Source organism: Nansenia antarctica (genome assembly GCF_963989245.1).
Source record: "Nansenia antarctica genome assembly, chromosome: 6".
NCBI classification, from domain to species: Eukaryota; Metazoa; Chordata; class Actinopteri; order Argentiniformes; family Microstomatidae; genus Nansenia; species Nansenia antarctica.
The window spans coordinates 42,825,918-42,965,742 of NC_137676.1; the positions used below are offsets into that span (position 1 = coordinate 42,825,918).

Here is a 139,825-nt window from a genome sequence, read left to right on the forward strand (position 1 = left end):
TGCACTCGGGGCTGTAAGAATATCTGCTATGCGATTGAAGTGTGAGATAAAAACAATCCCCCCACCTCACATTAGCAACCAGGGGAAAGCCAGTGCATGGCTGTAGGGTAGTAAAGCGTTCTTAGAGTGCAGATCTCAACACGGTTAAACTGCTGTCAAGTTCATCGATGTGCCAGCTTTCCAGCACAGTGCACAAAGGACAGCCTTGTACTGCCTGCTAGCCCTGCTTTAAAGACTCCACCACCTGATATTGAACTCTCCGATCCGTCAATATCACCCTTCTCTCCTCACAGCAGTTAGCTATTTTGGGGCGGGAAAAGTCAAGGGGGGGAAGGAAACCCTGAAAGTGTTGTCAAGAGAACAGCGAGGAGGAGGAGCCCATTGGATGGTGAACATATTGGTCAGCCCACTATTGGTGTATGGTAGCCAGAGCTGTTGTGTTCTCACTCAAATATTAATATTATTACAATAGTTAAAAGGATTGTCACTGATTTCAGCATGCAGGACCACCAACAAAAGATAAACAATGTAGTAAAGCATTTTTGCACAAAGCATTTGTTTTTATGATATTGTAATGGCATATTATCAATGATAATGCTATCAAACAGGTCTGTCTTGTCACCCTATGGGAACAATAAATAAGGGAGCTCAGCGACTCTGAAACAGCTCTCTGCCACTTGAATGGTGGGCAGAAAGCTTATTGTCAACCACCTCCACTTTCAAGTCACCACACCTTTGGGGTTTCTTCTATGAAATGTCTCTCAAAAATGTATATGAACTGCCTTTCATTATCTGGTATACTAGCTGTGTCGTACAATACTATTTTCCTTGGACAATAAACTTGTTACTTGACTAAACACTTTTGGAACTGCAAGACATCTTATTTCACAAGGGTGACATTTCTAGAACATACTGTGGTGTGCTCAAGGAATGACTGAAGATATCACAGACAGTGTGATAGTATGGGCCGGAGAACAATACTGAACAATACAAAAACCTTGAGTTGAGTTGTACTGTATGTGTAGCTACTGAAAACAGAAGGGCAATTCTAAAAATGGACACACTACTGTTAACATGCGTGAATGAGCTGTTATGTATGTTGAAAGGCTACCTAAAGGAAAGAAACAAAGTAACATTGATTGTATAAATCACACAATATAGTGTGAGTGGGACAAACTTATTTGGAAAGGACAAATCCTTCATATTGGAGAAAACAGAAAAAACACTAAGGTGCAGGTGAAGTATTTGGAGTCAAACCTGGAGGGATTCCATCACCCTGCATCACCTGTACATCATCAGTCCTCAAGGTGCCTGCCCTGATATGACAACCAATGACCTGATAAAGCTCAGCCCTCCCCCTCTCCAAGCTCCATGGTCAAGCGCTTCACCTTGCATCACTTAGGAGCATTGTCTCCCGATGAGCATCATTCGTCACCATCGACTGGCTGCTGTGCCGACAGCCTCTCTGCCTCGCCATCTCCTCACTCAGTAAACAGCCAAATCCCCCCTGATCGATGGAGACTATTTAACTTGAGCTATTGACTCAAGGCCCCGCGAACAGACTGAGAGGCTGAAACAATACAAACAAATTAGACAGGGTAAAAAAAAAGAACAAAACCAGAGGAGGCACAGGTATGACAACTCTGATTTTCAATGAGATTTTAAAGAGGGTGGAGAGGGGGAGAGACGGAGAGAGAACGGAGGAGGAATCGATCGATGCATCGAGGCAGATAATCTAAGGCTCTGTCTCAACGTGTAAACGGGTGACATTGCAGGGGTGGGCACACCAGGGAAGAGATCAATTGGCTGCTTTTTGTTGCTCTGTAATCCTTAACTATCTAGAAGTAATTAACCTTCAGAGGAGAATGAAAGTGGGGGACAAACAAATAAATAAATAAATAAAGAGAGGAGCCACGAGTGTGAAGGAATAGCAATGAGCTGTGCTGCTGCGGCTGCTGCAGAAGCTTCTTTCATTTGCAGTCCCATTTCTACACTGTTTTCCTGACCTGAAGGATGCACTTGTGCCCTCCCCCATGTGGATCTAAATGACAATAGATTGATGTTAGAGCCCATCCTATGCTTTTACTTCAGGATAAGTCTGAATCTGTGTCTCTGATCTGTCTGTGCCTAAAACTGAAACGGTGACAGGAGTACATTTTGAAGTACCTCTGTGATTAAATGTCATAGTCAGTTGTTTTTACAATATAATTTCCTTGGAAGAAGGCGACAGCTGGTGGTACTGATTTCCGTGAATTAAGATGGACTTTGGCCAAAAAGCTGTCATTGGATACCATGAACAGAGAGCATTTTCAAAATTATGTGCAAACATATTTTGTTCTTACTGAAGATATTTTCTTCCCCTTTCATCAGCTTTGTTCATGTATAAGTGAGGTTTCTGCAGACTGCAGAGGTGCTCCTGGTATGGAGGGAATTCTTTTTAAGAACTATAGCGCCCTCTGTGTGTTGCATTGCTAAATACAACTGCAATCTATCACACCCACAACGATGAGGCAAAACATTATGACCACTGACAGGTGAAGTGAATAACACTGATTATCTTGTTACAATGGCACCTGTCAAGGGGTGTGATATATTAGGCAGCAAGTGAACAGTCAGTTCTTGAAGTTGGATGCAGGAGAAATGGACAGGAATACCTGAGCGACTTTGACAAGGGCCAAATTGTTATTATGGCCAGACAACTGGGTCAGAGCATCTCTGAAACGCAGAGGCTTGTGGGGTGCTCCCGGTCAGCAGTGGTGAGTACCTACCGACAGTGATCCGAGGAGGGACAAACCACAAACCGGAGACAGGCTCAAGGCTCATCGATGCACAAGCATATTAGGCATAATACCAACAGCATATTAAGCAGGTAGTCATAATGTTTTGGCTTATTAGTGTACAGGGTACCTGAAGGTTGAAATGGAAAAGATTTGGCACATGCATATACTGTAAATATATATGGGTGGGCAATATTAATTTTACATAAGAAACTATCAATCAAATTATCAGCAGATGTCAAAAATGTTTGGACGTTACAGAAATCATCAATATATCTTTACATGATTTATTGGCATAGAAATGGTCATACATTATCACCTTCTCCAATCAAATTCACTCATTCTTATTCAATTATAAGCACCCTTCAATAATGTTTAAGTTAATAAAAGGCATACAGTATGTTATTCAAATTGTCACATTAATACAAATTCATACAATGAATTAGTGGGTTCTATCAAGCACATGCAACAAGTAAAAAAAGTTGTACATTTTACTTGTTACAAATACGGCAGCCATAGAAAGTATTAGCAAATGACTTTTTTTACTTTTTATTTATGAACATTTTCCACTTTAGCGCAAACAAACAATGAACAAAACGCTAGTAGTAGAACAAGAACAAAGAGAATAAGACAAAACAAAACAAACAAACATGAGGTCCTAATAAATCAAATCAGGTCATGGGATGATCAAATTAAATCAAAATAGATTTGCCTAATTTAGCAAATGACAATTATGTAAAAAAAGAACTTTGTAGCTATTTAAACTTTCATTGTTACAGAGTGATTACTAAGACGTTGGTATTTGGTGCTGTGAATATCATTACATGTGATAGAAATGCTATTACTTCTGTTTTCACCAGAGCCTCTGGGTACTGCCATATCGCTTTCTTTGAAAATACATACACATGTTTGAGGAACAAGAATAGACACGCATTCTTGAAACCAATGTTTTATGGCATATTTATATATAATTAAGTACTTCAGAAAATGTAATTCTATGTTCTTGCTCATTATTACTCATGGACCAATTAAATTTGTAGCAATTTAAAATAGCTACAAAGCCTTTTCACAGTTATCCAATGAAAAAAAAGTCACTGTAAAATAAATTGTAGCCTAACTAAAATCTGGATCACCAGTGGAGTTCCTCTACCAAAATGGACACCTGTGGAAAGAAAAGGAATGTTAGTGACCAATACATATATTTATATATAGCAGTAATGTCAATATATTCCCCCAAATGTTCCTCCCCCAACAACACTGGTGCTTAGCCTGGGGACCAGTCTGTTTCTTCTAGGGCCATCTTGCTGCTGTCTTCATTAACAGAAAGGGGATACCATAGATTTGCTGAATGCAAAAATGCAGTCAGGCGCCCAGGCTAAGTGATGTTATCTAGTAGTAATTAATAATATTGACCATCCGATGTAGCATTGGCAGAGGTTCTCATGCGACGTCGCCTGTTTGATGAGGAGTTCCACTTGAGTCGGCACGTCAAGAGTCTCGTCGTGTGAGAAGTCTCGTCCTGAGGGGAACAATACATGGAAGTCAATATAAATGCTACTGCAGTGGACTGTAACAATGTGCAGTTTCTGGCAACACGTTTAACTGAAGGACCTACCGGTCAGTTTGTCTCGTACTCGGTTGATAATCTGGATAGCCTTTTTATTCAGGGCCTCTGGCTGCACACAGCCATCTCCGACTGATGAGACAGGATATACAGAGTTACTACTGACACGCTATACAGAGTTACTACTGACAGGATATACAGAGTTACTACTGACATGATATACAGAGTTACTACTGACATGATATACAGAGTTACTACTGACACGCTATAGGCTATGTGTGGTTACTTAGTTTTGGGCAAACAACAAGTAAAGGCGTACTTAAGGCAAGTTACAGAGGAGATACTAAACAACAAGGCAATGCTGTAACTGTCCAAAACTGTGTAAAGCAATGCAAAAACATTGTAACGTGTTACCCATAACATAATACATGATTTAATATTTAGTGATATGCATGTTGTCACATGAATTGGCACAAAGAGCCATGGACTCACGGAAGGAGTGTATTGATTCAGGCACAGTGGTTCCTGGTTTCTTGAGTGTGGTCTCCCCAAGGTCTATGCCCTCAAGTGCCTCTGCAGTGGACAAGAGACACAGCACAGAAATATGCACTTAAGGCAAGGCAAGGCAAGTTTATTTGTATAGCACATTTCATTACAACAGCAATTCAAAGTGCTTTACATACATTATTTAAAAATACAGCAAGAGGAGCATAGTAAGAAAATAAAAATGACAAGGAATAAGCTAATATAAGAAGTAAAGTCAAGACAATAGTTAATGGATACAAGACATTGATATACGCATGCGGTAGTGTGACTGAAAGCTGCTGCACCGTGTTTTGTTTTCACTCTAAGGTCAGCTGATTAGTCTCAGCTGACCTTAGGGACCTTGCGGGAACATCTACATCGTTTGGAAATAGTTTTAGACATAGTTTGAATAACTGGGAAGATATATACGTCAAAGAATATGCAACAATGGTCAGTCAATGTCAGTTACAACAACATTTGAAATATCTAGGCTTTTGGTGATGATAAGGTCCAGGGTGTGACCTCGATTATGAGTAGGGAGGTTCCCATGTTGTTGAAGTTCAAAAACATCTAACAAAACAGAGAGTTCTTTGGCTTTGTTGTCCTCTGAGTTATCTACATGAATATTGAAATCACCAGCAATGATCAGACCATTAAATTCAGTAGTAATGATGGAGAAGCTCTGTAAGTTCATTAAAGAAGATAGTAGAGTATTGGGGTGGTGTGTATACAATTATAAAAATAATTTGAGTGGAACATTTAAAAACAACTGAAAGATATTCAAATGATAAAAATTCTCAGAAGGATGTCTGTTTGCAGGTAAAACTGTCTCGGAAAAAAGAGGCGATTCCACCACCTTTTTAATGGGATCTAACGACATCTAAGGTTCTAAAATTGGGGGATGCTGACTCGATAAGAATTGGTGTCTTGTTATCTTTATCTAACCAATTCTCAGTTATAAATAAGAAATCTACTTCATAGGAGCTAATCAAGTCGTTGATTAAGAGAGACTTATTAGCTAGGGATCTGGCATTGAAATGTGCTAGCTTGAGTGGTTTTGTGTTTGGTCTCTGTGTGGGCTGTGTGTGGCAGGGTACAGAAATTAAATTTGAGGGGTGTATAAAGCATTCTGACTTGCAATTAACTGTTCTGTTACTGATATGAAAAGGGATAGCAAGAATTGAGAGTCCCAACTGTATATCAGGAATGTCAATGGTATCAACTCAACTATGGAAGCGGGGACTGTTAGAGCATCAACTGATATGGGTGTCATCCGGGGGAGAGGGATGGGTGTCCTGCAGCGTCGTGGTATGGGTGGGGCGATGGGTATTGTTGATGAGGCTGGCGTCACAGGGAGTGTGGGGCCAAGTGTTGTAGAATAGAGAGTTGCCTGAGATGGAGCAGCTCTCGGGGTGAGCTCTACTCCTGTCTTCACCATTTTCTCTAACCTATCTGAGAGAGGCAGGAACGGTGTGAGTTGGAGGAAGGAGAACTCAGTGGACTCAGTGGATGAGTGTCTCTGGGAGTTTGGGGTAGAGTGGTTTGAGAGGTTGGGGGGAGAGAAAGGGGGCTGCACCCTAGCCTTAGTGGGGGTACAACGAGTTGGCTAACAATTTGTCTTGCCCTGGCGACTGTGGATCACAGTTCAGAGCATGGGGAGACTGAGAGGTCATCTGCAGTGCGCATTTCAGCCAGCTGTGATGAGTTTGGAGGGCCCTTTACTGTAGGCTGTGATGAGTTTGGAGGGCCCTTTACTGTAGGCTGTGATGAGTTTGGAGGGCCCTTTACTGTAGGCTGTGATGAGTTTGGAGGGCCCTTTACTGTAGGCTGTGATGAGTTTGGAGGGCCCTTTACTGTAGGCTGTGATGAGTCGCAGGACTGTGGGGAGAGAAGAATCCTGCGTTGTAACCCTTAAGTTGGTTCAAGAGCAGCGAGGGAAGGGGGAGCAGAGTTTATGAGATTGAAGAATATGTTCTTCATTAAATGGTATTCTCACGATCTGTTTAAGTGGAGGCCATCTCTTTTGAATAGGTCTCTCTGCCTCCAGAATATGTTCCAGTGGTCAATAAATTTCAGCCCTTTTAAGTTTGCACGCACTAGAGAGCCACGTGTTAAGGCTTAGGAGCCGGCTGAATTCGAGGTTACCTCTGTCAACAGTGGGTAGCGGTCCACAGATGAATGTTTCAATCTTAAGCTTGTCAAGTCTATTGAAAAGTTCCATAAAATCACATCTCAAGTGTACTGAGCCCATTTTACGTGAATCGGTTTGTCCCACGTGTAATACGAGGCGCTTTGTGTCTGGATTTTTAGACAGTGTATCTTATTTCTGAGACCCTTAGGTTAGGCAGTGGATATGTAATTTTTTACCTCTTACGTTTCTGAAGTATCTTTTGGAGGTGAGGTCTGTTTTATCCACTGCATATCACACAGAGAAGTGGAAGAAGGAGGGGGGGGGTCCTTGAGCTCGTGTCTGCGGGCCAGGGAGTCACCGGGGGGGCCGGGGAGTCACGTGACTCCCAGGCCTGGGAAATCTTGGCTTGACTCTGGTGCCTATCTGTTGTTAATGATGCTAACGAGGACCTCAGTTGGCTGCTTTTCAGTAGTTTCGCGGGGGGATAATTCATCTGTCCAGTGAATTTTGCAGCTGTCACCTGCCTCGTTAGCTTTGGGAAGTGTGAATTTTGATTTAAATCCTCTTCAAAGGCTTGCGTGGGTGGAAAACCATTAGCGTAGCGATTCTCGAGTGCAGAGTCGGCTCTGGAGAGTATATTCCAATAAGTCTACTCTCTTTGAAAGATCCACACAAAAAGAAGAAAAGAAAATAAAAGCAAAGAAAGCAATAGGCTGGGGGGAGCGAGTAAAAAGCACGTCTACCGTCCTTCAGCACCCGGAAGCACTGATCAATTCATCATACACTCAATGGGAAAAAAAGACTGTTAGCCATATGGTCACTGCTGCACACTCACCGACTGATTGTCCAGCAGTGTAGGAATCTGTTCTGGTCCGGGAGCGCTTGTTCCCTTTGGTATTGGCTGTGGAAGACAAGAGTTATAGTTATGAGTCTTTTCTTGCTGGACACAGTGCATCGCACAGTGGCTCTTCTGGGCAAATGTTGTTAAAAATACAGCTCCAGAACATCTGTAATGCCTGGCGTTATTGTAGGCATGTACTAAATGTAGTCAGTGTTCAAGAAAAGGGGTGCTTTTATTGTGTTTTTTATTGAGGGAGAGAGGGGTTGCTTACTGTCCATCAGTCGCCAGTTGAGCAGTGGGTCGTAGACAAAGGCCTCCAGCACGGCCATGACACTGTCTCTGTGTTCCCTCAACACCTCCATCACCGTGTGACAAGTGATCCTGTAGTTCCCGTCGAGCCCCGTCACCTAGTCAACACACACACACACACACACACACACACACACACAGCCATTGAATTTTGTTGAATTAATTCATTAGTATTATTTTACAGTGGGACCTTAGCTCTCCCCTTATATACGTTTTGTTCATTTACAGTAGTAGGATGTTGAGGAGAAATGGAGAAGATGACAAAGGTAAGTATAGGCAAGCTGGAGATTCCTAGCCCCCTGCCTTCGCACAATGTGTGCAGTGCTAACTGCTGCACCGACTGAGGGCACAGACTGATTAATTGACTGATTAACAAACAGAAGATAGACAGTACATTGCATTACTAAGTTACAATAAGCCTGTGTTCCATGCACAGCGCCCTTATCAACGCTACAATGACAAACTGATTCTAGGACAGGGGTCTGAGAAGACTGAGAAGCAAAGTAGTAGTGGTAGTGGTGGTCTAGTGGATAGTGAGTTGGACTTGGGATCGGAAGGTTGTGAGTTCAAATCCCGCCTGAAGCCACACCACTACTAGTGTGCCCTTGGGTAAGGCACTTAGCCCTCAGTTACTCCAGGGGGAATGTCCCTGTAATTCGTAATTGTAAGTCGCTTTGGATAAAAGCGTCTGCTAAATGGCAAAATTAAAATTAAAATTAAAATTAAAGTAAAGCAGAACTCGGGTTCATACCCAAGGCTAGCAACAAAAACCACCCCCTACCTCCATAGCATTGGTCAGCATTCTCGTCAGTCGGAAGGGAATCTTCTCAGGGAATTTCTCTCTGGTCATGGCAACCTATTGTTAAAAGATAAAAGTTGAGAAAACATCGACAACGTCTGCAGATACATTATCAAGCAAGTTCATGACAAAAAAAGGGTGACCCCCTCACCTCAAAGCAGTCCCCAAAGTCAATGTGGAGGATCTTGCCGCTTAGTCGGTCCAACATCAAGTTGGATGGATGTCTGTTGAGAAATGGAGGGAAAGTGCTCAGTCTTGAAGGTGAATCTTTTTTTTATTATGTTTTTAACTCCTAAACTCCTATTGGTAGAGAGCCTCACCTGTCTCCCAGGCCCAGGATATAGCCCACCATTGACATCACAGCAAGGGAGCGTGTGTAATTTGTCCTTCTGTCAAACCAAACCTGAGGGGAAAACATTTTTATATAAATTATATTTTTTTAAACTGAAACTTTTTTTTGCATTTTACGTACTTCCTGGTTTGCAGCACATTCCCCCTTTCACCAGGCAGTGTCACAAATTAAGTGACAGTACACCCACAAATTGAACAAAGGTGGATACTTGACAGACATCACTGAGAGGAATCGACCCATTTGTGAGCATGGCAGAATGGGGCATACTGTATGGCATAAACTGTTATGTCATGACCATACTGTATGGCATAAACTGTTATGTCATGACCATACTGTATGGCATAAACTGTTATGTGATGACTTACATTACAACAAGTGACAACACCTTACTGTGACATGAAACATGATATTTTTCATACTAGTATAAGTTATCACACCCAATAAACTGCTACGGTATGTCAGTCTTATGACAACATTAAATAGGCTTTATGATGGATAATACGATTGTTTTATGTAAGCAACAACATAGCATAGATACTGTCCTTTCCATAAGTAAAAGCTTCAGGTTTTACCTCAGAGCTAGGGCTCTTCAGCCACAGCAGTTTGGCCAGGTCGTCTCCGGCTGTGTTGTTGACTGCATGTTCGAACACCTCCACCTTCTCCATCAAGGTCAGGTGGTCGTAGTCTGGGGCCATCTACACACCACAAGACCACAACTCCTTTAGCTCTGACTACAACCCCAGGAGCAGAAGTCATTTATAGTAATCCCATTTATTTGTGTCTTATTATAACATATACCATCCTCAAACCCTCACCCAAAATATAAACCCTCCTCTGTAGTCAACATCAACATGACACATTCACTGTGGATTTTCAAAGACATTCATCCGGAGAACAGAGGTCCAGAACTCCATTCATAGCCTTCAGAATTACAATACGAGTTTTCCTATAAAGAAAATAATCACACATACCCTCCTAAAATCCTCACTACATCAACATATACACCCTCCTCTATACTTGTCAATCAGTGTTACCAAATAACAGTCATAACTGTCAACTAATAGCAGTCTGTGTCTATTACAGAGTGTAATGTGTATCCACTGATTTCAAGGCATAACAACAGCTAGGCTAGTAAGTGTTTAAGAAGTTCTCTGTTCAGTTACGGTAAGTCTCGTGTGAAGCGACAGCGTAGTTCGTCATGGTTACCCTGAGCATGATGCGGTGTTCTATGTTGAGCAGGATCTTCTTCTTCTCCCGGTAGTCTCTGATGAGGGCGTGGAGGGTGTCGCAGTGGGGCACCCAGCCAATCAGACCAGAGTTGGTGGACAGGGGAATCACCGCGTATCGCTGGATGCTGAGAGACAGAACACACAGAAGCCAGCCTTGGAGTTTGTTGTTCTATTTAGACCTTTCAAGTTCTATTTAGCCATTACATCATACAATGATAACGAGAGATATGAAATAGACAACTGTGTGTCTAAAATTGCAGTTCTAATGTGTGTGTGTGTGTGTGTGTGTGTAAGGTGACTCCTGTCCACAGTACCTGAGGTTCTTCCGCAGAGAGGCAGGGTCATTGGCTAGCAGTGTGTTGACCAGGCCAAACAGCTGCATGACCCTCTCGTCCTGCCGTAGGTCCTCATGGCCCTTCAGCAGGAACATAAACTCATGCCCGTTGCTGCCTGTAGGGGGCGCAACAACACAACATTACAGATCTGATAATGCAGAACAACACAATATGCAAAGTCAAGTCATTGACAATGGTTTATTCACCTTTGAGGACAACAACACAATGAAATAGCTATATCCAAAAATATCCAAAATCCAAACATACAAGTCTATCGTGGGACGATAACCCGTTGTGCTTCTTCAGCTCCCGTTACTAAACAGTCAAGCCAGAGATTCTAATGCTAGCCAGTCTGCTGAGGCTAGAAAATACTCCCAGCAGAGCCAGTAACACAATGGATCTGCTCAGCGTCCATAGTTCAAATGTTCCCACAGAGACAAACTGGAAAGACAAAGGAGGATGCTTCTCTCATTGAGGAGAATCACAGTACGAGAATTACTATTCCATTGAATCTTTGTTGGGTAGTGTGGGGGTGGTGTCAACGGCATAGTACACCGTTTTAATGCTTCATCTTAGAAACACAGACATGCTTAGCATTGGCTCTTCTTAGTATGAGAGCAGGTCTGTTATGGAATATTCCTAGAATATCTCAGAGTGATCTCCTGGTTAAATAATGATGGTTACACACACGCGCACGCGCACACACACACACACACACACACACACACACACACACACACACACACACACACAGGATCATCCATTGGGATGGCCATACCCATGATGGTGAGTTTGCGGGGCCTCTGTTTGGAGGTGATGACCTGCAGGGAGGCGGCGATGGACTGGATGCGGATGATAGGCTGGTTGGGATCGTAGGTGCCGGGTACCGCCAGCTCCAGGTCCCGACACATGAGCAGCTTAGGGGACACGTACTGGAGCTCCAGAGAGGTCAGCTGGGAACACACAGGGAGGAAAGGATGGATGGGGGAGAGCAGAGCATGTGTGTGAGAGAAGAGGGAGTATGAGAGAAAGTATGTGTGTTTGTGAGGGAGTGAGTGACTGTCTTTATTACATTTGAACCATTTAGCTTTTCTCCAAAGCGATTTACAATTAGAGATTACAGGGACAGTCTCCCTGGAGTAATTTAGGGCTAAGTGCCTTACTCAAGGGCACACTAGTGGTGGTGTTCCCAGGTGGGATTTGAACTCATGACCTCCTGATCACCAGTCTAACTCATTATCCACCACTACTACCCCACAATCTTTAATCAATGAGAATGGGATCACCTACAGTATATAAATAAAAGACTACAAATGGACCTATTCATTCCAAGGTCTTAGCCTTCCCTCTTCCTATCGCTCTGGTTGTCCTTCCTATGTTTGGCCTTGATAGTAACTGCAGTGAACTAACGTAGCGATAACAGGCATAATAACAGTGAAAGGCGAACACTGTGGCGGAAGCCGTATCTATTTTCTTCAACCATTACAGAGACCATTGTTGAATTGGCTGCATTCTTTCACATGATTCTCACATGACCTAGATATATCGTCTGACAGTATCACAGCATAAAAGCATGAATCCTGGAAAAGAGTGGCAAAATAAATCTCAAGACTCAGATAAAGGATACTGCAGGAACACGCACACACCTGTGTATCATTTTGTAACCATCTTCATTAGCATTGGCTGATATCTGTGTGGAGTGAGTGTGTTGTATTGAGTGTCTCACCTGTGGTAACTGTTTGGAGATGTATTGAGTGTCTCACCTGTGGTAACTGTTTGGAGATGCGTCTGAAGACGTGGTAGTAGAGGTCCCAGGCCTGTGTCAGGTCTTTGACATTGCCAGAGCGCATGTACTTCCTACACCAGTCTTGAGCCTCCATCAGGTCCCGCCCATAAGCCTGTCAAGCCACACAAAGCATCTTCTAATACAATGACTCATTAATAATCATTTATCATTTATTGTTTTTGAAAATGAATAAGAAAATAAGTTTCCAGATGGGATTGTTTTCCAGCCTAACCACAGTCTAAAAACTGCCCAGTGTGATCATAAGTAGCCCAAATGGGCAGGAATACGTTCCCTTATTCTCCGTTCTGAGAAGCTGTCATGTGACACGTCTTTTTAGACAGTTAATTTATTGACAAATTACATTGTTTACAAAAATCACTTTCAAAGCATCTTCAACCACACACTTTTATGGCGTTTATTAAATATAACAATTTATGACGTTGTGATTAAATGTTAAAAATGTAAAAAATAAAAGTCTGGTTTTATGACGGTTTTGGTAAAAACTGTAGCTATTTTTTTATTTTAGATTAGGTTTTCGGTTTAACCATAACCCTATTGAGTATGCTAGTATGCAGTATGCTAGTATGCAGTATGCTAGTATGCCATTTTGAACACAGCCATAGTAAATGTATTTAAACACGCACCAAACTACACCGGACTAGGGTGCCCTGGGCGTGAACTCTAAAAGGAGCATCCCTGAAAGGCTGTCATTCACAAGCCAGGATGGGGTGAGGTTCACCACTTGAACAACTGTGTGGGCAAATAGTCCAACAGTTTAAGAACAACGTTTCTCAACGTACAATTGCAAGGAAATTAGGGATTTCACCATCTACAGTCCAAAATATCATCAAAAGATTCAGAGAATCAGGAGAAATCTCTGCATGTAAGGGGCAAGGCCGAAAACCAACATTGAATGCTGTGACCTTCGATCCCTCAGGCGACACTGCATTAAAAACCGACATCATTCTGTAATGGATATTACCACATGGGCTCGGGAACACTTCGGAAAACCATTGTCAGTTAACACAGTTCGTCGCTGCACCTACAAATGCAAGTTAAGACCCTACCAAGCAAAGCGAAAGCTATATCAACAACATCCAGAAACGCCGCAGGCTTCTCTGGGCCCGAGCTCATCTGAGATGGACTGACGCAAAGTGGAAAAGTATGCTGTGGTCTGAGTCCACATTTCTAATTATTTTTGGAAATCATGGACGTTGTGTCCTCCGGGCTAAAGAGGAAAAGGACCATCCAGATTGTTATCAGCGCAAAGTTCAAAAGCCAGCATCTGTGATGGTATGGGGGTGTGTTAGTGCCAGGGACGTCCCAGCTTATTTCAGCAAGACAATGCCAAGCCACATTCTGCACGTGTTACAACAGTGTGGCTTCGTAGTAAAAGATTGCGGGTACTAGACTGGCCTGCCTGCAGTCCAGATCTGTCTCCCATTGAAAATATGTGGCGCATTATGAAGCGCAAAATACAACAACGGACACCCCGGACTGTTGAGCAACTGAAGTCGTACATGAAGCAAGAATGGGAAAGTACATGAAGCAAGAATGGGAAAGAATTCCGCTTTCAAAACTTCAACAATTCCCAAACGCTTACTGGGTGTTGTTAAAAGGAAAGGTGATGTAACTCAGTGGTAAACATGCCCCTGTCCCAACTTTTTTGGAACATGTTGCAGACATCAAATTCAGAACGAGTATATTTACTCGTAAAAAAACAATAGGGTTTATCAATTTGAACATTAAATACCGTGTCTTTGTACTGTATTAATTTGAATATAGGTCGAAAAGGATTTGTAAATCATTGTATTCTGTTTTTATTTACATTTTACACAGCGTCCCAACTTTTTGGGGGGAATCAGGGTTGTAGATCGATATATAGTATATTGATAGAGAGACATCATAGATCAATATCATAGATAGATAGAGACAGACCTGGTTGAAGGATGTCTCTTTGAGTGTCTGCGGACCCCTTTCCATCATGGCGTGCAGGGGCTCCAGCACGGCGAACATGCCCTTCACGTTGCGCTCACCGAAGTAGAGGCGGGAGGCCTCCTCCAGGCCCTCATGCCACATCTCGTGCCACAGGATGGCCACCCGGATCAGCTCCTCGCTCACCTGCACCAGTAGGACACCACTCAGCAAAACTACTTTGAATTTCGAACACTGTCCTACCTAAACAAAATGGGCAACATATATCTACTATACATAATACAGTACATGTATATGCAGTGTGTGTGTGTGTGTGTGTGTGTGTGTGTGTGTGTGTTTGCATTTCAGAACATACCATGATGGCCTGCTGGACCAGTGTGTTACAGTGCTCACACATGTTCTTAAGGATCTTGTTGGCAGCGTTGTGACGAGCCGTAGTGGTGGACTTGGAGGCAACCGTCAGTGGATAGATCAAAGCCTTGAAGATAGGGAGGAGGAGGAGGAGGAGGCGGCAGGGGGAGAGAGAAAGAAAGGGCAATGAATAATGTGATACTCTTCTAAATGGAGTTCAGGGTTGGATGCCCTACGAGAGAATCTCTCCACTAAAACAGCTGATGTGAGGCAAAATGGCTGCTATGCACTATACCAAGGCATAGAACAAGGTGAGTTTATCCAATATTAAAGAAATAGTGCACTGAGCCCTGTCGAAAAGCACTATATAATATCGACCTGTTATCATTACGTGTATCAATATTAACATATACAAATCGCCATGATTTCAAACAACATGGATCCGGAGGTAGTGGTGGTCTAGTGGATAGTGAGTTGGACTTGTGATCGGAAGGTTGTGAGCCACACCACTACTAGTGTGCCCTTGAGTAAGGCACTTAGCCCTCAGTTACTCCAGGGGGAATGTCCCTGTAATTCGTAATTGTAAGTCGCTTTGGATTAAAAGCATCTGCTAAATGGCAAAATTATAAAAATTATTAAAATGATTATCCTATCGGTGCATAAGGGTTGAACATCTGGTCCTGGACAGATGATCGATTAAGCCAAATCCTAAACTACACCACACTTTCACTGGTGCATCTCCATTGAAGATGCTTTTTCAAGTGTAGGCTAAATCGGTGTCTGGGGAGACATTGTAGTATGTCATTATTACCTGGGGGTGGTAACGTCCGATGTCCGTGAGCAATTGGTGGATGAGGCGACCCACCAGGGCGCGGGGGGTGTCGATGCGGGCGATCAGCTGGGGGATCACCTACAGCACAGAGACGGGAGAGAGAAGCACTCAGCGACCCTGAGCCATGCCTGGGTGATTCTCCTGAACGCTCCCACAGGGTAGGATCGCATTCTTTGGAGGGTTTCGCTACATAATCAATTTATCCACAGGGGATAGTTCTATGATGTTCTATGCTGCCACAAAGGATAATGTTCTATGGACAAACACATACAGCAAGGATGGATAAATGTGTGTGTGAGTTGATCTTTACCTGGAGCCAGGTGTCTATTTGAATGGTTTTGATGCCCTCCACCAGTGCCTCATTGACCTCGGGCCAGTGGCCATAGTCAAACCAGAGGGTCAGGACCCTAGAGAGGAAAACAACAGCAAAACAAAGGATTTTCTAATATCTATTACTTGTCTAATTGTCTATTGCATCTACTGTTGTCTCCATTACATTAACAAACGGCAGCTTGACTTTTAAGTCACATTCAACAAACAAACAAAAAACATGCCTCAAAAGAACGAGATAAAACAAATATGAGTTGTCAATGGAGGTCTCCCTTTCTTCATATTTCTGGGCGGAGGGGGGGGGGGGGGGGGACGTTGGAATATGAGTTGTGTGTGGACTCACCTGAGAGTGTCCTGAAGGTTGTTCCCCCGGGACAAAGAGATGGAGCGGAAGAAGCCCTGGACAGCAGGCACCGTGTAGAGGAGTAATGTCTTAGACAGGTCCTGTAAGATGAGCCAAACCCAGAGCCATGAGAAAGATTGAATACGGGGATTGTATCATTCATTCTTTAAGACATTCATGAGTAATATTCATAGTCAAAAGACCAATGTGCTCCTTTTGGAGTAAATATTTCAAAGCCCTTATTCTGAAATGCCTACTATAAACATGAAACATTTATCAGGTATGAATACTAGCCTGTAGTCCATGTACAACACAAGCCAATAATTTATCCCCTGCTACCTTTTGTTGGTGTAAAAGAATGTGTGAAGCAGAAAAAGCTAAGACTCTTCTCTGACCTGTCATTTGTTTTGACTGTGAAATCAAGCTGTCACTACCACTTCAATCAGTCAGTCAGTCAACCTCTACTTTACATGGCAGTATCCAAACATGGGATTGAATCTCCCAGCAAGACATCAATTTCTCACACCATTATCAAGTTAGAATATGGCTTGTTATTAAAAGTGACGGGCAGCGTGAGGTGGTGTTTTTCTGGATCAAATGTGACACTTAACAATTTAGCAATTAAACCAATAGAACAGTACCAAACATGCTAACTCTAAGCTAAATCAAGTTCTTTCAAGTATCTGACCTACAGTGCCCTGTGTAAGTATTTGGATGGTGACGCATTTTGTCTTAATTTTGGCTTTATACTCTAAATGTTTTGATTTGAAATCAAACAATAATAATAGGAGGTCAAAGTACACATTGTAAGCTTTTATTTGAGTTTATGTTTAAATTGTTTAAATATTGATTTCACCGCTGTTATGATGTGTTTTTGTGTGACTATATGCAAATGTTGTGTGCCTATCAAATATTGCAATACTCATTGTTTAACCTTAAACATAAGTGTGCCCACTCTCAGTAGTAAACAACATTCTTAGGAGCAGGCACATACCATATCAAGTAACAGTGAGACCAGTTTAACTCTAAGGACATAGGAGCCTACCCAGTGGTCAGCAGAGCAGAACAGCATGAACACAGAATAGCCATGTATGGGAACTAATGTCAGTATTGTAAGTTACAAGGTAAAAGCTATTTCCTCTCTGAGAACTGTATATAAGCTGTAACAAACATCAGTACTTTGCTTGGCATCTCTTTATGCCACAGCCATGCTCGGCACCAGCCGCAGCCAAGCTCGGCATCTCCTATGTCGTAGCCATGCTTGAAACTTGGACTTAACAGAGCATGCTGCCTTGGAAACATCTGTACATGGGAATGCAACCCAGATCTGCCTAATACAATGATTACGATTCAACCTTCTCTCTGAGTCATCAATAGATAATTTCCGGCCACGTGACCAAGAAAGATCTCCATTATCAACCATTTAGAAATGACAACACTTTTCTCAGAGCACCAAACGTTTTTGGGCAATTGTCTAGACGAATGTTAGCCAGGTGTGTTGTGTTGCATCATCTGTGCTGACATTAGAGAAGTGTCAGTGTTTAGTTCTCAGTGTTTAGTCTGATTTCTAGGCTTCCCACTTGACTTTGGAATCTGCTATTGGTGTCTGTCAACATGAGGACCAAAGAGGTGTCAAGTCAAGGCAGCCATTATGAGGCAAATGAAGAAATCTATTGAGACATTGAGACAGGATATGGTGGAAGGTGAACCACTGGCTGCCACTGAAACTTGTCTTCATTGATGAGTGTACAGAAACATCTTGTCTGCAAAATGCCTCTAAACTCTTCATCATACAGCAAGACAATGACCCCAAACATACTGCCATAGCAACTAAGGATTTTTTCAAGGAACGTTTTTGACTGGCCAAGTCAATCATCGGATTTAAATTGAACATTTGAAGATGAGACAAAAAGACCTAAAAACAAACCACAACTGAAGATGGCTACAGAACAGCCCTGACAGAGCATCACCAGAGAAGATAACCAGTGTCAGGTGTGGTCAATGGGTCACAGACTTCAGGCAAGTTATTGCAAAGGATATGCGACCAAATGCATGAGTGCAAAATTTGGACATAATACTATTCTATAAAAAATACTGTTGGTGCCCTGAAATAGGGGAATATGTATAAAGTGTTGTCGTTTCTAAATGGTGAAACCAATATTTATACAAATACCCTAATATAAAACCTGATAATCTGTAACTTTAATTTCATATTAAATGTTTGATTTCAAATCTAATGCATGGCAATGTATGCATCTGACCCAGGTTTGGCATGTGTGCAAACGTGTGTATGTGCACGCGAGTGTGTGTGTGCGTGTGTGTCATTAGCTAGTAATAGTCTGACCTCGTTGACCTTCTTCTGGCCCGGGGAGGGGACGGGGCTGTGTTCGGTGCTGTCCACCTCGCTGTCACTGTTGCTGGCCTCGCTGTTGGCGCTGGCACCGCTGGCGTGGCGCAACTTCTTCTTCTCGTCCCGCCCTGCGTTCTGGTGCTTGTAGTGCAGCACCGCCTCAAAGTTCATCACGGCCCACGCGTGCCAGGCCTGGGGGGGCAGGGGGGGGGAAGCCAAGACGCGGCAGGTGAGACGGAGAGGTTTTCAAAAACGCAAAACAGTTATCACATTAACCTCCGGGTCATTACCCAATCACTTTCTGGTTTGCTGAGGAAGGACAGACGAGGCGCCCCTCTGAGGGATGTGTCTCATGTCTACTGAGAGTTATTGAGGGGAACGGTGCACTGGAGAGGAAGCCTACAGCTTGGGCACGGGCAATAAAAAGCCAGAGAGGCCCTCAGGATTTTGATTAGAAAATGAGTGAAGTCATGTCTTACAACGCACCGGCACAAATCATACTGTACTGTACATTAACTTGAGAATTGCGGATTCAGTTCACATAAAAAGGGGCCAGGAGTTTCTCTGAACCATAATCTATAAAATAAAAAAAAAGATCATACCCCTGGCCCGAAACATAGATGCAATGAGGAGAGTTGACGATGTTAATGTGCTACGGGTGTGAGAGGGCAGAGAGTGATTGGTGACTGACCTTGTACCAGTTGCGGTCGTGCTCCGTGGAGTGGCTATAGTACTGCAGCACCTTGGGGATTGTGCTCTCATTGATACCCTGCAGACTGAGCTGCCACTCACCCAGCTTCAGGAAACACCTAGAGGGAAGGTGGGAGTGGGTGGGAAACCGAGAGAGAGAGAGAGTTAGAGACAGAGAAAGACACAATATAGATGATATAAATCATCAGTAGAATCAGGCCTACAGTGCACAGTGCATGTGTGAACGAGGCAAAATTCAAACCCAGGGGTGGAAGACACCAGCTCAAACCCACTCAGGGAGCTAACGCCTGTCTTAAGGTCCCAGGGAGGGTGAGTAATCATGAAAATGTTGTCACTGAACCACTTCTAGGATTTGACAAATCACCAAGGCAACATTTACAAACCCTTCTTTCAGCAGGTATAGCGTGGGATGCTCTTCTATCAGGCCTTACACTAGAGATGAATATGATGAATGCTTTCCATATGGTGCATCCTTGCAGTAGATCCTCCCCCTTTAAAAACAAGGATGCCACCGAGCACGACCCTGTCCACACAGAGATGAGTTATCTAGGCCTGAGGCCAAGAACTAGAGCAGACTTTCTAGTCAAATTAAATTCACAGATTAACTTACTGTTCGTGCAGTAAGAGAACATTTTCTGTTGTAGTGATTGCCCGAATTATGAATAACTTTATAAACTATGCTTACTGTCTCATCAGTCATGAGGGGAGTTGGCAACGATGTTCAGTACAGGACCATCCATTAAAATAGAACGAGAGGGATCTGAGACTTGGAAATCATACAAGCATTTATCATACTCAAGCATCATTACCGAAAGCGGTGGCACTTTTAGCCACCGAAAGGTTTAGGTAAGTGATTTTCAATTACAACTTTCTAACCATTTCTTTTTTCTTTTTATTGGTGCAGGAATAGTGCCATGTGGTCTCCCAGGAGTTTCCCTTGCAATAAGTTATCCATCATTCAAAACACTGACATTTCAGGCAAGCACTCAAAGTAGTTTTGTGTTTGATTTACCTGTGCCAAACACATGATTGGTTTATATTGGGCTAACCGAACTGGCGAGCGCCGCACGGCCATCCATCCATCCATGAGCTCCTAACTGAACGGCGCACTACTATTTCCAGAGCACTCCTAATAAATTATCCATTAGGATTACGTAATTTCTGCTGAGTGCTTTTCCATGTGAATATACAGTACAGTTCAGTTTCAGTGTGCCTCGGCACCCAGACAGCACAGCAGCAAACCGGATTATGAGAGAAAATGGGACCCTCAGTCGTGCTGCTGCGTTTCCATGGTGATTCAGATAGGAGATGCCAAGATTGCAGACCTTATCACGATCAACCGTAAACAATTATTTTGGGGCGATGGCAATAGTGTGTGTGTGTGTATGTACCATATGTACCGTATGTACTGTATGAGTGTGTGCGTGCGCACAAACCAGGTGTGTACCATTCCACACTGCTGACCTGTTTTCAGGAAAGTGTATCAGCACGTCTGGAGGGAGACGGGGCTAACGGAGATCACACAGGTGTTTTCATCACACAGGTGTTTTCCCAGCAAACATTCCTCAGACAACGAGAATCGCTCGTCTGAAAAACGCAACGCCACATCCGAGAAACTCTTTCCTAGGGTTGTCATGTTTGCTTGTTGCCTGAATGATGGGGTGTGAGTGTGTGTGTCTGTGTATGTATGTGTGTGTTGTGACTCGAAGATGAGTGTTTTTACTGGATGTTCTACTGTATGAAGGCTTGTCTCTTGACCAAGTGTGAACGCATTGCGTTTCCCATGGAAAATGTGTTTTTTTCCACCCCATGCTTGCTTTGGTTGGTTTAGCCCAAGTGAAATATAGCATTTGACTTCATCTCGGCCAGAAGTAAAGGCTCTGTGAGTTCTGATTCTCTACCCTCAGACATTCATTTGGCGTCCATGACCCTGTCAAGGAAACAGCTTTGGGGAACATACTGTACTGTACGCATTTGTTTGTATGGGCTCATGGAGCATGCAAACTATGTCCTGCCAAGCCATTCTTTAATCAAGGTTTTTACATTTTCGAGCTCCTTCAGCTGTGATCCATAAACACCAAACAGCAATACATTGTTGTGTGCTCCTGCTGTGAATACTGCCTGAAAGGTTAACGCTAACCTTAACCCAAACACAAGACATTCTCTGCCCTTAAGGACTGATTTCAAATTAGCTTGAAAAGTCTGAGTCCTAACCTTACTAACCACAGGCTAAACCATACAAGTCCTGGAGCAGCTGTTCATACAGTTCAGGTCATCCTCCACCAGTGCTTAGCATTCACTGCACACTGAAGGGAGGAGAAGAAAAATAAATAAATAATAATAATAATAATAATAATTCTTCCTTTTTCTAGCACGATGACTGCCAATGGCCCCTGGCCTGAGCATAGATTACTTGCTTTGACTGGTGGATAGATAATTCACTTACTTAGTCAAATGTATTTGTTGTAAATCGCTTTGGAATAAGGTGTCTTCTGAATGCCACAAATCTAAATGTAAAATGAAGAGGCTCCAAAATGCCCAAAAGTGGGCAAAGTCAGTCTTCAACGTAACATTTTGAATAGACGTGATGAGACATTATCCAATGGGAGTTCTGAAAACTGCAACTAGTGCTCACATGTTGCGCAATGCAATTTCTAACAGGTTGAATAATCACAGTTTTATCAACAAAACATTGTTTAAGACAAGGTCCAGCAACAACAACATGCTGAGTTGTTAGGTATATTTTGGTCTGCTCAGCACTACTTGCTCCAACAAAGAGATCCCTATGTGTTGTTTTGGTGGCCATTTTTCACCTATGCTTACAGTAAGGACAGACGATGAGGGTAGGCTGTGCCAAGGGAAAGAAGTGGTATGAAGAGAGCAACATTCAGGCGGGGACAGGAGTGCACACCAGGGAGGGGTCAGAAAGACCCACCTTGTCTACAGTGCCTGCGGGCATAGGTACAATTTGGTTGGAGATGAGGTGGTTAGATTCCCACTTCGCGAATAAACTACGCATGCCAGTAAGAGGTTGATGGAGTTACTAAGACAACCCAAATGGGGTCATGGCTATGAGCAGCACACCCTGTCTGTGGCCCTGGGAGTTGAGAACATGAGGGCCCGGCAAATAATACTTTAATACTAATTAAAACCTGTACATTTTAAAGTAAAACCTGTAGTTTAATATTAGTACTACTACTCCCATGAAGAGGTGAGAAGACATTATGCACGGTGGAAGTGGAAGAATAGCTTCACAAAGGTCTCTCTTCTTCCTCTTCAGCCGTGCATAATGCCTTCTCACCTCTTCATGGGAGTAGTAGTACTGTGGTGAGGCATTCTGGCACACATTAATTTTGACCGCCAAACAACCCCAACTGTGTAGGTACTTTAAATGTACATAGATCCTACAAATGTGTGGTGAATACGGTTAGAACGTCCTCTGTGTAAAGCCCCTTCGGGCCCTGATGAAGTTAAAGAACCGTAAACACCTTAAATTATACCATGATACCATGACACCATGCACCCATCCAAAAAGAAACATGTGGATTGTGTTTTCAGCACATCTGCTGCGTGATGAAACCCAAATGTTTAGTTTTGGACGGCTAGTGGAGCGTTTGTTTTGAAAAGTAGTCAAATTAAGTCTAATCTGATTTTCATAATGTGAAGTTATGTGCGTTTGTGTGTGTGTGTGTGCGTTGAAACAGCTGTAGCTTTGTGTGGCTACGTGGCTGACCTGGCCATGAGTTTGTGGAGCTCCTGCTTGTGCTGCTGGTCCTCGGCTGCGATGGCGTGCTGGGCCTGCTGCTGCATCCCTTGTACAAAGTGCTGCATGTGCTGGAAAGCATCGATCTGGAAGACACAGGGAGATACAAAGGGGGTGAGCAGAACTAATAGAACTGGACCAAAGTAATTATTATCTTCTGTAAGTGTATTGCATATGGTCTGTGAAAATTCCCTAATTGTCAACTGTCGTGGGATCACATCTATGTCCATTTTCGGTCAACTGTGTCAGGGTTGGGGTCAATACATTTGAACTGTTAAGTAGACACACAATAAGGTACAGTAATAGTTCTCAGTGAAAATAAAGGGCATTTCTCAACAGTGAATTCAATTCAAATCCCTGAAAGGAGCAAGGTCAAAATACAATTGCTGTTCATCAATCCCTGATAAGAATTTACAACATCCTTAATGTTTAAGTATTAGGGAAACTGAGGTGTTCTACTATGACTACAGGGGGGGGGGGGGACCCCTCTGGTAGTGTGTACGTAAGTGTCATGTCAGATTCCTGCCTCCTGCTCCTGCAGCTGGCCCTGTGGCAGCGGGAGCCCCACGCTCACACTTACATAAGCCCACCATCAGACCTCAACACTTCTCTAATGAGCCCCACACTGTGAAAGGCCCCTTTGGAACATGTAGTTATACACGTGTGTGTGTGTGTGTGTGTGTGTGTGTGTGTGTGTGTGTGTGTGTGTGTGCGCGCAAGCATTTTCCATGATGACAAACAGAATTCACCTGACAAACTATGGTGGAGGCATAATAACCAGGCTAGCCCAGAAGAGCTCAGTTCATTTCATTTCATTTCGGTCCTGTAGTGTACATCAGGGTCTAGTGTCCCCTGGTGGTTTATGGTCCTGTAGTGTACATCAGGGTCTAGTGTCCCCTGGTGGTTTATGGTCCTGTAGTGTACATCAGAGTCTAGTGTCTCCTGGTGGTTTATGGTCCTGTAGTGTATATCAGGGTCTAGTGTCCCCTGGTGGTTTATGGTCCTGTAGTGTATATCAGGGTCTAGTGTCTCCTGCTGGTTTAGGGTCCTTCCCTGCGTGTAGTGTACATCAGGGTCTAGTGTCCCCTGTTGGTTTAGGGCCCTACCTTGCGTGCGCTCTTCCACATGTACTTCATGTAGGCGTAGGTGACGTGAGGGTGGGCGGTCGGCAGCGGGTGGTCCAGCTGCTTGGAGGGGTCCACACCCAGGAGTAACACCAGGGTCTTGTGTGCCAGAGCCTGGAGGAGAAGAGTGGACACAAAGTGTCAAAAGAGTTTAATGGTTCAGGAACCTTTGAACCCCAGGTTCCTTTAGCCCCCCCCCCCCCCCCTATCTCATAAACCTCGGGCCATTCCACAGGGTTTCACAGGCCTGTTTCAACCGCTCTGTAAATAAACATCTCGATGACAGTGCTACTGAAGGGGCCGAAACACGAAGCGCGGAACCCCGCAGAGGAGTCAGTCTTTTACAACAGTGTGTTCATTCTTTCCCTCCCGTTTGTTCAGCCAGCGGGCGGTTTTCCCTTTAATCACTTTCCCTGGCTGCTATGTTTGATGTTACGCTGCCGTGTGGGAGCGAAACTCGCGGCACTTTCGGAATTACATCATCACACTCCGGATATGTCTGAGAGGGCTTTGTGTGTGGAGTGGAAACCTGGTCAATCGCCTGAAACTCTGTGACAATCACTTACAATAATACTGGAGGAAGAGAAGAACAACTGTGACACGTTCTGTAAACAGATTAGAGGTCGAGTTTCTAAACAGTGTGATTGAGGGAGACGTGTTACATTAATCAGTAATTCCAGTACGAGTGAAACTGAAATTGCACTGTTTCCAAATCGAGCAGAAGCTGTCGTCGTCGTCGTCCCCCTCCCTCCCACCCCCCCTCCTCCCCTTACTGTGACAGGAAACCAATAAACAATGTTTCCACCAATTTCATACTGGATTGGCTACCTGTCTACAAAGATGTACATTGGGGAATGGAAAATCACACAACGAATCCCGGGGTACGGCAGCGAACCTGAACAGCACATCCGCACTACCGTGCTAGCCCATAAAGCTAAAGCGTAGGTATGGAACTCTGGGAGCTAACACAAGTCGGTCATCAATCATCACACGGCGCCGGCTGACCACCCATGAGGAACGCCGAGCCTCGTGTGTTTATAGTGATCTAAGCCTTGGCTCCTGAACTCACCAGACGTCCGCTCTTGCCACAGAGGCTGGCGTACTTGAGCCACGTCCGCATGTCCTCGTGGGGGTTGATGACCAGAGAACGGACCATGAGGATTCTCTGCCAGTCCTCTACTATCCGCTGGCAACCCTGGAGAGAACGAACACAACCAACCACAGTTAAACCACAGTTAAAAACACAATGTACAATGCACACACACACATGGAGAGGGAGAAGAAGGCAGCAGAGTTGAAAACCTATGGGACCAATTTGTTAAGCAGACAGACACACGGTATGAAAAAAAAAAGTCACTTGCAAAAACAGTCACACGAGTGTGTAGGGGAAGGGGTGGGGGATACTTTATGTTCTTACACACAGACACACACACACACACACGTGCAGAGTTGGAAGGACCTCTGCCTCCATTCCAGTCGTCTGACAGAGAAGTGGTGACTCCCTTGACAGATGTGTCAGGTTAGCCGCCAATAAATCACTTGAGAGAGGAGCCCGTCGACGTTTGAACCCTACTCTGGTGCGGCCATTAAGGGTTAGTGTTTGTTCAGCAAAGATCCTCATGATCCGAATCCCAGAACTCCTTCCTCCTCTTCTTTTATGAATGGAAAAAGTTAAGACGATCAAGGAGAATTCACAATACAGGGACTATTGGGGGGTGGGGGGAATTATTTCCCCCCTGGAAGACATGACGACCCAGCAGAGGTGTAAATAACGGCCTTGTTGGCTTGTCGCCTAGGCAACAGGTGGCCACAAGACGTCAATAACACCTGAACCACTTGAGAGGAGGAATGGCACCGAAACCTGAGGGTATTAAGGATGTCATGTTACATATCATAAGGAGTCAGAGGAATGCCGTCACATGTTGGGAATGGTATCAAAGTTCAACTGCCTACTGTATCTATCACCACCCACCTGTTTGGAATTGGACATGCTCAGACAGTGGCCTAAAGGGAGCTATGGGGTTTTGCTTTGATTCACAATTATGACTTTGTGAATTGTGAATTCATTTTTATGGATATGGTCATTTTTAGAAAGACCAGCATCCATATTCAGTCCTGGCATGTGTCCTGGTTGTGGTGGTTTGGGGGTATTCTTCATGCCTTATTTGAACAGCGTGTACTTTATACAGTACACCCAATCATAATCATTAGTGTTTGTGTGTGTATGTGTGTACGCATGTGTGTGTGTGTGTGTGTGTGTGTGTGTGTGTGTGTGTGTGTGTGTGTGTGCATGTGTGCATGTGTGCATTACCCATTTCAGCATTGCCCATCAGGTCTTCTGCTCTGAAGTACTTTCCATAGCACTATTGCCCAATTCAAGTGTGTGTGTGTGTGTGTGTGTGTGTGTGTGTGTGTGTGTGTGTGTGTGTGTGTGTGTGTGTGTGTGTGTGTGTGTGTGCGTATGCGTGTGCGTGCATGTGTACGTGCGTGCGTGCGTGTCGTCCGCGCCAGTCACCTGTAGCCTCTCCCACCAGGTGTCTCGTATGATGTCTCTTCTCTCTGGGACCAGCTTATACTGGATCACCTCCTCCAGCTCTGACAGCATCTGACACGACACCATGGCCTGCACACACAAACACAACCTCATCACATCACAGCACACCTTGATCTGGTAGCACTTCACTGGAGTGCAACTGCATATTCATTGGCCATTCACGATCAATAATCACAGGCTAACCAGTGATCTAGTATTATGCCAGGTACCGAAAATGAATTACGTTTTTATAGTTTGCCGTTGCTTATGAATGCGTTGCGAATGAATGTGTTCATTATGTGGGGCCCGTCGATTGTAACTAACTTGTTCTTTCAGCTCTACGCGGTGGCTTATTGTATCCTTCTAGCATGGCCATTTACGCGCATCACATTTAGTTTAGATACCCTTTTCGTTAAGGATGACTGGCGGCCAAATGAGAGGAGGGCAATGTTCTCATTCTTAATCGCTATCAGTGTCAGGCTAGGAGATGCTGATTCATCAAACCACATCTGTACAGGATAAACATCTATGATGGAAGGCAGGCAGATGTGGCGTAAACAGCTCTAATGTGTTTACAGATCAACGTCATGTAGACTGATACTTTGGCGTAACATCATGTTGCTCCTTTCTTTATAGATTAGTGACAGAAGGTTGTTGACTGAGACGCAATGAGACCAGCAGATGTTGATTTATAAATCTTTGGCATTGGAGTAAGAGTGCAAGACTAGTGGCTTCTGCTTACAACCATGTTACTGAAGGAGCAGTGGGGAGCGTCTTACCCCGTAGGCTCGGCTGTAGCTCTCCCCAGCCATGGCCGTCAGCTCGGCATCCAGCAGATCTCTGGCCTTGTCAATGCACTGGAGGGAAACACAGACAGACACACAAACACACACAAACACACACAAACACAAACATACACACATACAAACACAAACACGTGTTATGAAAATGGCAAGAACATTTGCTTTATCTACTGAGAAAACAGAAGAAGAATGTAAACCAGGAAGAAGAGCCTGATGAGAAGAAGTTAAGGATCAATCTGTAAGGTTGATAGACAGACACCTGTTCTCCTTCTGCTCCTGATTCTGTCTTTTGCCCTCTACCCCTTCCCTTCTCAGTCTCCTACCCTTCAGTAGATTAACAAGGAGACATCTCCTCAGTAAAGGAACTTAACTTCGACATAGGATATTCTCTACTGGACATCAACAGCTGCTCAAAACCTTCCTACCCTACCTGCATCAACTCCAGGCCCATCTACTGCAGCAACACCAATGGGTTTTTGGTCCAACCCAAAATCCATGTAAAAACCCTGATCAAATAAAGGCAGGGACAGCCTGTGAGTTGAGCACGCAGGCCCTCAGCCCACGAGTGCCAACACTCACATATCAAACTGTTTTGATTAAACAAGTCAAGCTGCTTGTTAACACTCCAAAACTCTTTCTATAAACACACTGGCTGCCCGGTGCTTGACTGGACGTGAACAGGATAAATGAACAGCTGAGTGTGACATTGTAGTAACAGTGTAACAGTGAATAGTGTCTCCAAATCTCACTACTCCTCATGAACCCAGACAAAGAGAGAGAGGACACACTCACACACACACCACACACACACACACACACACACACACACACACCACACACACACATACAGACACATACAGATACAGACACACACACACACACACACACACACACACACACACACACACACAGACACAGACACAGACACAGACACACAGACACACACACACACACACACACACACACACACACACACACAGACACACACACCATATTCTATGGAAAGCCCCCTGACTTATTGTCATGCTAAAGGCTGTATTCTGTAGGCTGTATTCTGTGCACTGCAATTACCCAGGCAGTGGAACAGATGAGGGAGGACAGAGGAGAGGCTATCCAAGGCGTGAAGACACAGCTGTTTCAGCGTGCCTAGGTGCAATTACTTTTCAGGTGCGTGCCAAAAGCCTGACAGGCACACACAACAAGAAAGTATTGGGGGGTGCGGGGGGGGTTCCTGTACTGTGCTGTTCCTTCAATGTAAGTGTCCAGTCATGTAGACTTTTACATGATAAATCATGTGTTCAGGCTGTCCTGAACACATGATGAACAAAGCAGGAGCGAGCAGATGTCCAAGGAAGTTAAAAAGAGTGTATTTTAATTGGGAACGGTGAACTGGCGCTCAGCACAGTTTACAATCATATCATGTGTCTTATCAGAGTTTAACTGCACTACAACTACTGTAACAGTAGCGTTATCACTATTCCACTCACCTACGGTTAAAGTGAATCAAAACAAAAAACTTGCCCAAACGTGCGCATCTCCATTTCCCGAAAGCCAAGAGCGGGTAAAGCATATATTTGTTTTTCTTGTGATGACTGATGTGTAGATGATTCTCTGAACACTCTGAACAAATGTATTTATTTTAAGTCGCTTTGGATAAAGGCTTCTCCTAAATGTCTCAAATGTAAATGTACATTTATTAATGTACATAAATGTACATTTATTAATGTATTAATGTATTAACAGACTTTTTCCAAATCAAGTGAGAAAACCAGAGGAGTATGTGGTACATCATAAGTATTGGCAACGCCAGCAACGTTGTTAGGGGAGAGCAACGCTGTTGTGTCTACAGTATACGGCGCAGTAGGGACAGACAGATCACTAGCAGATTTATAACGTCGAGGTAGAACTCAGATGCACGCTTAGCCTCCCAGTACAAATGTCTCCTGACATTTCACAAAAGTTTCACAGTATAGAAATCAAAAAGACTTAAGCTCGAGGATTACAGACCATATCCGGAAGACACAACTGAGCTCATGTTGACATTTAAGCTTTCACCCTTTCCCCCCTCCATCTGCTTCTCATTCAATGAGAATAGGCTCATCCTCAAAGTCGCCTTTCCTTTTCAACTGTGTAAGAAACCTGTAAGGCCACACCTGGACTTAATCTTTGAATGCAGGGGGGGGGGGGACAATGGGAGTGACGGGGGCAGGCAGGGTGCAAGTTTATGGGGGCCTTGGTAAGAGTGTGACTGGGTGGATGGGTCTACAGAGACTAGAGGAACAAGTGTGTGTGTGTGTGTGTGTGTGTGTGCTGTGTGCTGTGTTGTCAGCTTCCTCCTGGCCCCCATGTTGTAAGACCCCCCTGGCATCCCGCCAGCTTTGACTGATCTACCTCCAGAGACAATGAGCTCATCTCTTGGCCAATGAGGAGGCCCAATCATTAGACATCATTGATACCCCGGTCAAGACAAAACATTTTTTTGAGGTTATCTATACCTATAGTGCTAATGGCACAGGCTGAAAAATATTTCAAACATAGTAAGGTTTTCCACACCATTTCAGAGGACTGATGAAAATTCTACATTTTCACACCTTTCTATAAAGCCTCAATGAGTGCAAAAGTGCCAGGAACACTACGTCTGAACGAATGAAACACTTGAAGTTGTAACGGATATTACTCTGAAACTTACAACGTACAACTGAAAATCAACAACGTGTGAAAATATATATATATATTTTTTAAGAAGAACACAAACATAGCTGTAGGTATGAATCAAGCAGCCTGTCCAGTTGGGTCATCCTCGAGTCAACTAATATATATATATATCTGGGTTTCCGTTAACCGGCAATTGCCGGTCTTTGTCCGGTAAAATTTGGTGAAGTCCGACAAATTGAAAAGTCGTCGGACATATTGTCCGGTGAAAATAATTCCCTTTGAATACAATTCGCTAAAGCTGGCTGGGTGCGTTCGTAAACACGCTCTGGAAATCCGATCAGCACTCGCGGAACGCCTCTCGTCCAATCGAACGACTCGGTCGCTCTGTGACATCGAAGCCAGCGTGCGCTCCGGCGCTCTCAGAGCGTGTTTACGAACGCACCCCTAGAAGTTTCCAGCCAGCTAGCTGAAGCTGCTACACACACCAGAGCCATGGCGACCGAACGGCAAGTTAAACAACATACTATAAAAGTGACATTGTTTTACTCATTACTCATACGTTTGTTGTCATTCGGCGGTGCTAATAGTCGCTTTCTTTTTTAATTTATTTAATTTATTTTATTTTAGCAGTTTCCCCGAAAGTTAAGTGTTTGTTTTTATATCACTATTTGCACTTCTGGTTAGATGCTAAACTGCATTTTGTTGTCTGGTACTTGTACTCTGCAATGACAATAAAGTTGAATCTCACCTAATCTAATCTAATCTAATCTAAAATAATCTAAAATAATCCCATCACTATTACTCCCTATTTTCATCAGTGTTTCAATCCTTGAATCTGTGATGGAAATCAAGCAAAGCCACTTCAAGTCTCCCCACCACTGACAGCGCTGGGTGTGCCTTTCCTTACACTCTCGGTTATTCCCTGTGGATTTAAAAAAACGGTGTTTTGGTTTCTATAATGTGGTCTATTCTCAGTGTTGACGAGCAACTCAGGGGGCTTTGAGATGGCTAACAGCTAATTAAAGGAGTAATTCCACTCAAAAGGGTAGAAGTAAGCTGACTGTCTGTCTGTCTGTCTGTCTATCTGTCTGTCTGTCTGTCTGCCTGTCTGTCTGTCTGTCTGTCTGTCTGTCTGTCTGTCTGTCTCTCTGTCAGTGTGCTGGACTACCTATGACTTCCATGGTACCTGGGAACGCGTTGTCGGAGAGAAACGCCCTCTGTACAAAGGACCTACTGACCAAAATCCCTGTTCCCCGTAGCCTACATGCTTGCACTGTTACTGTTCAATAAAATGTTATACATCTAGACATTGTGGTATTTCTTTATATACGTATCCCAGACTGCCTATCAATTGTTTCTCAATAAACAGTTATGTTCTTCCCATTGTCATACTCCCGAGCTAAACGAAATGCCTTCCCAACCAGCGAGACTTATAGAAATGACGTTGTTTTATTGATTTAAAAAAAAAAAGGGTAAAACTGTAAAGAGAAAATAGAAAACTCACATTAATCCCAAACAATTTAACAAACTTCAGTTAACGTAATGTGGAGTCCGTTCATTGATCGATGCTGTCTGTTCAGTTCCCAGTGAGGCGCCCGTTCAGCGCTGGACCCGTTCAGCGCTGGATTTGACGCATGGCATAGCGCGCATGCGTCAAATCATGTTATATTATTATATATTATATAGCTCGCATCTAATCGTATCGGATGAGAAATAGACATTAAATGGCATATATAGGCCGCTACACAACAGTAATCACCGCGACAAACATTAGATTTGGAGGAAAAAAATATATGATTTTGGAAAAAAAAAAAATATATATATTTTAATATGATGACCGGAATATATCACGTTTGTCCGGTAAATCGAATTCTTCCCGGACACGATGTCCGACGGCAAATTTTTCTAACGGAAACCCTGATATATATATACTGTATACATGTTTATGACTAGAGAACTGCTTATGTCATTCACCTGCTGGGCCAATGAGAAGAGGTCCTGATGCAGAGCTAGTACAGCCCTGTAGAAGGCCCCGTCATGGGTGTCCCTGGGTATCATACAAGTATACTCCTCCATACTGTCCCAGTGGCCTGGAAAACCAAATACACACACAAACTAGTGACCAAGCCACCAATTGTTTACATAAACACTTCTTTTTTAAAGAAACAACAACATGGAAGAACAACTGATGTGTGATTTGATGAGGGTTCTGGCACAAAATGTCTACCATAAGTTGAATAGCACGATAGTGGGTGTCGCAAGTCAGCTACCACAACACAATACAGGCTTAGGCTGCCCTAAGTTGTAACTCATTTACATTACAACTACAACATTTAAACGGTATACTGTTTGTACCAGCCTGACATCGAATTAGTGCAAAATACCTTAAGACCTTATTGTAGGTTTCCTCAGGAATCATGAAATAATACAGTGTTTCAGGGTTCAATTCAAGAAAATAGTACACCAGACTCACAGTAGTATTTTTGTTTCCTCAAGGCACCAATAACAGAATCTACTCAGCCTAGGTGGGGAAGGGGCCAGTGGTAGGGTTACGGATCAGGTTTGAATGTAATGAAGCCACAGGCCTCAGGGGCTCCACAAGCTAGAAGTGTGGTCCTGCAATAACTGTAGGCTGGCTGTTGTAAGGGGAAGTGTTTTTCTCCACCATTGCACATTACGATATGGTTACTTTAAGACTAGATGCCATTTCCATCTGGATGTGAGGCAGGGATTTCAAACATTGGTGTTATTGTTATCGCTCGGCTTCAATTGAAGTGAGTCAGAGAGAGTGGACACCTGTTCACTGTTTGAGGCTCCTGCAACTGCCTTTCTGATGTATATACGGTAGGCTTGGGCGGTTTTACGGTTAAACCGTAAACCTTGGTTCCAAAGAATAGCGTTATGGCTGCAATGGTTAATACCATCATAAAACCGTCATAATTTGCTATATATAATAAACGCCTTAAGAATGCCCTCCTTCCCTCCATGTCCTCGTCCATTCACATGTGACTTCCGCTCAGACCGTGTCACGCATGTTTACAACTGTCAACACATTTTTCAAAGGTTCTAGCTACACTGTAAAAAATGTAAATGTAAAACTATTTATTTGAGGTGTGTTTAGTGTGTTTTAGGTAGGGTAATTAGTTAGTGTAGGTAGAGGAGGGCTCTTACCTAGCCCCCAGGCTGCAGCAGCTGCCATGCGTGCCATCTTGGCCTGGGTCTCCTCACTGACCAGGGTCCACTCCTCACAGCACTGCTGGTGCAACTGGCCCCTGGGTCACACACACACACACACACACACACACACACACACACAGACACAGACACAGACACACACACACACACACACACACACACACACACACACACACACACACAGGGTTAATACAAGTCAAGAGACAACAAAGCCTGTGGAATACTGCATTACTCATCAAATGTTTCTAAATGTTAAATGTATAATCAAACCCCATCTAGAAAAATACTGAATGGGCACATGTTTCATTCTCCATCAACAAGCCCCCATTTGGATCTGCTCATTGACCATCACATCCAGCGGAACGGGCATGGAATAAAAAGAAATAGAAGGATGCTTCGCTTCATTGAAAACTTGGCTCCTGCCCCGCGGTGGTGTAGCGGTCTAAGCACTGGCCACTAGTGCATGCTGCCCACCGGGGCCGGGGTTCGTATCCCGGCTCGCCAGACCCGGATATGGCCAGGGCACACACGGGGAACGGCATATTGGGCGGCCGCTCCCGAGGGGGGTATAGGAGTAGTTCCGGACAAGGATCCGTCGCGCAACAGCGCCCCCGTCTGGTGCTGGAATAACGGTGCTGGGCTCGAGGAGCCAGTCAGCTAGTCTGCCTGGCGGCCTCCTCTGGGACTGCCGGCCGCGGGGTCGTGCGGCGGATCCCTCGCAATAGGCAGGGGATAATTGGATGCTAGGTTGGGTTCAATTGGCTACCAAATTGGGTGAAAAAAGGGATAAAATCTGAAAAAAAAAAAAATGAAAAAAAAAACTTGGCTCCTGTCAAGTCTTGTTTTTTTTTTATAACTAAGAAACATCTTCGAGCTATGTGCCAGCATGCGACTGTAACAATCACGCCTCTGATTATAACAAATATGTCCGTAAACAAACCCATACGTGTATTCCTTCAATCCCAGGTGAATTCAACCAACCCTATCACGCAATAAGTCAGTCAATCAGTACTGTGTGTGGATGAAACCGTTGCACGTGTTTCAGGGAAAGTACACATGGCCAGTGCTGTTAAGATTAGAGGGGAAAGTCAGACAGGTTTGGTTGAGGAGCAATGAAGTAGTTCTCCAGCTGACCAAGCTCAGGCATAATGGAAGCTACAAAAACAAGAGGCCCCGGTGCACTACCGCTGTGCGTGCCTCACATAGGCTTACGTGGCAGGTACACTGGGCTATCGGTTGACTCAGCACACCATCACTCAACCCAGTGGAATTCCACTTGAACTGATAAAAAAATAAATACGGGGGGATAATTATTTCTTCACAGATCATTTTGTTATAGACAGTGTTGTGAGCATGTCTGATCATAGGGGGCTTATTTATTTAATCCATACTACTAACCAGGCTACCTTGCAAAAATCTAATTAAATCAAGCTGGGGTTGTCAGTCAATCATAACTGTTGGGTCTGTAGAATAATATGATATGTCCTGAAGTAATTATGGACATATACCAGTACTTAAATACTGTCAAATGTAATAACCGGCTGGTCTCCAATAATAGCTGGCCCACAAATAACATTGAAACAAATAAGCGCTTGTCCTTAAAACACATCGGGTCAAAATAAATTGTTTTATGGTATGCATTCTTTGTTGATATTAGCAGATGATTAAAGTGACAAATTTGATTCTGAGCAACCATTGGGACATTACTGGTATTTATTCAACAGTGTACTTGTATGGAAACAATAATAAATGACCATATAAGATTAATCTCCTTTAGACTGATTTAATGTAGACTAATAATGTCTATATCATGTTGGTGGATATTTGTTCTCAGAATGGTATATATTGCAGCCCCTGACAGGTTTAAGCAGCAGTTTGGCAACAGCAACAGGGGTAACAAAATAATTGTAGGTCTCCAATAATAGCCTTTCTCCTATGTGTCGGGTGTGCTCCATGGTTAAAGCAAATAAACGCCTGGGCTACTAACATGACGTTTTATGGTATGTACAATATTAATGTAGTGTGTGGGGAATTGTGTTTTGGGTCAATCTATGGGTGGAAACAATTTATTGGTACCTTTCAAATAATAATTCAGAAATGTATGGCTCTGGAAAAAGTTAAGAGCCTACTCCAAATGTTTATTAAATCAGTATCTCTACATGTATGGCAGCCATTCCATTCCAGTATCTGTTGAATTCCAACACAGGCACACCTCATTCTACTTAGTGAGGCACTGATTAGGCGATCACCTGAACTGAATCTTATTTAAGGAAACGTATAAAAACCACTGCTGTGGTCATCACTGTCCTCTTAAGAAGAAGACGAAAAGAAGAAGAAGACCACTGACCAGCTGAGTGGCAAAAACTGTGCTCATAGTAACTGACAGGTACGGTAATTGGAATCAAACAAATAACTAATGACCATGCCAAAAGAGTTGAAAAGAAAGGTTTTGAGTGAGGAAAAGAAGGGTTCAATTCTGGCTTTACTGGCAGAGGGATACAGTGAGCATCAGGTTGCTTCCATCGTTCGGTGATGATCTGAGGGTGGGATTGGGAAGATTTGTCTTAGTGAAGGACGCATTAATCAAGTCACGTGCAAGGTTCTCCAGGAAAAAAAACGATCCTTCTGCTCTGACTATGTTCCCCAACTCTGAGGATTGGACTCAGAGGATACACAGCCAGGTCAATCACAGTGTGGATGGAGGACCACCAGATCAAGACCCTGTCATGGTCAGCCCAATCTCCAGACCTGAACCCCATTGAAAACCTCTGGAATGTGATCAAGACGAAGATAGAAGGTCACAAGCCATCAAACAAAGCCGAGCTGCATGAATTTCTGCCCCAGGAGTGGCATAAAGTCACAACAGCAATGTGAATGACTGGTGAAGAGCATGCCAAGACGCATGAAAGCTGTGATTGAAAATCTGGGTAATTCCACCAAATATTGATTTCTGAACTCCTTTTAAGTTAAAACATTAGTGTTTTGTTGTTTAAAAATGAATATGAACTTGTCTTTCTTTGCATTATTCGAGATCTGAAAACACTGCATCTTTATTGTTATTTTAACCAGTTGTAATTTTCTGCAAATAAATGACAATATTTTTATTTGGTATTTGGGAGAAATGTTGTCAGTAGTTTATAGAATAAAACAAACATGTCCATTTTACTCAAACACATACCTATAAATAGTAAAACCAGATAAACTTTTTGCAGGGGTCTCTTAATTTTTTCCAGAGTTGTATCTTTAAAGTAAACATTCTAATTAGATTTGACGATCTTTCATTTAATGTTTTCAGCATGAAAGCCTGACTTATTTACTCTGTACTCTGTGAAATGGCTTTGAGAGTTGATAGAAAGACAGACTGAATCATCACTCAATGGTAGAACAAAGACCAACTGTACTGTTTGTCTTAACTGGAAACAATGCATTATGTCACTTCTTTCTTTTCCCCTAGCTTCATCATGTTCTTGAAAAAAAAAAAAAAAGATGGCACAAAACTGCGAGTTACATAAGCAAATTAGCGTCTGGTTATTGTCGAAGACTTTTTTTACATGAGACATTTCCTTTCCCAACAACTTGCTCGCTTGCTCGTTTGAGGCCTGTTATACTGTGGGCCAGAGCCATCATGATTTGTAATTTGTAAGGCCGCATTTGATCAGAATTTCCCAACTTCCACATAGGGGCTATGACCCCCTCTGGACTTATTCTCATCCTTCCTCACATACTATGTGCCCCCTCAAAAATAATGGGTGCACGATGCCCCTGCTATTGGGATGTAATCACCTGTGAAGAGAGAGAAAGAGAGAGAGAGAGAGAGAGAGAGAGAGAGAGAGAGAGAGAGAGAGAGAGAGAGAGAGAGAGAGAGAGATATATTGGCGCTAGCTGACTGGTGTTGAGGTGAGGGGGTTCCATCGTGTGCGGAACTACCTGACTCGTAACTGGCCTGGACTGACTGTCCTGGCACTTCCCAGTAATATTAACCAGCTCTCATTACAGGCAAATTTTGACTTTTCCACTCTCTCTCCACACCCGGTCATCAAAGAGCCCCTACGTCAGATTTCATTAGGAACAGGCTGCCGCTGCGTTGTGCGCAAGCACAAAGCATTGGGGAAGGGTCTGCCTGAGGCAAACCTTTTCCCTCACAACCCTGTCTTTCTCAATTACACTCACATAGAGTAAAATATTTAAAGATTCACCTTGCAACACCAGTTCAGTGAATACTACTTTATTTTCTCAGGAAAGCACACTGTAGAATGACTCTGGGTAATGGGTATAATATGATGTCTGTCACTACAGTAAAGACAACATTTGCTCCTCATGGCCATTTGAAGTGCAATCAGTGTGGATTAGACATTCCCCATCTCTTAAGCCCCTTTCACACATAGTTCCCTGTAATTTCCATGGAATCCCAAGCTGTGTCAACCGGTCTTTTTCACCGTTCACACTTGAACGAAATGCCCGATAATTACCGTGTTGGCCCCTTTCACACATGTCATGCATTGCCTGGTTGTGTGATCTACTTGAATCATGGATCATTCAACTGGATGCAATATATCATACCTCTGTTTTATATAGAAAAATATGATGATAAATACATATAAAACAGAGGTATGATATATGGCATATTATATATGGTATATGGCAGTCTCACGTGTCTGTCTCGTTCCAGCAAGTCAACTCGTATTACCAGTGCTTACCATCACCAAGGGCCAATCACAATTCGCTGTAGGCAATGGGGAAGACAACCAGAAATGTCATTTACTTTTTCTGTAATTACTTTATGATAACCATCTTATTATCTTAGTTTATTCGTTTTTTATAAATGTTGTTTATACATTTTTCATTTCAATGCATTATAGACCTTTTCTTTCTAACAAGCATAACTAAAAATGTGCTATTATGTTGAGGTGCTGTGTCTAACGTTACAGGCTGATTTGTGCATGACAGTCGCAGATATTGACATTGTCTGATGGCATATGACACCTACTAATGTCATTTCAATGCATAGACCTTTTCTTCTGTGCTTAACATATGGTTAACATAGAACGTTCTACAGTCCAGCGCGCTCGGGTTTAGCAGTAAAGGACAATAATAGCTAAACTATTACCTGGGCACTTATCTGCGTGTTTGTCACAGGGTGACAGTCACCCTGTTCCTCTGCATCAAACGTGGAGATTGTATGAGCGCCCGGCGTCCCAGTCCAATGGAAGCGTCAAGCACAGCCTTCCCATAGAAATACATCGGAGCACGATTCACATTTCCGAGATGTACAATCCTGTTTATTTAGAAATAAATTATTACCTGTGGCGTTTGACAGCGGATAATGGTAGACATATTTAATGTAAAGTTATCTATCTAACATTAGGCTGATTTGTGCATGATAGGCGCGCATTTTGACCTATACCTTCCCTGTCGCATTTACCCCCCTTGATGGTATATGACGATATAGCTCTATAGCGGCACATATTAAACCAAAACCACCCGCAATATAATCCGAACAGTTGTTATTATGTAATATTATTGATGGATGTGCCATTTTTGATGGAGAGCAGTGAGCGGGAGACTGAATGTGAGCATTAGTAGTTGACTAATGCCATGGACAGCCAGCGTTCCTGTCACATCATATTTCGGAACGCCCAAAAATAAATCTACGCTCCCTGTCTAACGTTATTTCATAGGGAAAGATTTCAACCACTATGGCTTGTGGCTCTGTTCGGAGGCCTTGGCTCCAAAGCGAGTGGCACTCGAAAACAAGCCATAGGTGTAGAAAAGGGAATTGGGATCGGGCCATAAACATACTATACGGTACTAGTCCAAAAGCAGTTAACGAGTTAACTCAATTAGACATATTGCTATGCGCTCTGCGATGCGGGCTCTACGCGATGCAGGACAGATGAGAGGAGACGGTGAGTGTGCACTGTGTCTATATCACAAAATGTACATTTGATAAGTAAAAGTAAGTTAGCTAAGTATGGTTGGAAACAAAATACTATCCAGTTAGAATTATAGAAGATCTAGCTGTGTTTTCCTGCTGGTCTCACTGCCTGGGTTTGAACAGACTTTGGGATCAACTACAACGTCTCCAGTAGGCTACATTAGAACTTTGCATCCTTTGAAAAAAAATGTGGAATGGCGGAATGTAAGGATCTTGTAACTTGGCAAACAATAGCAGCATTGAAATAGTTTAGTTTATGTTCAACTGGATAAGGTAGTGAGCGCGTTTTGACTCGTGTTTTGACTTCTCTGAGAGTTCGTTAAAAATGCCTTTCCACCAAAGAACTGTGGACCCCCATATACCATATCTGCCATATATCATACCTCCACTATATATGATTGGAAATTAAGTAGTGTCCAGTTGTGGAATTATATTTAGCAGTAGCGATATTCTGAGTCTGGGGCAGTTCTTATGCGCTCTGCCTTGCTAGTTGCACGATGCAGGACAGCTGTGAAAAGAGACTGACCAGGCAATCTTCAGGCATCTATTCACACTTACTGTGACCCGGTACTTTCCATGGAATTATACATGGTCTCGACCCGGGTAATTGCCCGGGCGGATTTCCTTGGTCAGTCACGTTCAGACATACGCTGACCCTGGAAATTGCATGGAATCTACTGGGAAGGCTTGTATGTGTGAAAGGGGCTTTAGATTCACTTTACACCCTGGCTATCATCATGAGCCTTTAGACCTGCTGTACAGGTCCCATTGGTTTGGCTATGCCCTCTTTAAAACCTGTATCAAGTGTTCTACACTCACCATTCGCCCAGAGCCTCCAAGCAGCGCATGCGACCCAGGATCAGCTCGGGGTCCTCTTTGTTCATGTCAATCTTCTTGTCGTACGCCACCAAGGCATCCTCCCACTCGTGAAGCTTCTCATACCAGGTGGCCTGGATTTCCTATAAATATTGACAATGACAAATCTTGAATTAATCGGATAAACAAGGATCATCGTTGGTGTAGTGTACTGCCAAACACACATACAACACAGAGTTGTCTATTAATATGAGGGTTTTATGCTAGATGATCAATATTGAATCCTTTTGCCTCTTGGTATGTTCTTTTTACATGGTGGGATGATGAAACTGTTTTAATGCCATCAGTCAGGGCTGATGCAACGAGACAAAAAACATGTCAACAAACCACTTTCATGACACTTCATGCATGATGGGAGATTATCGTCAGAGGCATCTTCCTGTCAGAGAGACCTATCTATGTTGACTTCCTGTCAGTGACCTCAGCAAACGATGTGCAGATCTGCCCTGACCTCTGGCACCTGGTGATGAGCCTGACTGGGATGGAAAACAAACGCTGCCGTCTGGCAGTCTGCTGCCTCGCTCTCATAGTAAATGCCACTGACTGTTTACCTCATAAACAAAGTTTCTGGAAGTAGTCTCCAAGGTACTTTTACTGAACGCTTTTTACTTCACCCAGGTTTTAATGGAGAACATAATTATAGCTTACACAGACTGGCGGTAGGGCAATTTCTTCAGGAACCCACCTATGAAACAGTCAGAGTTCTAACAACTGGACTCTAGGTTAAAAGTAGCCACTTAATAAAGCCAAATAGCACAGACTGTAAAATGATCTGTTTGGGTTGTTTCTACAAACACTAGCGAGGTTGTTCTCGATCACTTTCCAAAATTGCTCTTTCATCAGCGTGCAAGTCTTTCTAATCTAGACTTAGCGCTACTTAACTTCTTTCTACCTTTTACTGTAAACAAATAAAAGAGGGACAGCCTTGCAAATTTGTATTATTTACTGGTCGTGCTCACACACAGGACATGTCAACTCAGATAAAAATCATATGGGTGATCAAACAGGGGCGTTAAAAAACAGCACAATTACAGTGTGGTGTAATTACGACAGAGGGGGAAACAATTAACGTCTAACAAAGAAATCCTTTCTAGGATGTTATGTAATAGATGTGGAATAAGCCAGGAGAGGGCTTCCAATGCATGTCTTGTGTTTAGGAAAGTTATTTAATATCTGGACTGAGTCCCTCTGGAGAACATGAGACACTGATGAATAACAGCGGGAAGTACTGTGTATGACAGTTAGAACAATAGGGAGAGTGAAAAATCTCTGTTTCACCGAGAAATTGTCTACTGCCAAAGTCTGGCGGGACAGCAAAGAAACTACATTAGTTACATAAAGAATGAAGGGTTTTCTTTATATATGACATTTAGGAATATCAATATAAATACCAATGACCAAATTCACATTTTGCTAGCTTTTCACTTGGCATGTCAGATTAGCAAATGTTATAAAGGGGCTTTAATCACCCTTAAAGTATCTGTGCGCAGAAAACCATAGTTTTAAAACCTCTGACAAAACATACTTAAAACATGTATTTGTTGCTATAGTATAAATGTGAGAAAGCGCACGCTAAAATACATCTGAAATTAACGGTTCAGAAAAGCATTCTACTATTAGCTAGCTAGCTAACTTCAACAACTTCAGCTATCAAACAAGGGCCATGGCCCTGGATTCCTGTCATTAGGGCCCAGAGGAAAAATAAGTGCACACAAAAGTTGCTATTTAAAACATTAAATGCAAAAAAAGAAAAGAAAAAAAGAAATGTATCACTCATATTTACATTTCATATGGATATATTTTGGGATGAAATAGAAGCAGGGCATGGAATGCATAAAATGCATGTACAATTTCTAACATAAACCTCCACAGCTACTATCTTGACAGACAAAGGAGATATATTTTGGAAATAAAACCATCAGGTATGTGAATTATGAAACAACAACTAGAGGAGGAGCTAAAAAAGAGCCCCTGCCTATGGGTGCTGTTGACCACTGAAGCAGACTTCTTCTGTTACAGTGAGTACAGGGCATTCTAGGGGCAAGTGTCTCAAATGGTGCTAAACCCTTTGTTAAGGAATGTGTTTGAGGGAAGAAGACACTTTCTAGGGCCCATTGAATGTGGCCCAGTGCATGTAGGGATGGATAAAAGAACTCACCAGCTCGCCAAAGTGTTTCATGGCGTACTCCAGTACTCCGGATGCTGCCTCTGGCTGCTGCAGCTTGTTATTAATGCTGAAACACACAGACAGAAACAAAAGCAGATTAGATTAGCTTCAACCTTTTTGTCACTGCACAGAGTACCACGAAATGTATTTTTTCCTCTAGGCACAGGGTCAGCCATAGTCAGTGACCCATGGAGCAATTAGGGGTTAAGTGACTTACTCAAGGGCACAACGGCAGTGGTAGGCACCTTAGATATGGTGCCAGCAACCCTCCAGTCACCAGCTCACATGCACCTCGCTCCGGAGGCGGGGATCGAAGCAGATTGCTAGCAGGCCTCTCTAACATCTAGGCTATCGCGGCCCCAAAGAGACAGCTCTTTCCATACAATTTCCATACCAATCCTGGCAACTGACTCAAGAAAGCTCTCAAGAGTCACATACAGCTTAATCTGGGTAATGTAAAATGTCATTAAGAACAGATACAATGGAAGGAATGGGAACCAGACACTGCTGCCACTGTATGACTGATAGCTCTGAATAACCTTGTGTTGAGGACCATCACTGCAAAGAAGATCAATGTGGGGGATGCTTAAGTGTTGCTCTGATCTAATCTTAAAACATGATGAGCGCAACACAGTGACTTTTTTCTAGACTAACATGTGTTGCAGTGCCCAATACATGAATGGAATGGGGTTAATTTATCAAGCATCTAACAGAGGTGTATAATAGTTTGTTCATAGAAACGTGCCTAAAGCAATGTAAGATACGTCAAAAGTGTATTCTGTGATTATGTTTTATTGTGCATCCCATTCAAAAGTATCACTAAGTATACACACTCTGGCCTACATCCTGCATGGGTAACTTTGATCATCTCAAAGTGAAGCTGAAATTAATTAGATAAAGTAGGCATGTGTTTGACATTTGACAAAGGGGGCCCATTGACCGGCTAAGATAACAAATAAATAAAGCCAACATTTGGAGGTGACAAAACCATGTCCTGTCGACACCTTGGAAGGACTGTTGACATACTTAAAGCTACTAAGTTCTGAGGCCATTTAACAGCCATATTTTCACAAGCAGTATTTCCATCAATTGCAATACAGAGAGGAACCCCCCCTCCCCCCAATTGCAATATAGAGGGAAACCCCCCCCATATAGAGGGAACCCCCCCCCATCAATAACTATCACGAGTCAGCCAAGAGCCTACTGGGAGCACTCACACCTTTAGACAAAATGTTTTTCTTTTAACAAAAGTGTATTTTGAAAGGTAAATGTGCAGGGTAGCCCATCGACGTGTCAACCATTCGGGGTATAAATAATGTGTCATCCCCTTCTCCATCATGACTCTGATCCCTCTAATGCATTTGAACCCCCCCCCCCCCGCACACACACACACACACATCTGGAAGCACTCATCCGAAAGACTAGTCTGTAGTATTTCCTCGACTACGAAAGCCACGCTCAGCCTCTGCCACTACATCTGTTAGAATGTAGCTTTTGAAGGAAGTCGGAAGGCATTGGGGGGGGGGGGGGGGGGTCCTAAGGACAGCAGACAAGAGAGAGTTGATGATGGACATCCCAGCCCATATGTCACAATCGCCTGGGTGACACAGGGCCAGACAGTGTGATGAGTGGATTCAGTGATGTGATGAGTGGATTCAGTGGACACAGCAAGTGGTCATCTAAATGCAGAATATGTTGCTCACCATACACATACATAGTACAAAGCTATAGATTGTATTAAATATAACTATGTACAAAGTAAAAAAGTCCAGTTACTAATAACTACAAATGCCTGTTTAGTAATACTACAATGACTCTAATGACATTGCACTACTGTTCTACTGCAGTACAACTGGTCCCGCTGTAGTACAGCTACCATCACTGTATTACCTTACCGTATAATTTTTTTAAATGAATTACCTTACTTATTTTACTTAATTCTATATTCATTTTGTTGATTTTGTATTCTGCTGCAATGCCAACTTTGAAGAACCTGAACCTTAGAATTCTCCCCAGTGTACCCGTACATTGGATGTTATAAAAGCAATTCTGATTCTGATTCTAATATTAAGATGTTTAATATTTAGGTGATTGGAGTGAGAGGTTTGTGTTAGTATACAAATAGAATAAGAAATGTTTCTCACTCCACAGTTTAATAAGACCAACCACTCAGCTCCATTACTATGCTATTGCAAAGCAATTGCTACAGTAATATACTGTACATTTTTTTCTTCTCAATTTGTTGAGAATTATCTAACAAGACGAGATGTAACTTTAATCATAAACTGAAGGAAAAGGGTGGTGCCAGGAGTCACATCCTGTATGATACTCAACATCAACTTTATACGGTGACTATATAGCCTTTGGTTCTTCTTTCCCAAACACGTGGGTGTAGACAGATGACAAAGTTCTGTTTGATTCTTAAGAGGGTGCTACGGTCAAGCACTGAGCACAACCTCAGACAGAAAGAGACGAGTTGCATAACATGTCAGGTGAGCTCAACTGAATAAATGTGTCTTGGTCAGCTGAGGGGAAATGCTCAGTGTCTAATTCTAAATGTTTTTCCTCAATAAACACAATAACTATCCAACAATACCTTTCGACAATATGACAATGGTATCCATTGCTTTGTCATTTTCATTCAACCCCTAAATTAGAACCTCTTGTCAAATAATCGGCAAATATCTAGAAGGAATTTTTTTTTAAAAATACACCCACAGACACTTCTGAAGCATTCAAAAATCTGCTTAGATGTGGTCTCCTGAGATGACGACTCGGAATAAGTACAAGCTTTCTATCCCGTGAACCCTGGGGACTTCACTGTCCCCCAGTCTGATCCATCTGGCTCCCAGCTCTAAACACAAACTTTAAACACATCCAGATGACGGGGCTCACGTAACATGCTTCTCAGTGAGATCTCAATCAACACAGTGAGCCACCTTTTGAGACAAATGTGACAGCAGCTGTCAAGACACTAATGTCAAGACACTTCTTTTTGTTAATGGTCCAGTCATTCCCAAAGCTCCCCTCAGTTTCATCCCATGAGGCATTACCTAAGCCACAGGCAGGTCACTCTGGAAAAAGCGGACAAACATTCTATCACCTGTAAAACAGCAGTGAATGACTGCAGCTACCCCAATAGAAAATAGACAAATAAGCCTGATCAACCCTCATAAGTCATTATGGACTATGAACTCTCACCATGTGCTAGCAATCGGTTGGGCTCGCATCTTGTGTCTGATTCCTCTGGCAGTTCTTCCACCCAAAGCATTATTCCAGGGCCCTTATTCTTATGTTATGTTAAGACACAGGACTTTCTAGAAACCACAATGAAAATAAAAATGTAGCTCTGTGGAGGCTGAAATCACTCAAACATTTTCCCACTAAACCTTCAGTGCCTACCTAATTTGACCACATGTTTCTGCTGGTCCCAAATGTAATGTAAATATACAGGGTTGTGTTTGTTGCTTTCATTCAGAGCTTATTCCCTTTTTACAACCCCCTTTATTACAAAATCCCATTGACGTTTATCATGTCACACAAGCAAAAAATCCTAACATTTAATGAACATTTTTAAATGAAACCCAATCAACCACCTTCAGCAGGTTGGCACGTTTAATTATACAAAGGCTCATAAGAATGTCTTGTGTGTTATGGTTTGGACATCATTACATATTTTTTGTCAGGGTAAAAGTATTGAGTTTCCTTGTTAATCAAAAACCCTGATTAAGTGTTGCCTTTTGGCCAGCATGAGGAATATAACTGAGATGGAGCACTGTAATTGAACACTGAAGAAGAAAAAAACGTTTCACTCTAGGGTGTTTAAGCGTGGCACCAACAGTTTATCACATTACAATGTATAGTTACCTTTTTTGGGGGGGGGGCACAAAGGCCAGCTTTTCATTTTGAGGGTTAGCCTATATTGTATGGGATCAATGTTTTTTTTAAATGATCTCTGCCAAGTTAAGAAGTGAGACAAATAAAAGTATTAAGAGACTCAACTTTTAACAACAAGAAAAAACACACTCAACTATGCCAGTCGACAAAACAAAACAGACAAATCCCTATATTCTCATGCGATCGTCCCCTCTTCTTCATGCCTTTGAGTGGGTTGGCTTTAAGTTGAATGAAATATAATATGATCCTACAAGAAAACATACTAAATTCCCCCGCAGAGCAGAGCATCAAAAATATGGTGAAGTAGAGAAATAGAGGAAAAGTTGTGTTTCACTATTGAACCCAACCAGGAAAGTATCCTCTTTATGCTTGCAGATTCTTTTGCCATTTAGCTAATGACACTAATCCAATATGACCTCTTCAAAACCCAATTATAATTTAAGATTTTGTTTAATTATTCTGTGGCCTGATTTTCAAACAGTTTCAAGTTCTCCTGTAATTTCAAAATGACCCTCAACAAAAAGCCAGAAAGGTACAGCACATTCTTCACCAGAGGGTGATTTAAACCTTGCTTAGTTGAGCTTGGGTGAGAGCAGGGAATCCCACGTGCAAGCCCCACCTGACACAAGAGGAGCAGCATGTGAGGGGAAGTTATTGATGTGATCATTAAAAGAGACTTCAAGCAGTGGCGGCTCCCCCAGTGGGGATTGAGGGGCGGTGCCCCACCTGATCTATCTGCCAGATTGTGAAAACAAAGCTCCCTATAATACACTTTTCCAAAATATGGTCAAGAAATTACAGTGTGAAAGTTATGATCCGGCAAAGAAAAGTAGTTTGAGTCAGCTGATGCTTTGCCCTTCGCTCTCTTCTTAAATTAGTGTATAATAGCTTTTTATGGGGGGGGAACTCAGGAAAGAACTGTTTGATGGAGATTTGAGTCAAATATAGTTAATCCCTCTAGTGGGGGTACAAGAGTAAAGACTCACTACATGTAATTGAGGCCATATGGATTGTGAGTCGATGCAACTCGGGTTGCTTTAAATGTAATGTTCTCTCTTTTGGTAGGAGATTATTGACTCCATGGAGGCTTTCATATGTTCCAAGAGTGGGAAAAGTGGAAAAGTGACAACGGCTGTTTGACATCACTCTGGCCTTTCTGCCCAAGGAACCGCTCATTCGCGGGGCAGCCAGATTGCAATCAATGAGGGTTTCAGAAGGACCAGTGCGAGCCAATCCATCTAGTGCCGTGGGGCTGTTTTTCCATTGCAGAGCCCTTTCCAAGCAGATTACAGATGAGTAATGGGCGTGGTCAGCCTTCTTGACAGCTCACACTCCACTACCACTTCCAAAAACACTTGCTTCGATGCCAACAGTTGCCAAGTTGACAGTGTACAAAGAGTCCTTTGAACAAATAAGATCCAGCAAGGATTATCTTATATTTACTGCAAGACGGTGAGGTGTAGACCAAGAACCAACCAAGGCTAAAGCACATACACATATACACACATTTTGATTTTCAACCACGATGACATGTATTTAATTTTTTCTGAATTCTAGAACATTTTGATTGGTTCAGAGATTAAAGCAAAAAAAAATCTCCTGACGGAAAAAAAAATTCTGGCCAAATCGGGGCCGGTGGCTTTCTGTGCGCAAAGCACGCGTGCGATTTTCCGTTCTACGTTCTAATGCTTTGACTTTTCTTTCGAAAAATGTGAACACAAATGTGAACACCGCGTTGTATAAAATCAATGACACATCGCTAGTCAACTAACACGGCTTGTTTTGTGAGCCTGCTAACAAGGTAAAGTAGTGTTCTAGTTAACTAGGTAGCAGTCCAATCCATTTCGCTGCAGTATTTTGGCTTGACTAGCGAGTTTGTGTTGTGATTCTCAACAACGTTGAAACGTAGTTTCACCCTTTTCCATAGTTTTGAATAATAAATGTGTGGACTGACTATGTAGCGCAGCCTAAGTTATTCTAATAATTATTTAACATACTTTTATTCTGATAATTATTCCCCCCTCCTCCCAGACTTACATGGTCACATTATTATTGGATTGGTTGTTTGCGTGCTGGGTGAAGTTAGCTAAACATTTAACCTGCTAGCTAGCAAGAGACACATCATGTCACTCTCCAAAGGTCTAAAGAGGAAAGTTGACGGTGGAAACAAGGCATTTAAAGAGGAATGGACAGCGAACTATACGTTCATCCTACCTGGTTTCATCAATGCAAAGCCGTTGTGAGAGACTCACATTTTACGTGCTCACAATGAATGTTCCCTTCCACCTATACATGCGAGTCGTCCTTTTTGTCAATGAATGCGATAAAGACGCACTTGACTAGAGGAATCGATTGGCGCATAAAAACCTTGAGAACTGCCGGATTAAAGTGACGTCCATAATAATAATAAATAATAATAATACATTAGACTTATAGCGCTTTTCTAGACACTCAAAGACGTCCATATCACCAGATAGCCAACAAATAGTGACCGATGGGAGATGCCAGTTTTCTCATTAAGTGAGATTTAATAGCCTAATATTATTTTTGCTATTTTTTATGAATGGCTCATTGTAATTATTATCCATAGTAATGTAGCATGTTTGCTCTGTTGTTTCAGGAGCATATAGGCTAAGCGGATTCAGCTTTTTTTTTGCGCCGATTTTGTTGTCAATATTTTTCATAAAATTAAACTGCATTTGCTTTGTTACTGTTCACATGTGTGGTGCAGTCACATTCACATAGCCTATAAGTAAACATTAAGTTTGAATGATTTACTGAGCTGGCGTTACTTTTTTCAAACCACACACCGCATGTCGGCTATTTCAGCACCACGCACCATGTCCACCAACTTATCACTATGAGGGGTTCAGCGTCAGTGCACCCCGCTGTTACTGTCGCATAGTTGTAGCCAATAAAGGCCTATATGTAGGCTATATAGGCTATTATATATCATTTATATACCTAATACCAACATCAAAATAGATTGTATGCCTCTACAAATCATATTACACCAGGTAAAATCCGTCGCAACTTGGAATAAATCCGTCGCAACTTGGAATAAATTGACGGAAATCCGTCGTAGCGACGGAGAACTTTAATCCCTGTTGGTTGCAGACTTGTTCCCGCTTTCACCAGCTGCTGTCACATATAGATAACCGTAATGGGTAGCCTACAGGTATATCATAATTATTGTTTGGCTAATCCATGGGAGGGTTCATTTGGGGGTTATTTTATTTGTTGATTGTGATTGGTTAAAAGTATGCATGAGGGGAGTGATTGGTTAGATAGAAATGGGGGCGGGCTTAATGAGTGTGATCTGAGAGACAGGGGAAACGAGAGATCAGTTGTATAGAGAGATGGGAGTTGGTAAGTTGAGTTCTGTATGATTGTGTAGTTTGTTAAATCTTTTCTGTTAGTTTGTTCACTGTTAATTATTTACATGTACTAATATCAATGTGTTGTGTTCAGTTTTACAATCTGTTTAATAGAGGAAGAAGGAAATCAAACCGAATTGTGTCAGATCTCATCATTTCACCCGTACTGCCGGAGCAAGCAGAAGATTCACCATTCAGCTAACTAGAGGGAGAGCTGAACAATTATTGATGGTATTTTTGTTCTGATGTTTCATAATTTTGTGATAAGGATAACCACCGTAAAACGTATTAATCACAAGATTAATTTGGAATGGGGGGTGGAATTTGTTCTCAGTACAGTGTGTTATTCTGCAGAGAAAATTCCACCGGCTTTGGTCGTGTGGCTAATACACAATCTATCTATCTATCTATCTATCTATCTATCTATCTATCTATCTATCTATCTATCTACAGTATCTAAGAGAATGCAGATCTCAACTCATGATGTCCGCTCATGACACTAGCTCTGAAACTAAGTACTTCTACAACACACTGTACAGTCAAACACGAGCTCTGAAACTAAGTACTTCTACAACACACTGTACAGTCAAACACTAGCTCTGAAACTAAGTACTTCTACAACACACTGTACAGTCAAACACTAGCTCTGAAACTAAGTACGTTTGTACTTTCTCAGCACATTTCTCAGCAGCACACTGTACAGTAAAACACTGCAGTGTTGTAGGGATGTATCAATAAAGAAAGGCACCCACTGAAAACAGAAACGCAGAGTGACCTCCGAGGTGGCAGCCCCCTGATGTTATATGGAAAGCATTCAAACCACAGTGAAACAGTATTCTCAGTATCCACAGAGTATACTTGTGAACAAAGTCGAAGCAATACTTGCTCTAGACAGAGGGCTATTAACTAAAGTTAATTCATTTCAAATAGCAGACCTCACATAAAAAGAGGAAGATGGATGCATTAAAAAAAACAAAAAACAGCAGTCCTCTTGCCATTACTATTTCCTTTTTCTCTCTCCAAAGACCCTCATTTGGAGAAAAGATCAATCTCAAATTCTCTGCAATCTGTGACATGATAGTGAGCATGTAGAATAATGAGCCTGCGCCAACAGGTCCATTTCAGAGCAGGGCAATAAAAAAATGATTGACATAAGTTGATGTAGAACATTCTTGTTTTTTCAGCTGGATATTCAACAGGAGCATGGCTGAGCTTTGAATGAAGAATGAAAATGATATTGTAATGTGGATTATTGACAGACATAGTGGCATGTAGCTGGCTTACACGCCTTATATTGAAGAATGTTTTAATATTTCTAGATTCTATAATCAATAATTTGAAAGTAAATCAAAATAATCTGGTGCAAATTAAAATAACCTATTTGTTGTGAAATGATTACTGGTGTGACAAGTGCAGTAGTTTAGAAATTAGAAACACAGGCTTAAAAAAATGCATCGACATTAAGATAATAAAAATCACTAGCCAGGATTTCTCAAACAATAAATTCCAATCATCAAAGAGCCCAACCATGACCACTAAATGTCCTCAGAAAAGACACATTTTCCTGCATGGAGAGAGCTGAGGTCATTAAAGTCATCTCTCTTTCTTCACAGATGGTTCTGAAACGTGGGTGGCTGTAGGGGATTTCATTCAACCCTGAACCAATCTCACTAGACCATTGTTTCTAAGGATTCCCCTACAAGTATCACCATGGTTTATCACCAAGCAGACACTCCCCCCCAACAGCTAGTCCCACGGAAAAACAACCATTATCTAAAAGGATTCTAACACCAATTATCTGTTTCACCCATTCTGTAACAAAAGAAGGCAACTTTAGGTATAGGGTTTGTAGAGTGTGCCAGTTTACAATTGATAAACTGTGCTTATACTGTCGTGCAAAGGCAAAAGGCTGTAACTTTAATTTTGGCCAAAAATGACAAATTCTCAACCCTGAACCAGTTATTCTATTTTTTGGAACATTAAAGATCTGTTTTATCATGTGGACGAATATCTTGAATCAATTTTGTTGTTTTTTGGAGAAAATAGTGGGTTGTCTTTGCCGTAACTTCCAACGCCCAGTAAGAGTCAGTTACGGTTCTTTGCCTTTGCCATTTCGCTGCACTCCAGAACGCTCAAATTGAGTTACTTTAGATACTCTGCCTTTCTTTTGCTGCGCATCAAAGTGAAGTTACTGTTTTAGAGCGCTGGAGTTACAGTGTTATGCCTATGGTTTTTATTTATCATCGAAGCTGACACACACATAGTAGCTTGAATAAAGCAAATGTATTGCAGTGGTTTTTACTAACGTTAGATCTAGCTTCAATAATTAGATCTAGCTTCAATAATTAGATCTAGTTTCAATAATTGATTAACAATGAAAAACGATAAGACCTGATAAGACGATAAGAAGATAAGACCTGTTTGAAAAAGTCTACACACCCCTTGTGCTCTCCTCAAATGCAGAAATTTCTTCAAAAGTTACTGAATATGTGGGATTGAGTCTGAGTGCAATGATAATATTTCATGGAATATCGGCATGAATACCCTTGTCTTTGGAAAGTCTGTCATCTGAATAGCAATCATGTACACACTGTATTGTTTTGACCTACAGACTGTGTTATTGATTTCTATTCAGATGAGGGACCCTACAAGGCTATTTCATAAATAGTTTGAACTATTATTATTGCACTCAAATGGCATACATTTTACATATTTAGTCAATTTAAGACATTTTTAGAGAGATTTGTATAAAAACAAGTGTCAAAATAGTGAACCATCCCTTTAATAATGGTCAGTATAACGTTCTCCCTACATTTTGGCAATGTTTGTTAGGCGTGTTAAGGGGCCACTGAGATGTCAGACGGAAAAACCATTCCATATACGCTGTGCTGTTAACACATTGGGACAAGTCCACAGAATGTCTCTCTTGGGTCCCTCACCTCTGGGTCAAAAAGCCAGGGGAAGACAGGTTTCATTTTCTGCCATTAGATCCCGTGGCTATTACCTCATCGGAATGTTGCCATTGCCATTTGGATGCAGACAAAAGAACCAAGGACAATGTTGTGGCAGAAACTTGGTATCCAGTTGATTGCATTTACAGTCGAATTTGCCATTTAACATCTGTTTCTGGTGAATGATTCCACCTCTAATGATATTATTCCATTTCATTTAGCTCTTGTTCTTGTTAACTAGCTTATGTTATAATCAACTTTCTTCATAAACATTGGAAAATGCGCCGTGTGCGAAGTTTCTACAACCTTGTCATTATACACCAAGTGTATTTTTGCCTTTGTGTATTCTACAACCAATTGGTTACACTTTGTCTTTGCTAATCCCGAAATTCCATACTTAGGTCATCGGAAAAAATGATGATGAGATGTCCCTAGGACATTCTTCTTTCTACCTCAATAAGCATATCCATAAGGTATATTGAATGAAAACAGAGAGATCAGGAAAGATTTGCACTTCTTCAGCCTCGTGTCACGCACAGTCTCTTTGAAGATGCACTGCAGACGATTGTGCTTCATTCAGATGAGAAAACAATCGGCTCAAGTTGGATAGACAATAATCTGTCTTCCTTTCTCCCTCTACCCTCTGTTCCGGCTTCTGTTTTGCAGGTTGTTGAATGGACGGCCAGCACCTGGCTCCCGTCCACCGTGCTATAATCGACACCACCTGGTATCAATGGCAGTCTGAGCCACCAGACCAGCCTGTGGCATGCAAGGGCTTGAGGTCTTCCGCTCAGATGGTTGGTGAATGCCCAAACGCATACTGAAGAACTCATTACAGAGGGATAGGGAACTCTTTATTCAAACCCAAGGCATGACTGGCTATATATATATTTTAGCCCATTATACCATCTGTTATTTAAGATTAAAATGAGAAACAAATCTTGAGGTCATGTGCATCATGGCTATAAATATAATAAAGAGTAACAATGCACATATTCTCTTGCTTATTTGTATGCTAAAGTTTTAAAACAGAACTAGAGAAAGACAAAAACTGTAACTGAAATAGCACCACAGCATTTATTTAATCAATAGTCCCTGTTTGTAATTAAAATAAATAGCTACCCCTTAGAGCACAATGTTATACCCAGGTCTCAGATCAGAAATACATACCTAAGAGTTTAGGAGAGGTATAGTATAAAAAGAAATAAGACTATTAATAGTTCATAATTGTTACAGGCCTATATCTAACCCATACATTTCCCCATAGAAGTATGATTCAAAAAGACGGTAATCTTTGCTGAGATACTTGACTTAAGGTGGAACACGTTACATTAATAACGTTTATATAATTTTTGCTTTGAGAAGAGAGGAACCCTGGAATTCTCTGGCTCCCAGTTCCCCCTTCCTCTCCCTAATCGAACCCATGAGCACTTGACTGAGACTGACAGCTTGGCCCTCTGAATAGTTTGATTTCAAATAGTTTACAAGGTTTTTTCAGGAGAAGATGTCTGGCGGTGAGCGACTGCTGACGAGAAACACTTGAACTCATGAATCGCTCTATCAGCAAATGCTTATCATAGGTAGATGATCAGTGTGGCATTACACACTTACACACTTTTTCATAGACAGAAAAATGACATGTTGGAAATGTAGATGCTTTCCATGGGGGCCAATCAAACAGTGAGCCCTGCATGCACGTTTATTGGCGTTAACACCTCAAAAGCCAATGGGAGCTCTGCATTTGTTTTCACAGAACATGGTGAGAAGGAAGATAATGTTTAGAGAAACAGTGTCTGTGAAAAAAGAAAACTGTGCAATGCTAACGGTTCAAACCAGGATCCAGCTGGTCTGTACAGCACTAGCGCTGTAAGACAGAGTCCAGACCCAGAGAGAAGTGAGGCCTCTGGGACACATTGCTTGAGAGTGAGATGTGACTCATAAAGGCTATGAGAATGTCCAGGAAAGCAAATTAACCAAATTTTTCCAAAACAGACTGACTCATATTAGTGACTCATGGACAGGCTAGCAAGAAAAATGTAACCATTATGCAATGTCACGGAGTTACCGGATAGTTATGAATAATGTCTGTTTGTGACCCCTAAGTCTTAATTCAGACAAAAAAAAGAAGATGATTCTTGTGAGAGATGGCATTGGCTATCATTTTGAAATGCCTGCTGGTTACCATATTCTGGTTTTCAAAGGTATCAGAAAAGAGTAGAGAAATAGAGACATACTTATGACATGACTTTCTGCATACATCAACAAAATGTAAACAATGGAGCAAATCATTTCAATGACAACTGTTGTGCTCAATGAATAACATTCAATGAGAGCAGAATAACTTGACACTATATCACACAAAGTCTCCTTATTCTCCCAAAAAGAATGGGTCCTTATTACTTTGGCTATGATGAGGTAAGAGACTCACTCATTTAGGTATTCATAAGTCCTATTCATCATATGGAAAGGGGTATTTTCTATAATACTGAAAATATCACTGACAGTGGCTTTAAAATGTCAACCTGAGTGGCCCGAAAATCATCCCAAGATGTGAAATGTCTTTCATTGCTCTCCTTGTGTTATGTTCAGACTTCTGTATGTTATAAATTAGGTTAGATGTTGTTGATGATAGTGCCAATAATACATTTTGAGCCTCAATGCCTAAAGGAAACATGGGCAGCAGAAGGGGAAAATAAGCATACGTTCCTGATTCTGAAAAATTATATTTACAACATTACAGTCAAATCTTTTAACACAATCTTATGATCATCCAATTGATCCTCCCTGGGGGATATGATCTCAATGTCGTCAAATGTTATTTTATTGTTATGTTACGGAGAAGGTCATGCAGGATATCCCAAGTAAAACAATGAGGTAATGGAATTTATCCTGCATGTTACTTTTATCTAATCCATGTGTGGTGCGGTAGGTGCTGGTAGGTACATGTGGTAAGTACTTGAATAAGACACTATTTCAAGCTTTAAAGGGACAATTCGCCATTTCCCCTCAAAATCGTTGTCTAGATCACCTTACGAATGTGTGGGACGAATGTGAAACTGGCTTCTTAATGCATTCTGTACATCAATAGCTAGGCCTTGCTAGTTTGTGTGATGTATTTGGGGGGAATCACATGGTTTTGAAAACATGGGAGCTTTAAGGAAGAGTGAGCTTACCGTTCCTGAATTAGCTACTGCCTGGTTTGTTTACATCCATAAGCACCACGCTAATGCATTCATCTATCACTTGTGTTTACTAACATGCATTATAGTTTAAATGCCCTCCGTGGCCAACTGGGGGCCGCAAATCACTATGGTCGTTTTAGGGTTTCATCTTTCTGACTTAAGTTATTACTTCCTGGTCCGATAACATTTTATTTTATTTTTCTAATTTCCTGGCTATTTAGACAACAAAGACCACTTATAAATTGCTGTTGAGTTGAGATCAGTGAAATTTTCATTTCAAGACTTAATATAGTGAAAAATTAAAGAAACGTTACAGATTATATAATGCTTACAGGAAATAATCACAGTAGGGAACAATTTGAGAGGCCAAAATTCTTCTTTTCTTTTTTTTCCTGAATCCCTGCACTTGTACAGAGAGGACAAACAAACATTATTGCAAGATGGTTGGTAGGGAAACAAACAAATACAGAAGAAAACCTAAAACACATGTCATACCACAGCAGTGACCAGTTCAAAGACCATCAAGTTACATTCTTTTAAGTCCCTGGCCAAAGAAAGGATGAGGTAAAAAAAAAATCAGACTTACATAATAATAACCTTTTCAGGCTTACATAATATTTTAGATTTGTACATGATTAAGGCACCCAACTGCATTTCCCCATGACCCAAGGATGATGTTGAACAGACACTCAAAATCTTTCCTCATTGATTGCCTGACTAAGAGGAACATTTAGAGAAGGATTCCTGTCAACCACTTAGCATGAGGAAGACATAATAAAAGTGTGGGGATGGTGGAAAAAAAAAGGCTGGGATCGGGCTGGTGTGTTATGCAATAGGGTGGTATATGAAGATGAAAGTGTCAAGTTCTTTTTATGCATATTTTCACGTTTATTTTATTTTATAAGGTTATTTTAAGTTGATTATTTATGCTTATTTTCTGCAAATATGTCCATTAAATTCCACCACAAATCCCCAAAGCGCCTTATTCCAAAGTGCTTTACAATGGCCTTTCATTCATCCACACACACACCCATTCACACACCAATGGCGGCAAGCTACCATGCAAGGCGTCGGCCCGCTCATTGGGGGCAATTTGGGGTACAGTGTCTTGCCCAAGGACACCAAGACACGTGGACAGGAGCCTGGGATCGAACTGCTGACCTTGCGATCATTAGATCCCAGCTCTACCTCCTGAGCCAAAGCCGCCCCCATATACAGCGTTTAATGAAACTACAAATTCTATCTGAAAAGCAATGGAAGAAAAACATTACCTCTGAATAAAACAAGATAACTGCACTGTAACTAAGAAGTTGCTTTTATACAAATTGCGCAAAATGAATGACTGACACAATGATAACCATAAACACCCACAGCTAAAAAAGCTGAGTACTTCCCATAGGACATAAGGTAATCTTTCTGCTAATATAGAATATCTACTCATTAAATCTGGTTAATTCATTACAGTTCAAGTGTTTTCCTTCACAAGACTGGAACAATGGCACTTTACTTCTATTAACGATACTTTAATAATAATTTATGCAAAGATCCCAACGCAATCCCAACTCTTCCAACACAGACATTGATTGGTAAGAGGTAAGTTATTACAGCTGTTGGACTGTTGAACAGCAGGAGAGGTGTAACATCTATCATTTTATGCAAAATCTAATTGTTCACGTAACAAAATGAATAGGAATGTGAATGCTGTGTGTGGTCTGCCTTGTGTAGGAGTGTGAACTCTATCAATGAAAATGTTAAAACCTAATCCCTTTAACTAGCGATGAGAGCCATCACAAGAACCTATACTGTTGCATGCTGGTTCTGAAGGGGAAAAACAGTCCTACTTTACCTGATTTGGTTACTGCAATGCAGTGGTAGTCATCTTGGCAGTACATTGTAAAACGTAAGTTAAGTAAAACCTTTTAACATTTTTGGAAAGACTTCCCAGCCTCTGTCAGACTCCTCCTGAGTAGATTCTTTCCCCTCAAAGGACTCCACATAATCAATGTCCTTAATAATTCATTTCAAACTTGTGTGTTTCCAAAGCTTATTTCTTGAAGTGTCTCATTACCCACTTGAAGCTTTTTTTAGTTGGACTGTAGAGTATGTGCTGTAGATTGCATGCAAGCTACTAAAGCCTCTGGGCAAGAGAGGTAAAGAGATATAGTGGCATCAATAGCATGCTCAACCCTAAATTTAGACTACTTAGCGATTCAATAAATCCCTTGGCATGTAAAGAGAGAGACTTTATTGATGAAACATTCCCCTGAGGGTGGCACACAATCTATCATTAACAAGGACATTATCCTCAGGTGTGAGGGAGAGCAGAAGGTAATTGTATATTTGCACACTACGACTTTTAGTCGTACAGTTACAAAGCCTCATACAGGTACGGTATCAAAAGTAGTTAGTGAGGTGTGAGCTCTGTACAAAACGGAGTCCTTTGGATGAAAAAGGCTGTTAAATACAAAGCAAAGGGGAAGGTGTAACTCCACCGGATAATACCATGGGGCTTAAGTGTTAGACAGCTACGTATAACCTCTTCAGACAGCAGCCTTTGTTTTCGTTCCGTGCTCCCTCCTCTGCTCGTCCAGGCGGGGGCAAAAAAACTATCTGTCCCCCTGAAACTGTCAACACCTGACAAAGAAACGAGACACTGGGCAGAACTAACAAGATTGAGCAAAATTGAGAGAGAGAAGGAGGTGGGGGGCCGAAGAAAAGGGGGTGGGGAAGGCCATGTGCCCAGAGGGTTGGAGGGGGGTCAGTGGTGACTGTAAGCACAACCCCAAAAAAAAAGAAGAAAAAAAAAGGGGGAGGGCACACATGTAAAGATATTTAAGATGCACAGACACAGCTGGGGAGACAGAGCCTGAACCAACAGTTGGCCAGAGGGGAGCTCCAGTTCAACCAGTTAGGTCTTCTATTCTTAACTTCACCAAACCAATCTTTTACACTCTGTCTTTTTCAGGACCACAAGCTGAGCGAAAGAATTCCACTTGACCAGGACAGCTTGAAATTAAACAACGCCAGACAGAGGCTAAACCTCCACGTGGTTGAAGAATCACATCCAGATCCTTTAGCGTAGAAAAATTATGAAGGCGGCTTTGAGGACGGTGGCTTTGAGTGTCACCCTGCTAATGCTGCTGCTGGCCGGGGCATGGGCACAGAACCCCAGGAAGAGGCTGGCGCCGCCCAAAGCTCCCAAGGCACAGTGCTGCGATGAGGTGCGCTCCCTGAAGGTGCAGGTGGCCAACCTGACCAGCCTGCTGGAGGAGATGGGCCGCAAGCAGGAGACAGACTTGATGAACGTGGTGAGGCAGATGATGGATCTGGATAAACAGAACCGGCAGCAGGAGGCTCGTGTCACCGAGGCTGAGAGCAAGTACTCCGAGATCAACAACAGGGTGGAGATCATGCAGCTGCAAGCATCACAGTCTGGCACTCAGACCTCATCAGGTAAGGCTAACCTTCTCCATGATGTCTCGCATGTTACACAGAAAGGTATTCAATTAAGACAAAATCACCAATGAAAAGCAATTGCTATAAGAGGTTTTGCTTCTAAATTGTCAATGTCAGGTATGGTTCTTTGTCAAAATGCTTCAGAAGTACAGCAGAAGTAGCCAGGGTGAGAATCTGGACAGTTCCACATGGCAGACCCAGACAGCCTGACTTATGTGCGCTCTCTCTTTCTGTTTGCTCAGTTCTGCTGCCAGATGCCATTCCCAGGTGTGGGAATAAAATAAAAAATTCACTTGCTGCCATACATTATGCACTGTCATAAACATTCATAGCAGTCTACAGTCTTGCATGATCACTCATTTCTGACACATTGCCATCAGTTCTGTATTGTGTTCAATAATTAAGTCTTACACTCAAGTCAATTGAAAACATCACTTATCCAGCTGAAACAAATTATAAACCAAAAAATATAGGTTGAATCGAATAATAACTGTTGTTTTCAAAAATAAGGAATTTCGAATGCACAAACATTTTCATTTACAGGACACTTGGAGCACATTTTTAGACATTGAAAACTATAATCAGCCTTGCACACTTTGAATCTTGGCCACTAGACAGCTGCCATCAATTGGTGATAATGGAGATTACAGTGCGCAGACTTGTCTGGGTGCCTCGTGGTAGCCAAAAGCCATAATCTGGACGCATAGTGTTCTGTCTGCAAGACACTCAATAAAGACCACCTCCATCAAAGCAAATTATTTCCATCAGTCATTTGAACTTTACCAAACGATTAATCATCAACCACAATGTAGATGGAGATTTAACTCTTAAGTTCCACGTTTATTATTAGCCAGTCTTGCTGGCTACTTTTATATCATTTTCAGGGTAAACACGGAGAGACTTTATATTAAAAAAAGAGAAAGAAAAGCAAATTAGAGAGCAGGAAGAAAAGATTACAGTGGGGTTTCCACTTCAGACTCAGACAGTCAAGAAAACACATTAGCCACTTTTTTGATGCATTGGATCAATTTCTCCCCACTGATCTCAGAGCACTACTAATGGCCTGGCCATACCAAGACAGGAACAATGGGGGGAACTATACGAAAAACCAAACCATGCTGTGTATAATATACTTCTGTTCTGAACTCTTTGACTCTTTGTGGGAGAAACATTTTTTTTAAATCAACCATGAAACTAAACCCATCTGTTTTAGCCATCTCACCAAGACAGAACCTTCTATTTTCTAGATGCCATCTACGACTGTGCAACCCTGCACAGCAAGAACTACAAGATCTCTGGGGAGTACAAACTGCCAGCAGATGACTTCCTGGGGACTCCTGAGCTGGACGTAAGTCATTATGTTATGTTTTATAGACTTTTAGGAGTCCTGCTACGTTGTATTCTACGCAGGATGCAATTGTAGGCACCTTTTCAAAGATTAGTTTGGGTATGTTGCTAAACCTCAGTCATTTGTTTTAGGTCTTCTGTGACATGGAGAGCCAAGGCGGTGGCTGGACTGTCATTCAGAGACGCAAGGTGGGCCTGACATCATTTAACCGAGACTGGAAGCAGTACAAGAACGGCTTTGGAACCATCCGCGGAGACTTCTGGATAGGCAACGACAACATTTTCCGTCTGACAAGGCAGCCCAGTGTGCTGAGGATAGAGTTGGAGGTATGGAAGGGGGGCTGAGTGGGGGAAATGAAAACAGGGTAGTCAACATAACAAGGCCTCAGATACTGAGAGTACTAGATAGATAAGACCATGGTAAAGCTTTCCATGGCTTTGACTTTGGCTAGACCACCCATAAAACAGTCAAAAGAAATGGAAACCCATGGTACAGCTCTTGCCCCATGGGAAATTAGAGATATTACTAAATACTGAAACTCAATGAGTTTTAGAAACCATAAACATTGACAATGTTCCATACTTTCAGTTGCATACCTTTTCTGTAAGCTGTGCTGTAAATGGTTAAATCATGTATTGTGTGTTTTTTCTGTTTTCCAATGAAGGACTGGGAAGGTCAGACTAAATATGCAGAGTATGGCTATTTCACTGTGAAGAATGAGCTGAACAGCTACAAGCTCTTCATTGCCAACTACAGCGGGAATGCTGGGGACTCCCTGCGCTACCACAACAACACCAACTTCAGCACCAAGAACAAGGACAACGACAAATGTGTGGACGACTGCGCTCAACTACGCAAAGGTACAAAAATCTAAGTGGTTGAGTTGTGTTAAACATCAATGTTAAATATGATTGCAGCTAAAATTGGCCCTAAACAACCTGTTTCGAGAGTATTAGCACTTAATTTAATTAGGCAAGCATAAAAAAAAAAAATCTGAATTACTCTCTCATGTGTCTATTTTTTACCCTTCATTCCTCCAGGTGGTTACTGGTATAACTGCTGCACTGACTCCAACCTGAATGGTGTGTTCTACCGCTACGGGGAGCACACCAAGAGCACAGATGGGCTCACTTGGTACGGCTGGCATGGGCCCAACTACTCCCTGAAGAGAGTGGAGATGAAGATCCGGCCACAGAACTTCTAACCATAAATGCTTGCATGCTTGCTGAGAGATTTAACACAATCTATTATTGTCTGGAATATTTCTATTTCAAGGTTGAATGTGTGACATTCTTAACATGTTTGATTGTAAATTGTAGTTAATTTAGTATTTATCTTTTAAAATGTATTTTTACCACTGTTCCGCAAGGGTAACTGAATGTTGCTTCCCTCTATCATTTGTCTCAAAGCATTAGGGTATATTTATCAGTCATAACACATGCCGTCTTCTAGTCTGTGGTTAGGTTGATTACATGTATTGCACAGGTGTGACCATGCAAAACATTTCATAAAGCTCCAGCAAGAGGGTTTACAATGGGCCTTTGCGAGCTACTGAAATGGGATTGACCACCCAAGGTACTTTCATCAAAAGTACACAAAGGATTTTATTGTTGATTTTATGTAATTGTGTCATTTGTAAAATGTGTACAGCTCTATTATTGTTGTTTTGTGGGATAGAAAATAAACCTGTATTTTTTAAAAAGTGTGTTGCGGAAATAATTCTGTAAAGTCTATGTCTTTCTAATTTAATATCAACAAATCATAATTTTTCACAGATTTTGAGATCTCAATGGTTAACTGGGCAGCAGCAGCGATGGGATATTTACCATATTTGATCTTCGATTTATCACAAGTGATGGTTATAATACTCATCCTTTACCAAAAGGTCAGCTGGGCCTCGTTAACATCCCATAGATCGCACCATTATCTCCTTTTTGTGTACAAAGCCCAAGTGGATAAGCTCCTGGCTTATCTACCCTCGTTATTGGAGTATAAGAAAATAATTACAACACTAGTTCTCAGAGTTGGTTACACCAAATTGGGTAAATCTGCTTTAGTTTTGGTGCACCTTACTGCTGGAACAATCTACAAAATCCATTGCAGTAGATTGTTCTGGTGCTGCTCAGGCAATTACACACTTTGATCGAGGACCACTTTGTTGAAAAATGTGGTTGTTTTCCTTGATTGTGTTTTATAATGTTGTCATTCTGGATGACGTATGGTTGTGCAGTGTTCCCTGGTAAGAGAGACCTTGGTCTCAATGGGGCCAACATAAAGGGCCCCATTTCAGGAATCAAGACCACACACGTTTCCCACCACTGCCCATTCAGTCAATAGTCCATACAGCTATTCTGACAAGCCACATTCAAAATAAATGACCTTTCAACCACATAATCATTGGAATGGCCAAGTTATTTTCATTCTCACAATGTTTCAGTGTGTCACCTTTCAGCAGGATGCACTGCCTAAGTTCAAGCAAAGACAAGTCAAAGGTCACCCTTTTTTAAAGAGGAGCCCAGGCCAGAAGGGAGCAGAAATAGTGATGGTTCCCTTCCTCACCCCCCTAACAGACTACAATGGAACCAACAGCATTCTAAAAAGTAAGTCCTTGGGATCTAAGAAATGCTACAAATTATTAGCAAATAAGCAAGAAAAAAACAATTAATTAATATGTGCACCTTGTTCCCCCACCAGTCCAACCAAGTTTCCACCAGCTGCAGACTGGAGCTGGAGGGCCCAAGGATAACTGGAAGGTCCTAATTGGGGCTCCTCATTAGTGGAAGAACCCTGTGGCCTGGTGTGACCTTTGCACTGCATATGCAGGGAATGCCCCTGTCCTAATGGCTGACATGCTTCATTTCTTCAGCCTGCTCATTGCAAGGTCTGCTGGGCGATTTTTATAGTTCATTTCCAGAATAGCCTAACTTTCTGAAAGGGTACTGTACTTGTAGTGCCAAAGCCTCAGCTATTTTCATCAAGATATCATGAAGAACTAAGCGAGACTTGGCTTTTAGTTTATTTGCTGGAACAGTATAACGACCTTAGTTTAAAAGTACAATTTTAATTAAAGGAAATAGCTAAACCAATATGCAGTCAAGTAGATGTCTAATCAGTTTTATAGACTCTTTCAGATGCAGCTGGAACTAAAAATCAATGAAGCAAAAACTATTTTCTTTTTCTTTTCACAACTTTAGAAAATAGCATGTCACCGTCCCTGGAGTGAAGGGAAACTCATCTGAAAAGTTTAGTAAAAAACTATTAATAATAATTTTAGAGAAAATATATAACAGGCGGAGTTGAGTCCAACTCGTAACGTGTGTTCCTTTTAGAACACATTCCATGCGTTTAGGTTTAGACCCAAGGTTATTTGACTATGTCTGTTTTTACAGGAGAACTGTACAGAATGAAATGGGCTAGGACGACCAACATTGGATGGGCACCCATCTGACAGGATGGCTTCTGCTTAAGAGGTTGCAGCTTCCTTACATCTGAGCATACCAGACTTTATTTGAAATTCCATTTCGACAGTGCCCAGGCAACATTATGGTCATTTACTATAAACAGATGGGCAGGATGTAATGACATTCAGTTCTAGCCATTGGTTTAGCGATTGGGTTAAAAGCTCTCTACTTTTCTTTTAAAAACATAACAATGCACATATCTACATGAATAAATAAACGGTTTTGATTTTGATTCAGAAACATGGTTCACCACACCAATAGATCTATAATTACTTAAAGAAAAGGAGAATAGAAAGGAAGGACGCATATTAAAGTATTCAAAGGGCCCTGGCCAACTGTAACTCACCTAGTGGCTGACTAAGTTGACCGTCATTCACTGCTTTCCCTCTTTTATGCAAAAAAATCATTTTGTTTGGTCAAAGTCCCACATGCCTTATTCATACTGACATCCCCCAGTTACCCCCACATCTGGACGTTTGTGAAGCACCATCAAAGTCTGTCTCACATCCTCACAGGAGAGCGTGGATAATTCAAGAATGTGTATTTCTGTCTCTATATATCGGTACGGTAAATGCTTCCCCAGATTCAAAATGCTTGGTAAATATATTATATATAATAGTACAGTTTTAGATATGATCACCTTTTGGCCTTCAAACACCACAAACAAGGTGTGTCTGCGAGGCCAATGATGATATATATTAGGCAGCTCTTTATAGTGTTATACCGGGAATACACTGAGATTTAATAATAATAATAATAATAATAATAATAATAATAATAGATTTGATTTAAAAGCACATTTCTCAAACTCAAGGACACTGTACGGGAAAAAAGAAGAAAAAACAATGGATTGCTTGTAATTTCTCGTATCAACATTAACTTTTTTTTTTAAATGTCATATCGCAGCAAGAAATAATAATAATTGTATGTGAAAGCCTCCATCACATACTGTAGTGTGTATACTCTCTACCAACTGTGAAACTTATACTGTTAGATCGCAAAGCGTGACATTTTAACTGACGTTACAATTTGTAAAGTCGTACAGTGTTTTCCCGACACTAAGTTGGATTTAATCACCCTCCAGCAGAAAATCCTAAAACCCACCGAAATGAGGGCCATAACAAGTTCCTGTGTGTCGGAGTGGATAGAAAGTGTGAAGTGCTCTCTAATACACATCCTGACATAATGTATCCTGTTGATCAGTGCTATTACTCCTAATTACCATTAAGTAGGCAAATTACCCTACAAATCTCCTCCTAATACAGTCACTATAGGCTAGAACTGGTTGTGTGGTGCAGTGAGTCTTATGACCAGACTTTGGGACTTTTATGGGAAATCCTGGAGAGGTGAGAACCAGATGGAGAGATTGAAAACACCGAGCCGCTGGCTTCCATCATTCATCATCATCAAGGTCCACAGAAATTGAAAACAGGCCTGAGAAACACTCTTCCAGACACACTATGGTTGAAAGGAGGCAAATGTCCAATTAAATGCCTGGAAAACCGATTTCTTCATACAATACCAACATAAAAAAAAAGTGAGATGGAAAAGATGACAAGAGATATGAAAGTGCTATCGGATGGAGGATATGTGAACTATATAGATAAATTGCCAGTCTCTTTCAGTGAGGCTTTGTGATTCCAATGTACACAAGTCATAATTAAATTAAACAACTAGGGCCTAGCGAGGTGGAGGCTAAAATGCATTGGGGATGAGGGGTGGAAACCTGTTCTACCCAAAATGCACCACTTGGGGTAACTTCTGCCACGTCTGCCATAAACACCTACTGAAAATCACATAGTCATTCCATCCGTGGCACAAAGATCAAAACATACCATTGCATCATAGCAGCATTTCCAAAAATATGGACCCATCCAAAAATGACACTTCACTCATTATTTCCACATAAAATGACTTCCATACAAAATACATCAAGTGCTCTGCATGACACATGTTTGTGTGTGTATGTAAGCGGCTTGAAGGGGCTAAATGCCTATCATGCCCTTCATTGAACATCAAGCAAAGGTACAATATGGGTAATGCACTTATGTAACCCGCTCTCTCTCAGTGTTTATACTTTGTCACCAAGGTGAGGGACAGCTGCTTTGAACTACTGGATGTCTGGCGTTTCTCCTCCTGAGCCATGTGTCAGATTCTGAAAATAGCCTCTAAAGGCACTGGGCCTCATTCTTCTATTCATTGCTACATCTTCAATTTTGTGTTTGATTGTTGTTGAAATAAATACATATATATATGCTTTCATTTGATTATCATTCTTTATCAGTATTAACTTATATCCTATGTTGTGAACTAAAATTAATCAATGTATAAAATCAGTTGTTGAAAGTGAAAATTAAAGATGCTACGGTACAGCATTTAATACCATGGTAACCATTGTGTGCAGAGTTCACATTCTATCAGCAGTGCGGTGTGCGTGGATGTGCCTCAGTTATATTTCATTTGGAAGTGCGTTCTCTCAACCACTGGCAACATCAGCTTCCTAAATTATTTCCCACAGTTAGTTTTTGTGTGGATTATGTTTTAGCAATTATCGCAGCACAGTGATGGCTTCTTATGGCGGATCGGCAGTGTAAAAATGGCTTTACTGAGAATCCTACCTGATAAGAGACTCTAGGATAAGGGGAGAAGCGCCCTTCTGGAACTCCAGCTCTTTGTAGTGCAGGGCCTTGGCATAGGCACGGCATTTGGCAGCTCTCTCACCTAGCAGCACAATGCCGTTGTCATCTCTCAGGGGCAGAGGACCCTGGGAAAGAAGATGACATTCATTAGATGAGATGGATGGATGGCATATCTTAAATTAGTTTTTCACTTTGTAATTTTTGGTTTAATGCAAATCAAACACAAATCAAATATTTACTCAAATAGTGAGCTAAACACATGAACTAACATGTCCTCTATCACACTTCAGAATATGTCCCAGTGTCCTTTATGACTGAAACTTATATGGGGCCACAGGGTGTGTTTCATGCGGGTGCAGAGGAGTAGGCTCTAAACCCACCTTGTCGCTGTGTTCCATGAACTCAGCCAGGTTGAGCAGGGTTTGTGTGACCTCAGCGATGTCCTGGGAGGTGAGGGCAAGCTCGATGCTGCGGATCAGCTCGTCCTGCTGGTCCTCACTCAGCTCCGACCAGCACGACAGGAAGGCTGCGTTAAACAGATCCCTACGGGTCGAGTAGGAGATTTACAGAGAGAGGGAAAAAAGTTCAAGACAGTGCAATGACCATGGGGAGGTAATGTCTCAGCAGCAGTTGTTGCTACATACGTGTATGTAAGTATTGTCTATTTCCTACACACAATGGCATATAAGACCAATGGTTTTGCTGTTGTTTTAGATCTTTGGTGAGAGAGAGACCTTTTGATTCACGCTGAACTGTCATTCAATACTTATGGTAGGGAGACACCTTGGAAGACTTTGGTGGCTGCCTGGGTGCTCTGTGGTGTGTTGGGGATGTGGAAGGGAATGAAGGGAAGAAAGGAGATCGGTACCTGGCGAGGGGGATGTAGGTCTGGGCTAGAGACCAGCATGAGCGCAGGGCAGGTGAGGACGACTCCTTCAACAAGACCACACTCAGGCGCCTCAGCCACTCCAACCAGTCGTCTTTGGACACCTTCCTCGCTGCGCCCCAGGCCTGCAGCCACCAGAAAAAAATGCAATTCAGCTAATCCACTTCATATGTGCTTTGAGCAGGGAGATATGATCGCCTTCCATCAGCAGAAACTGTGTCTCTCTCTGTCAATAATTTTTGATTAGTCAGGCGAAATGAGAGACTCATTTTAGTTTTTTTTCTGGCAATTTGATTAGTCGAGTTAAGGTCCTTCCAATGGTTGGGTGTTTGTACATCATAGGAAGGGAAGTTTGGCAATAATATTTGATTTCAATTGACTTATATTGCTTGGGAAATATGTTGGATAAAATCCAAGCACGCTATCATTAAAAAACAATAATTAAAAGAAAACACAAAACTGACCATAAAAGAAAATAAATAAAACGATCATCTTTGACAATCAACTGATTTGCGAAAGAAGTCTGAAACCGACTGAAACCAAATCACTCTCGCTTGAATACATTTTATAATTTCAAACGTACGGTTCATTCAAAGAGGTGAAAGAACACTTTCCAGACCTTCTGTAGGGCTGTGGTGCTGACATGAAGCTTCTTCATTGGCCCCGCCTCCACCGGACCACTAGCGAGCGTGTCGCCCTGGTTACCACGGAGATGGCGATGCTGAAATATTAGAGGATCCTCTTCCTCCTCAGCCAGTGTGTACCCCTGAGATGAACACAGTTACAATGATACACACAAACCCAGTCAGCCCACACACACAGCTTTACTGAGGAGGCAGGTTGAAAACATGTGTTGTACATTGTAAATGATACACAAGTGTATAATTTATTTTCTGAAGAGTCACTCTTTGTATTCTATAAACAGTGTACTTTGAGTTCTATATAATTGTTAAAATGTGTCCTCATTTTCTGGAGAGACTGTCAGTCTTGGGACATGTGAGAAGGTGGGTACCATCAAATTGTTCCATATCATACTGAGTCATCTCAAATGAGAGATCATAGACGAAAGGACGGTGTTGTACCTGAGTCAAACATCATGCAAGGAGAAAAGGAAGGGGGCGGGGCGGAGGGGGGGGTGGTTCTGACCTTGACGATCCGACAGATGAGTACATCATAGCGTTGGTGATTGATTCTGTGCTTCAACATCACTTTGTTCACCATGGGAATGAAGATCTGGTACTACAGAAGAGAGAGAGGGTAAATAAAAGAATGAACATCCTCGCCCGTTGTGCGTAGCTACTCCACCTAGCCCCCCCATGCACCATGTTGGTTTGATCCAAAAGTTGCTCCTTTTCAAGTCGAGCCAGACTTGCCTACATCTGGTCTAGCGGTTTCTAATGTTTGGGTGGGGCTGAGAGGGTGACCTCATCCACTCTCATAAATACTGCTCCCTATTGCCATTTGGTCAGTGTGTGATGACATCAGCTGGCCTCCACAGGAAGTAGTAAAAGCCGCAGGCACCAGGGCCGTGTCCCAATTCCCTATCATTTCCCTGAAGCATGGACACACATTAACAAGGGATGGACTGGTGTAGGAGATGTGGCGGAAACTCATTCTAGCCCTTTATTTATTTTTGTTTAACCTTTATTTAACCAGGAGGTCCCTTGAGATTAAAATCTTTTTCGAGGGAGACCTGGCTAAGAAAGCACACAAGTACAGATACAAGTTACAAAATTGGCGAATAAAACATAATAAATAACAGACAAGAGATAACAGATAAATACTATTAAAAAAACATCTTAGGAGTAGCAATTGCACATTTCTGTCACACAATTTCTAATCAGAGCTTTGAACTCTCTCAGAGAGACAAGGTTATTAAGCTCTAGGGTGTTCTGGAGTTTATTCCATTACGAGGGCGCAAAATAAGAAAAAGCTTCTTTGCCAAGTCCCAAGCGAGACCTGGGTACCTGGTAGAGCAACCATCTAGTGGAACGAAAATCATAACTACTTAGACAACTCCTGTGAAATCCATGTGGGGGAGTGCACAAATACTCACTTCAGGGAAAATAGTAGAGAATTGGGAGGCAGCACAGGAATTCAAGGAAAAAACAAGTAGGGAGTCTGTGACTGTGAGAGCTGGGGGGGTGGATACCTTTTTGCCCAGTTGGAAGACAAGTGAGGACAGGGTGTCCATGGAGGTGATGCGCAGCTCTGGGGTGCTGTCCAGCGCACGCACAATGGGGTGGATGATGCGCGACGCGTAGTCTGTGAAGTCCAGGGACTCTGTTAGCCGATCCAACGTCTCCAAGGAAACCCTGCGGCAGGGCGAGGGAAACACAGGTAAACATTGCCACCAAAGTACACTCTGACACAGGCGGAGATGTCGCCTTCCAAATGTTCTAACACTAAAATAAGGGGGCACTTGCAGGACACTAAGCTCAAGTATTTATGAATACTTTTTATAATTTATTTCCTCCATGACGCCCAGAAGGGTAAATAAAAGTTAGAACACCAAACGTAGCCTCTGGCACTTATGTCCTTTGAACAGTGGGCCTCATTCATTCCATGTAACTCACCATCAGCTTAACAAGCGTTTCGTGAGGAGAATCATGGGAGAGAACATTTAACACACTGGTATTATAAGCAAACCAGAGAGAATGAGTTACTACCTCACATGAACCCAATGATATAGAGAGATGTACTGAATTGAATATGTATTCTACAGCATCCTTCAGCGGGCCACATCATCATGAATCGTGGATGGGAGCCATAGAGATGGAATATATTCTATACGACGGGAGTGTTGTGTTGCTGTTGTACTGACTTGCGAGCCTGCAGGGGCACATCTGGGGCATCAAACAGTTTGACTATAGGAGGCAGCAACAGGTGGAGGTAGTCATCCAGGTTAGCACCAAACAGCTGGATAGCATTGAGGAGCTGAGGAGATAACACACAGTTGAGACAAAGGCAACCCACTGTAAGCGATGAAAAAGAATGACATCAAGTCTCCTAAATGAAACCTGATGGTGCTGCAGAAGGCTTTTTTATTTATTCTGCTATTCCTCCAACAGTACATGCTTCCTAGGAACAAGCTGGTTCCAACAGCATCCCGTAACCACACGTTTTCACTACATTTGGTGAAGTGGGGGTGGATGGGTGTTCTATGGAGGGTTGGTGTTCTTTTTTGGGTGCGTGAGTCCACGTGTGTGTGTGTGTGTGTGAGGTAGGGGGTTATGACATATACTACAGTGAGTCGAAATTGCATGTGGCGAGACTGCAGGAAGTTGGGGGCTTGACAGAACAGCTCCCGGAATGATGAAGTCCTGTTTTCTTTCCTTTACTTTGACTGGAAGGTAACACGATTCCTCCTCCTCTCTCTGCAGTGACCCTCTCGTGATACATACACAGATTACACCAGACCTTTCTGTTATAGACTATCCAGACATGGAGGGGTGGTGGGGGGGGGGGGGGTTGTGGTTGGGTGTTTTTTTTTGGTTATCTAATATCACAGAGCCTCAAGAGAAACAGGACTCATGCTATGCTATGCCCGAGAGAGATTGGACTACTGTGGTTGGTTTAGTGTGTGTGCCCTGTGGTCTATTTTCAACCCATGATTTACTGTTTGAGGAAACCCTGGATCAGTATCTTAGCAATTAGTGAAAGGAGAGAGGGTGCCAGATATTCTATACTGACTGAGTTGTTGTAGTGGTGGTATGTTTGGCTAGGCTAGACGTTCCTGACAGATTAAGATATCAGACACAAACAAAACAGTATGCTTGAAGACACCATTAGTGAACTGAACTCTTGTACCTTGACAACGTGTGCCAATGAATTAAGACAATGGAGCCAAGTGTTTTGGAGAACAAATATTAACATCCACTCTTTGCCACTGAAAAACCAGACTTAGTCAGAAAAGATAACACTTAAAAAAAAAAAAAGATGGCAGCATTCCCACTTACCTAGGCACATTTCCAGTTCTATGAATTCGGCCACTGATGTCTATGCTAAGGCTATTCTTGTTCAAAACGTAGACAAATAAACATACAGTACCCTGTACGTGACTCGGAGATCATTGCCATTGAGGACATGACGTTTACCCACCATTCTTCAGCCTTACCTTGATGGTGACGCTGCGGCCAGTGCTGTTGTCGTGCATGAAGACGCGCAGCATGTGGGGGATGAGCTGGGGTAGGTAGAGCTTGAACTCTCCCCCCAGGGCCACCACGATCTGCTCAATCAGCAGGATGATGGTGTTCTGCATGGGGTTGTTGGGTGTCCAGTACTCCTGTGGGGGACAGACACACATTGTATGTGGAGAGTCATTAAATACATGGTGTACTACTACACTCTTCCAGATGTGATCTTTTTTTTATTTACAAGAACAACGGTTTTCGACCCGAGCTAGGGATAATACATACTATAAGACTATGGGACAGAGACAGACATTACCCCCGTGCTCAGAAATGTGTTTTTCCCTGAATAATGACTGACCTGAATTCCAGCCCAGGCCCTTATGTTTCTGCCCTGAGTTTTTAAGAGCTACGGAGGGTACGGCCAAAGCACTCCCGACCAAACTCTACCTCATCTCACGCCTACTGCTATACTGTATATCAGGAGTGAGTGTGTGAGGGTCTGGGTGAGTGGGTCAAAAAGGATGGAAGGATATTCCTCCAGGATGTGATGTAATGAATTCATATGCCAAAATTAGGGGGTGGGGGGACACAGGGTGGAGAGACAATTTCCTGTCAGTTTAATTGACATCACTCGTGAAAAAACACTCTACCACCAGTTTTAGAGACCTGGTAACAGCCAGTATAGATATTGTAGATAATGGGGGTCTATTTTTTTATATTTTTTTATATATATATATATAGTGAAACGATATGTCCACAGCCTTCAGCTGTGAAAGCTCATGGAGGTATTCTGTCTATGGACAGTGTTGCAATCGCCCCCAACCCTCTCTTTCCTGCTCTGGAACTACATACTGCGGGGTTGCTAGCTACCGAGAACAGATGATGTGAGTCCCGAATGGCTATTCCAGCCCCTCATCTGGAGGCATGAGGTAGACCGTTACAAAAATGAATAGATCCTTTGTTTGACTCGCCATTTATTAACTCCAGCTCAAGGTGCAATGGCACAAGTTATTTTTCTCTGAGAAGTTACTGCCGATGAGGCTCCGAATGTTATTGAGATTCCGTTAAAGAATGGACATTTGATACTTTGCTCCTTGCTATGCAGGTACAGTGTGTGCTAGACAGTTTGTCCGCAAGTGTGGCCTACAGCATCATGGCTTTAACAGTCGCTTTAGACTTTCTCCACATCATGTGATGAAGGTCTTCCTCATCATATTCCTGAAGGTTTCGCTGAACTGTAGAGAAGCACTTGGCAAAGGCAAGACTGGCTAGCAGTTTTGTATGGGCTAACACTGTATACATAACATAGACATAATTAAATGCCCATTTCTGATAGGGGCCCTCTGTAAACAATAGAATTTCCCCATACAACCATATGAAAGGGTTTCCTATGGAACAATTCTTTCATTCTAGAAAGTCACACACATGCCTCGTGCCAGGGAGTTGTGTTCACGGGCCCCTAACACATTAAAGATAATGAGGAAAGTAGAGAGAGAACTGCAGCTTGCTAAACAATTAAGAGTTTGCAGCTGTTTCTGAGTCAGGGGGATACAAAAAAAAAGAGAACAGGGGCTGATTGTTGAACAGGGCACTACTCACTCTGATGAGGGTGAAGATGTCATCCATGTAGGGCCGGATGTGGACTTTCACAAAGCACACAACCATCCCCATCTGCTGGAAGAGGAACTGAAAAAGAGAGGGGGTGGGGGGGGGACACGGGGGGACAGGTGTAACCAAAACATGGTGATTGGCTCTGGAGGCTCAGTTCAGGAAGAAACTCGAACCAGTCAAGGGCTCGGTGCTTTAGTCACGGGCACCTCTGTGATTTCACACACTGACACTGTGCTTCAGGAGTTTATTGAGGGGAAAATGTGTGGTTGTAATAAAATGGCGGATGCAAAACAACTCCTGGCTTAGACTTAAAAGATTGGGAGAGAACAGGTTGGTTCCCTCTTATGAAGGTGACAGTGGCAAAGTGACTTTTGGGACACCGCCATTCCTGTGGATAGGATAGTTCCACCGAAATGACAAGATGACATATTTTAACAACATAATCAACATAATCATGAAATGCAACACAGTAGCAGGCAAATGTTAAACTAGCTACACTTCATACCTCTCGGATGCTGGCATCGCAGACACGGATGACGTTGAGGAAGGTGGGCATGACCTGGGGCAGGAACTGCACACACTTGAGGCCAAGGGACTTGAAGATGAATGTGACGGCCTGCACCACCATGGTGTGGTGGTTGGACAGCGAGGGGTCGCGGAGGATGCGCATCAGGGTCACGATGGCGACCGCCGGGTAGAACTCGTCCAGGGGGAGGTTGCCCATATTCACCAGCATCTCACTGGTGCTGTAGTCCGCTGATGAGAGACGGAGGGAGGGAATAAGAGAGAGAGGGTGGGAAGTGGGGATGGAGAGAGAGGGAGAGAGAGAGAGAGAGAGAGAATTTAATTTATTGGGTCAATAAATAACACAATCCATGCCACCAAAACCGAACCAGTCAGACCAGACCATCATCCCAGTAAGAAAAGAAAAGAGAAACATTCTAAACCAGACAACCAGGATTATCAACAGAACATATAACATTCTGCAGGCGCTGGGTACTTATAAACAGAGGTATGTTCCCTGCAAGTTTATGGCAAGCATGCTTCTCCCTCAGGAGAGCAGTCACAAAACCTATGAACATGCCCACCTACCAGTGAGAAATACATGATCAAAGATTATATAAGGTTTTTGAATAAAGTTCTCCTTTAACATAATATTCATAGCTATTGTTGGGCTATTCACATGTAAATATCTATTCAAATGCTGAAAGTGCAAGGCTTGGACTGAATGTGTTGTGCTGATATTTCCGGCCATTTTAATGAACTGGTGAACTGAACATTTCACTTAAGCAGCAAATACGTTTGTGAGTCCCACCGATGAACAGGCAAAGGTGAGTCACTTACACATTGAAAATAAGTCCAGTGACGGGACTGCTTCCAAGGTCTGTTCATCTGGTCGCAAGACCCAACAGTATGTGACGAAGGCCTGCCTGTCTGTCTGTCTGTCTGTCTGTCTGTCTGTCTGTCTGTCTGCTGCAGTGAAGGAGTTTGGCTTTTACGGGAGAACTGTGGAGACGGAGACGTCTGGTATTCAAGGTTTCATTGGCCCGGTGTGGGAGTCCAGTTGCAGCCATACGCCAGTCGCACACTCTTTTCTCCCTCTCTTTAGATGCCTTTCTCTCCCTTCACGTGCTAGTGTCAGACACATAGGATGGCCAGAGAGCCTGTGTTGCTTTTGATACTTAACAGGCCAGCTTCTCTACCACGAGACATACTGTGCCTAGGGCCTTTACTTCCCCACACCAGAGTACCACTGCCTTGACCAGGCCCCACTACTACAGTACCTAGTCCTGTGTGGTTCCGTTAGACCATGACCTTTGAAACGCTGAGATGGTGGATTTGTGTCCCATTGGGACCATATACTATATACAAAACCGTTATGCATTCACTGTATTGTAAGTCGCTTTGGATAGTCTGGATAGTAAATGGCACACACATGCACGCACACGCACGCACACGCACACACACACACACACACACACACACACACACACACACACACACACACACACACACACACACACTACTGGGAGTACATTTAACAAATGATTGGAATAAATGGTATTGTGGCAGGAGTCCTCCAAGGAATAGATATAAGCCTGCGTATCTACCACAAGGATATAAGGATATGCACTCAATTCTGTATTCTGACAGTAAGTACTATGGTGGCCACCACAGCAGTTACCCTATATGGCCTGGTGTTGATAGTTCATGAACCCTAACTCCAAGCCTTGGCTATATACCGCAAATGTACTGTATCATTGTCATCGTCATCGTCTTTGTGTCCCATGGCCTATCCTGATTATTGTATTTTATTGTATTCCCTGGGTGGTGGCTGAGGTCAGGTGAGGTGGAGTAAAGTGCTAGCTAATGACTTCCCACCACAAGAGTGGGACTTGAGAGAGAGATCACTTCCCGGTACACAGCAGCAGCTGCCATGGAATTCAACTGTTCCAGTCCAGACACTAACTCTGACTGTAACCATATCCCAAACTGGAGAGATAGCCTCCATTCCAGTCCGAGTCCTCTTAGCAGGCCAGACTGCTAAAACTATTACCGTAAAGCTGAATGTCACTGTTGCATCAGTGTATTATATCGGTTACGGACATCCTACTCGATCTTTTCATTGCGATGGACACCGTAAATTAATTTACACGTGACACCACAAACAAACAGGGAAAAACCCGCCGCGATAGAATGTTGGATTTTCAACGTCCCTTCTTTTATATTTTTATTTTTATGTCTCCGGACCAAGACCTAGCTCCTCAGGAGGTCGAGTGTGGATGATATTATCAGATGCGTAGCCTTGTGTAAACTCAACGATGTAACATAATATTATGACACTGACGTGGAACTCTTGTGGACACTGCCAAGGTATGAAGGGGGCCTCAGGGGGCCTGTCTAAAACACGGAACCAAGTCTGTACTTCTACGTTCATGGGAAATATGAGTGATTTATGGCTATAATAATACAGACAAAATACCCTGCATGAATATCAATTGAAAAATTAACGATCAATATACAGTACCAGTCAAACGTTTGGACACACTTTCCCAATCAATTCAATGGGGAAGTGTGTTCAAACGTTTGACTGGTACTGTATCTCCGGTCAACCATGTATTCCAATGACCTAAATGATGTCAATGCATCAGTCTCATCCATAAATGTGTCCTAAGTAAAATTCTCCCTTCTCTAGGTTGACGCCTCGAGGACTCTGAGGTCTTTCATATGTGGGTCACTCTTGATTAAATGTCACTACTCTAAAAGATCTTAAAGCTGGACTGAAAACACCTCATTATGTTTTTGGTTTGCCATCTGAGAACAAATATGTGCAGAGGGGAAAAGAGACACTTGGGTATTTGGTTGTAAAGCCAAAACACCACCTCATTGACATATATAGCATCATCACTAAGCAGTGCCCCATTTTCAGTAAAGGCTATTTTCTGGAGGCCAGTATGTGGCCATTTGTTGCGTGCTCATGGCAACCAAGTCAAGCACCTTTGGTAATTGAAAACGCAAACTGCTTCTAATGTAATAGAAATGTATGTGTGTGTGTGTGTGTGTGTATGTGTGTGTGTTTGAGTGGTGTTTAAAGATCACCTGAGTCCTGGCTGGACTTGGACTCAGAGAGACTGACTGCAGAGGCGTCTCGTGATTGGTCGATCATGCCAATGTTCACTTTGTGCTTGTAGGGGTCCAGGGCTCCCAGCAGGCCCAGTACACGGATCGCCTGATGGACGGAGGAGATTATACATCAGTTGAGGGCGTGGGTATAGGAGGACACCATGACGTAGATCACTTACATCAGGGCATGAAGAAAGGTCAATCTAAACCAGAGTAACTCCACATGACTCTTAATACTATACTTAGAATTCCAAGGTCAAACTGAAGGCATTTAACAGGCCGGTTTAAGTGTTGCTAATGTGGACAGCTGCATTTAACATTATTCAGAGCCATTTTGTGCTCACAGCTGTTGGTCGTATCCCCGTGTTTAACCATTGCTACTATGAAACTGTGAAGGGGGGGGGGCGGGTTGAGACAAAATGGGGGCACCTCTCTCCTGATTCCCTGGTTCTGCTCCGTCTTGAGGAAGTTCAGCAGCACCTCCAGGAGAGAGGGGTACTTGCGGTAGGGCTCCACCACATAGCCTGTGCTGGCAACCTGCTGACCCAAGGTCCACAGTGCCACCTGGTGGAGAGAGGATGAGTAACCACATTCATCATGTAACTAAACAACACACAAACAGAAAATATTTTTTAAATCACCACAATATAGCATGGCTAACTCTGTCTTGTGGATATTCTAATGGAGAATATGATATCCTCTCTCAAAACAAGGAAAATGTGATGGCACTGGGAGAAATACCGCACTATCTGCTTGTGGGAAAGACTTGTAGTTGATGATATCAAAGAGTTGAAAGAAATATTGAAAATGTTTCCCAAGTGCTACCTAAAAATCATACCTGTCTCTTGGCCAATGAGGATGAGTCCTGCAGCATGTCCATGATGATGGGGAACAGCTCGTCCATCCACTTCCTCATCTCTAAACCACTCACCTGGGAGACAGTTTGAGAACAACCAATAAAAACACAGCTCTCACAGAAGCCTACACACAGACTCGCTGTCTTTCACTTTACCAAACCATACATTGCTTCATTTCACCTCACCTTTCAGATGTACAAGCTTGTAGTTCATTTTCATTTATAAAGCCTCTTGAATTCACTAATCCGTACATGGACACTATTTACCTTACCTCACATCATTAGCACTGTCTTGGATATATACTACTTGCCTAACCTGGAGTATTTACACTTGACATACTCCTATCCAGACTTGGTCCTCTCTGGTCCATTGTTCAGCACCTAGGGGAGGGGTCTGTCTCTACCTGTGCTTGCACTGCCTCAGCACAAACTCTCTCTACTCTGGCAACGCCTGCACTCCCTCTGCGCTGCACGACCAGGCGGACCCTAAATCTCACTTCCTCACTCCCCATTGTAGGTTCACAGTGTATGTTGTAGGTGTAGCCGTTCACCTGAGCAGAGGGAATGAGCGGCAAAACGAGTTGGAAAAAAAATTGCTAGGAAATATGATGCACAGATATGAAGGTATACAGAGTACAGGCATAAAGAGCATCTAGATACAGTACACACCCTCAGTGGGGTTTTCTGGTAGGGACACTACTGGCTCAAACTCTCCTTACCTGAGCCAGCTCGCCTATGGTGGCGAGGACGCTGATAACCACACCAGGGTTGGGGTCTGGGTCTTTCAACTTCAAGATGAGGGCCTGAAATGGAAGAAAAAGGGTGCTTGAGCCAACTGTCACTGAAAAACGCATTTAAAAGCCTTTTAATAAAACAGAACAGTATCTTTATAAAGGGCTCTATGTATCTCACTTTGAGTGAGGAAAAAATTCCAAAGACATTGAAAGCGTAGCAAGCGTCCGGAACAGAACTGGTGACTATACCTTTAGGATGGGCTCCATGTATGGGCGTATGAGGCGGGGTGCGTTCGAGACCAGGTGTCCCAGCATGCGTGCGCTCTGTTCCTTGTTCCTGCCCACGCCGCTGTGCTCCAGCTCTGTCAGAATCTGCAGGAGTGCAGTACCAATAGCATGATTTAGCATAGTAAAACACTGTACAGAGTCAGACATTTAGCAAATTCCAAGACCCATAATGAAACATAACCGAGGATAACCTGGTATATTACTGACCCTCGCCAAAGAGCACCTTGAACTAGGGGTGGGCATCGACGATCGATAATTGATCGATAATTGATCGATAAGGATCTTGGTCGATCACAAAATAAAACATTTGTGATCGACCAAATGTTTTATTTTGTGATCGACCAAGATCCTTATCGATCAATTATCGATCGTCGATGCCCACCCCTACCTTGAACACTCCCATCCTAACCGAATCCTGTCCATGTAAGCACTCTTTCCTCTCTTTTGATTATATCAGCAATATTCAGTATCCAAATATGGAGTGAGATGTAGGGGAGGGAGAGATACTGGGGGGGGGGGGGGGGGTCTAGAACGTCTTGTGTTTATGTGTGTTTGTACCTTGATGCTCTAGAACGTCTTGTGTTTATGTGTGTGTGTACCTGGATGCTTTAGAACGTCTTGTGTTTATGTGTGTGTGTACCTGGATGCTTTAGAACGTCTTGTGTTTATGTGTGTGTGTACCTGGATGAGCATCTTGCGCAGGAAAGGCATGACGAAGGCGGGGTTCATGCTGCTGAGGCGTCCGATGGTGCAGATGGCCAGCTCCCTGATCTCAAACACCTCGTCGTTTAGTGCCACGAACAGCGCCTGCAGGTTCTCCGCCTGTGCCAGGTGGGCGTCAAAGCGCTCATCCAAGGAGGCCAGCACGCAGTATCGGATATCTGGGTCTGAAGGGAGAGGGAGGAGAGAGAGGAGAGAGGAGAGAGGGGAGAGAGGAGAGGGTTGTTTTACTTTATAGGTTGTGGTGTTGATATACGTTTGTTTCATGAAAATCATTCACGTAATTAGTGGATTAGCTACAAGTGCTTTGTACATTATAATGTGATATAGATACAGGCAATTCAGTAGATCCGTGATAATAAAAGTGGTCTGGGAAAAAAACAGCACACACAAGTAGAATATTCCATTGACATGTCCATAATGTTCAAAGCATCTACTTTGATCCTGTCCTACTGTAGTCATGTTACCTGGGTCAGTGATGCCCACCACCAGCAGCTTGCTGAGGACGTCGGCCACCACCTGCACGGCCGTCTGGCTGACCACATGGCCGTGCCCGCTGATCAGGTGGATGGAGGGCGTGAGCAGACGGGAGCAGGTGCGTGCTGCCTCCATGCGAATCTCCTTGTGCTCGCTGTTCAGGAAGTGGTCGGCGCAGTGGCGGACAAACTGGGTCAGGGAGTGACCTGGGGGGGGAGGGACCCCGATTAGAAGAGCAGTAGGGTGTTTGGTATTTGAACTGGTTATTACATGATCTAATATTGTTATTGGACATAAATGTAACTTTTTTTTTACTTTACTTTGACACTTTTTGTCTTTTGTAAAAAATAAATTAAGAAATAAAGATGAAGAAAATAATACACTGAAAACCTACTGCCTCTGATTAACTACTGAGAATATGGAATTAGACAAAGTAAACAGAGTGAACTTTGTTTGATATGCGTCCTCTAGAATGTGTCACATAAAAGTCTCACCTTCAAACTCAAAGCTGCCCAGTGTCCTCAGGGCGAGGGTAATGCTGCCCACGTCGCTGGCCTCTGGGATGTTGGTGAGGCTGGGCGATGCCAGCTGGTGTGCCAGTCCCTTGGGCATGCCCGGGTGGCGCAGGGGCTTGTGCATCAGCACCAGAGAGAGCATCTTCAACAGCCCGTCCTGGATGTCTTTCTTCAGCAGGGGGATCTGACGACTCAGGTCATACAGCACTGCTGTCAGGGCAGGGCTAGAAAAGGAGAGCTTGTTACTATTCGTTAGTAAGACCAAGACCCACGCACACACACAAATAAAAAGGGGTCTTAAAACCACATTCAGGGTTGCTAAATATCTGCCCATCTTATTGATGGAAGTGGCTTTGGAGCAGGGAGGGCAAACCCTCTTCAACCACGCCAGGCTTGTCAACGTCAGTCCGACTGTACCTGAGTCCCACGGCCAGCATGGGCTCCAGCAGCTCCTTGATGTCCTGCTGGATGCTGGGGCCCATGGCTCTGGACAGCATGCTGATACAGGTGAACACTGTGGCGTCCACCTGCATGGTCTTCTGTCTCCTGCACATACAAGCAAGGAGAGGACACAAGCGTTACCTCACACTTTCTTTTCCGAGCACCCAAAAATATCAGTCAATGCATATCGCTGCACTTCCATTTTCTGAGACGGAGACAGACCCAAATCCACCGTACAAGTACATCACCCTGTAGAATCTATACACATTCAAGGTATATTTCAATCAATACTTTTCTCCATGTTAAAAAGCAGAGAGATGTACTTGTGGGCGAAGTCCTTAGGAGGCAGGGCAGCCTTGATGATCTCCAGGATCTTGGTGAGGTAGGGCTGGATCTCAGTGCGTACGGCCACCACCAGCAGACCCAGGGCCTGGAAGGCCGCCGTGCGCTCCTTCTCCTTCTTCAGACAGGCCAGCAGGTAACCCATGGTGTCAGCCAGGTACTGGTCTGAGATGGAGAAGATGAGACAAGAAAAATTGAATGAAAAGAAGAGCAATTAAATGAGAGCAATTACACACACATTGCAAAAGAGCCAGACCGGAAAGTAGTGAGGAGAACAACTTAAGTATGGATATGTAACGGTACGTATACAAAGTTGCAAACCAAAGCAAACATTTACCTTCTTTTAAAAAAGAAACGTCATTCCCTTTGTTATTGTGAGAGCATGAATTCAAAACAAAATACAAATATAATTTCATACTCCACATGCATCCCAACATGAAACATTTTTCTGCCCGACTGATCTACTTTCAAAATCACATCCTTCAGTAAATGCTACAGAAAACATAGATTTTAGGGTTCTGTTTAGTGTCGACTTTGCATCCAAGGCTCCCTTCTGACCTGTGAAGGTGTGTGGCTGAAAGGCAGCCAGTCGTGGAAGCAGGTTGAGGATGGTCATCTGGATCAAAGGGTTCTTACTGGTCCTGTACTTCAGCACCCAGCGGCACACCTGAGGGAGACAACAGCAACACCTGTTCTCAAATCGGACACAACTGAAACGTCATTCCACATCGACACACATACATCACATCTGAAAGTCAAAACACACTGAGGCAGAACACAGTTTACCTCACCACCTAATGCTACAAAAGCAACATAACAGAAACCACCAGTCACAGACTGTACAGTGTACACCTTTGGTGGTTGCCAAGTTGACCTGTTGAACACAAATTAGGCTAGACCTCACTAGTAAAACATTGCCACTTTCAGCCTCGAAAGATCATTTTATTATGAAAAATCTTTTTACAGCAATATCAAACTGACATCAATTAATAATTGGACGAAAGTAATGAGTACCGCACAACGAGCTAACTCAAGGTAGAACACTACAACAATATTCAAGGAACCCTCACCTGATCAAAGCGCTCTTCCATGAGCTCACGGCAGTAGCGGCTCTCCACCAGGGAGCTCTTGGCGGGAACGGGAGTGGCCCCGAAGCTGAGGAAGCCCTGCGGTGTGCTGTAGCCCAGGAGACCCAGCAGGGCGTTGGATTGCTGTGGCTGCACCGACTGGAAGCTGGTGAAGGGTGTGATGTGGCGTGGCTTGGTGCCGAAGCCCATCAGCTCCTTGCAGTACTTGTCGTGGACTAGCTGCTGCTGGGTGATCTCCTCCATCTCCTCTCGCATACGCTGGGGAGAGGATGTTGAGAAACCATTGGGACAAGATCAGAAGACAAAGCTCTAGCCCCCCTGTCCTGCCATAACTGTCCACCTGACAGAACTGGATGGATATGGGCAAAGTGGTTGAGGTTCTCCTAAGCCAATATTTTTGTTTTATTATTATTAAACCAGGTGACCTCATTGAGATAAGGAATCTCTCCAAGAGGGACCTGGCCAAGAGGGGCAGCACAAGGACACAGGCATACATTCAATACACAGATAGACATAATACAAAATAACAAGAAATTAAAAGCAGGTTTGGGCGGGCACAGATACTGAATTAAAAGCAATGATCATTTCCAATACTTTCACCTTCCAAGACCTTTAAAATCGTTATGTAAGCATCATAACGGATTAGTTCTTTTAATTGTATGTCTTTCTGGAGAGTATTCCAGGCAGAGGGGGCAGCGTACTTAAACGCATTTTTGCCCAGTTCAGTACGAGCACATGGAACATGCAATTGTTAAGTGTCCTGTGAGCGGAGGCTATAATGTTCATGGTTTCTGAGGAGATATGTACACAGATAGGTAGGGACCAGGCCAAGGAGAGTTTTATATATAAAGCTCAACCAATCGGTATACCTGCGTTAATACAAGGATGGCCAGTCCGCTTCTATATACAGTACAATGTGCAGTAATGAATAAGGTGTTTACAACCAGTGACAAATCTCAAGGCACAATGATACACAGAATCCAAAGAATGCAGACATTGAGCAGAAGCGTTCAACATTACCATATTGCTCCCACTTATCCGGACCGTTCTGATGTGCAGACAAGGAAGGGTTAGGACTGAACAGCTGTTGCTCATTCTTGTTTTACTAACTGGCAATTGAATGTGCAGGAGGTTGTAGGTGTTGTAGGTGTTGCGATGGACCCAGAGACTTTAAGGGTATTGCAGATATTCTAACACAAAGCTTTAGTTTCCTATGAACTCTTGTGTTTGTCTGTGATGTGTGGTACGGAGAGGGGCTCACCTCTCCTTCCATGCTGCTGATGCGGACAAGTTCATTGAGGATGAGTAGGGCACCGTGGACCCTATCATCGCGATTCATGCCCTTTTCTTTGGCCAAGGTCTCATCAAACCCTTTCTCTGCTTCCTCAAAGGTTTGCTATAGTGAAGGATACACAAATAGTGAGTGATTAAAATTGGGAAAATATTTGAAAGATTCCTCACAATTTGCATACAATTATATTGTTAAAATAAGGAGAATTGCATACTTTGTACCACTGTGGTTTCTGCATTTCCTTCGTCTCTCTTTGGGTGGTGAGGATGAGGCAGGCCCTGAGAGCAGATACGGCCCCTTCACGGATTGCCTGCTTAGGGTCCCACACCGCATAAAAAATGTTGTCAAAAAATGGTTGGACTTGCTGAAAGAAAAAGGTGGGTGCGCTGACAGCCAGCTCTCTCAAGACGAGAACCTGAAAAGCAAAAGTAAAAAAAAGTCTTTTTTTTATTCATTATGGGAAAAAGAAAGCAATTTTCCTCCAAGATTAAATATACAAATGAACAACATTATAGAATCAATTGTACAATTATCACTATCTCAGCCCAAGAGCATACTGTAGTTAAGCCATGGGACTGTTCTAACTAGGTCGCCTAACGACAGAAACATCAGCATAAAAGGGCCACCTGCATTTTCTTTCCAAAGCAAAAACACAACTTGACAAACACTGTACAGTAAGTTGACAAAACAAACAGAACTGTTCCTACTCACAGCAGCATGACGTCTTCCTTCATTCCTGTCTGCCCCCAGCCACTCCAGTGCCCTCTTCACCTCAAACTCCACATACTCCGCTGTAAAGGTGTCCCCCGCCATGGAGAGGTGACCCATGGCCTTGGAGGCCATCTCCATGACAACAGAGTCACTGGAGGGAAGCAGGTTGCGCAGGTAGTTGGCGAATCTGCTGATTCTGGTGGCATTGCCTCCTTCCACTCCAATCAGACTCACTAAAATAAGCACACAAGAGAAGGGCTTGGTCAGCTTTTTAAATGTGCTGGGGGAAAAAGTGAAACACACTCAGAGCATTGAACATGACAAATGCATTACCTTGAGACAGGTCTTACAGTACCATACACGTCTTTGAGATTAATCAAACTGTGATTAGTTAAGCTGTAGTCATCTTGACTCACCTATAGCAAGAATCCCTCCTTTCTTCTCATTGACATCAGAGCTAGACACCAGCTCGAAGATGTGATGGTTAAGTTCATCGTAGAAAGTGGTGGCTTCATCTTGGCTCAACTTTGATAGAATTCAGATACACAGTCAAACACAGCAAGAGTTGAGAAAGGCATATTAACTCCGCTTGAGACAAATTAATGGTGGGTAAAATAACTTATTGTGAAATACAACTGCAAAATCACGGACCTAGGAACACATACAGTGTAAATAGACTGTATAGAAACATTAGAAATGTAACATTAGAACAACAACACCGTCATGAGCACATTAAGAAACCTTCAAGGCTGCTCACCAGAACCACAACCAGGTTGATTGACAACGGTTGTAGGTATGAAGCAGTTGTTACACGAGACTAGTGTATTTCTTATGAAGATGTTGCATTGCAAGTTTCTGTCTACTTCTTTGTAGGGCCACTAATAAAACAACTCGTAATCAATAGATAGACAAATGCAGTTTTAAAAAAGCAGTTCAGGTACCTCTCTGAGCTCTGTGGTAACATAGTGCTGGAGATCTTTCGCAGATTTGGCTCGTGTGTCTTCATTCCGACTCTTCAGGCCACTGATGAAGTGTTGCAGCACAGTGGCTGTGCCTGACATGATCACCATCGCAGGGATGGCCGAAGCTGTGGCGAGGAGCAGAATACAGAGGTGTTGATCACTAGTCTACTGCTACTGCTACTGTACAACCTGACACCGGCTACAAGAATCATGTAAAACAACTGTTGATTGAGTTAGACATTGGGTAGGTCAACATCATAACAAACCAAGCTGGATAGTTAGTTGTTATTGTAGCAGTCACCTCAGCTCTACACAGATATTTGCTGCAACTTAGCTACACAGATATTTGCAATGTACAAAACACCAAACATGTAGTGAATTCTAGGAAGTGGCAGCTTAGCTAGCTATATCTTCGATCTTGTGTTTTGAAAGCTGGTATTTTAGCTGGCTAGCTTAAATGCTACGCTATGCTGTTAGCTAGTTGCTAGCTGTCACCTGAAGCCTACGGAATGAGACTCAGTCAGAGCAGGGCAACACATGTGCATAACAAACCATACATATATAATACTTACAATCTCGCTTTATTTAGACTACTTATTGAACTGGTGGTGTTACTGCTACTCGATCGCCTCCAGTAGAGAATAAGTCATTGCCTGGCTTGTTACAGGAGGGTCTGGCTGTCTGTGTGTAGTGGTACCAGAGGGTAGCGTGTAGATTCTTCACAAACATCCATTTGCGCAGTTCTTGCGCAAAACTCTTGCGCAGCTCTTTTCAGATTCAGATTCAGATTCAGATTCAGATAACGTTTATTGCCATTATGCTTGACACATATAGGAATTTGTTTTGGCATTTACAGAAGGTGCATTTATGCTTTTTTCCACATATAAATGAACAAAACAAGTACAAATACAAATGCAAAAACAGGACAACACAGGACAGACAGTGCATGGATAGTGCTGTATATAAAGTGCAGTGCAGAGTTATTCAAGGTCCAGTGCATGTTCAGTCCTGGGCAGACTTGCGCAGCTCTTGCGTTTCAGTCAGTGGTTCCAGGGAGGCAAATCATCTTGAGTGCAACTGCAGCAGCCAGCCTAATGGTTCAAACGAAAATGAAGTCAACATGAGTTGAATATTATAAATAGACCCAAAGACCATGGTTATCCATCAGCAGGGATAGCTCTCTGTGCTTAACAATCTCTGAATTTATAGGCTACTTTTTACCCATTTTGATAGGTATTATTATAGGATATTCCTTACGAAATATGAAGTTTGTCTACAGGGAATTCCAAGCCTAAATAATCAATTTTTTTAAACATACTTTGAAGGCCCACTATCTCAATGTGAAGGCCCATTATCTCATCCCTCACACAACTCTCTGGCCAGTTCAGAGACTGTAGCTATCCCCAAGAGAAGATTCTTTTTATTTTTATTATCAGGCACCAAGCTCTTCATTGCAGAGCCATCCTGCTTACAGTAAATTAGGTGGTACCCTGAGCAGTACTTGACTACGGTCTCATCAGTTAAGCCATTATGGCAAGAAATCTAAATGTATTTATGAGGTCATTATGTTTAGTACATTTATGTTGTACTAAAAGATCATTACCAAATGCCAATTATACCCCGTGGAGAAAGGCTCTAACCATAAGGGCTCTGTGTCCCCTCGTGTGAGGGTGAGGAATGTCCACCTATCCCAGTCGCTTTAAACCATGGTTGCGTCCAACATTGTCTTTCCTAATTTCCTCTCATCCTCTGTCTTCACTTCCTTTAAAAAAAATAATGCATATAGATATTCTGCATGGCATTGTGAGTTAGAGTTACCATTAGTCATTGTTATAGTCCACTGCAACCACCAAGGGGAGACATTGCTCAAGAAAATAATGTTGACTTTTTTAAGCGAACACTGTCATTGAATTCAGGGATCACATAAAGCTGTTGCAAAAATGATGTGTTTCAGGCATGACATTTACATCAAAGCAAAGCATAGATGAGATCAATTATATACAAATAGTAGGCTTCCTGATTTTCTTGAAGAAATTAGCTTGCTTTATAATTTCTAAATGTCATGAGCCTCATCGTCACTAGCATCATTCGCATCACCTAATGGTCTTTGTCATGGGACTACATAGTCATGCTCAGAAAGAAGGTTGCTATTTCACACCTGTGATTCAAATATGGGTGGACAGTGATGAGTGATAAGAGTAACAGAGATGTATTTGAGTAACATTACTCTCCCCATGTGAAACAGTCATAGGGCAGGCATTTCTGTCTGTGACAGATTAAGGGTTCTGGTCATCTAGAGATAGTGTCAATGCATTCTCATGATAAATATGTGTGCTATGTTGAGGTGCAATAATGATGTATGATAAAAAATGGAATAAGTAGTTATAACTTATTAAGGATGGTATTCATAAATCACTGAGGTTCTCTCCAGGGTGCCTCTGGATCCTTCACAAAATGCTCTGTGACAAAAAGCTAAGTGCAGTCCTCATTTTGTTGTCACTGTAAATGCCTTCAGGAGGGTATACACATTCAAAGATACTGTATTCTCTAGCCTATAGCCTATTGATATGGATTTAATCAAATAAATTGGTACAGAAGCACTACATGAATTGGAGGTTATTACGACTTTATGTCACATTATGGAACATTTGCCTCTGGGGGTGCTCTTGAACCAAAGGGGGTTCCCTTAAAGGTTGACTCTGACGTCACACCTGTGAAAAGTCATATTGATATTTTATTGTATTATGTGAGCATATATTAACCATAAGGAAAGAGTTACCAACTAAACGTTCATAGCGTACCATTAAAGAAGGGAATTCATTGGGAATTCATTCATTTCCACAGTCAAATGTTTCACTAGATGACATTCAAACTGAGGCTGTGAGTCTATTCCTGATCATTCATTCCAATGGCAATGGAATTCTCACTCCTCAGGGAGATAGCATGCCTTCCCATAACATGATGTTGAAATATCAGGATGTTAAAAGATGTACCTTCCCTTTGGTTGCACTCTTACGCCCTGTCCGGACGGCATATAAATTACCTGAGGACCCCGGTAATATTTGTTTACCCTAGGACCCCAGTGATTTTAATGACCAATCCGGACGGTAATAAAAGATCTCCATGCATGTTTGCGTTTCGGGTACAAGATGCCATTTATCCTCACACAAGAAGCTGTTCCCGGATGTTTTCGTCAGACCCACATGTTCCCGGATGTTTTCGTCAGACCCACAACACAACGCAGCGGTTCTTTCAGAAAAGTTACTTGTCAGACATGGCGCCTAAAACTCGACACTGGACCCGAGAGGAGACCTTATGTCTCATCTCAGTGTGGGGGGAACCACGCATCCAACGCCTTTTTGAGCAATCCATCCACAACCACAACATTTGGGATGAAATCTACAAGCAGGTCTGTGACAAATCTCCGTCGGTAAAGACGAGATTTGAAACGACGAAGTGCCGTGAAAGGATCGAATACCTCAACAAAAAAAAATACAGAGAATGCATCAAGCACAACAGGAGAACCGGTTCGGACCCCATGTACTTTCAGTACTTCTCCGAAATCGATGCTGTTTTGGGTAAGTTAAACATTGTATTGCATGCTAGCAGGCTAACGTTAGCTAGTTGGCAAGTGCTAGCTAGCTGCTAGCTAGTGCTAGCAGCTTCCTAGATGGCTGCTTGGCAAACGATGTAGCTAGCTAGCACTTGCTAGTGCAGTGTAACGTTATTAGGCCCAACTAGCTACTTGGCTGGTGCAATTGTGTCTGCTAATATTAAATGTCTAGATGGGTGGCTGGATAATTAGCAGATGGGCTGGATGGCTAAATGGATGGCTGAATTGTAACAGTATCATAATAAGCATTCTACATGGACAGCTAACTAACTGAACTTTGGTTGATATCAACAGGTTGTCGTCCTATGACTAATCCTGGACATGCTCACATGGACAACTTCAGCTCTGATGATGAGACTGTAGTAGAGCCATCTGGTAAGATTGGATATCACCATCCTTATTTCAAATATCTTTTTACAAATAGTGAGTGGATGTACGACTAGTACTACCATTTTTTACATGAGACATGTAAGAGGTCTACTAATATACATTCTGATTTTAGAAGTAACAACTATACTAGTACTACCATTTTTTACAGTGAGTAGACTAGATCATGTTACTGCTACTAGTATAATAATAATAATAATAATAATAATAATAATACGTGGCTGTTGTTTATTTCAGAATCCCCAACTGAACCCCCATCTGAGACTGACTTTGGCAGAGCAGCTGACAGACCAAGCACAAGCAAATCCAATGGCACTCCACAAGGTAAGAGGTCTACTAATATACATTCTGATTTTTAGAAGTGTGTTTCATATACCATCTCATGGATGCAATTATCAAAATGTAAGATAATGATCAATTACCCAAAAATATTTGTTCTTATTCAGCAGGCTGTTTCTTTTTTTACAGTTGCACAAAAAAGAAGAGGCAGAAAGACCAAAATCATGGAAGCTCTGGATAAAAGTATTGACCGACTGCTTGACCATGACAAGGAAAGTGATTCTCTCAGCCATGAAAAGGAGAGATTCGCATGGGAGAGGGAGGTGGAAAGCAGGCGGTTGGATCTCGATAGGGCACGCCTCGACTTTGATATTTAAAAAATGGAGGCTGAAGAGAGGCGCTCTCATGATAATCGGCGAATGATGATGCAGTTTATGCAGCATATGGTGCCTACACCACCACCCACTTTTATGTATCCTCCTATGTATCCAGGTTCTTTGGCTGACACAACCACATTTCCACTAAAAGTGACTTTTTTGATAAATACTACACTATAGAATAAATACTACACTATAGAATACAATACTACACTATAGAATACAACACTATAGAATACAATACTACACTATAGAATACAATACTACACTATAGAATACAACACTATAGAATACAATACTACACTATAGAATACAATACTACACTATAGAATACAATACTACACTATAGAATACAATACAACAGTATAGAATAAATACTACACTATAGAATACAATACTACACTATAGAATACAATACTACACTATAGAATACAATACTACACTAAGTGGAACTGGAATCGGTGGGTGGGTGGCGACCCATCACCATAGGATCCATGGTGCTAAGACTATTTTCCCGGATACTGACGAAGAGGTTAGCGCGCGCATGTCCCATTAACCCCCTGACAAAGGGGTTTCATCGCTGCACAGGGATGCTCTGAAAACCTGATGCTGCTTCAGACCGCCATAAGAAAGAGCAGAAGCGATCGAAGGACATTGGCGGTAGTGCTCATCGACTTCGAAAAAGCCTTCGACTCCGTGCTGCACGAACACCTGCTGGACGCCCTACAGCAGAGGGGCCTAGACGAACACGTGCTTAAGTTGATCGAAAACTCTTACAAAGATTGTAAGACGGTATTGGAGGTCAACGGTAACACATCTCTGGCTATAAAAATGGAAATTGGTGTCAAACACGGGGACCCCATGTCTCCACTTCTGTTCAATATAGCAATTGACCCATTGCTACAAACTTTGGAAGACCGGGGATCCGGCTTCCGAATTGGGGGCGACAACAAAGCCACAGCATTGGCTTTCGCAGACGACCTAGTGCTACTAAGCGACTCATGGGAGGGCATGGAGTCCAACTTACAGATCCTAGACGGATACTGTGAACTAACAGGGCTGAAGGTAAATCCAAGGAAAAGTCATGGATTCCTGATCAAGTCGATCATAGTTAGAAAAACAAAATCATTCACAGTAAACGACTGCAAAAAATGGAAGGTAGGAGGCGAGGAACTAAACTTAATAGGACCGGACGAGACTGAGAAATACCTCGGTCTCAAGGTGGGTCCTTGCCTCATATCGAGCCCCTTTGACCCAGTAGAGAAAATAGAAGAATGGGCTGGTAAAATCAATATAGCATTGCTCAAACCGAGTCAAAAATTGACATTACTTACTCGGTACGCTATACCCAGGTTGCTATACACACTGGACAACTGCAACGTGGGATCGGGAATTCTAAAGGAAATTGACGGAGTAATCAGAAAATGGGCAAAGGACTACCTCCACTTACACCAGTCAGTGTGTAATGGGATCTTATATTCGAAGAATTGTGACGGCGGACTGAGCATACCAAAGCTTAGCAAAATCGTACCTGCTATGCAAGTGAAACGTTGGGTCAAGCTCAGCAGGGCGGAAGACAAATTGATCAGCGAGACCGCTCTAGAGGCCTTCAGTCAGATCGACTTGACCAAACTATGGGAAAAAGCGGGAGGCGACCCGCTGAAGGTACCAACCCTGAGACGGCCTCGTGGGGTAATCACAGGAGGACATGTACGGTAGGTACAATGTCTGGGGGAACGGACCACCCCAATGCACCGCAACAGAGATGGCCAACCCCCTGTGACTGGCGCAGAGGCGAATACCAACGGTGGGTAGCACTACCTACTCAAGGCCTGGGCATTGAGGTATTCGGAAGGGATAAGATCAGCAATAGCTGGCTAGCGGGCCCGGTTGGAGCGCACCTAAATCAGGCCCAATTCATCGCCGGGCTACAACTCAGAACTAACATGTACCCAACCAGAGAGGCGCTCGGCAGGGGCAGAAGGTCTCAGGTGACCCTATGCCACAGATGCCACGCCGGCCCGGAGACCCTACCGCACATTCTCGGAACTTGTCCGAGTGTAAAGAAGTCCCGCATGAGAAGACACAATAAAGTGTTCAAACTCCTGCAAAACGAGGCGGAAAGATACGGCTGGACCGTAGACGCAGAACGGCATATCACGGATGACGACGGTGACTCTTATCCACTGATTTAGGCATGACTCAAGCATGAGCTTCAGGTCACTGTATGTAAAATTTAAATTTGAAAGCTTTTTTTTCATGTACATAGCAACTTTAATATATATCACCTTTGGTGTATGTACCTATATATTGTACCTTCACCAGATTTTAAAAAAGGTATATTTTTGTGGATTATTGCCAAGTTTACAAGGCATCGTCCTTTTTTTTGGTCATGTATTCACTGGGTAATATTTACTATTTTGTTAAGTATGCTGTACTCAAAATGGAAGCATTGGTAACCAGTTTTACAGAGTCAGTGGATGGTAAAAGTATGTTCTTAAAACGTGTAATGATAGTGCTATTTGGTCACGTGTCAATGTTTTCTTTTTGTAATGGAGAATTGATCCACTTGTGATGAAATGGTTTCAACTGAACTGTGATAGTTTACCTGACAACGATAGTGGTGAGATTTTGGCTTGGGTGCTTATTCTGGCAACTCAGTCAATTAATTCTCCACATACTGTGTAGGGTTTCATCTTAAAACAGTTATATCTTAAAGTCAGATAGATGGAAATAAAGCAGCTATATGTACCCTGAATATACACATGGTTAGTGATTTTTTTTCTGTTTGATACATTGTTTATAAAATGTAAATGTTGTACATACATTATTACTTAAGTATGAAATAACAACAGATCATGAGAGTGAAATATATATTATACCCACAAATTGTATTTTGTTTTATTTTTCATCTGCTCCCGCTTAATATATAATAGTAAAAATAATTATGGAGGGCATTCAATGTAGGAGATCACTAGGAATACAATCCCAATGTTTTTAATAAGAGGGTGCAATTACTGAGGGCAAGTACATGTATTTTATGAGGACTCTTAAAGATACAGTTAGCAAGAAGCAGTTGGGGTGCTCATGACTTCAATCAAGAGTTCTGTAAACTAGACAGCCATGGTGAGTAGCTTACTGTAGCCTATTCTACATTTTTCATTCATATACCGGTAGTCTACACTTTCTTGTTCAGTTCTGATATGCAACTAGTATGTATACTGCACACTCATTGATATATATACATTCGTCTATAGGACATTAGGCTATAGGACATTCGTCTATAGGACATTAGGCTATAGGACATTCGTCTATAGGACATTAGGCTGTAGAACATTAGACTATAGGACATTAGACTATAGGACATTAGGCTATAGGACATTAGGTTATAGGACATTAGACTATAGGACATTAGGCTATAGGACATTAGGTTATAGGACATTAGACTATAGGACATTAGACTATAGGACATTAGACTATAGGACATTAGACTATAGGACATTAGGTTATAGGACATTAGACTATAGGACATTAGACTATAGGACATTAGACTATAGGACATTAGACTATAGGACATTATGTTATAGGACATTAGGTTATAGGACATTAGACTATAGGACATTAGACTATAGGACATTAGACTATAGGACATTAGGCTATAGGACATTAGACTATAGGACATTAGACTATAGGACATTAGACTATAGGACATTAGACTATAGGATATTAGGTTATAGGACATTAGACTATAGGACATTAGGTTATAGGACATTAGACTATAGGACATTAGACTATAGGACATTAGACTATAGGATATTAGGTTATAGGACATTAGACTATAGGACATTAGACTATAGGACATTAGGTTATAGGACATTAGGTTATAGGACATTAGGCTATAGGACATTAGACTATAGGACATTAGGTTATAGGACATTAGACTATAGGACATTAGACTATAGGACATTAGACTATAGGACATTAGGCTATAGGACATTAGACTATAGGACATTAGGCTATAGGACATTAGACTATAGGACATTAGGCTATAGGACATTAGACTATAGGACATTAGACTATAGGACATTAGGTTATAGGACATTAGACTATAGGACATTAGACTATAGGACATTAGACTATAGGACATTAGACTATAGGACATTAGGCTATAGGACATTAGGTTATAGGACATTAGGTTATAGGACATTAGACTATAGGACATTAGGCTATAGGACATTAGGCTATAGGACATTAGACTATAGGACATTAGGCTATAGGACATTAGACTATAGGACATTAGACTATAGGACATTAGACTATAGGACATTAGGTTATAGGACAGTAGACTATAGGACATTAGACTATAGGACATTAGACTATAGGACATTAGGCTATAGGACATTAGACTATAGGACATTAGACTATAGGACATTAGACTATAGGACAGTAGACTATAGGACATTAGACTATAGACTATAGGACATTAGGCTATAGGACATTAGACTATAGGACATTAGGTTATAGGACATTAGACTATAGGACATTAGACTATAGGACATTAGACTATAGGACATTAGACTATAGGATATTAGACTATAGGACATTAGACTATAGGACGTTAGGCTATAGGACATTAGACTATAGGACATTAGACTATAGGACATTAGGCTATAGGACATTAGACTATAGTTCAAAGGTGGCCTGCCTGCCTTCTCCTGCAAACCTAAGCCAGTGGTATGGCGAAGACCCCACGTGCCCTCTATGTCAAAGTCCAGCAACACTGAAGCACATCTTAGTGGGATGCAAGACCAGCCTCACCCAAGGCCGTTACACCTGGCGGCACGACCAGGTGCTAAGGTGTCTTGCAGCAGTGCTGGAAAGTCAACGGACAAGTGTGAACGCCCTTCCTCCCCCGTCATCCCGGCGGCAGCCAGCACCATTTGTTCGGGAGGGCAAGGTTCAAGCCAGCCTCACCACCATAAGACCAGACACTGGGCAGCTGGGCAGAGCACGGGACTGGAAGCTGCTGGCAGACTTGGACAAGAAACTCTGCTTCCCAGCTGAGATCGCAGCCACCAACCTGCGACCAGATCTTGTGCTGTGGTCAGCCTCGCTCAAGCTCGTTTACATCATCGAGCTCACTGTGCCCTGGGAGGGTGCAGTGGAGGAGGCCTACGAGCGGAAGAGGCTGAGGTACACTGAACTCGCAGCAGATGCCCAACAACAAGGCTGGACAGCGAAGGTACGCCCAGTGGAAGTAGGCTGCAGAGGGTTCGTAGCCACCTCAACATCCAGGCTACTCAGGGAGATGGGAGTGCGAGGGAAGACCCACCGGCAGGCAATCAAGGACCTCTCCAGGGCTGCTGAAAAGGGGAGCCAGTGGCTGTGGATGAAGAGAAAGGACTCGACCCGGGCGTTCAAATGAGCTGATCGCATCTAGGGAGTGAACCTGGGACGCTGGGATTCACTGCTGAACCCTCTGGAGGTGTCGTGGGCTTATCAGCGAAACATTCATGAAGGATGCCATCGCTCATTTGAACACCACAGAGTCTCATCGGTGCCTTAAGTATGTATCTATCGAGGGATATCAACATCTAGTCCTACATAACAGATCTGATCATCTGGTGAACCAGTGACTGCTGTGAAAGTGCAGCTGGCAACAAGGGAAAGACCTTGCGACAGCATGGAAAGACAGCTGACAGGAGGGAATAGACCCCAACGGGGCCGCCATGGGCTAGCTACCCGTGGCGGCGGGATCCAGCACGAACAGTGTATGGGTCCCACCCAAACTTGGCTACGAAAAATTCTAAGAAGAAAATACCCCCTGAGCCTGTGAGAGCGGGGGCGGAAGATGGCTCATCGGCAGACAACCCGGTAACGAACACAGGAACGGAACAGACTACGAGATTGATGATCAGCATACCTGAGGCTCCGACAGCTACAGCAGGACACACGCTCCAGAACTGCGTATGTGGTTGGACAAAGGTTACTTCCACCCATGGCCTGAAGATACACCAGGGCAAGAAAGGGTGCCTAAAGAAGGGTCAACAGGGAAGTCGCATCGACAGCTACTTTTTGAGAAGCAGGCCGAGTCAGTCGAAGCCTGTGAAGAGCCTAGGTCGTTGGTATGATGCCTCCCTCAAAGATAAAGAGCAAGTAGAGCAGCTCAGGAAGGAGGTAGCCAGCGGCCTGGAGAACATCGACAGAACCCTGCTTCCTGGCAAGCTGAAGCTCTGGTGCATGCAGTATGGACTACTTCCACGTCTCCTGTGGCCACTAACCCTCTATGAAGTTCCTCTCTCAAAGGTGGAAAAGCTGGAGAGACTGGTCAACTCATATGCAAGGAAGTGGCTTGGCCTTCCCAGGTGCCTCAGCAGCATTGGGCTCTACGGAAAAGGGATGTTACACCTGCCCATTTCCAGTCTGACAGAGGAGTACAAGTGTGACAAAGTCAGACTAGAGATGATGCTTCTGGATTCGAATTAGTGTTGTTCCGATACCGATACTAGTATCGGCATGGCCACCGATACGCACAAAAATGCTGGTATCGGTATCGGCGAGTACTAACACAAAAAAAATCCGATATTTTTTTTTTTTTTTTTTTTTTTTTTTAAAGTACTAAAGTTATTTTGTTTGTAAATGTTCACTTGCTGTTGCACTACTACTACGACTGTTTTATATCTTAAATGGATATTGCACTGATTGGCATCTGTGAGAGCCACATTTCAGGTTTTATAAGGGGTTGATTTTCTTGTCACCATACCAGGTAGACAATAAAAAAAAGTTCTATAGTATTCACTCTCTGTTGGTATTTTTTCCTGTTTTACAAAGGTTTTGAGCAGTGCCAGACTAAGTGTTAGCAATAATTTTACTTCGAGGTGAGTATGCGGCTCCAAAAAAATTATTATTATAATTTTTTTTTTTTCCTTTTCAAAAACCGGTATCGGATCGGTACTCGGTATCGGCAAGTACTGCACGGTCAGGTATCGGTATCGGTATCGGGATCAAAAAATGGTATCGGAACAACACTAATTCGAATGATCCATTTGTAGCCCAAGCTGCCCCCATCCTGGCCACTGGGAGGAAGTGGACCCCATTGGCTGCAACTGAGCAGGCAAAGGCAGCACTCAGACACAGGGACATTGTGGGCCGAGTGCAGGAGGGGAGGAGTGGTCTTGGCCTCGGGATTAGTACACCGGCCTGGAGCAAGGCCAATCCATCTCAGAGACGCAAGCTGGTGGTCCAGGAGGTACGTCGGGAAGAGGAAGCAGGAAGGCGCGCACAAGCTGTGGCGCAGGCAAAGCAAGGGCAGTGGATGGCATGGGAAGGAGTGGAAAAGAGGAAGATCTCCTGGAAAGATCTGTGGGAGATGGAGGCATTCAGAGCGAGCTTCACCATCAGGGCTGCCTACGATGTCCTGCCTTCTCCTGCAAACCTAAGCCAGTGGTATGGCGAAGACCCCACGTGCCCTCTATGTCAAAGTCCAGCAACACTGAAGCACATCTTAGTGGGATGCAAGACCAGCCTCACCCAAGGCCGTTACACCTGGCGGCACGACCAGGTGCTAAGGTGTCTTGCAGCAGTGCTGGAAAGTCAACGGACAAGTGTGAACGCCCTTCCTCCCCCGTCATCCCGGCGGCAGCCAGCACCATTTGTTCGGGAGGGCAAGGGTCAAGCCAGCCTCACCACCATAAGACCAGACACTGGGCAGCTGGGCAGAGCACGGGACTGGAAGCTGCTGGCAGACTTGGACAAGAAACTCTGCTTCCCAGCTGAGATCGCAGCCACCAACCTGCGACCAGACCTTGTGCTGTGGTCAGCCTCGCTCAAGCTCGTTTACATCATCGAGCTCACTGTGCCCTGGGAGGGTGCAGTGGAGGAGGCCTACGAGCGGAAGAGGCTGAGGTACACTGAACTCGCAGCAGATGCCCAACAACAAGGCTGGACAGCGAAGGTACGCCCAGTGGAAGTAGGCTGCAGAGGGTTCGTAGCCACCTCAACATCCAGGCTACTCAGGGAGATGGGAGTGCGAGGGAAGACCCACCGGCAGGCAATCAAGGACCTCTCCAGGGCTGCTGAAAAGGTGAGCCAGTGGCTGTGGATGAAGAGAAAGGACTCGACCCGGGCGTTCAAATGAGCTGATCGCATCTAGGGAGTGAACCTGGGACGCTGGGATTCACTGCTGAACCCTTTGGAGGTGTCGTGGGCTTATCAGCGAAACATTCATGAAGGAGGGCGCCCACTTGACAACCCAAAGGATGCCATCGCTCATTTGAACACCACAGAGTCTCATCGGTGCCTTAAGTATGTATCTATCGAGGGATATCAACATCTAGTCCTACATAACAGATCATTAGACTATAGGACATTAGGCTATAGGACATTAGACTATAGGACATTAGGTTATAGGACATTAGACTATAGGACATTAGGTTATAGGACATTAGACTATAGGACATTAGACTATAGGACATTAGACTATAGGACATTAGACTATAGGACATTAGGTTATAGGACATTAGACTATAGGACATTAGGCAGAGGCTGGAAAGGGTCTTCAGGTGGTGGCAGGTGGTCTGGTCGGTGGTCTGGTCGCCTCCTGTCTATATCATTCGCTTCTTGCGGTTCATGTCTTGGCTGGTGCTTCCGCAAGTCCTTTTGACGCTCTGCCGAGGTCCTGCAGTCCAGTCCATGAACGAGTCATTATCATGCCCATGGTGGGCAGGTTTGCCACTCTGCTGGCTGCTGTGGCCCAGCTGAGGTCCTGCAGTCCAGTCCATGACGGAGTCAGGACCGTGTCCATGGCTGGAGGCAGGCAGGAAGGCTGGAGGGTGAAATACAAATACAATGTATTTAAATAAACTCTATTAATCAGTCAATGTTGATGATCTTCATGTGGCAAGTTATACAGTAGAGTAAAACAATGTGGCAGACACACTGGACTTAATGTGGAAGTGCTTACATCCAGTGTACAGTGCAGAGTCACTAGACACTACAATATAATATGCATTCATGAGTCTAAATAATACAAATTCCATTATATTTATATAGTTTTAGCACCTTAAGACATGTACTCACCAGCAGCAGAGACTGTGGGGACAGCTGGCTGGAACTGGAAGACTAGAAAGTGAAATACAAATAAAATGAATTTATATAAACTGATTCAATCAGTAAATGCTGATGAGCTTTATGTGGCAAGGCTACAGTACTGTATATATATATATATATATATATATATATATATATATATATATATATATATATAGTGGACCTTTAAGAAACTCACCAGCAGCACGGAGTATAGGTCTGTTCAGATGGCCATGGGCCTGGTTCTGTTGGAGGTGGAGATTCTGTCCCTGTCCCTGGGTCTGGGTCTGGTTCTGAGCTCCAATAAAATGATGAGTTAAGAAGCAGCGGAGGTCTTCCTTGGTGAAAGATCTCGCCACAACGTCGTAAATGTTTGGATCCAGAGGAAAAGGAGCACAAGGTGTGAAATGGCTCAGGTACTGTAGAATGTCCATCTCACTGGATTTCGTTGTCTGGTACTTGTAAATGGTAAATGGTAAATTGTAAATGGTAAATGCAACGTTGTCTTGTCTTGTTGACATTCAAGTTCTGTCATCGTCCTGGGAAACCAGAACTCTGGGTCAGAGATCTGGTCAGATTGCTGTTGTGACATCATCAGCAGCATGTCTCTGTAGGCTATGGAATCTGTAGCAGTCCTGTACTACATTACCCTACATGCTTTGCAATATCATATCTGGGTTGTTTGAGTGAAGTTTTATGAAGCAGTGTTCACTATGTGGCCACGTTGCAAATAATTAGTTTTCTGTTGCATTTCCTGTGTTCATGTGAAACCACAGGCTCAGTAACACAGACTTCCTGCAGGACTCTCCCCATCTTGCTATCTGCCACCTCCTGCAAACCCAGGAGTTGGAATGTGACTTTTTATATCCTTTCTAAGTCTGTGCTTACACACACATCACAGCCTTCCTGAGCGCGATTCACATTTACGAGATGTACAATCCTGTTTATTTAGAAATAAATGATTAGTTACAGGGAGCCCCATGGCTGTTCGTTGGGTTTAAATTATATTTATGATAGACATATTTAATGTTAAGTTATCTATAAGAACTATGATTGGTCCGCTTGGTAGCGTCACATTCCGACTCTCGTAAATGCGGAAGTCATGACAGAAATGTCATTTACTTTTTCTGTAATTACTTATTAATAAAGATTTGAAAATGTATGATAACCATCTTATTATCTAACTGTCATTTCAATGCATTATAGACATTTTCTTTACAACAAGCATATTATTATTACTTATATGTATATATACTTATTACTTATTATCATATACTATTATGCCGCTATGAGTACACCGACCAATGCGACGCGGTCCGCGGACCAACGTAGAACTATAAACTTGGAGAGCCCTCGCGTAGGCTACGGCGTAGCTGCGCGTAAATTCCACGCAGGAGTATAAATCAGGCTTGAGTGTGATGTGTGTGTGTGTGTGTGTGTGTGTGTGTGTGTGTGTGTGTGTGTGTGTGTGTGTGCGTGCGTGCGTGAGTGTGTGAGTGTGTGTGTGTGTGTGTGTGTGTGTGTGCATCCGTCCGTCCGTCCGTCTGTCTGTCTGTTCTTTCATGGGCATGTCTACTACATGTGCGTGCCTCTGAGCATGTGTGTTGTGTTGTGCTGAAGAGAAACGCCTGGAGCGCACAGGCACAGTATTTTAGGAAATTAGAAGGATGAGAAATGAAATCTAACAACAAAATCTATGAGTTTATGGAGAGGAGCAGGTCCTTGCTGGTGCATAGGCCTCCTTGGCCAGCCAGACATTTTTCACAGATGAGACATTAAGACGCTGGAGGCATCTTTGTTACTATACTCACCTTCCGCTCAGGCATGTGCTTTCACTGGAAAGACCTGAGGGAGTGGGAAAATGAAGCACACACACTTAAACACGCACACGCACACATACACACACGCACACATACGCACACACACAAAGGCACACAGGCACACAGGCATACCCACACAAACAAATACACACATCCACACATCCACATGCACAAACACACACACACACACACACACACACACACACACACACACAGAAACACACTATACGAGTCCCTACAGGCAGCTGGCCCCCTTCATTGAGTGACAGACAGGATGTTGGGGGTACTTTCATCACCCAAGCTTTGATTCCTACATGGCCGTCTGACTTTCTGTAGTTTTTTCTTCTTCTTTGGGTTCTGATGCTTTTGAAATGTTTCATTATGAAGCACGCCATTACTTAGTTACAGACATGAGGAAACATCGGTGATGTTGAAGATGTAAAGCCAAAGAACATCCTCCAGGTTCTGGCGGACCGGTGTGATATGAGTCATACTTATCCCTCTGAAAGTATGCATAGGAACATCTGTTTTCTGATGGTGGGGGCGGCTCTCGTCCTCTACCTGGCTACATCCCAACATTCCCTTACCCACTCAAAACTGCAGACGCCCCGACCAAACCTCGGCCATGTGCTCCTCTCTACACACAGCTTCCTCGGTTTCTCTATAATGCACAGCAGCAGTACATATTATTGGAGAGATGATCAAATAATAAGATTGAAACACTCTGCATGACTGAGTCAACAACACCAATCAATCAAATGAATCAGCACACACAGACGCAGCACTGACCAACAGGTCTTAGCAATTAGCTAATGCAGTTGGGCGGCCAGCAAAGGGCCTAGTGGTGGAAAAGGAGGACTTGACAATTATGCAGTGAATCCATGGTTTCCTGTTACAGTGCTTTTTTCCCTTCCCTCTGGCCCATCACTCAAACCTCTGACTCAAGAGAAGAAGTCTCAGCGGGCCCATGCAGCCCCCCTTCCACCTCCTATCGATCTCGCTCAGGTTCCGTCCCGCGGTCGGATGTATGGATCAAACGCTACGGCTAATGCTAATGTATGATTAAGAGGGCTGGAGATCCAGAGGCTAGCTTATGTTTATGGAAATGAAAACTCACTTAGCTCATTTACATCAAAAGAGTCCAGGATAAGACAGTAGCAGGGTGGATGCAAGCGTAAATGGTTTCACATCATTCTCATTATTTTCCAGTGCAGCTTGAGAAGGAATCAGTCTCCTTGTGCCTTTTTTTGGGGCCTGAGAGACCATAGATTATTTTTTTATTGTGGTAACCAAATCAGTCTGTAGCGGATGGGTTTGATTTGCCATTTGTCTATGGTGGCGTGGGAGACATGGGCGGTCCCGGCGGACTCATTTCCTAATTGACTCGGCTTGCTGTCTGCCAAAGAGCTTGCTGGAAATCAATGGTGTCCATAAAACAAAATGGCCGGTAAATCCAGGGCACTCTGCGCAAACAGCCGGGACTCTGACACACTGGGCCAGATGAATGGAGATATCTCAGCCTTCCAAGACCAATGAAACCAATGAAACTATCCCTCTCTATCAGTCACTGTTACTGTGCAGTTGATAGGAGGTGAATGCACAGAGTGTGTGACATTTTGCGCAACGTTTGGGGTTTCCTACTGACTATAATAGAAATAAGCAGCATAAGCATTTAGGAAGTTTATTGTATATATTATACATTGCGTACGACATTGCTAAGGGCCTGTGTGAACCAAGCATGCATCACTGCACTGCTCGCAGAGTATGTGACAATAAAGAAGTTTGAATATTGACTTTGTTAGAGTTTGTGAATAATAAGTAGTTTAAAGGTGCAGAATGTAGTTTTGCTTGGCCTCTCTCTGGCTGCACAAAACATTTGAAAATGTACATATGCTAGTGGCAATTGTGTGCAAGATCACTACCAATTTATCATGGCCATTTAGCACTATTTAGAATCTGAAATCTACATACTGGACCTTTAATGTGGAACAAATAATTATGCCAGTTGTAGACAAATAACATCAGATTTGTTGATATACATGTGTCATGTATGTACCGTAATATATGTTTATGTAGTTCCCTCCTCCCCCAGTAAAGTTATACTATAGATTCATTATTGGCCATCATTATCTTTTCAATTAGAATTCCAGTGATTATCCCAAACCTCACATGCTGAAGAGATAAGATAGGACAGATACAGTATAGCCCATACTATACCTTTATGGTTTTTTCTCAATGTCAGTTGATGATCTTCTTTCCCTGCAGTCTTATATACAGTATGTCATACTTGTATGTTTTGGTTTGAAGTATCATTCATAATACAATATGGTACAGCCTTGAACAGTCTTTAGGCTTATGTTGCAGATCCTGTCATTGCGAATGATGACTTGAAGACTGACATACAAGCTTTGGCATAGTCATTGCACTTTGCCCGAAATTCTTTGTGGGTGAATGTTCATAAAATGTCTCATTGTGAAGTACATTATTACTATTACATTGTGAAGTACATTATTAGAGTATCGCTAAAGCACTGGGGAGAGGAAAAGTATATATAACTCAAGTACATGGCAAAGTGAATGTGTGTATGAGTAACTGAATGAGTATGTGCATAAGTGCTGTATTTACTGTACTGTGTGTGTGTGTGTGTGTGTGTGTGTGTGTGTGTGTGTGTGTGTGTGTGTGTGTGTGTGTGTGTGTGTGTGTGTGTGTGTGTGTGGGTGGGTGTGTAAGCCTGAAGTGCATACTCAGCAACCAGGCTGCCCTCACCACAATGCACCCAGATGGCGTCTGTTTGCGTGTTTGTTGACAGTGTTGACAGACTACAGGAAACATTGCACCTCTGCTCAAACAGCAGATAAGAGTGTCTCCCTCTTTCTCTCTTTTTCCCTCCCTCTGGAATGCAGCATTTGGAACTCCCCAATGCACCCGCCACCCATCCCTTCCCACCTGAGAAGATATAGAAAAAGTAGGAGAGAGGAGAAGCTTGAAAGACATTTAAGCATTCCAGCTAAATGCAGGGATAAAACCAGGTGTAAGAATCATTCTCCTGTTTAGACTTGACACCACAAAGCAGGACAACATCTGGCCACCGCCAGCCAGCCCAGCTAAATGCCCCTCTACTGTTTGTGCGGGTCGGGTGTGAGGAGGTTGCCATTGGCAAACGCTAGCATGGCTTCTCAGTGACCTGGTGCTAAAATTGACCTCAGTATATGACACAATTAGTTTCCAACCCTATGAAACAACTTGACATAGTGGAGCCCATGCAGGCCTTTACAATGTATACAATATGCTACCTTGCTGGCATTTTAACATATTGTATTTTATCCTATAGTATGTTAGGGATTAGTGAATGTGATCACATATTCACAATGTTTTATTAGGCCTACATAGAAGCATCATTATCAATCTATTAACAAATCATGAAGGGTAGAATTAGGCCATATTTGGCAGAGCACCTCACCAAGTGACCTGTTATAAGATCTTCAAGCCTGACATGTTCTGATAAATTATTTGTGGTGAAGCATCTATGAAGGCCTTATACATAATGAGACGTACACATGCACATGCACAGGCACACACACACACACACACACACACACACACACACACACACACACACACACACACACACACACACACACACACACACTTCCCCTCCTATGCAAAGCATAAGTTTGTTGTATTTCTCTTCCATCTCATATTGAAGTCACAAAGAGTCATCATACCCCAATTTAGATCTAACTGTAGATTACTAATGATAATCCGGAGGCATCCATTTTGTTTCCCTGATGAGGACAGTTGCACAGAGAAACAGTGGAAAGAGGCCATGTCTCTTGGGCTTGTTAGGCAGACTGGGATACTGGACACCATCTCTGTGGTGGCAGGCAGATAGATGCCAAGCAGGCTACGGTTGCTATTATGTTCCCAAGCTGATACCTGATAAAGGGGATAAAGCTTGTCCTCTGGAAAAACAAGAGCTACAGCAGGCTCTTTTGATAACGCTGGAATGTCTATTGCTGTGTTTGTGTGTGTGTGTGTGTGTGTGTGTATGTGTTTGTGGGTGTTAGGTGATGTTGATGATGTGTGTCTGTACAGGAATGGGGGATTGTGGCTGTCTAAGTATTTGCATGTATCTCTTTGTGTGAGGTAGTGTGTGTGTGTGTGTGTGTGTGTGTGTGTGTGTGTGTGTGTGTGTGTGTGTGTGTGTGTGTGTAATATATGTAATAGTCCTACCTTGGTGGAAGGAAACTTGGAGAACAACAAAACTGAATGTAAAGACGTTAAATAATCATGTGTTGTGCATTATTTATGTCTCTGTCCACTGAGGGATATCACTTACGTGTTCCTGTGTACAGCACAAACAGCTGGACCTCTTGAATCTCATGTACTGTAAGCTTTCTAATGAATAACCAGGTGGTAATATTAGAATACATTTACATTTACATTTACATTTTTGGCATTTAGCAGACGCCTTATTCCAAAGTGACTTACAATCAATACCAAGAAGCGACTTACAATCAATACCAAGATAATGAAAGACATCTGGATCCAATTGCATTACCATTTTGGCAGATAGATATTACATCTTAAGTCGGTCTTTCCATTCCATTTTTCTCAATAATCTCAAGCTGCACAAACTTGTATACCATGTCAGTAGAGGGTTAATACAATTATATAAATGAAAGACATACAGTTTCCTGACATAAACACTGTCAGTGTCAATGTTATGTGCAATCTGCAGTTATGGTAAGAGTTATTGAAGAAGCAATTAAAAGAACACAAACAGACCACTGCATGGCTATATGAGCCAACAGATAATTCACTCTGTTTTCACCTTTTGCTAGTGCTGAGCACAGTCTACAATGAAACTCACTCATAACTGCTGACATGGGAGTCTATAGAAGCCATACCAGAATGATGCACTGTCTGCAATGTTCTCAACAAAACTAGTATAAAGTCCGTTTATTAACCCCCATGGTGGAAGTGCTTCTCAGCTCTTTTTAACTGTAATTACATCTGCTTTGCAGATTACAGTTTGAGTGACAAAAATCCTACGAAAATGTCTTACTTCAGTCGACTGCTTGTTAAAGCTTGTTTACTTTCTGACGCCTTTGTGAAGAAATATTTGTGGGATGAGGAGGGCTGTCAAAAGACAATTGGTGGTGGAGAGAACATGATACTTCATGTGCTTTGAAAAGTTATTTTAAAAGGATATTCCTCTGTGAAGACAATGCTGACAGTTTAAAACATAATGACCATAATCAATTGTGTCTTTTTGGTGCTCTTCCAGTTCTTTCCATTATTTACTGTGCTATCTTTGTTGTAAAGAGTACTACAGTTAATGTAAATTATCAGTAATTGTGCAAACCCAGATACAGTAGCACTGAGACTGGGCAAATACAACATTTAACTAGAAAAGTTCATGGCATAGCCTACTCTGTACACTCTCGTTTCTATTAGATATATGTGCATCTCACAGTTCCCCCAACACTTCTTAATTGATACTTAATAGGTGGTAGATTAAGGGTCGGCCTATACTGTAACTGGATTTTGGCCTTTTGCATGCCAGCTGAAATCGAATATTAGTAAGTGAGGAGTCAGCAACCAAATTACAACTGATCAACTTTTAATATGCACATGTTTGGCACATTGAAATCCAGAGATCCGATGTCGCCTCAATTAAGCAAAAGACCTGCTCGACTCTAAATAAAGTTCAAAATAAAGTTTGATTGAACTGTTTGATTAAAGCATCTTTCGGTGTTTTAGCTCATAGCCCAGGGTTGATCCAATAAGTAAACACATGCGATCATGTAGCCTAACATAAAACATTTATATTTACTACAAATATCCTGTCCAACTGCGCATAGCAAAGCCTGTCATTTTCCGGGAATAAATTGACGGGTAGTTAAAATTACAGCTTTAGAAGGGTGGAAATGTAGGCTACGCAGTGTCTGTTCTTAACTCTGAGCTATAACAAAATGCACATATGGTAACATTTAGGCTACAAATCTTGAACATGGGAAATCTTTGATAATAGCCATGATTAGCCTAGATATTTTTAAGCATAGAAATTGAACACACTACACTTTGTTTATTTTATAGCTGAGGCTTACTGATTTTTCTATCCAGAAATACCAATTCACTTTGCCTCAAGGGCATAATTTTCACTGTTGATTTACGCTTGTTCGTTTGGCACGATTTCTCCGAAGGGTGGCGTTTTACACCACTCGGTGGTCCACATCGTCCCGAAACCACAGGTCCCTTCGTCGTATCAGCAATTCAGATTCCATGCAAATCAGGAGCGTCATTCTGAAAGAACCGAGTGAGGGGGGGGGGGGGGAGCGGAGTGTATCGCATTCCTTGAGAGAGAATCCGACCCTTTTCTTCTCTCAGCCGGCTTGCAGCGAGGCAGCGACGCTCGCGCAGCAAATGCATGAAATTTGGCTGAAATTGAGGGAGCTTCGTGGTCTCTAGAAAAGTTGGTAGAGGTTTCAAGCTATAATAAAAAAAACGGGTATTGTTGCAACAGTCAGTAGCTTAATTAGCGTCGTAAATACATTTTATTTGGTTAGTAACTTTTTCTTAGGGTATCCGTTTCGTGACCATGATGGGTCCACAACGGAGACCAACTCACTTGTTCGAGTGGGCAATGATTCTAGTCGCGGTATTCAGTCATCGATGTCATGGAAGTTGCCCAGAGAAAGGTTTGGAGAAAAGGGAAGAAGAGGCTAACGTCGTTTTGACCGGTACCGTTGAGGAAATCATGAACATGGACCCAGTGCACAATACATACTCTTGCAAGGTAAGCCTGTTTTTAGAAATGAGTTGGTGGATTTCTGTTGAATGCTGCAGGATTATGACCGTCAAAGTAGGCATGACAGTCTATCCGGAAACGTTACAAAGTTGCCCATGTAGCACCTGTGGCAATGGAAATACAAGTGTTCTTTAGAGAGACTGCCCATCCAATGTGGCCACCTGCCCGACAACAAGTCTCAACTGTCGGCCCTGCTTCATAACACTAACTGATGTTTGTAAATAGAAGTCGTTTATATGTGTGTGGGTAGGTACAATAGTGGGTAGCCTACTGTGTTATTATAGTATAGGTAGCCCTACACATAATAATTATTGTTTAAGATAGGATACATGTAACATGAAAGTGACACCTGTCAAATCAGTAGGTTAGTCACTTTTTTGGTTGTATGTAACTGTATTCCACTGTTGGGGGTGGTAATTTGATTTAGGCTATATCTAGCCCTACTCATATCACAGAGCTAGGCTATAATAAAGGCAATAGTTGACCAAAATGTAACTGGACTACTGTAAGTAGGTTAGGGCTAACTAGTTTAACTATTACCACTGTTGCCACTGATAACACCATCGAACATCAAATACATCTAGGAGTATTTTCGTTTTTAAACATCCACTCGCCAATTACACAAATAAGCTACTGCGCCTTTTCAACCATGTAATTATTCCCCCCAAATATTGTACTTTGACGGCTGTTGGTAAGCAACATGGTTACTACAGTGTTATAATGGTTGTAATGACTAAAAGTAATTAGCCCCGGAGTAAACCTATAGCCTACTAATGTTCCATAATTTGTAGAGATATATAGTGGCTTATACATGTGAAGTTCATGACTGTAGCCCATCCTCCTTTGCTCCTCCGCAATCTGTCCAGAGTTGTCATGTTATTTGAGATACTCCTTGGTCATTCATTGTAAAAACCCTTGGATGATCACTTAAACAAACCGTAAGGCAATGGCAACTTGTTCTCATTGAGCTCATAATTCAGCTGATTATGTGTCTCATGGTTTGGGATGCATTGGGAGGAATTTTGAGATGTACTATTTAAGTAACCGCATGTGACAGGGAGACCCATTCTAAGAGGATGCAGCCTATGTTGCAATTAAGTTTAATGTGTATCAGATACAGTCCATGAAAGTATGCAGTAGACAATCCTTGCACACGTACACTCATGGAAACAATTTCCCCCTAAAAGTTGGTTTATAACTGCGGTGGTTGGGTTAACAGGTCCCTGAATGCAGATGAGCATGACTGTAGAACAATCTGAAACGTATGTGTTATATAAGTGTGAGAACATGCAAACGTTGTTTTAGGTATTTTGAATTAAAGTTACTGATGTCGCAATAAATAGCTAAAACCTTGCTGTCTTTCCTCTGTGGCCTTGGTAAAGGTAAGGGTATGGCGGTACTTGAAAGGCAAAACAATGGTCAATGGCGAGATTCTTCTCGACGGCGGCAACAAGGTGATGATCGGCGGCTTCGGGGACCCTGTGATCTGCGACAACCAGGTTGCCACCGGTGACACGCGCATATTCTTTGTCAACCTGTCCCCGGAGTACATGTGGCCAGCACACAAGAACGAGCTGATGCTCAACTCCAGCCTGATGAGGATTACCCTACGCAACCTGGAGGAGGTAGAGCACTGTGTGGATGGTAAGCAGCAGTCTAAACATGACCATATTGAATAGCCACTGGCATGAATGTATTGTTTCTAAAGCAGCGCACAGTATTCAACATCTGTGAAAATAACAGTGTAAATGTCTTTAAGAGTTTGCCGAGCCGATGTGGCTTCCCTGCCTGACAAAAGGTCACAATTCCCTGTCCCACTTCACAATAAATCCCAAAAAAACAAACAGATGTTTTTACATAGAAGTTGTGTAGCTACAGTGTTATAAAAGTATATGTTCCCATAGTTCCATAGCTCTAATACCTGTTTGCAATTTGTGTTGTGTTTGGTTTTATTTATCTATTATTTAACAAACCAGGGGGTTGTATGGGACAGGATGTAAGGCATCACACCATTGCTGCCATGCATCACTTTTAGAGGCAAGGATTTCAAATATCAGCAGTTTCTGAAATTACAGTGGCCCAGCACTCAGAGCAATTGAGACACCTGAGTCATTTTAGGAGCTTTGTTGCCATGGTGTAGCTAGAGCCTTTCTCAGGTCATTCAGCTCTTTCTAAGAGGTGGGTGTGTTGTCTTTGATGAACACCTTCAGGGACAGTGACTAGTACTAACCTTACTAAGGTTTGACCCCTGACCTTTGGCCTAGTCAGTGGGACTTTTTATGAAGTCAAAGGGGAGCTCCTAAAGTATTTACGCATAACCTGGAGCTTTGAGGCATTTACTGTGTTTCCCACACAGTTTTACTCACATGATCGTCACACTAGTGGCAAAGTCTGAGTCTTTAGTGGCACTGTAAAGAGTCAGCCTTGTGGAGTTCTAATTTTATCTAAACTACACAGAGACAGACGGGAGCAGTAGGAAGCGGACGCAGAGAATGAATGAATAGATCAGACTTGTCCGCGCTTGACAACATGCAGTCTTAAAAATAGTTTTCAAGGAGCTTCCTGAGTTTGGGGGGAAAATGAGACAACTAATCCATTCTAGCCAGCTGCAGTCGTAGATACCAACAACTATTGTGTGCAAAAAGAGTTCATTTAAGACTACAGTATTTCCCGTTTATTTACTTTTATTTAATGAACCATTTGTCAGAAGAACCATACCTGTGACTAATAAGTCCTAATCTCTGTCATGACTGTGCCCGTCTCTGCCCTCTGTGCCAGCAAGCCAGGCTTGTTGATGTTCAGTTTTTGCTGGTGCTTGACAATGCTGGCAGCTGTTCAAAGTTTGAGTCTACCACTTATGCAGGGCCTTGAATACCAGGGAAAATGCATTCAGAGCATGAATCTCGCCGTAGAACACACTCTGGGCCAATTGGAGCTGGCCAGGATACTATGTGCACGCCTCCAATCGGGATGGCAGGTGACTCCAATAGCTGGAGCTTATTTGCAGTGTTAAGAAGAATTTGGCACTGACATAAAAATGTCTCTGTTTGTCTGTCCAGGCACAAACCCCCCCCCCCCCCCCCCCGCGCTTTTCTTCTTTTTAAATTCTCTTTTCTTGAAGTATAGAGGGAAGTTTCTTGGCTCTGGCAACTACTGTCTAGATTATGTCCTTGTGTTTGAAGAGGTTCTTTGCATGCCCAAATTAGCAGAGCCCCATAATTCACATAACTGGGTAAAAGTGTTATGCTGCTTAAAATAAAGGCTGTGTGAAGATTTTCAGACATTTTCCTGACTGAATGCACTTGGTCATTGTTTTGTGTTAGTGAGAGAAGATGTATTCATTTTCTGCATCTCACCCCCCTTTATGTGAATCAGTCATGCAGAGTATGTAATACTAATGTTTCATGCATTCATTTCAGTTATATTCGTGGCAATATTTCTTCACCATGAGGTTTTATAGGCCATTGCTTAAGAGATACAAAAGAAAATAAATCTCATGAGACTTCCTGGTGAAAAAAGGTCATAAAAAAAATCAGTGTTTGTATTTTTGTGGGTCAAATTGACCCAGACGATTAGTTGGCATTCCACTCCCTGATGAGGAATGGGCTCTGAGGCTCGCCCCAGTGCAGAGTTTTAATTAAGAATGTCAAGTTGGATCCCATCCTCTCTGTGCAACCAACAGCCACCCGCCAGGAGACTGTGTATGTTAACACAGTCCGACAAGACTCTACCTGCCACCGCACTCACTGTACCCTCCTCTCCTTTCTCTCCATTCTTGACATTTCCAATCGCTAACAGAGGCACGGGAATGCTTGGCAGACCGAGGTGGGGAGGTACATTGTCAGAAGCTGGTGAAGAAAGTCTTTGTGTAACATGCTCGTGTAACGATTGAGTTTTGAGAATGAGACCGAGACTGAGGAGGGGAAAAAAGATGAATGAGGGAAGAAATTCTGTGAGAAAGAGACAGAGATAGTGAAGAAATTATTTGTACAGGTGTAGACTCGGAATGCAGGGGATGTTTTGTTTGGCATCTCAGGCTCGGGAGTGCGACTAGAGCACTGTGATGAGATCGATGCCCCAAGGCTGCATGTTTTGCCCTCGCGTTACTGGCAGTACGGCCACTCCAAACCTTGCACGGGAACACTTGGGTAATGCTTTAATCTGGCTAAGAGCGCCTAACCCAAAGGAGTGTTTACAAGGCCTCAGTAAACACCCGTTGTCAGCACACTCTTAATACACCATGTCATATTTGCCACCATGAGAAAGGAGGAGCTGACCCCTTTCCTCTGTTGCTTTATGCGCTATCTCTGTTTACTGGGCCCTCAAAGACATTCAGAGACTGAATTAAGAAATAAAAAGGCGAAACACAACTCTCTGACTGAGACGCACGTCCCCCCACATTGTTAAGTTACACCTTGCAGAAGACGATAAGCGAAGACCCGCAGCACTGAATCTTCTGTTCTTTGTTTGCTCCTCAAGCTACTATTCAGTGAAATGTTACCAAATTCAATTGTGCCACGCACTGAATTGTCAGATAATGTGTCAAAATCAAGCAAAGCCATTTGCAATGCTTTAGAACACAAAGAAGCTACGGTTTTCGAAAATTGTATGGAGGCGATTCAAAGCTTAACTGAATGCCTAGGGCCTCATTTTCCAGAAAATAAATGAGAAAATAAAAATCTTCTCTGTTTGTTGTTGTTTCTCCTTTTTCTCCCGCTTCTGTGTTAATGATAAAGTAGGATCAAGACAGAGAGAGAGAGAGATGGGACTAGTATGAGGGAGTTGGAAGGAGTGTGAGGGGAGGGAGAGGAAGCCCATTTGATGGAGAGGTGTTGAGCGACCTGAGAGATGCTATCTGTCCCCGGTCTGTTTATCAGCTGCTTTTGTTTCAACTGCACTTGATGCCAATACAGTCATTCCTTCAAGGCTCTGTCAGAGGACAGCAACAAAGGGTTGTTTCTTCCCTCTGTCTTCATTTGGTCCCCTCTCCTCTCCTCTTTCTGCTCCCCCTCTAGAGGAAAAAAGTCAAGCCAGTCAATAGTGAGTGTAGAGTGTATAGTAGTGTAATAGTTAGAATAATTATATTCACAGTAAGGCAAGTGCGCTAACAGTCTATACCACTTGGGGCTGTGTAGCTATTGTACTTGCTGCCTATGGCCCGAGTAGAGTACAGCTAGGGTTGTCTATCTAGTAGAGTCTAGTAGAGTAAAGGCTGTTCACTGTCTGTGTATAGTATGGTGTACTGGCTGTCTTGTTCTCTGTGTATAGTACTGCAAGGGCTGTCAGTGAGCGATATTGGTTTAGATAGCTAAGCAGAGAGTGCGATGGGGGTCCTGATTTGTCGGCAGGTGGTCTGGCTTATTGACGAGCGTGTAGACAGTCCTGTGGAATGCTCCTCGGGGTGGGTGGGATGTGGGATGACTGTTTGAGATCCCACCCCCTTGGGCTCTTTCACCCCCCTCATCGTTCTTCCAGTGAGCAGGCCTAGGCCTCCAGAAAGCGTTCCGGATTTCTTCCCACTGTTTGTGCAAGGAGGTGGCTTGGAATGCCTTGGAAATCCCACCCTGCACAAGCCCCTACCTGGCTCCCTTCTCCTTCACTCCATCCTCAGATCTGGGGAGGTAATGATGAACTGATAAGGACAAAATGGAGAAAACTAAGACCTCTTTTCTGCTCATTAATCTTAAGCTCACCTTTACTAAGTTAATTTATGCATTTGGAGGCAGGTGAATCCAGATGTGAAAGACAATGCCAGTCTTGTACTTTTAAAAGTGAATGATTGGTTTGCTTTGAGATAGTCAGGGTTAGGGTTGTCTGTCTCAGATGATGAGCATGTTGGAATGCTTGCTCTAGTTTTCTTTCTTTCCTAGCGACAAAATGTAATAGAACTGAATATCAGATTGGGTCTGATATACTATCACAGTGGATTTATCTCCTTATATTGGAGGTATGTATGCCCCACTAATTAGAATAATGCAATTACGCAATACAATTTTAGCAGTGTTCTACATGTCTTCTGTATACTGAAAGGCCATGTAGATATGATCTACCCTATGTTCAAGAGAGGGGAATGGTGAGTAAGAATATTCACCCAGCCACTCCCAGATGACTGAGAGGGCAGTGGGGTCTTGTGTTACGTCTACTTGTGCACAAGCAGCCCTTTGTCTTCAGAGAGTCATGGGAAGCTATGGATCCGATCAGGGTGAATTGAAGTGAGTTTGGACACTTCTCAGGATACTTTGGTGGATTACGTGTGTGTGTGTGTGTGTGTGTGTGTGTGTGTGTGTGTGTGTGTGTGTGTGTGTGAGTAATGAGTAAGTATAGATGTGTACCCATGTGTATAGTCATTATTGCAGTGAATAGTGGATATATATAGATTCAGAAGTTGGCAGAGATAGACTGACAGGCAAAGAGAAGATAATGAGGCTTTGGAGTGGAGGGTAACAAAGGCTGACAAAGCCAGAGAGATACCTGTTTGCCAGCTACACCCAACTCTCCAGAGTTATTCTACTTTTTAGATTTTAATTAAAAATGTGGGAGTAAAGAGCCTGCCTAGAATAGCGATGAAGGACTCCAAATGAAAAAGCCATGAAAGACAGGAGGAAAGGAGAGAGAGAGAGAGAGAGAAGGGGCGGGGGGACCACTTACCCATATCTGTTCACCTTGCTCTGACTCTACCCTCCCACGAGTCAGCCTTCAGTTAGGATACTGATAAGAATCACAGATGGAATTGATGGCCCATAGAGATACATGCACAAACGTGCCTGTTATTCTGTGGACATGCTCACAAACAGTACAGTACACACTGTTAAATCTCAAGAAATACTTTTTGTGAGACTCATGCATGCACTAGCAAACTTTACCTCTGAGCCGAACATTTTAAGGGCACAATTATGAAACATTCTATAGGTATGGATGCCTCTCATGCAATGGCTTGTGGAGTGGTCTGGTCTTGAACATACATAGCCTTAGGCTGGACAGCGAGAGAGAAGACGTAATAATTTCAAGGGGTTATGCATAGCCAAATTCCTCATACTTAAGGAGTTGTTTTTAACCTTGTGTAAGACTGAGGTCAAAACATGAATACTTCCCAAAGTGACACCCTAACTATCTCACTGGACATGCTTACTTGAAAGTAAAAAAAACTAATTATTATTAAAACTCATTATTAGCCACCCCTTTGCTGCATTATTTCCCCAGCTACCTATGCACTTTTAATCTCTCAAATCTTTTTCTAACACAATCAGTATCAGTGCAGCACAAGCAGTAAGGGGACATCATCCCTGTAAGCACTGTAACACTTCCCCTAGCCACCTATTAAGTGACATTTGAAACAATACATAATTAAATATACCAGCCACCTGAACATGAGAGAAAGGTGCACGGGGCCTCAAAGATGTAGTTAAGCTTTGTTGTTTTCCAGAGGAAACTCAGGCTGACCCAGCCGTCTCCCGAGTCTTAGTTGAACAGTGAACCGGAAAACCCCCTGGATCCCAGACACAAAGAACACGGGAGCGGGATTCTGTGGTTGGATACGGGCCTACTTGGGATCTAGATCCGCAACAACATTCCGACTCTGACCCACTGTTTCAAAGGCTGGACAGCTGTTGCGGAGAACATAGCTGACTATAAATGTACCAAAAGGATCAGGGGTAAAGTAAGAGGTTTTGGTTGGCCCACCAGGGGATTGAACCTCTAATGTAATTTAAGTGTGGGTCAGCTCAGCTGTCAAGCTAGGTTTTTTCAAATCTTGGGAAAATCCTAAAATGCTAACTTGTCCAGTTCATTTCAGTTAAATCTTTGTGTTTTTTTCAATTTAAATAAAAAAAATCTTCATTCAAATCTTCGCTAACCTAGTTTTTAAAGATTATACCACCAGTGATGCTCAAAATAAAAAGATACTAGGGAAAAGTGGGGAATACTAAATTGATAGATTTTTTGTCAGATAGCATACCAAGTGTAGGCAACAAAACAGAGCCAAAAAAGAGCAATAATGCATGCTCATTTAGTCACACACAACGCGTCTCACCCCTCCAGTACTAGCATGGGTTGAAAACAGGAAGAATCCAATTACGAGGGCAAATCCCTTCCACCCTCCCTCGATGTGGAAGTGCGCTGACCCGACATTGGTAAATATTTAAATCCACCATGCTGTGCTTCTTTCCTGTTCACTGGTGCAGGGGCATCTTGTGTACTGGTGGTGCTGTAGATAACCCTGAGTCACTGGTTCTGTTTTACTTCTAGTGGTGAAGGTGAGAACTTGGTTAGGGAATACTGATTTGAGATGCCAGATGTTTTCCTTGCATTCGTACCTACCAGCATCTCTCCATTGAAGCTGAACTCAGTTGAAGGCCTCTACAGTTTCTATCTGCCCTCTCTTTGCTGTTTAGAATGCATTTAGGCACTACACTGAAGTGACTCAAGTGTGTTTAACCATCCTATTTAGTTAATTGTAGGTTTATATGGATTTAGGTGAGTTCTGTACTTTAGCTCAGTTTAAAAGCCTGTGTCTGCTGCAACTGGTTGGCTCTTTTGGTAAACCCTCGCCCGGATCTCTCAGTTCTCCATGTTCACTCACACTGACATGGAGTGGGGTGAATCGGTCTATCTCTCTGTCTGTCCCTCTACATGCCTGCCTGCTTGCCTGTCTGTCTGTCTATCTGTCTGTCTGTCTACTTGTCTGTCTGTCTTTCTGTCTACTTGTCTGTCTGCCTGCTGTCTATTTGTTGGATTGTCTTTCTCTACAAATCTGTTTGTAAATTATGTCTGTCTGTTGGTTGCTCTGCCTGCTTATCTGTCTCTGGTTCTGTCCCATATCAGCTTGTCACCCTTCGTGACTCTTATGTCTGCCAGTTTGTCATACGCCTGACTATTCATCTGTCAGTCTTTCCGCCTCGCTGCCTGTATGGCTCTTTTTCGCTCTCTTTTCCTTTCCCCCTGTCCCCATATCTATTCTCAGTCTGTGAGTCTGTCCTGTCTGTTCCTGTAGCTCTAGTGGTATAAGGTGATGGTTTCTCCCCCTCTCTCTTTTCCCACACTCCCTCCTCCATGTCTCGAAGCACATCTGAGCCTGGACCACCTGTAATTAGGCTGGAATCTGGGCTGTAAAGCTGCCAGAGCCTAATAACCAGGTGCAGCCTCCTCCAGCCTCCTCCAGACCTGAGCCAGGCAACAACATGGGACTGACCTACTTCCATATCTCTCTACTCCTGATATTCTATCACAAGGTGGAGGAGGATTATTACTATTTTCACCGTCACCACTTATGATATGGCTCAAATGTGTCAGGTGTGTTCCGTCACATCATTTGTGCAGACATAGGAAAGCTGTCAATGTCTAGTATTGATTATAGGTGTTTGCCTTTGAGTCTGCTATTGGTATCTGTTAACATGAGGACCAAAGCGGTGTCAATGAAAGTCAAGGAAGTCTTTGTTAGGCTGAACAATTAGGAAATAAAACCGTCTGAAATATAGCCTAAACCTTGTCAAAATCAACATCATCATCAGTTAGGAACATCATTAAAAGCACCGGTGACCTCAACAATCTCAAATGGGTTGGTAATTCAAGGTAGACTTCTATAGTGGATGACTGAAAAATGCTTACCATAATTAAGAAAAAACAAACAAACAACTGTCTCACAGATCAGGAACACTCTCCACGGGGTGACATTTCCCTAAAAAGAACCTTAAAAAAATGCAGAGGTCTGGACAAAGGTATTGTGGACAGATAAGATGAATATTATGTACCAGAGTGATTGCAACATTTGAGAAAAAAAAAAAAGGATCTGCCCAAGATGTACAGCATCTAACCTCATCTGTGAAACATGGTGGAGGGGGGGTTACTGGTAGGGACAGTAAGCAGCAGAATCGTATATGCTCAAGTACAAGCAGATGCCTCCAATTCATTGGAATTTTTACATTTGATAAATCTGTCCCATCACTTTTGGGTACGCTGAAACAGGGAGGGTATGCATTAAATGTGTTGTAATTTCAGATTGGTGAAACCAATATGTACACAAGTACCATCAAATAAAAGCTGGCTATCTATACTTTAACCTCATAATAACGCATGTGTGTGTGTTGGTTGAACATGCATATATATGTGTGTGCAGTACCACGGTACAGTGTGATATCTTTGTGTGGGGGAGACATGCCCACAAGTCCTTGAGATGACAATCAGCTGTGGCTGCTTTCTCAGGGGCCTCAGAAATGTGCCTCTCTCTCCTTCTTTCTCTCTCTCCATTTCTCTCTCTATCTCCCTCTCTCTCGCTCACTCTCCCTCTCTCTCTCTCTCTCTCTCTCTCTCTCTCTCTCACTCTCTCTTACTTTTTCTCTCTCTCTCTCTCTCTCTCTCTCTCTCTCTCTCTCTCTCTCTGACTATCCTGAGAGTCTGCCCGCCTGCCTGACCCCTGAGCCAAGAGATTTGCCTGGCTCGAATAGAGTCACCCAGCCAATCCTGTTGTTTTAGCCAACAATAGCAAGGAAGTGATGGCTTTTAGAGGCAAACAGAGATATCTGGCAGAGGACGCCTCAGTAGCCCCCCCCCCCCCACACACACACACACACATACACACACACACACACACACACACACACACACACACACACACACACACACACACACACACCTCTTTGGAAGTTGAATGTTACTATACAGTGCCCTCCATAAGTATTGATATTTTGTCTTCTTTTAGCTATATACTCCGACAGTGTATTTGAAATCAAACAATTACTATGAGGTTAAATTAGAGATATACTGTATATCAGCTTTAATGCAAGGTTTTCTTGTTTCACCATTTACAAAGTACAACCCTTTTTATACATAGTCCCCCTATTTCATGGCATCACAAGTATTGGAAAATTGGCTTGTCAGGTGCTTTTGGTTAGTCACATCATTTGTGCAGGTATAAAAGAGTTGTCAATGTCTAGTATTGATTCTAAGGCGTTGCGTTTGCCTTAAGAGTCTGCTATTGGTGTCTGTCAACATGAGGACCAAAGACATGTCAATGAAAGTCATGGAAGCCATTTCTGAAATATCAGAAAAATCTATCAGAAACATAGCCAAAACCCTAGACTTACCAAAATCAACAGTTTGTAACATCATTAAAAGAAAGAAAAGAAAGATAGCACCGGTGAGCTCAGCAATCTCAAACAAGCTGGTAGACCAAGGACGACTTCTACAGTGTATGACCAAAGAATGCTCACCATAATTAAGAAAACCCCAAAACAACTGTCCCACGAACCACAAAGCCTTCACTACAAGGTGCAAACCACTAATTATCCTCAAAAAGGATGGTCAGGTTACAGTTTGTTAAAGAAAGTACCTAAAAAGGAAATCGGTCTTGTGGACATGTGGTCTTTTGGGCATGTATAGTTGCTACAAGAACTGGCTGACTTGTTTTAATGGATGATGTTATTGCTAAAAGCAACAGAAGAATATATGTACGATTTTAGGCACAAACACCTCAAAACAGACAACAACTGAAGTTGGCTGCAGTACAGGCCTGGCAGAGCATGACCAGAGAAGACACCCAGTGCCTGGTGGGGTCAATGGGTTGCAGACTTCAGGCAGTTAATGGATTGTCAACCAAATGCTAAGCATGAGTACTTTATTTGGACATTATCAGATTTTTTCCAATACTTTTGAATATACTTCATATATACTTCATATATACTTATCGAAATAGGGGGAGTAAGGGAGGGAGATACAGAGACATGTATGAAAATTAAGTGAGGCAAAGAGGGAGAAACAGAAGCAGAGGGGTGCAGGGAGAAAAGAGAGAGAGAGAAGCAGAGGGGTGCAGGGAGAAAAGAGAGAGAGAGAGAGAGAGAGAGAGAGAGAGAGAAGCAGCGGGTTGCTGGGAGAGAGGGAAGTGGGCCAGCCTTTGCTTTGAGTTGGGGCCTTTATTATCCACGCTGAGATGAAGTCATTCCAAGACCAGCCAGCGAGACGCTCCGCTGCTCCTCTCTGGGTTACAAACTTGTCTCCACTGTCTCTCCCCATGTCCTGTGTGTGTGTGTGTGTGTGTGTGTGTGTGTGTGTGTGTGGTGTGTGTGTGTGTGTGTGTGTGTGTGTGTGTGGTGTGTGTGTGTGTGTGTGTGTGTGTGGTGTGTGTGTTTGTGTGTGTGTGTGTGTGTGTGTGCATGCGTGTGCGCATGTGCGTGTGGTTGTCAGGGAGAAAAATCGAGCATTATCTTGTCCCTGCTACTTCTCTGTGTGTGTGTGTGCTGGGTAAGTGTACCAGAAAGTGGAGTAGAGTCCGAGAAAAGCAGAGTACATGACGCAGAAAGCAAGACAGGAAAAAGCAGAAAAAAAGAAACAGAATACATATCTTAATGTGGTGAGTGACCATATTAAACTGGAGCCCTTGATTGCTTTGTGTTGATTTCTTTCCACTCCCAAGCGTTTGGGAAGCCCAGCAAAGAAACAAGGAACACTGATTTAGATCCCTGCCCTACGAGCGGGCTCCCGGCATTTTCCCAGGAAAAAGAGAATTCCAGAGATGCACGCCTGAGGGGACAATTCCCTTCATAAACCAGCCTACTGCTGGAGGTGTACCCAAACTGGCTTGTTAGATTAATGCATTTGTCATCATTCTTACCATTACCTCCAAACCAAATCTCAATAGAAAGCATGACTTCACACATTAACATACGGCAGTGTCAGCCAATTTGGTTTGACACAAGTTGAGTTCTGCTGCAAGCTCAATAGTGAGAACTTCCATATTAATTTTCTGCATGCCCTGTGAGATGTATTTTTTTCAAGGGACTGAGCAGATGGAAGCGTTGGGAAAACACTTGAAGTCTGACAGATTTGAGAGCACTCTCAGAAAGTGTAAGGATCAGGGTAGAGGTGTGGGATGTACAGTAGAGAGCAGGTTTGACTTCCTCTCCCCTTGTTTTTTGACAAACCATGTCGAATTTCGGTATCTGCTTTTGAACAAATTAAAGTGCACCATAGTTTTGTGCATGAAGGGATCACTGCAAGGCAGCCTCTCGACAAGGGACAAGTTGGAACGTGCGGTGCTCTGATGTGTTTGATTGAGGAAGAGAATATAATGTCCTCCATCTTTCATTGGCTGCCTGCAAATATTTGCTCCTTTTTTTGTCGGGTGAACAAGCCAAATGCCTGTCAAACATACTGTGGCTCAAACAAACTAGCCTACCATTGAAGACTATAGGCTATATTGTTTCATATCTGTAGCAATTGAAATTAAATATCTACAGGAGAAGTATTCTTTACTACTATTTATTTGCTGGGAAACATTACATCTTACAATTAGTTCAATGTTGCCTTCGGTGTCAATACTTCTATCAATTGTAGTTGTCAAGTTGATTTTTTACATTCTTCTTTGACTTACCTTAACGTGCCTTTCACCTATTGAAAACAGTCCCAAAAGTGAACATGATCAGGCATCGGATACAGCCAATAAAAATTCCTACGGAATTCCCCCAGTTCATTCCACTGGGTTCTAAGGCCATTCTGTAAATCAAAGGAATACCGTAGCGGCAGCTCAGTCACCTTAACCTGAGGAAGAGAGGTAAGAGTTGTGAAGAGGTCAGGGGTTCAGGGGTTGAGTCAGGGGCAGGCGTGTGTGTGCAAACCCCTTGATTGAAAAAGGGAAGGTGAGTGAAACTAAGGAGACCAAGTTTTTTCCTGGAGTTGACTCACAATATTTGTAAGCGTCAGTGCCACCTGTTGAGGATGTGGTGGCAGGCACCTACTTGCACCCTTGACCCCTCATTTGAACTAAACTGCATTTGTATGTGTGTGTATATGTGTGTGTGTGTGTGTGTGTGTGTGTGTGTGTGCGTGCGTGCACGCTCGTGCAGCCCTTCTTTCTCAGACCTAGTTGTGCCCCCCCTCCCGTCAGCCCTTTCTGTCTCTCTTTTCCTCCCTCTCTCTCTGTCTTTGCTCAGCTATGTCTTTGCAGATTGAACTCTCTGGCAGGATGCTGGTGGAATCTTGATCAGGGCAAATTTACATGGAGACAATGGAGGAAGTTCAAGTGATTTCTCCTTTCTTTTTTCCCCTCTCCCAAGCCTATTTTCTCCCTCGCTCTCCCTCCCCTCCGCCTCTGTCTTTTTGCCAGGATCCCCTTTTTTTGCAGATTGGTGTCTTCAGAGAGGGAAGAGAATAATAGGGGCAGGATGGAGAGAGAAGCTCTTCTCTACAGTAGAGTGCTCTGAATGGGCTTAGACTTCATCTATACTCGAGAGGACAGGCCCTTCTCAATACACCCACAATAATGTACTCCACACGCACGCACGCACACACGCACGCACGCACGCACGCACACACACACACACACACACACACACACACACACACACACACACACACACACACACACACACACACACACACACACACACACACACACAATGTGAGTCCAATGCTACTTAAACAGGCTGTTCAGGGCAGAGCCTGCCTTCTGTCCCTCCGTCTGCCTGGGTATACATAATGACCTTAAGTATGCATGTCATGACACTAGACACAATCATCCGCTCCATTTAGCCATTAAAGTGCAGTGTCATTTTCAGTAATTAGAATTCAAACGTTGAGCTTCTATAACTTCTATGACATACTGTATACTATACTGTACACCATTAAGATAACAGCTCACTCTGCTTGTAAGAGTCTCAGACATTAGAATCAAATGTATATAGTGGTATAGTAAAAAAACTGAAACAGTCCCATATTGGCAACATTGCTCTGCTTTTAAGAATGAATTGGTCATTATAATAAAATGGGTGATACGATTCTCACAAGTGGAGAGCAATGAATACATTTAACAATCATCAGTGAATGCTCATGATAATTTCACCAACATCACATCCATACCTGATGCTTCGCACCTTTATTGGAGTGCCACCAGTGTTGTGCAAATGAAAATAGACAAACAAATAGGGAGTTCTATCATACGAAAAGTCTTTAAGCCTCTACACTTACTGGATTACCAGCAGTCAGTCATCACATGTTGTGTTTTGGATTTGCTTGCTTTAGCTCCACCATCAGCCAGTGAGGGAGCTGAAATTAGATCTACCATGCAAATCAGAGATTTGGTCCATGCTCGTTGAGTGCCACTCCTTAGCCACCACCATCAACCATGAACTTGATTAAGTATGCAGTAAGGAGGCATTTTCTTTTTGTTTAATAAGTATTTGAAGCTGTGGCTATGGGAATTGAATGTGTGTGTGTGTGTGTGTGTGTGTGTGTGTGTGTGTGTGTGTGTGTGTGTGTGTGTGTGTGGACATGGGTGATGGAAATGGCAGTGATTCTCACAGTCACCAGGGTAGAGTGATCCAGAGATTAACAGGGTGCCCTTGGAGAATGTCAGATCATTTTTTAATCTAGCCCTCTTTTTTGTGTGGGTGAAATGTTTTTTAGCCGCCCCCCCCAGAAAATCAGTTTTCTCATGCTGTATGTGCATCTATCAATATGTTAAACCTGCCTGTGCCGGAGTACTGAAGTACTGGAGATTGTGTCAAGTTAAGGTCTATATCTCTTCACTAAAATATTTATTATGATTTTTTTCCTGTATAACATTTTCTCAAGGCTGACTAATGTTAGAAATGGGCTTTCCTTCCCACATTTGACCAGATCGTAAATCCAGCCTCCTACATCCAGTCCTTTCAGATCAGTGTTCACAAAGGAAAGAAGACAAGGGTATGAGGCCACTGATGGGGACATAGCCTTTGTTGACGCCAGCCTTTAATGTAGCCCCAGCCACCTGTCCTCCATCACTGCTGACAATGTCACAAAGCCTCTGAGGGCCAGCTCACTGCACACCTAGGGCCCCTCTCCCCCGGGGGTTTAAAATGGTATGTTCTGTTCTGTTCTCCCTTTCTCTGGTGTGACCTGGGACACTGAACTGGAGGGCATTTGTGGGGGAGGGAAGGGGGGGAGGAGGAGTAAAGAATAGAGCGATTAGGACTCTCCCACCCCCACTCTTACCCTCTGGCCGCCCTAGAGCAGGAACCTCAAGTTCAGGAAAGGAGAGAGGGGTGGGGTGGTCGGATTAAGGAGAGGGACCATGGTGGCTCTGAAGAATCAGGGTATTGTTGCAGCATGCTCATCAAAGCGTAAAGAGAGGACTGAGGCAGGGAAGGGGGGGAGAGAGGAGAGGTCTATAAAGGCACAATCCTTTCCTGTTCTCTTTTCGCTCTTGCTCTCACTCTCTCCCCTCAGCCCAAAACACAGATCTGCTCTGAACTGGAGAGAGGAGGCCAAACTCCCGTTCCACATTTGCTTTCCCTTTATTTTAAATTTAGGAATGAGACGAAAGGGTTTAGTAGGCATAGACACATGCATGCTCACACGCACGCACACACACACACACACACACACACACACACACACACACACACACACACACACACACACACACACACAAACACACACACACACACACTCACAAACACACACACACACACATACACACACACACACACACACACACACACACATACACACACGCATACACACACAGCCAGTGACCACCCCTGCTGTGCTCCTGCCAGTATTCGCTAAATGTGTCGTCCTGGTAACAGGGTTTTCCAGATGGGTCAGTCTCAGCTGGCAGGGTTACTGCACTGCGACGGTGTTAGCTGTGGCATCCAGGATCCTTCTGTTGGCTACTCTGGCCTTCCGGGACATACTCTGGGATTAATCCGGCAAGAAAGTGCCCCCCCCCACCCCTTTTAGTCCATTCTGGGACAGGTTCTTATGTCTACAGATTATTCACAGGGATTTTATTGTAAATGAGGTGAAGCAGGGCTTTAGAAGTCACTGTCATGGTTTGAAGCCTGCTTTTTTGTTCTGTTTCTTTTTGTTTCTCCCCATATCAGACTTGACCTGACCGGACCAGAGACTTGAAAAGTGCTTGACTTAAGAAAGTGTTTTTAAATATATTAATATATATATATATATTGGGGCTGGGACTTTAACAAGTTAATTTCGATTAATTAATTACAGAATTTTTTTAAGCGCTTTCTAATCTCCCTTGCAGGCAACGTAGTGCAAAAAAAGAAGGCAGCCTTGAGCTCTGAAAATGTAAACAGGCTAGTTTGTCTCAGCAACTGGCTGAAAGAGAAGAAGCAGAAGAAGTAGTTGGTTTAGAGGTATCCTGAGACCAATGGGTTTGTTGTTACTGTGAAGGGTACCGTTATTATTTTTTTTTTTTGCATTTTAGATGGCACTTTATGTTAAACTGTTGGTCTGTTTATTATTTTGACCAAAGATATTTGGGTGGGTAGGGTTAGTGTAACATTAGGTTAGGTACATTGTGTGATCTGTTGGTCTGTGTAGCAGGATTTTGCTGCTTTAAACATATGTATGTCTATTAATTGATTCACTCATATACCAAATCCATTTGAATTGAAAACTGTTGCTTCTCGTGTGAAATATCGATTAAAATGCGATTAATCATTACAAAGTCTCTAATTAATTAGATTAGTTTTTTTATCGTGTCCCACCTCTAATATACTGTATATACACTCACCGGCCACATAATTATATATATATAATAATATATAACATTAAGTGACTACGTTTTTATATTTTATGTTAATCTTTCCACTGGTACTCATATTCAAAGACAGAACACACAGAATGCACATTGTGTCATCAGAGGAGCTCATTTCAGCACACGGCTAATTTAACCACCATGCTATTTATCCTGGAAATCACCTCAGGCTGAGGTCTGTGACCCTGCCAAGCTAAGGTAGAAAGCATATGGCTAGTCTGTGAGATGGGAAAGCGGAAGCAAAACTATGACACAACTTAGCGCCCACTTCAGAGATTCTTGACAGAATCCTCACAGAGAGGAAAAGGTCCTGTTGCTGGAGTCTGTGTTTTCCCAGTCTAGTCTACTAGCCCCTCTCTGGGACTCAATCTAGTCTACCTGCCCCTCTCTGGGACTCAGTCTAGTCTACCTGCCCCTCTCTGGGACTCAGTCTAGTCTACCTGCCCCTCTCTGGGACTCAGTCTAGTCTACCTGCCCCTCTCTGGACTTAGTTGAGCGTTGAGAAACTGGAGCTGGGCCCTGTGTGTGTGCTGAGCAGGGCTGTAAATGCCTACATGCACAAACACTATGAACACTATGCCGCTTTGATGTCGGGCCGCAAGGTTGCCTAATGTTTGGCATGGACTGAGTGAGGCAGAGCACACACACACACACACACACACACACACACACACACACACACACACACACACACACACACACACACACACACACACACACACACACACCTCTCTGTTTTTATTTCTCAGCTGTCCTCCATGACCCTATCCCCTGCATGTCATCTGTGAATATCGTTAACATCCCTGATGCACTTTCAGAAAGCTGCTCCCAAAGGGCTCTGGGACATTTGTGTTTCTGACTCAACACTGACTCATTGTATCACTTTAACTGAGTTGAACGGAAACAAGTGGTGATAGCATAGTACAATTGATTTTAGATATCTGAACAACCTTCCGTAGTTAATAGCACAGTTAATAGCACTATCTAGACCTATCATCCTGATGTTTATATTTCGCTTACATGAAGGGTGTGTGTGTGTGTTCTTCTCCAAAACTGAGTGAGAAAGGCCTCCAAATTAAATGGCACCTTCCCAAATTAAATGTTACCTTCCCCTCCCCCATCATGATGATGCAATGCATGGCCCTTCTCTGTTCCTGGCTGGAGGAGGTACTCCATTCGGCCAAGGCTATTGTCTACTAATGACCTTGCTACTGCGGTTGGCAGCTTCATCCAGAACACATTAGGGGTCATTTTACCTGACGATGGCCGTTTCCCTTCACTTGCCCTGAAGGCCCATGGTGGATGTGTTTCTCCTGCTAGTTTACTGGTGCCTTCTGTATTGAAGGATTTCACTTGATTTAGGAATGGAATGAATGTTTATACTGTTTCGGCCACCACTACCTCGCTCAGTTTATGTTTTAGAAGGAGAGAATGAAAATAAAGACATTTAAACAAGCAAAGAGGGTGCAACAAGGAGAAAGAGTGGCAGAGTGGAATATAGAGAGGAAAGTGGGAGACTGAGAACAGGCAGATAGGCAAAGAGAGGCAATATAAGACTTTGGGTGAGGTTGAGAGAGAGAGAGAGAGAGAGAGTACCTTTGATATTACCCATGTCTTTATCTCCCAATCTTCAAAGCACCTGGTGCACACACATCCTGTTAGTTAGTCTATGCTAAGGATCTCCGCATGACCCATCTTGTAGCAACTTAATCTGTAAAACAAGGGAGTGGTGTCATCTTTAGAACAGTCAGGACTTTTGAGGTATGATCCTCCAACCAGTATTTACTGTCTGTTACTGAACTCACAGAGAATGCACTAAAACCCTGGCAAGATAAACTGTGGTGCTTGGGACTGTAGAAAGTACCCTTCTCAATCACCAGTAATCCAATTATTGGGACATCTACAGCAGCATCGGGCTTCCAGAATCCTGGCAGTACCCCAGCAAAAAGGATAACTGGATTTCTTTAAATTGAATCGAATCGATTGTTCCCTCCCTGCATAAAATGGCCAAGACATTGTTTGAAGTTGACCAAATGTATCTTGATGTGTCTTATAAGCAGTCATGTGATATTCATAGACACATGCAGCAGGGGTTGACGCCACAACACAAGGTTTTACATTAGCATGCACAGGCTACCTCACTACTAAGTGCTACAGTACCTGGTCGGTTGCTAAGGAATTGCCACTTAGGTAATGAAATTCCCATCGCTGACAGGGGCACTTGATTGTGCTGAGAGAGGGGGGGGAGGGAGGGGATGGGGGGCGAGTGGGAGAGAGGGCTTGAGAGAAAACTGGGGATGCGTCCAAGTGAACATTAAGCACATACCAGGCAGCCAGGAGAAGAATCTCTAATGGAGTCACTGGTGGAGCAGCCGTTGGCCGCAGTCCATTTCTTGTGGATGGGTCTGCTGGGGTGATAGGAGTTTAATTTGACTAAAACCTAGAGCTGTCTCAAGTGTAAATGAGGGTTATCTAAGGTCTTACAGGTCAGCCCTCTGAACGTTGAGCTATGTTTTAATTTTAAATGCTGAGGTATGTTATTCTTGTGTGAAATATCTTCACGATATCTATCCAATTTGAGACTGCTTGAAGCCCACCCACTGTGACATCTTGTGTAACCTTTAACAAGATTTTGGTGTCTTGTCTTGTCTGGTTTTTGTAGATATTATGGTTAGCAAGTCAGTAAGCCAATTGAACAATGGGAGCTTTCAATACCAGTTATTGTTCTCTCTCTCTCTCTCTCTCTCATGTGCATGCATGCGCGTGCACACACACACACACACACACACACACACACACACACACACACACACACACACACACACTCATTTGGTTGCTTTTGTCTCCTTAACTGAAGCCCAACCCTTGAGTCAACCTCACCCTGTAGTCACCTGAGTATGAAGAAGAGCATTATGTCTGGAGAGCTTCCCCACCACTGGGGTTCCATTACCTCCAGGCCTCCCATACTGAGTGACCGCAGGCCTCACCTTTTGACCCCTGTCCTTAGAATCCCCTCCTGTATTGTCATAATCTCACCAGTACGTGTGTCAACTAGCCTTTACTCTTGTCATGTCTGGCAAAGATTTGGAGGCTAATGTTTTCACAATTCTTTCAATCGAAATAAAAGTCATTCATTAACAGCTCCTAGATTCTCCTGAGCTTTAAATAAATGGCTGCTATTTCAGATAGCTGTAATGTGTAACAGCTCAAGTTAACAATAAAACCTGAGGAAGCCATTTAGTAGAGTATTTGCAGCTCTGTTGACTTTGGAACATTTTTCAAATTCCTTTCCGTTCATGTTTTGTATGTATGCCTTCACATGATGCACTGCTGGCCATGTTCTGGTGGTACTCCTTTACAGTATATCTCACATTCGGATAAGATACAGGCATTCAGCTAGTGTTCGGTGTGTCACCTGATATTCCCTCATAGGTAATGTGAAATTCTTTGGATTGGATCTGAAATTTGGGTTATTGTTTGTCCGGTGTTGTACTTTTTGTACAGTAAAGCACTATCATACCTTTGATACCTGCTTTGACCCAGAACCTGGATAAGAATAAGCCACAACTAGATTAGTTATATTGCTATCACTTACAGTATGTTCCTCCTATCACTGTTAAAGGCATAGCCCCATGTTTAAAGTTGTACATAGATTAGAAATAGGCCTAACTATCATCATCGCAGTTATGGGAGAGATGGTTTCACAAAAGTAAAGTGCTTGGTTTATATTTAGATTCCTGTGAACCCCTTGCTCAGTCTGGGTATGAGTGTTTTCTGTCTCAACATCAAACACTAATGGGTTTGGGATGTCTGTGTGCTTAATTGTTACCTGCATCAGAGAGGACTTAACAAAATGCTGTGTTGTGGACACAGGTGTTTCCAGAGCAACATGGGGAATAATGGGAGAGGGAGGACAAAAGAGGCATTTTCAGCTCTGAAATAGTGGTGGAGGTGGTGATGGTGGTGGTGGTGGTGGTCGGGGGAACAACAGCCGAAAGGATGCACACCGATGTTTCCCATCCCCCTTTCTTTCTCTCTTTCTTTCTCTCTCTTGCTCCCTCCCTACCTGTTCCATTTGGCAGGTCACATACAAAAGCAAACTCTTGCTCCAGAGCTGAATGAATAGACCCAGGGAGTGTATTGAACAGACAAATAGGAGAGGATGAATGAACAACATCAACCATAGTCTGACAATGGCAGAAGATGAAGTAGAATGACAAATGCATTGTTGAGAATTGCACACATTTTACTGTCACTTTTCACATTTTTTGTGGCTTGGAAACCATATGACAAGGATTGAGAGAAGACCTTTTTCTGAAAAAAAATCTAAATCTGTAATATTATATGTCATATTATTTCATAACGGTTCTGGTCTCCATCTGGAGAGAGCAAAAGCAACAGCTGGAAGTAAGCTGCTGGACTAGGACCATGTCGGATTCTGTAAATCATGTCTAATTGCTGTGTGGGCAAGCAGACAGTGCTTGGGCCTTTGTGATGCTGCCCGCAGTCGAATTGGCTAGTAAACGTTATTTGCTCTGTCTGGTCTTACATATGACATTTCCATTCCTCTGGCCTTTGTGGTTGTTTACAATGGAACAAACCCCATCTGTCTGTTGTGGAGACCCAGTTGAAAAGACAGAGCTGACTTTTAAACTGCAAAACAGGGTGGTATAAATATATGTAAACATGATTAGTCTTTAGAATGGTTGCCATAGTTAGACTTAAGGTGCCACAGGTTGATCGATGGACCAGGCCTTCCATTCTAAATCTTGCACAACCTGATTGGTGTCCACACCCAGTGAACTTGTTAGCACTTCTGAGTTGGATGTTTTTTTCCCTCTCTCTCCCCCTCGGCTTCCCCAGTCGTGGACATGTGTTTGCTCTCCCTGCAGTGAAGTGAGTGTTTGAATTGAGGCTATTGCGATAAGTCGCCGTGATTGAAGGTCGGAAACACTGGCGGAGTGACTCAGTGTTTGCTCATTTGGGTTTGTCACTCAGTGGTGATAAAACCTGCAGAGTTCTGGGGAAGGAGAGGCGAGTGGGCCGCTTATTAAGACAGGCTGCTAATGATTTACAGGAGTTTGAGAAGTGCACTCAATGGAGCTAGACAAGGAACATTTTATTCAGGAGAGAGATTGCCCTCCCCAAAATGTTAACCCTAACCATTCAAATGAAAAACTGACCTCAGCATCTATGGGCAACTGCTACAATTGAGTAGGACACTGTAACATGAACTCAACCATAGACCAAGTTTTGTAGGAAAACAAACTCAACAGTATATTTGTTCTCCAATGGCTGTTTGTGTATTTTGTAGCTGATTCATTTTGAAGATTCTTAGGCAAGCCAAGAGAAAGCAACTGTGCTCGCCCACTTAGATGACTTAGATAACTAATCTTATGCGCATTATGAAAACCCATTTTCAGAGTGACTGCAATAATTGCTGATTGCTTCTCCACACGCCCCCACATGGTTAACTGACTCGATGTAGATATGACTTGCAGCGTCTGAACGTCTGAAGCCTTTGCAGAATCCTCTGGTGAACTGCATTAATACTACTACTACTACTACTACTACTACTACTACTACTACTACTACTACTACTACTACTACTACTACTACTACTACTACTACTACTACTACTACTACTACTACTACTACTACTACTACTACTACTACTACTACTACTACTACTACTACTACTACTACTACTACTACTACTACTACTACTACTACTACTACTACTACTACTACTACTACTACTACTACTACTACTACTACTACTACTACTACTACTACTACTACTACTACTACTACTACTACTACTACTACTACTACTACTACTACTACTACTACTACTACTACTACTACTACTACTACTACTACTACTACTACTACTACTACTACTACTACTACTACTACTACTACTACTACTACTACTACTACTACTACTACTACTACTACTACTACTACTACTACTACTACTACTACTACTACTACTACTACTACTACTACTACTACTACTACTACTACTACTACTACTACTACTACTACTACTACTACTACTACTACTACTACTACTACTACTACTACTACTACTACTACTACTACTACTACTACTACTACTACTACTACTACTACTACTACTACTACTACTACTACTACTACTACTACTACTACTACTACTACTACTACTACTACTACTACTACTACTACTACTACTACTACTACTACTACTACTACTACTACTACTACTACTACTACTACTACTACTACTACTACTACTACTACTACTACTACTACTACTACTACTACTACTACTACTACTACTACTACTACTACTACTACTACTACTACTACTACTACTACTACTACTACTACTGCTGCTGCTGCTACTACTACTACTACTACTACTGCTGCTACTACTACTAATAAAAAATAATATCTAGGTTTTATATAGTGCCTTTCACAAACCCCAGGATGCTTTACAGATTTTACAGAAAGAAAGTCAGACAGACAAAACAGAAAACACAGAGGTAGCGACAGCGACAAAACTAAACTAGGGGCCAAAGGCCTTGGTGAACAGATGGGTTTTGAAGGTGTCCAGGGTAGGGGCATTGCGGATTACTGTGGGGAGAGAGTTCCAAACGGTGGGTTCTGCCACACTAAAGGCTCTGTCCCCGAAGGTCTGTAGGTTGGTGCGGCGGGTGGAAAGCAGACCCATGTCTGAGGACCGCAGGTTCCGGGATGGGGTATGTTGGCAGAGAAGGTCAGTTAGGTACAGGGGGCACAGGCATTGAGGGATTTGTAGGTGAGAAGGAGGATTTTGTACGTGATGCGGGACTTGACCAGAAGCCAGTGGAGGTGAATGAGGGTGGGGGTGATGCGCTGCCAGGGCTTGGTGTGGGTGAGAACTCACTGAACTGCATTGTAGATACTCACTGAAACATAACCCTGTGACATGGTTGTTATTTCACATTTCAAATTGGAACTCAGGATTTTCATTGGTTTGCATTATGTCCCTGGATTCCCCATTGGTGTATGCCCATTCTAGTCTAGATCTCATGGAAGAGGACAGACAGAGGATCACTCCTGACTCTCCCGGGACTCATAAAGCAGTACCAGCGCTCCACTCCACTTCACAGTAATGAGCAGCTGCAGGGATAGGGTTCAACACCAGAGGTTACCACCTAAAGCTTGTGCATGCAGACTAGAGTATCACTGGAGTATCAGACAGGAGTGTCCTCCAGTCTAGCCAGCCCATAGGCTACTGATGGGCTGCTGGGCAGAACTAACCTAGTCGAGTAGATCCTCAGAGTCCAGTTCAGCATCCCTTGTGATGAGGCTAGAGACTCCTTGTTATGGCACCCAGGGGACCTCAGTAAAGTATCCTTAGCCAAAGTGGCTCCACGTCATTGATGTGCTGTGCCCAGCTTGGCAGAATGTAAAACATTTCTGTTCTCTTGTTGCTGCTGGTGAGTGGGGTGCCCCTGACTGCCAGCTGTATAAAATCATGGCCTACTTGAACTGAAATCATCTAATGTGTTTAGATACTTCACATACCTCCAGCTACTGTTATTCGTCACTATGGCTTCAGACAAGAAACCAAACCTCTTCAAGTATGCTGTTTTTAATAAAATACATACTTCAGGATCACTGGCGGCTGGGCTCTCTTCCCAAAGGCCAATGAAGCACCCTGCATTGGCAAGGACGTTAATTGCCTGTAAACATTACAACGTTGCCGAGCCCCCCTACCTCCCCCCACAACTCCTCCTCCCTCCATGACCTCCCATGGTTCTGCCCTCTCACACACACTGCCTCCCTAGCCATCTCTTGGCCAAGGCCCTGGTAACCATGGACATCACCATGGGGACACCCCCGCCAGGCCTTATTAACCTCTGCCTCTCAGTAACCTGCTTTTGACAGATTGCCCATAGTTACTCTTTCCTACAACATCCTTTCCCCTGACCCAGGAAGTGTTGGCTGTGCCCCAACAGTCCTCACCAACTTCCCTTCCTCAGAGCCGTCTCATCAGTGGCCATTTGGGAAAGGAGAGTAGGAAAGGTAGCAGTGTAAGAGTATTTCGACACAGCCTAAGGCCCCTCTAAGTGTTGAAGAAGGAGTAGCCTAGAGGGAGTGTGCTCTGGCCTCAGCTGGTGTCAATCAGAGTAGCCTCAGGGCCATATTATCCCCTACCCTCCCGAAAATCCATTTGCTGCTGGATGCTCTCCAGGCCTGAGCCGAGTCCAGGCTGGTGGCTATCATGGCTAATAAGAAGCAGACTATTCGCACATATGGTTCCAATTGATTAAAAAAACATGGCTCATGGAGGAAATGTTGCATTTCCAGCTTATGAAAACGGTCTGCAGGCACCTGTCAGTTTGGTAGTTTTTCATTTGAACCGCTTTTATTAGAACATCATGATGAACCACGCTGAGACAGACAGATGTTTGTTTTTTTACTTTTGTATAATTTCTCTGTCTAGAAACATGTGTTTCCAATCGGTAGAGGGTTTGTATGAACTTGAACGTTGTCTTGCTGCCATACTGATGGAAAGCCATTATTGAAGAATCTGAATCAGAATTTCTGCTCCTGACAGTAAAACGTATTATTCCCCATTCAAAAAGTGACATGAAGCACCATTGGAATCAATGGGACAAAGTGTCTTGGGAGGCTAATTTAGTTACATTTGTGTTTGATCTGAGGCATAGGCTACATGGCGCCGGATTTGACTGAAACGGCGATGATCTGATATCGTTTGCACCTCACGGCTACACGACTCCGCCGTCCTGCTATATAGGCTAAATAAGATTATGAAAGCGGCAAGTAACAAGTGTGCACATCAAAGGTCTAGGGCTCTAGGCATTAGGCACGTAACATCCATATGCTGTATAAATAATTGTATTGATTGATACATGTGCGCATTGCGTGCGACCCAACTATTCAGCGCAAGTCTTGTGCTATAAATAGCCTACACTTGATAAACCAGTGCTGTGATACTATTTATTGTCTTAGAAATATCTTAGCAAGAGGCACTTCGACAATTATCATGAAGTTTATTATGCATCAGCTCTTTTTATACAACCTACATTTACACAGATGAATAACGGATAGGCCTACATGCAGACGTGATGTAAGTGGAGAGGAGATTGATCGGGAGTTGACAATAGTACCTATAGTACTAAAGTTCTATTATTTTACAGTACTGTCTCAATTATATTTGAACCATTTTCTGGGTCTACCAGTACGCGCATGCCCAGTGTACCTGAATATGCGGTTCCATGTGGCCAGAGATTCTTTTGCGTGACAGTGACAATGAGAAAACGCTTGTGTGGGCAGAGATCGAAATTGCATTTCGTCTGCGTTTTGTTGTCGTGTAGCCTAGGCCTGAGACCCTAGTCCCATTAGAAGTGTTATCTCTCATGGCCCTCTCCTGTTCACAGCTGAAATCACAAGTCTTCAGATGGCTCAGGGGTCAAGGGGTCAGATAAGACAGGACAGGCTACATGATGTCAGTGAGAGTGGTATCTGGTCATTTGGAACCATAGCCTCTGACAGGCCTGTATGCAGCATGCTCTGTCTCCCATTTGTCATCAGCACTTGCATTTTCTTTCTCCACAGGTCCCTTCTCTATATTGCTGCATTGGTATCCGCTAACAAAATGTATCTCCTGTTTTACTCAATAGATAATATTCAGAGCCTAAAACCTTCTTTCTTCATAGAAAACAAACCCATGGTAGTATATCCTGTCGATTGTGGTAGAATGATTGGTGGTGATTTGAACTCTATTGCTGTGTAATTATGAGAGTGCAGTATTTCCCTTGGCAACTAATTTAAAATGCCTCTTTGTCATGGTAAAGCCTCATTAGCATAAGACAGGCAAACATGATGCTAATGATATTAGAAATTAGCAGTAATTTAGGCGTTGGGGAGGCGGCATCTGAGACTGTAGGGAGAACGATGAACCTGAGGTCTGGTTTTCAGATGGTTGACTGATAGCATTTAGTTCCAGGCAGAATTTAATTTCTCAGAGAGGATTTTGTGCTTTTGGTTTAATTAGATAATAATACGGAAGTATTAGGAAATGTTCTCTGTGGAATGTATCCTTACCTTGCATCACAAAACAGACATTCTGCTTTAGTTTGGTCATTATAAAGAGGTGGTAATTTTGGTCTTATAAAGAGGTGGGTTTTGGGTTAAAGAGGAGGTTAGGAAATGTCCTTGATGTTGGATCATATTTTTCTGAGCGACAAAGCCACAATGCACTGTTCCTGGATATAGGAAATTGTTGAAATTCATACGTTACATGAGAGTCTCTTCATATCCAAGAAACATAACTCAAACTGGCAGCTCTATCATCAAGTTACATCATTAAGGCACATGTCTATGTTTCATTGTGTCTGACATGAGGATTAGTAGCATTCTGCATGCTTGGCTAGGCCTAGCACTTTTCAATCTAATCCCCCTCATTTGAATATTTAATGTGATGCTAAAGCTGACAGGATTCTCACGCATGAAATCTGTCAGTGCCATCATAATTGGTACTGTCAACTGTAATTGTACCTGTGATTCTATTAGCCTAAACCAGTCTTGATAGCTATCAGTAGATTATACTGTATTCTCCCACTCTTTTTTGCACCTCAGCCCACACCAAGTTGTTGATTAGGAGTGGATGAGAGCGCAATGGAGGCTTGTCCCTGCAAACCTTGTGTCTCCACAAACCCATCTGGCTTACCATAAACATCTAAGCGAAAGGCCACTATTATCAGTAAAGACAACAGGCCACAGAGTGGCTATTCATTGGCCTCAGAGAATGGTGGCCATCTTCTAACCCTCTGCTGCTGTTCTAAAGGCACCTTAGCAACCATGCGAACAAAACCAACCGGGTCACGGCCACAGAGTGTGTGTGGTCTTGTTCTGGTCATAAAAAGAAGGAAACAAAGCACTTTGCAACACTGACTCGCTGGCTCGAGCAGGTCAAGGATTTCTTTCGACTTACAACACTTCCAAGTCTTTGGAATGCACTTGCAGTGATTGCGTGTTATGTTTTCTACCTGTATGTAGGCAGGCTTGCTATAGTAAGCCTTGTTACTATCTCATTGGTGTGCGAGGCGTGTGACTTTTGACCTAGTCTGTCAGTGCACCATGTTTCCAGGGCCTAGCTCTGGAAGATGTCAATACTCAATCTAATTGGGAAAACTGAATAACATTCACTGATTTGGAGAACAGTATAGTAGTTTTCAAGGACACCATTTTATTTTTTTTGTGATCAATTTTTTATTATTATTTCAGGGAGTAAAACAAGGGGAGTGGTAACATACAAATAAACAAAGGAGAAAATAGAATAACACAAATACGGTTTACCAGTACAAATACAAAATGCGCATAAACCTTTCAACCCCCCCCCCCTCCCCTTCCCTTCCCAATCTCCCTTTACCCCAATAATTCCCCACCTACCCCTCCTCCCACAAATGTCCCTCCCGCCAGATACCTCCCACCCACCCGCCCAATCACAACCCCCCCGCCACCCACCCCCCCCTATCACAGCCCCCCGCCCACCACCCCCCACCCAATCACAGCCCCCCCCCCCCCCCCCCCCTACAGGACCCTATGGAAGGAGCAAATCGATTAGCCTATAATAGTGTCTTGAGGATGGTTATAGTTTGGTCCCAGCATGAGACATTGTCCGAAATTGCATGATGCCTGTTGGCTATCCAGTGTTCCATGCTGGCTATGTCAATGAAGTCTAATATCCATCTCTGCGTAGTCAAGAAATGGGGTGACTTCCACCTGCAAGCTATAAGCCTTTTGGCTGCTGTAAGGCCGGCCAGCCAGATGCGTCTTTGTTTGATGTTTAGATCCAGGTTTGAACTGTCATTTAACAATAGGACTAATGGTGAGTGTGGAATGTGTTTGGACAGGATCAGGGACAATGCATCACAAACTGTCCTCCAGAAATCAGCCACTCCCGGGCATTCCCATACCATATGAAAAAAGGTGCCCACTGTATTTCGGGTGCAAAGAGTACAGTTAGGTGAAGGTATGGTCTTTATTTTATGTAGCAGATATGGAGTGAAGTATGTCCTATGAGTAAAATTGAAATGGATAACCTGGTGGTTGGGATTTCTGGAGGAAAGGGATATGTTTTGCCAAATTAATTGCCAATTTAAGTTATTGTGTGATAAAGTATCTTTCCACACTCTGTCAATGTGTAATGGTTTTAAAGAAGCCTTAACCAGGATGGAGTAAAGAGCTGAGACCTGACCCCTGGGTCTGGTGAATGCTATGTGAAATGGATGTATGTCTAATGAGCTATTCCAGGGTACCCCGTATGTGCGCATAGCTGTACGTAATTGAAGGTAGAAAAAAAAGGACGTACCCGGTAAATTAAAGTTTCTCTGAATGTCTTGGAATGAGCGGAGACCCTCAGCCCCAAATAAATCTGAGAATGTGTGAACTCCCTTGTCACTCCACTGGGGAAATGAGATTGGACGGCCTCCCAACTGGAGAATTGAATTTTTAAATATAGGCGAATGGAGGTACCATTTGGTTGAGATTTTGCAGAGCTTTTCTGCGCATCGCCAAACTGAGATTAATTCAGTGATGATGGAGCCGAATTTCAATTTGGACTGTTTAATAGAAATGTTACAGTATATTACATCTTGTAACCTATGAGGATGGACAATGTTTTCCTCTAAGGGGCGCCAAGAAACACGAGCAGCCGGATCAAACCATGTGGAGAGAGGACGCAGCACAAAGGACCAATAATACCATTCGAAGTTTGGTAGCCCCAATCCCCCTTCGTTTTTTAGCCTCTGGAGGGTTGAGAATTTGAGTCTGGGCTTCTTCCCCCTCCATATAAAATGAGAAGAGATAGAGTGTAGTTTCTTCCAATAACCACTTGGTGGGGCTAGAGAGAGCATGGAACTAAAAAAGTTTATTCGTGGAAGAATATTCATTTTAATAACTGAGATACGGGAATGAAATGTGAGGGGTGAAGTTTTCCACCTTTGTAGATCAGAATCTACCTCCTTCAGCACATTCTTATAATTAATTGATACTGTGTTTGAAATTGAGGGATAGATAGTGATACCTAGATATTTAATATTCTGGACCACTGGGATGTTCAGTGAGATATCTAACTGTCTAGCTGAGGCATTCAGTGGTAATAGAGCTGATTTTCCCCAGTTAATTTTGTAACCTGAAATTCGGCTAAAATTATTAAAGATGTTTAGAAGGTGAGGGAGTGACTGAGGGATATTCTGAATAAAAAGAAGGATATCATCAGCATACAGAGATATGTGATGTTTGGTGTTCTGGACCGTAATAGGATCATGGGTGACTGACTGGCGAACGGCCTGGGCCACAGGTTCCAGAGATAGGGCAAACAGCAAAGGAGAGAGAGGGCAACCCTGGCGCGAGCTGCGGGATACTGGGAACTGTTTAGAGCATGTGTTCCCTGTCAGAACCATTGCTGTCGGGTTAGAATATAGTAGTTTTATCATATCCACATAATGATCTCCAAAGCCCATATAGCGTAAAACCGCCCATAAAAAGTGCCACTCGAGACGATCAAAGGCTTTCTCAGCATCAAGTGAGAGAATAGCATTTGCTGAATCAGTAATATTCGAAGAGTCAATAATATGGAGAAGGCGGCGAACATTGTCTGAGGCAAGGCGATTTTTAATGAAGCCTGTTTGGTCCTCATGCACTAAGGTAGTCATAAATGGTTCCAGTCGAGAGGCTAGAACTTTGGCGTACAGTTTAGTATCTGTATTTAAAATTGACAAGGGGCGATAGCTTCCGCAGTCAGTAGGGTCCTTCCCCTTTTTCAATAGCAAAGAGATTATAGCTATATTGTTGTTTTTGGAGAAGGAGCCATTTTTGATTGCAGAATGAATCATTCCCAATAGCAAGGGGCCAACTTGGGGCCAAAAGGCCAGATACAATTCAGGTGGTAGACTGTCTAACCCTGGTGACTTGCCTTTATTCATGCATGAAAGAGCTTTGTATAGTTCAGATAGCGTAATAGGAGAATCTAAATCAAGGGAGTCATTTTGGGAAAGCTGGGGGAGCTGTAAGGGGTTCAAGAAAGAACTAACAGCTTGATCATTATAATCAATCTCAGAAGTATATAGAGCCGAGTAGAATGCCCAGAAGTTATTGTTAACCTCTGTTGGATCAGTGCACAAAGTACCTGTAGAACTTTTAATTGAAGAGATGTTTGCTAGTTGTTCATTGGTTTTAAGTTTTGAGGCTAGTAAATGGCTTGGCTGTGCGCTGTGCAAGTAATGGTTTTGTCTAGTTCTATGAATGAGGACACCATTTTATGAAGTCTCTAATAATGTATTTTTGACCATGAGAAGGTGACTTTCAGTGTGAG

At 42.9% G+C, this 139,825-nt stretch overlaps 3 protein-coding genes across 3 annotated transcripts in view; 2 read left to right on the forward strand and 1 right to left on the reverse strand.

Moving 5' to 3' along the window:
- Positions 1-3,081: 3,081 nt before the first annotated feature.
- Positions 3,082-86,233, reverse strand: mtor (mechanistic target of rapamycin kinase). Its single transcript, XM_080533608.1, has 58 exons — positions 86,114-86,233; positions 85,521-85,666; positions 84,996-85,104; positions 84,580-84,812; positions 84,083-84,283; positions 83,839-83,973; positions 82,560-82,835; positions 82,048-82,156; positions 81,471-81,654; positions 81,124-81,252; positions 80,686-80,930; positions 80,182-80,397; positions 79,676-79,881; positions 78,956-79,078; positions 78,692-78,775; positions 77,955-78,047; positions 77,546-77,680; positions 77,093-77,222; positions 73,998-74,248; positions 73,481-73,567; positions 71,866-72,033; positions 70,573-70,685; positions 69,901-70,063; positions 68,895-68,987; positions 68,368-68,514; positions 67,731-67,873; positions 67,243-67,405; positions 66,842-66,987; positions 42,543-42,618; positions 40,328-40,467; positions 33,550-33,650; positions 32,353-32,468; positions 27,700-27,777; positions 26,903-27,010; positions 25,457-25,582; positions 24,370-24,501; positions 23,234-23,349; positions 19,481-19,598; positions 18,784-18,981; positions 16,440-16,540; positions 16,077-16,173; positions 15,746-15,844; positions 14,939-15,061; positions 14,587-14,769; positions 12,626-12,760; positions 11,641-11,815; positions 10,842-10,977; positions 10,505-10,652; positions 9,871-9,993; positions 9,267-9,349; positions 9,098-9,170; positions 8,929-9,003; positions 8,110-8,245; positions 7,833-7,898; positions 4,834-4,914; positions 4,393-4,473; positions 4,191-4,296; positions 3,082-3,939 (listed from the first exon to the last, which is right to left on the reverse strand). Exons 2-58 carry the CDS (start codon positions 85,647-85,649, stop codon positions 3,924-3,926), a joined length of 7,557 nt encoding a protein of 2,518 aa, XP_080389734.1. The 5' UTR covers positions 85,650-85,666; positions 86,114-86,233; the 3' UTR covers positions 3,082-3,923.
- Positions 59,048-61,966, forward strand: angptl7 (angiopoietin-like 7; the record flags this gene model as incomplete). Its single annotated transcript, XM_080533447.1, has 5 exons — positions 59,048-59,411; positions 60,662-60,762; positions 60,894-61,088; positions 61,427-61,622; positions 61,803-61,966. The coding sequence occupies 5 exons, from the start codon at positions 59,048-59,050 to the stop codon at positions 61,964-61,966; spliced, it is 1,020 nt and encodes a 339-aa protein (XP_080389573.1).
- Positions 86,234-107,753: 21,520 nt separating the features above from the next.
- agrn (agrin) overlaps positions 107,754-139,825 on the forward strand; it is a gene marked incomplete at both ends in the record, with an annotated part of 198,329 nt that continues 166,257 nt past the window's right edge. The window contains 2 exons of the mRNA XM_080534511.1: positions 107,754-107,906; positions 109,301-109,562. Coding sequence (XP_080390637.1) covers positions 107,754-107,906; positions 109,301-109,562 — 415 coding nt within the window. The remainder of the gene's footprint in view (positions 107,907-109,300; positions 109,563-139,825) is intronic.

What these genes read in the sequence shown, in the direction of transcription:
- mtor (XM_080533608.1), bottom strand. Translation starts at nt 85,649, where the DNA reads ATGGTGATCATGTCAGGCACAGCCACTGTGCTGCAACACTTCATCAGT. An exon ending in CCGCAAACTCACCATCATGG is followed by an intron (nt 10,978 to 11,640) that starts GTATGGCCATCC and finishes CGCCCCCTACAG; the next exon opens with GCAGCAACGGGCATGAGTTT. An exon ending in AGTACGAGACAAACTGACCG is followed by an intron (nt 4,297 to 4,392) that starts GTAGGTCCTTCA and finishes TGTTCCCCTCAG; the next exon opens with GACGAGACTTCTCACACGAC.